At 42.0% G+C, this 144,179-nt stretch overlaps 1 protein-coding gene across 2 annotated transcripts; it reads left to right on the top strand.

Moving 5' to 3' along the window:
* Positions 1–5,996: 5,996 nt before the first annotated feature.
* On the top strand, positions 5,997–117,354 carry wipf1b (WAS/WASL interacting protein family, member 1b). Of its 2 annotated transcripts, none has more exons than XM_059647210.1 (8): positions 5,997–6,507; positions 93,188–93,282; positions 107,524–107,653; positions 108,250–108,405; positions 109,693–110,514; positions 111,425–111,634; positions 113,464–113,577; positions 114,379–117,354. In XM_059647210.1, exons 2-8 carry the CDS (start codon positions 93,229–93,231, stop codon positions 114,438–114,440), a joined length of 1,548 nt encoding a protein of 515 aa, XP_059503193.1. In that variant the 5' UTR covers positions 5,997–6,507; positions 93,188–93,228; the 3' UTR covers positions 114,441–117,354. The 2 variants fall into 2 exon arrangements, with proteins under 2 accessions (XP_059503193.1, XP_059503194.1); XM_059647211.1 differs by lacking the exon at positions 5,997–6,507 and adding an exon at positions 45,103–45,206.
* Positions 117,355–144,179: the final 26,825 nt, after the last annotated feature.

The following is a 144,179-nucleotide window of genomic DNA, read 5'->3' on the forward strand; positions in this document are numbered from 1 at the left end:
CACAAAAATATCTTCAGACGCAGAAAATATTGGTGCCAATGATGTCAAGGTAGCCATCTTTGATATAGTCAAAACATCATTGTTTCTATCCACCGATCCTTTGGAAATCCATCAGCCATCTTAGAAAAGGAATATCTTTATTCATCTCTATGAAGGTAACATATTCATAAAGGAAATAGTGTTTAACACAATAGAAAACTTTAGCAGCTTTTTGTTTTAGTACTACAATAACAATATTTACAAACCAAAAATTCAACAATTTTAAACAACTACGATTATGACAAGACAACAAATGTAGCACAGGGAGATCAAAATCCTAACAATATTTTTTTTCCTAATCAAGAATCAACCATTGCAACAAAATTCATCTATACCAATCTTGCCACTAGAAAAATTAACTTTCTGAATTCATTTACACGTTAGCAAATTTGCAGATGTGGAAAACGCAATTACTAGCTTCAGCATTGATTACCAAATCTAACACAGAAAATATTAGCACACTTTTCTATTTCATGGGAAGTACATCTGTTATATGGACAACATTTCAATGAGAAGCAAATTATGTTTGACAACTCCATAACAGCTTTTGATCAATATTTTACTTTGTTCTTACAGTACTTCACGCTTCAACAGCACTTTCCGGGAAAATCTGTAGATAGTACACACGGGTTAATGAATCTATCTGAACCATGCAAATATGGAAACTTACAACAAAAACTCATTGTTACAGAATTGTCATTGAACTTCTCCAGTTGAAAGAGGATCTAACTCTAGAATAAGCAGTCCAAATTGCAGTGGATATAGAATCTACAAACTGTTCTAGAAGCAATACACAACAGAAGTTCAAACAAATTTAGAACTTTCTCCAGAATGTGCTGACGACTGAAAGCACATTAAACTGTTTGACCAAAGCAGATAGACCTCTCTAACAATATGCCACATGCGATATCAGCATGAAATATTTAGCAATGTAATACTCCAGCATGTTGTCACAGATATGGTTCCAAAACCTGACATCAGTAAACAATAAAAACAGGTTAGCCTTCTGCCAACAATGTACTCACATTAGCGAAAGATGTCAATTCTCAAAACACATGCTACAGTCTGAAGAACATACAAGACACTAAATCAAAATCACTTTCAACCCAACACATACATTCATGCCTTAGAGTAGTTCCTTGAAGAACATACCTTCAGGAGTTCAAACATTCTGGGTAATTCCCACTGAAATCTGAGTGTTGCGATTTCTGTAGGCTTCCAACATGCAACTTGGGCATCTCCAATGACCGACAGATAGGAGGGGTCAATAATTTTCTGCAGGGCCACACTGACTGTAGCATGATCTCTAGGAATGGCTCAAAGAACCAGGGAGACTGCCATCCTTCATTGCAATGCCTCAATCCACTTGTCGTCAATCATTTGACAGTTGTAAACTCCTTCTATTCTGCATCCCTCCCCACCATCCCACCGCCATGGTCTCTTTAAATATTAAAACTTTTAGAATCAAATACAGGTTGTACTGCTTGCTCAGATTGGTTAAGAAACCCAAAAGCAAAACTCTTAAGATTCACGACAAGAGTGTCAGAAAACCTGCTGCATAAACCTTTGTGATCCAACCCGTTACTGGCCTTCCCTGCTGTGACTAAATCAAAAATAACAATTCAGCTTCTGGACTGTGACCTCCAATTGCCTGCAGAATGTTTAGGGTGACTACTGCATTCAGAGTGGTGTGTTACACCTGTAAGGAAAAATCAATCTTCCAAACAAATCCCGTGGAAAAAAGAGAGAGAAGTTCAAAGCCCTACCAATGAGAGCCATGACCTGAAGGTGATTGTTTTATTTTAGATTGATTATATCTACTTAGGCAACGTCTGGGGACAGAAGGGACATAAATTCACACCTCTAACTAATTCAGACTCTAACTAATGTGATTTCTGATGAGACTTCTCATGGTTATAACGGGTATATTTCCAACAGTGGACCAGGAGTTCCATCTGACATGACTTCTTAACATAGGAACGCTGGCAGAAGGAAAATGCTAGAATTGAACATCTGGGTAAAACCCAGACAAAGTTCGGTTCCACCCTGTTTTGCAGTATCTTGAACATTGATTCCTAACATTTGTAGTTTGATTTAAATTGTAACTTTGAGCACTTAGTCTATCTGAAGTCAACCAAAAAATAGATCTTCCTCGACGGAGAGGTGAAGCAACTCAGCTTTCTTTCTTCTTGTTCACCATTATTACTTTCATTGTCATTCCAAGTGTTTGACAAGGTATTTGCCAAAACATGTTTTCATGGCCATATCTCATTTCTCAGTAACTCCGTCTGAATCAGACACAGCCCCCAGGTGGATTCTAACTGAAGTTTAATTCTTTGTGCTTTGAATCCACCCAGGATCACAGACATCTCCATGATGTACACCACTCCTCCAATGACAATGTATCTTTCCTTACCTAAGGGCCCCAAACCTTTTTACAGTTTTCCAGCTCTGGTCTCAGTATTGCTTTGTATAGTTTTAGTAAGACCTCCCTACATTTACACAAAATTCCCTTTGAAATAAAGCACAACATTCCATTTGCCTTCCATACTACCAGCTGAACATATATGCTAATTTTGCGTGAATTTTGCACAAGGACTCCAAAATCCCTCTGTAGCTTTCCGCAGAAGTTATCAATTTAAAAACACTCATTTCTCCTGTTCTTCCTGCCAAAGTGCAAATCGTCATGTCTTCTCATATTATGTTCCATCAGTTAATTTTTTGCCTACTTGCTCAACTAGTTTGTATCCCTCTAGGGTGGGGGTGGAGGTCAGTTAGCTTAGTTGGTTGGATGGATAGCTGGTTTGTGATACAAAGCAGCACCAACAACATGGATTCAATTCCCACACCAGATGAGATTACCTTGAAGGAATCTCCTTCTCAATCTCTCCCCTCAACTGAGTGTGGTTTCCATCAGGCTAAGCCACTACCAGTTATGTCTCTCTCTCTCTCTGTAATGGCCAGCACTACAGTCTGAATTCATGATGCCTGATGAGCTTGATGACTTGAGTAAAGTGCAATCAGAGAGTGAGGCAAAATCATGGAATGGCCTGTATGTTTTTGCAAATCCAGGGATGTATCCAGTCTCAGGAGGCCCACTTCCACTGTGGAAAATAGTGCAGGGTGTCCTGCCAGGAGGCAGCAACTGAAGCAATAATTGGTGTTACACAGAACTCCCGGACATCTGACCGACCTAGATCCCAAAATAGGAAATTCACCATGAAGCCTGGATCCCTTGGAAGTTAGAAGTCAAAGAAAGTGTGAGAAGCTCTTTTTGAGCAAATGCTGGATATCACCCCAGCCCTTACATTTTGCCCAGATTAGTGATGTAAAAAAAGCTGCCACTGATGTGGACTTGGACATTCTAGCCATCATAGTACAATTGACCCTGCTAACTCAGACAACTGGTTAGCAAACAGTCACCGTGTGCTATGTGTATTTGTTGTGACGGTAACTATCAACAACAAAGTGTATCATAGGGCTTCCAGTAGGATGTGACAATGGTGAGGGAGACTGCTAGGCAAAGGAGCTCGAGCAGTTTTTTTAGATTAAATTAGATTCCCTAGAGTATGGGAACAGGCCCTTTGGCCCAACAAGTCCAAACCGCCACTTAACGCATCCCACCCCGACCCATCCCCCTATAACCCACACACCCCTGAACACTACGGGCAATTTAGCATGGCCAATCCATCTAGCCTGCACATCTTTGGACTGTGGGAGGAAACCAGAGCACCCGGAGGAAACCCACACAGGCATGGGGAGAATGTGCAAACTCCACACAGACAGTCGCCCGAGGCTGGAATTGAACCCGGGTCCTTGGCGCTGTGAGGCTGCAGTGCTAACCACTGAGCCACCATGCCTTAGAGTGTGAGGGTGTGGCACGAATATCATATTCCACTCCATGAATGAACAGTTGTGCTGGGAAATCCTGCAGCTGGAGGTAGTAGTGAGGGAGGGAAGCTAGGAGAATCGAATGCACTGTGGAAGGAGGAGACAAAGGATTTCTCAACCCAAGGCCTCAATTTAAGTACATTTCATGATTTTCTTGATTAACCTTAATTTTCCTTCATGTTTGTTATGATTTTATGTCAGTGCAATAAAGAATCCCTGCTTCAAGATCCTTGCATCTTCCATGTGCTCAAATCGCATGTTACATTTTGTTAGTCATTTCTAGAATCCAATATAATGAGTAGTTCCAGAGATAAGGTTTGCAATCAAATTTGAGCCTGGTAAAATTAGAATGTTGTCTTTTCAAGAAAGGTAAATTATCAGCTTCACGCAAGATAGTAACAAATTTCACCGCAACCAACTTGGCCTGTTTGATTAAGTCCAAATCAAACATTTCAACTGAGACCCATCAAAATTTCAAACTTTAAGACAAGCCAGCTTTCTTACAGCTGATTTTTAACTTCGGCAACATGTGCAAATACATTGGAGGCAGCGTGAGGGTGTGGCACGAATATCATATTCCACTCCACGAATGAACAGTTTACATATTATCTTAGAACACTAGAGGAATAATCTTTTCCTCCCTGTTGTGTGTGCAAGGGCAAGAAAGTTGGGAGAACACAGTAAGACTGAAAACAATCAGAATCTTGACACTGATAAAAAGATTTCCATTTTCCTCTAGAACTGTAAATGCTGATTTTTGAACATTGCATTTGAATTTCATTAATAGTCAAACTTGTCATATATCTGCACTACTTTTCCTCTCCCTCCCCAAGAGCCTGGAAACAAAAATTGCTGACATGCAAGTCAGAGTGGGTCTCTGGCAGCTGTAGTTCACTGATGCTTATCTAGGCCTTCATCCAACCATGTCTTCAGCACCATGTTCTTGCGAGCTCTACCTGCACCGTTTCCCTCAGCTATCCTAGTCTGTACACTCTAGTGTGTATGTATAACACTGACCTCCTTGGGAAGACCTCCATGCCACCCTTTATTTGGGCATGACATGAGGCTTCATTGTGAAAGCTCAAGCATTCCTTCAAAATGAAACTGTTTTATCTTTCTGGCAATCTTCACAGATTATCTGATGACAGATTTCACATACAGTTGCCACGTAGTTCTTGTGACCTCAGTTCATATGTGACATAGTAGAAGGAGATAGTAATTACATGTGTCACCAAGAATTCCTCCCTAATCGCATTGTGGGTCAGTTTTCAGCATGCGGACTGCAGCGGTTCAAGGCGGCAGCTCACCCCCATCTTCTGAAGGGCAACTACAGACAGGCAGTAAATGCTGGCCCTGGCAGCGATGCCCACACCCCACAGGTAAAGCAAATAAAAATGCGAGCGCCGCACAGCCTCCAGAGGCAGAAATGGGAAAGGCAGATTCACCAAGGAGGTGATGAAAATGATGGGACTTGTGCCGGCCTCATTGTCATTCTCCTCGAAATGTGGTTTGGTCCTTGTTTTAGTTGTCATCAGAAATTTCCGGATGCGCACTTTCGATGTAAACCTGTCACGCTGCAATGATACCCAGCCGGGCAGTAACAGCGCTGAATAGAGGGGTTCTGAGGAAGGGACGTTATCACTGGTTTCTCTGCACAGATGCTGCCAGACCGGCTGAGCTTTTCCAGCAACTTCTGTTTTTGTTTCTGATCCGCGGTTCTCTCGGGTTTTTATTTAGTTCTAATGGAAGCAGTGAGAGTACTATTAGGAGGGCGAGTTTTGGAAAGTTGTCACCACAATGCACGTGGGTGCTTAGGAATTTATGTTAGAAAACAACTTGCGGTGGGGTTGTGCATGCAAAAGACAAGCTTGCTCGCGTTCCGTCGATGTGCAGTAGCTCCTCAAGAGGGCAGCTGCCGGCGAAGGCGTCAGATAAGAAGGTGGTGCTCGGGAATCTCGAGTGTGGAAAGCTGCGGGCTGTATTGTTGCGAGTTTGTTTTTGTGCTTGGCGAGCCGGCTGCTGGGAGCAGACTTGTCCTCGTGGCCGGCATTCCTGTGGTGCAGGCACATTCGCGCCCCCACAGCACGGGCTGCCTCCCCCCCGCCCCGAGGCGGCAAGAAAGCAGCGCCCAGGAAAAGCTACCACACCCCTTAACCCTCCCCCCTCCGGGGTCGAACTCGGCTGCACTTCATGACTTCTCTTTTTGTTGTTGTTGCTGCCCAGTTTTGAAGCTAGTGTGCCCGAGCCAGCCAGCTGCAAACATTACATCACTGACAAGGGACCCGGATCCACTCCCAACTTTTGGGCAAGTGGCTCTGCTCGAGTTTTAGCCGGCAATGCCCGAGCCCCCCTCCCGCCGGCCGCAGACGACAAACGGCTGAGCCCAAGCTGACGGCGGGTCCCGGAGCGGCCCCCTGCTCGCTGACACTTCAGCTGGAAGCAGCCGCCAAGTTTCCGCCCCTTGTCAGATCCGCTCTAGGTGTGGCTTCTTACTGAGCGGCTGCGGAAGTCTCCCGTTACAGATGTCAGCGCGGCTTGCCGAACATCAACAGTTTATTTTCTCTCCAGTTGCGGGAGGTAGGAGGATTTTTTTTTGAGAACCTAGTTATATCGGGGGAGAAATACGCAATAGCTGTTTCCTGAGGCTTTAATTCTACATATACTGATTGCATCATTTAAAAGCAGGCGGTAGTTACACGCGATGCAGTTGTCAAATTCAACAAATGTCTATTAGCTCAATTGTTTCTGAAGGGGAAATGCTACTCATTTTAGACGTTTGTTACTTTTGTATGTTGCCCGTTCCTACGTTGGGGAGTAAACATTTATTTCAATTTGGATGTTCCCAAATTGTAATTTTTGACTTTCAAATGCAGGCGTGGGCGCTGGACTGCTGGAGAACTTTGATGCGCCTCAACCACTTCAGTGCGACGTTTGAGTACGTCCTCTCTTCCTTCATACACTACTCGCCCTTACCAGCAGTACCGCTATCTTTCAGATGTAGCCCAGATTTCCCCCACCCCCCCAATATAAACATTAAACAAATGTACGTTAAACCCGCTGTTTTTGCACTCAAGTTAGATGGTAATCTTTGCCAGGACACTACATATTCATTCTACAGAAGCACATTTCATTAAATGTATGTATGTGAACTGCGTAAAACTTTGCACAGAATGAAACAACAAACGATGGTCAACATTGGAAAGTTTCCTACAGTCTGTAGAACACAGCTTAAAAGGACAAGTTTACTGGGAAGGAATTCAATGTTTTGTTTCCTAAATGTATGATAGATTAACCTTAATACTCTCTAAATATATCCAGTAAATTTGTAGTTTTCCTTATCTTGTGGTTTTGAGGTGCTAACTTTAGAGTTTCAAGGTTAAATGAATGTCCTGACTACACCTATTTATTTGTAACAATAGACTTGCATGGCAAAAAATCTTCTGGATATAAAATTGGCTTGAATGTAGAAGACAAGGTTGTTTTTTGGACTGAAGGCCTGTGACCCAGTAGTGTGCTTCAAAAATCTGGGTCTACTGTTTTTCATCATCTATATAAATGATTTAGGTGTAAATATAGGAGATATGGTTAGTAAGTTCACAGATGACACCAAAATTAGTGGTGTAGCGGAGAGTGAAGAAAGTTTTCTTGGAGTCCAAAGGGACCTTGATCAGATGGACCAATGGGCTGAGGAGTGGCAGATGGAGTTCACTTTAGATCATGTGAGATGTCACATTTCAGTAAGGCAAACCAGGGCAAGATTTATACAGTTAATGGGAGAGATGTAGTGATGCAGGTGCATAAGTTCTTTGAAAGTGGAGTCACAAGTAGACAGGGTGGTAAAGAAGGCATTTGGCACACTTATCTTCATTGGTCAGAACACTGAACATAGCTGTTGGGATGTCATCTTGCAGCTGTACAGAACATTGGTGAGGCCACACTTAGAGTATTGCCTTCATTTCTGGTCTCCCAGCTATGAGAAAGATGTTGTTAAACTTGAGGGGTGTCAGAAAAGATTTACAAGGATGTTGCTGGGATTGGAGGCTTTGAGTGAGAAGCTGAATAGACTGGGGCATTTTCCCTGGAATGTTGGAGGCTGAGAGGTGACCTTAGGGTTTTAAAACCCTAAGGGCCATGGGATAGGTTCAATAGCCAAGGTCTTTTTCCCCAGTGTAAGGGAGTCCAATACTAGAGGACACAAGTTTTAAAATGAGGGCGATGAGTTAAAAGGGATTGGAAGGGCAACATTTTCATGCAGAGGGTGGTGCTTATCTTGAATGAATTGCCAAAGGAACTAGTGAAGGCTGGTGTAATTAGAACATTTAAAGGCATCTGAGTGTGTACATAAATAGAAAGGGTTTATAGGGATATGGGCCAAATACTGGTGAATGAGACCAGATCAGTTTAGGATATATGGTAGGTATGGATGAGTTGGATGGAAGGATCTGTTTCCATGCTTTATAACCCTGACTCTACAAGTAAAATATTTTGCTGTCTTTACGTAGAGTTCTCCCCTCCTTTTCCAGTGTCAAATCATTTTAGCTTTGATTTTTGCTTTATGTTGCTGTATTTGTTTTAAAGAGACTATACACAATGGTATCAGCTGGCTCTTGACTTTCACTGGGCCGAAACGTCAGCTTTCCTGCTCCTATGATGCTGCTTGGCCTGCTGTGTTCATCCAGCTCTACACCTTGTTATCTCAGCCTGTAACTGATTTCTGCTTTCCCAAATAAGCGTTGAAGAAACACTTTCGGTGGAATTTTATTTGCATTAGATGGTGCTTCATTGTTCATGGCACTACTTGTTTGTGTCCAGTCAAAGTAGTTTTTATTACGTCTGATTTAATACTCCCACTTGAGGTATGACAGCAGTTGGGTGCACAATATTTCTTTTTTGTTTTTCTGTTATGCAATAAGCTATTTTAGAGTGGTCTGTACTGTAACAGTATGAATTCAGTGTTTATAAATTAGTCATCTTTATTGACTTTGTCAGACTGGATTCTAAAACTGATTGATATGAGAGACAATTTTATGTACAGTCTGTACTACCATGGGATGGATTAATACGACACAAACTCAAGTTTTCTTAGGCATATGCTCTGCTGCATTGGAACCCAGATTTCAGGTCATTGAATCATATAGCATGGAAACAGACCCTTTGGTCTAACGCATCCATGCTGGCCACATTCCCAAACTAAACTAGTCGCATTTGCCTGCTTTTGGCCCATATTCCTCTAAACCTTTCCTATTAGTTTACATGTCCAAATATCTTTTAAATGGCGTAACTGTACCTGCATTTACCGCTTCCTCTGGCATAGTTTATTCCACTAATAACCCACCCTCTGTGTGGGGAAAAAGTAGAAGAGAAGCAAAGTTGCCCCTCAGGTTCCTTTTAAATATTTCTCCCCTCACCTTAAAAAAAAAAGTCTCCTAGTTTTAAATTCCCCCATCCTATGGAAAAGGCCTTTGCTACTCACCTTATCTATGCCCCTTTATAATTATATAAATATCTGTAAGGTCACAACAAAATTAATGATAGCACCACTAACTCCAATCCAGCTAAACCCAAACCCAACATCTGGCTGTGATACGTTATAGAGCAGGGGAATCAGGTGGCTGCATGGCTGGTTTATGCTGCAGAAATGCCACTAGTGTGGCTCCCTTTCATGTACCAGATGAGGTAACAATGAAGGACGCTCCTTCTCGACTTCTCCCCTCGCTGAGGTGTGGTGACCCTCAGGTTAAACCACCACCAGGCATCTCTCTAATAAGAAGAGAGCAGACCCATAGTCTGATAGGATCCTGGCAACTTTATCTTCTACTTACACTGCAGTGCTTCAAGGACACAGCTCATCACTTGTAAAGAGTAGTAAGGGATGGGCAACAAACGCTAGCCCAGCCAGCAACACCAACATTCTGTGAAAGAATTGTTTTAAAAAGTGCATAGGCCATTAGAGAAACTTTCTGTCCCTATAGAAGACCCCCTGTTAACTGTCTGATTTTTTTTTCAATTTCCTTGAATTCATTTTTTGAGATGCTATTATAACGCTCCCAGAAAACTGTATGAGATAATTAGATGCTTGGAAAAAAGCAAGTTTTGCCTAGTTTGCAAACAACACTCAATAATGAAAACTATATGGTTCATTTTCAAAACAAGTACTGATTGAAGTTGGTCTGTCTGTTTAAGAAGTTAACTATGGCTTACAGTTGAAATTCATGAGGGTAAATTGTGCGAAACATCATTTTCTGTCATGCTGTACTACCTGCTTATTGTTGACAATGCAACAATTCTAGCACCATTAAGTACTTTATTTAATAGTAGTAGAGAAAATACTGGAGTCCATTTTTATAAAAGTTTTAACAGCAGAGTGTTCGGAAAACAGCAAAAAGATTGGACAGAGACAGTGTGGATTCAGTGAGGGGAAATCATGCTTGACAGATCTACTGGAATTTTTCAAAGATTTAACTAGTGGAGTTGATAAGGGGAAGCATTTACTTGGACTTTCAGAAGGTTTTTGATATGATCTCACTTAAAAGATTAGCATGTAAAATTAAACTAAATGGGATTAGGGCTAGTGTACTGTCATGGATGGAGAACTGGCTTCAGACTGTAAACAAAATGGGAATAAATGTCATCTTCTGAATAGACCTTCTTTGCTATCAACTATACCTCCCTAATTTTGTATCATCCTCAAACTTGCTAATCATGCCTTGTACATTCTCATACTGATCATTTATGTAAATAACAAATAACAAAGAGAAAAGACAGTTTTCCTCAAAATTCACGGATAACACCTTTCTTTCAATTTCTCAACTGGTGTTTCAGAATCTCCCCATATGTTCACCATCTCTCAGGATCTTGGGATTATTACAAAGATGACAATCCAAAAGACAAAGCGACAGTACAGGATCCTCCTTCCTGTTTACTTACAAAAAACATAAGGTGATTGAAACAGGAAGTAATGAAATAAGGTCCTTTTTAATGCTGCCAGAGACACATACGCACTTTGAAACATTTTTATTTACTCTTTCAAGCGATGTGGGCATCAATGGCTGGGCTGTTATTTACCCACACTCCCACCATCCCCATCCCTGATTGCTCTTGAGAAAGTAGTAATTGCTGCAATTCACGCTCTGTATGTATTCACACCACTATTAGGATGGGAGCTCTGTAAAGGATTGGTAATGTAGTTCCAGTTCAGGATAGTGAGTGAACTTGGAGATGAACCTTCAAGTGATGGTGGTTCCATGCATTCTTACCCACTTGCGTTTCTGTAAATTTGAGTTGGTAATGTTGCAAGAAGAGAAACTGGGCTTCTGGAACCTGAATAAACAGGGCCACTAACAGGATATTTCCCTAAACAATCTAACTGAAGCATTGGGAAATACCTTATCCTTTAAAGGTGGTGCTGTTAGAAGGTTCAATTGAAGAAGTGTTGGTGAGTTGCTGCAAAGAGCTCCTAAATACCCCACAATGATGACTTTCACTGTGTTACTGATGGAGGGAGTGAATAAGGTGTCATCAAGCAGACTACTTTGTCCTGTAGGCAAGTTAAATATTTATAAATTTCTCTCCCATTTCTTTGAACCCACTCATGTTGAGTGTTTGGCCTGCACGTATCTCACTAAGTGGAAAGCATTGCATCACATTTCTGACTTGAGCTTTTGTAGATGGTGGACGGACCATAGGAAATTGAGAAGGATGTGCGAATGAGAGAATGAGTTTAATGTCTTGTAAGCTGCAAGAAGATAACCAAATATTTTTAATTGGATAAATTAGTGGAAATGAAGGATGTAAATACAATTATTTAACCAAGTTGGATCTCGGGACATTTTACTTTTCAAGGATCATGGAACATATTGAAATAACTTGGCTCATGGGATACATGCTGAAATACTGCAAATGATCAAAATGAAGTCAACATCTTCCTGAAGGAGACTGAAATTACTGGGTTATAAAAGGCAAGTCGGAAGTTAACATTAGGGCTTATGGTCATAATAATTTTAACTCAATTTTAATAACATTCAAGGATAAGAAGAATGTATTAAGACCATACAATCTTAGAGCACAGAGGAAAGCCATTCAGCTCATTATGCTTTTGTTGGCTGTTTTCAAACAGCTATCCAAATAGTCCGACACCTTTTTTTTTCTTGTATCCCTGAGCATGTTTCAGTTTCAAGCATTTACCCAGTCCCCTTGTGAAAATTACTTGTGAATCTGCTTCAGTCACCTTTTTGAGTGTGGTGTGTTCCAGCTCATAACAACATTTAACTGAGTAAAATTATGAAATATTCATTATGGCTGCTTTATCCATTGTTCTAAGTCTGTATTTTATACTCATTTACTGTATCAAAACTCTTCACAATATTGAACCCTTCCATTAAATTTCCCCTCAACCTTCTCTGGTCCTAGGAGAGCAGCCTCAACTTCCTTCATGTTTCCACATAATTGAAACCATTGCACCAGATACTGCTTTAGTAAACAATGTATATCTTTTCTTATCTCTGTCATTGCTGTCTTGATGTTATGTGGGGTCAAAAAGTTGACAATACACCGATTGATTTGTAAATGTTTGGCATAAGTTCCTTGCATTTATGTTCTCCATCTCCATTTTGAAAATCAAACATTTTTATGAAAAGTGGAACAGGTTTACAACTTGTCCATTCACCTTCATCGTATTTATGTATGTGAACATCATGGTCTTTGATTTTCTAGCATCCTTCCAAAATTCTTACAATTTGTTTTGCCTCAAGTTGCCCTAGTATTTTATTTTAAATCTGTTTTTGGTAGATCCAGGATATTACTTAGCTACCAACAGATCTAGAGAATTGAGAGTCACATTGCTTTATTTGCAGCATGACTGAATGAGTCAAGCTCATTAGATTTGCTGTTCTTTTTCTGATTTGTTATTAATGTGTGTTTGTGAGGTCATTTCAGATTAGTTCATTTTGCCAGTTCTGCCCCCAGTTTTGAAACAGTCACTTCTTTGTAAGACTTGCACATTTAATTTCACATAACCTTTAGTTAAAAATAGTTTTAATACTCTGCAACTTTCAACTATACTACACAAGTATGTCACCAAATGCATGGTTATTGTAGAATTATTTTATTTTAGGAGTATAGATATAATTATTGGGGAGAAGGAAGGCACGATTACCACAGTACATTTTTAAAGGCCAGCATTTACACTCATATACTGTCTTTGGTGATTTATCTTAATGTACAGCTTCTTTCGTATAGTGACACAACAGCAGTTCTCCTGATGCCACAAGTAGGCAAGTTTAAATATTTATAAATTTCTCTCCCATTTCTTTGAACCCATTCATGTTGACACCAATTTATTTTCACAAGCTTGTATAGTCTTGATCCCATCTCTATACATTATAATCAAATACTTAATATTCATGTTGACGCACATATGTAGTGAGGCGAGTGTGATTGGCTTTAACATCAAAGCGGCATTTGACCAAGCGTAGTGTCAAAGCTGCAGCAATACTGGAGTTAATGGGAATTGGGAGAATACTCTCCAGTCAAACACTTGGAGTTGTATGTGAACCAAAGGAAGAAGATTTTGCTTGTTGGAGGTCAATTATGTTTTCTAGAATGTCACTACGGAATTTGTTTGATTAGAAAATATCTACCCCAACCAGTAGAGGGATGTTATTACACATCTCTGTAGCAGGTACATCTTGAGCCTGGGTTTCCTGAGTCTCATGAGCCCTATTTCATCAAGGCAGTATCCTAGACCCAAACATCTTCAGCTGCTTCATCAATAACCTTCCCTCCATCATAATGTCAAATGTGGGATGTTCACCATTTGCCATTCCACGCATACTAATGTGGCCCATGTCTATATGCTGCAAGGCCAGGACAACATTCAGGCTTGGGCTGATAAGTGGCTAGCATCTCACAGATGCTAGACAATGACTATCTCCAACAAGGGGATTTAGGATCAGGAATAAATGCTGGCCATGCCAGCAATGCTCAAATCCCATGGAAGAATCTTTTTAAAAGAGTCTAACTATCTCTGCTTAACATTCGATAAGATTACTTTTGCAGAATCCCTGGCTATCTGTATCTTGGAGATTTACAGTTGACAATAAACTGAACTGAATCAGCCATATAAATACAATGGTTACAAGGACAGGTCAGGGTTTAGGAATTCTGTGGCAAGTAACTCACCTTTTGTCTCCCCAGAACCTCACCAAGACACAAGTCAGGAGTATGACCGAATGCTTTTACTTGCTGAGGTGGTCATAATCCCAACAGTTGGGAAATGTGGCACCATTCAGACTATGCAGTCTGCTGGATTGGCACCGTGTTCACCATCTTAAACATTCACTCCCTGCACTAGTGATGCAGTGGCACTTTGTGTACCATCTACAAGCTCACTGCAAAAACTCACCAAGGCTGCTTCAACTGTACCTTCCAAACCCATAATATCCACACCTTTAAGGACAAGGTTATTTCCCAGTACTTCAGTTAGGTTGCTTGAGGAAATAGCCTGTTAGTTGCCATGTTTACTGAGGTTCTAGAAGCCCTGTTACTCTTCTTGCAATTTTGTTGGCTCACATTAACAGCAACTTAAGTGGCTAAAGACCTTTTCAGCAGAAAGGTACAGGAGTAAATATGACTATATATACAGCAAAATCTGCCCTGCTATTTGACATTTTGCTGTGCTTGTAGTGAAAGGCTTGTACATTTTTAAAAATCAATTTTATTTAATATCAATAGGAAATTTTAAACAGAAAGTAAATAGTAGGTTTCTTAAAAATTGTTATGTAAACTGGACAACTTATTCAGCATAATGTGTATTTACCCCAATATCAGCATTGCAAGAAAAATGAGACAGTCGATAAAATGAATAGAATGCCAGGTGGAATGTGTCACATTTAAAGTTATTTATAATAGCAAAAAAGGCACAACATGCATAGCTGTATGAATGTTTTGTAACTGACCATAGCTGATGTTGAGAACACTAGCTGATATAACTGTCTGCACTTAACATTGTTCTGCATCAACTAAAAATGTTAATCAAAGCAAATTGAATGCTGAAACTAAATTAACAATGTAAAAACTGGAGAGTATAAAGTTGAAACTGGATAGTGCCGTATTCAGACTGCATCTGCTGCAGTATATCCAGTAAGTCACTCAAATACAAAACACAAAGTCAAATTCTCTATAGGGATGCAAGTAAATCAAATGCGACAGATCCTCTGTTTGAAAAGACTGTGAGCTTTTTGAGTCGAAACAAAGGGAGAAATTTTTCCCTTCCCACATGTGGTGAGAAAGAGAAATAATTTGAAGATTTGTTCCTGGCATACTCCCCCGTCACCTAAGCACTGTCAGATGGTCCATTGGGGACTTTTCACATCTTGCCAACAATTGAGGCTGTTATGTCAATTAATTAACCCACTTAAGGGCCTAAACACTCCACTTTGCAGTGTTGTGGGGTGTTTTAAACCAAAACTCAACACAGTCTTTTCATTCAAACATTAAGCATTCTTTATTTTGTGCTGTGGGAAGACAATCTCAACTGGCAACCGAGAAGACTTCTTCAACAACACAATTTCAAGTACTAAGTATACTATTCTGCAATTTTCAGTATTGCATACAACAGAACTGGCCTCATTAACAATGGACAATTCAAGACATTACAACAATGACACAGGATAAGCACCATCAGGTAATCTAATTGAGAAATAGAAGTCGTTGTCACATCAAAATAGCTCTGGACAATATCCACTCACCCCTGTCATAGATGGAGCTATAATCTTTTGTATAAAAGATCAGCTGGAGCCAGGCATATTGTTAATTGATGACATGTATTATTTCTAGTCGCAGAAGTAATGCCATTCTGAGAATCTGTCTAAAGCAGACAAAGCAATGATCCTTTAGGATATCATGTTGAGCAAAACGTTAGATCACAGCTGGAGTACTGCATGCAAATCTGATAATGGTATTTCAGGAAAGATGTGAACATTCTCGAGGAAAAAAAAGCGATTGACTTCATGTTGCTAGGATGGAAACGTTTAGTTGTTGGGAAAGATCAAACAAACAGGTGGTTTTCTTTGGAATAGAGGCAATTGAATAGAAGGGTAGATTTTTTTTACACTTGAGGTGAATTGAATAATGAGGGGTCTATAAGAAGGACCAACTTCCCTTAGAGAGAAGTCAATAACCGGTGTGAATATATTTAAAAATTAGTAGAACCTTTAAGTGGGAAATGAGGGAAAGATTATATCAGCTTTAGAGTAATATTCACTGTTTGAAAGAGTCATGGAGGAAGAAACCTTCATTGCATTTAGCAAATGTTTGTGGGTTACAGCAAGCCCGCATCCAAGACTACAGTTCAGCCCCTGGAAAATTACATTAGGTGGATAGCTCTTTCTCATCATGCACAGACACAATGAGCAGAATGGCTTCTCTTGTATAATATCCAATTCTGTTCATATAAGAGAAAAGTAGGTGCTGCACTAGGGCTAAAATTTCTTGCTTTGGATTGACTTGTACTTGTCTGATCTTTATTGCTTTGTTACTTTGATTTTCTGTGCTCATGATATTTTTCAAGTTAATCCCCTAGTCCAAGCTGGTCAAGAAAAATTCCAACGTTGCTGTTATATTGTGCACAAGAATTACAACGTAATGATTATTATTCTATCTTCACTTACAATCAGGAAATCCTCATATCAGAAAAATTTAAGATCAGCATCTGTTGGTCGGAAGTGATGTCATCAGTTTGACAAAATTGTTTTCACTCTGTTTTCTGATTTAGAAGATTATGGTCTTAGGTCCCAAGTGCACATACATTTCAATATCAGTGAGGTGCTAATAAGAATGAAGCATTTGTAAATTATGCTTGTTACAATTTTGACTTGCATATATTTCCTATTCTAGACACAAAAAGCCACTCAAATAAATAAACCCTGCTGTCTATGAATTTGTCCTTGCACACACAATATCTGATAAATTGGCATTGTACAAAACGCTTTTGTGACTGTGTATTTTCCGTACTAATCTTCAAATAATACAAAAATAAGTATTTACAAGCCATACAGTGAGAAATAATTTATGAATTATATTTTGTTAGTGATCAATTGCATTGTAGGTGGTTCAAATCCAGAATGAATTACATTTTACACTTCAGACTGATTCAATAAAATAACTTAAAGCAACATGGATACTGAGACAATTCTTCAGTCCCACTATTCCCAAAACGACTGAGGACACAAAAAGAAAAGGGGTTTCGTCTTGCTAAGTTGTGATTCTGAATTTGGATTTTGTAGTGTAACCATGTGCAACTATTGGCCAAGATACATCACTACCTGAACATCAGTTGTATCGGCATTTTTTTGGATTTCAATGATTTCTGTGCATATGGTTTTGACTAACAAGGACAAATTCCAGAATTTTGTTTTGGGGTAATGGTTTTATATTGAGTACTTTTCTTAAATATTGAATGTATGAGAGGAAACTGACATTGTTTACACAATTGTAACGATAGTCTAGGGTTCCATAAACTGAAGAAAACAGATTGAGCTGACAATGTGTTGACCCTGTGCTTCGCGGGAAGGCCTGTAATTTTCTTTTGGGGGAAAAAGTCCCTTTTAATTTGAACGTGAAATATTCTTAAAAAATGCAAGTGGATTACCCAGCAAGCATTGCATAACCCAAGAAATGCCCATGTGATCTGGGGTTGCTACAGGGATAAAAATTGAAAGGCAAAGGGTAAATAGAACGTTAATCGGCATTCAATTACAACAGGTCTGAAAATGAACCATTCTGAAGGGAGAAGACTTAGATAATGGAGCACAGACTGAGTATGTTTGCTTTGCTTTATTTATTGCCACATGTACTTAAGTTTTGCTTATGAGCAATACAGGCAGATCATAGCAAGTAAGAACATCATAGGGTGAAGAAAAACATTGACAGATGCATACAGCTTATGTTGTACAGGGCGTGCGCTAGTCAAGATCAATGTTAGCAAGATCAGCATTATTTGAAGTTAGAGAATCCATTCATCAGCATAATAATGGCAGGGATGATAATAAAGTGTGAAGCTGGATGAACACAGCAGGCCAAGCAGCATCTAAGGAGCAATGAACCTGTTCCTGAACATGCTCTGTATCTTCTGCCTGAGGGAAGAGGTTATAGGAGAGCATTACCAGGATCGGATGGATCTTTGTTGTTAGCCTTTCCATGGCAGTGAGCCATGTAAATGAAGTCCATGGATGGAAAGTTGGCTTTGATGGCCTGGGCTCTGCACACAACCTTCTGCAGTTTCTGGGCGGAGCAGTTGCCATGCCAGGATGTTATGTTTCCAGATAGAATGCTTTCAATAGTGAATCTGTAAAAGTTGGTGAGGGTCCTTTTATGGACATGCCAAATTTCCTGACCCACCTGAGGAATAAGAGGCATTGTTGTGCCGCCTTAACCATCAAGTCTGGGACAGGTTGTCAGCTATCGTCACACCTTGCAACTTGACGCTCTACATCCTCTCAACCTCAGCTCCATTGATGTAGGTTAAGGTGTGTTGTCTTCCTTTCTTTCTGAAGTTAATGATCAGTTCTTTAGTTTTGTCAATGTTGAGAGAAAGTTTGTTCTTATTGTACTACGTCACTGAGTCCTCTGTCTCCTTTCTGTATCTGACTTGCAGTTCGATATCTGCCCTAACATGATAATGTCATCAGCAAACTTGTAGATGGTGTTAGTTCAGAACTTGGTAACACAGTCGTGGATGAGCAGGGAGTACAGTCGGGGGCTGAGGGTGCATTCTTGGGGTCTCCAGTGTTTAAGGTTATTGTGGTGGAGGTACAGTTACCTATCCTCACTGGTTGTGGTCTGGGTCAGAAAGCTGAGGATCCAGTTGCAGATGGCGGAGCCAAGACCAAGGTCTAAGTTTTTGAGATCAGTCTGGAGGGGATAATGGTGTTGGAACTGTAGTCAACTTCAATGAGCAGGAGTCTGATGTAGGTGTCCTTGTTGTTCAGATGTTGCTGGGATGAGTGCAGGACTTGGGAAATGGCATCCTCTGTGAACTTGTTACGTCAGTAGACAGATTATAGGACATCGAGGCAGGCTGGAAGACTAGAGTTTATGTGGACTATGACCAGCCTCTCAAAGCACTTCATGATTATGAAGATCAGAGCCACTGGGCAGTAGTGATTAAGGCACATTGCATATACTTTCTTAGGTACAGAGATGGTGGTGGTCCTCGAAGTAGGTGGGGACTTGTGTTACAGTATATGTTGTTTAGTTGGAAATGACAAAAGTGTGAAAGACACAGAGCATGTGGCATGGACAGAATGTACTGCTGTTTCAGTTTTGTCAGAGCCAACCAGCCTATATAAGGGCAGCCAAAAAGATAGTCTCTGAAAACTCTGTGTGGTATCAACATTATTGAGAGCCTAGCTTTGGGATTCTCCAGGGGGTGTTTTTCCAAAAGTGACATATTCATTAAGTGGAAAGTGAGAATGCCTTAACTAGCAGTTAAGTTGGAAAGACTGAGGTTGCACATTTCTTTCAGTCATGATTCAGTGCATGTACCCACATGAGACAAATGTTTGCGTCCATTTATTTCAGATGTTACTTGTGAATTGAATTAGCTCTATTGTCACATGTACTTGAATGAGAGCAGTGAAAGTTTGCAATGGCACTGTCTTAGGTACAGGATTTTAGGTACAGATATGTAAGAATTTGTTATAGAATTGAAAGAATAATATACAAAAGTCCAGCATAAGGATTAAAAAGTCTCTTTTGCTTGAAGTGCCACTTGGCAAATAATGTTTCAGGTCTGTTGATTTGGCTTTATTGTTATAGTGAAGTTTAAAAAGAAAAATCGGTGATTTTTCTGTGATGCCATGGAGCTAACTTCTAAAAATTAAAACAAGCTGTTTCAGTTTAGGATCATATCAGAAAGAAAATGTCTTTCTTCATTTAATTTTTCAAAGTTGTACCTGTTGAGTTTTGACCTAACTACTTCATCTTTTATAAACGGAAATTTGTAAGATAGAAACATAGAAGACAGGAGCAGGAGAAGGCCATTCGGTCTTTTGAGCCTGCTCTGCCATTCTTCACGATCATGGCCGATAGTCCAACTCAGTAGCCTAATCTTGCTTTCTCCCTATAACCATTGATCCCATTCGCCCAAAGTGCTATATCAAGCTGCCTCTTGAATACATTCAATGTTTTGACATCAACTACTTCCTCTAGTAATGAATTCCACAGGCTTACCACTCTTTGGGTGAAGAAATGGCTCCTTATCTCGATACTAAATTGTCTACCTCAAATCGTCAGCCTGGGACCCCTGGTTCTGGACACACCCAGACACACCCACCATCGGAAACAACCTTCCTGCATCTACCCTGTCCAGTCCTGTTAGAATTTTATAAGTCTCTGAGATCCCCACTTATTCGTCTGAACTCTATAGAAAACAATCCCTCCTCATATGTCAGACCTGCCATTCCCCTAATCTGCCTAGTAAACCTTCACTGCACTCCTTTGAAACAAGAGCATCCTTCCTCCGAAAAGGAGACCAAAATTGCACAGTGTTCCAGGTGTGGTCTCACCAAGGCCCTGTATAACTGCAACAACACATGCCTGCTCCTGTACTCAAAACCCCTCTCAATAAAGGCCAACATAACATTTGCCTTCTTTTACTGCCTGCTGCACCTGCATGCTTACCTTCAGCAACTGGTGCACAAGGACACCCAGGCCCTACTGCACAATCCTCTCTCCCAATTTACAGCCACTTAGGTGGTAATCTGCCTTCTTGATTTTGTTTCCAAAGTGAATAACCTCATATTTATCCAAATTGTACTGCATCTGCCACTGACTTGCCTACTTAACCAATCTGTCGAGATCATACTGAAGGATCTCTGTATCTTTGTCACAGTTCACCCTCCCACCCAGCTTCATATCTGCGATCTTGGAGATGTTACATTTTGTTTCCTCATCCAAATCATTATATATAATTGTGACTATCTGGGATCCCAGCACCGATCCCAGTGGCACCCCACTAGTCACTGCCTGCCAATTTGAAAGGGACTCATTAATTCCTACTCTTTGTTTCCTCTCTGACAACCAGTTTCCTATCCATCTCAATACACCCCCCCCCCCCCCCCCAATCCCTTGTGCTTCAATCTTGCACATTAATCTCATGTGGGACTTCGTCAAATGCTTTCTGAAAGTCCAAATATTACATTGAGTGGCTCCCCCTTGTCAACTCTACTAGTTACGCCTTCATAGAATTCCAATAGATTTCTCAAGCATGATTTCCCCTTCATAAATCCATGCTGACTGTCAGATCCTGCCACTGCTTTCTAAATGCTCTGCTATAAAATCTTTGACAATGGATTCAAGAATTTTTCCCACTATTGATATTCGGCGTGTCTGTGTGTCGGATGATCCTCCGATCAGCAGGGACTGTTCCAGTGTCTATAGGATCCTGGAAGATGACCATCTTAAGTACTCTGGGACATAGATTATCAGGCCCTGTAGATTTCTTGGCCTTCAATTCCAACAATGTTCCCAGCACCATTTCTCTACTAATATTGAAATCTCTCTGTTCTTCCCTCTCTCTAAATCTTGCATCCTCCAACAATTCTGGTATCTGATTTCTGTCCTCTTTTGTGAAGACAGAACCAAAGTATGTATTCAATTCCTCAGCAATTTCTTTGTCTGCTATTATACATTTCCCTGTTTCTTTTTATTGGGGACCTACATTTGTCTCATCAGTATCTTTCTCTTCCGCGTACCTGTAGAAACTCTTAGCATCGTTCTTTATCTTCCTGCGAGATGGCCTGCTCTCTAGTTGCATACTCTGCATGTTGATCAAGAAAACCATCCCGTATACACTCGAAGAATTTTTCCTGTCCAGCATTGTGGCTAATTTGATTTGCCCAATTCATGTGCAAATTAAGATCACCCATGAACACAGAACAAAGAACCCTTGTCACATGCATCTCAAATTTCCTGTTTAATGCCATTCTCGACATCATTGCAGTTTGGGGATCTATATATGACACTTAGGAATGTTTTTTGCCCCTTAGTATTTCTCAAGTCAACCCATACAAACTGTGTGTTGTCAGAGCTAATAACCTTTCTTACTACTGTTATTTTCCTTTTAGCCAGCAAAGCTGCTCTACCACCTTTTTTCGTTTTTGCCTGTCCTTCCTTAATACTGAACACCCTAAGACGTTCAGTTCCTGTCCCTGGTCACCCTGCAGTCATGGCTCTGTATTCCTAATTATATCGTATCTGTCTGCACAACTAGTTCATCCACTTTATTGCAGATGCTCAGTGCATTATGGCTCAAAGCATTTAAGCTGGTCCTTTTAAGTGTTTGTCTCCTTTTTTTATTTCTCTCAATACCCTGTTTGAATCTTGTCCTTGGTTTCTGAGCCTATCACTTTTTTTATTTCCTTTTCTAGTTTTTGTTTTGTCCTGCTACCTTCTTCTCTGACTCCTTTTATATAGGTTCTTATCCCGCTGGCATGTTAGTTTAAACATTCCCCAACCACTGTAGCAAACACTACTCCTAGGGCACCAGTCCAAGTCTTGCCCAGGTGTAGCCCATCCAATTTTTACAAGGTCCCAACTGCTGGTCCCAATGTCCCAGGAATGTCAAAACCACCTTTGCAGCCACACATTCATCTGATCTGTCTTGCCACTTCTCCTCTGACTAGTATGTGGCACCTGTAGTCATACTGAGATCACTACCTTTTGAGGTCCGATTTCTAAACTTTCTTCCTAGGTCACGGTATTCTGCTATTAAGACCTCATCCTTTTTTTTTTGAAAGTATTCATATCATTTGTACTGATTTACCACGTTCACCCCACCCTTCAGAATTTCCTGTACCTGCTCCAAGACATTCTTAACCCTAGCACCAAGGACGCCACATGCCATCCTGGAGTCTTGTTTGTGGTGACAAAAACGCCTGTCTATTCCATTTACTGTTGGATCTGCTATGACTATTGCACTGGCACACTTTTTTAAAACCCACACCCCGCGCCGCCGCAGCAGAAACAACCTGCAGAACTAACAGCTGACACTGGCAGAAAATGGCATGGATTTTTATTTAAAAATCAAAAGAACTGTGGATGCTGTAAATCAGGAACAAAAACAAAGTTGCTGGAAAAGCTCAGCAGGTCTGGTAGCATCTGTGAAGGAGAAAGTAGTTAATGTTTCAGGTCCGGTGACCCTTCCTCTGAACTGATAGTGTTCTATCAGTTGGAGGCAGATACAGAAGTGATATGTCAGCAATTTTGCTTCACCAATCAAAATGCTAGTTTCCTAACTGCCATGATTTAATAGAGGCATGGTGTAGGGTCAGGACAACCTGCCAAATGTGGTGGGGCATTAATAGGTAGCTAAAGAGCAAATTGAGAGCTCCTTGGAGATTTTAGTGGTGAGACACAGCAAAAGCATCAGGTCAGCAAAACATTGAAAGACAAGAGATCGCTGCACACATGAGTTGCAACTCATTCCGCTTGGGAACCCGCAGCCCAGTGGTATCAATGTGGATTTCACCAGCTTCAAAATCTACCCCCAGCCCCCCCAACAATAGCATCCCAAAACCAGCCCAGCTTGTCCCAGCCTGCCTAACCTGTTCTTCCTCTCACCTATCCCCTTCTCCCACCTCAAGCTGCACCTCCATTTCCCACCTACTAACCTCATCCCGCCCCCTTGATCTGTCCGTCCTCGCCGGACTGACCTATCCCCTCCCTACCTCCCCACCCATACTCTCCTCTCCACCTATCTTCTCCTCTAACCATCTTCAGTCCGCCTCCCCCCCTCTCCCTATTTATTTCAGAATCCTCTCCCCATCCCCCTTTTCTGATGAAGGGCCTAGGCCCGAAACGTCAGGTTTTGCGCTCCTAAGGTGCTTGGCCTGCTGTATTCATCCAGCCCCACACTTTGTTATCTCGGATTCTCCAGCATCTGCAGTTCCCATTATCTATCTATCTATCTATCTATCTATCTCTCTCTCTCTCTCTCTCTCTCTCTCTCTCTCTCTCTCTCTCTCTCTCTCTCTCTCTCTCTCTCTCTCTCTCTCCAGTCAGAAGCAGGAGTTATTTCTCATGTTAGTCCATTGTGTTTCAGGCATTGGTGCCTTTGCAGTGTGGTATATCTGCAGGAATAAGTGAGGCTGAGCAGGGGAGCTCTTATTCGTGCAGCTAGTGGCAAGGGAGGCCATCTACAGACATCGGGCTCGCTACTTTTGACGTGGCAGTGCGGGTTATAACGACTAGGGACTGCAATGCTGCTGTTGTGACGAGGAATGCAGAAGTGATGACAGAGGGACAGGAGGGCACCACACTTGACAGTTTAGGCTGCACTGTCAAAGATTCTTGTTCCTGGACATTTTTGAGTAGTTCCATCAAACACAAGTGCTTATTAACATGTAAGCACTCAGTTTGTGCTGACGCGTGGTACAAATTATGGGCACTGTGATAACTTTTTGATGAAGTCATGGAAGGGTAATTAGCTGAATATTTGAAGCAGAATTGAATTATTTTGATTTTTGTTTTCTTAGAAGTTCAGAAATGTAGACTGAATCACTTCTAAGGTTAAATTCCAGGGAAACATTCCCATCAACCTCTGTGGTAAGGTACCAACAGTTTTATTTCTTTAACATTTTGATTTTTGTTTTCTTTAGACCCCTCTATTCTTATTTTTAGCCACCATAATAAATTTAAACATTTTACAAACAAGTTTAGAAACAATTTTTATAACAAGTAGTTTCTATAAGCTTCCAATCAGGTCAACATGGAGATACTGATCAATCTGTGCTAGTTTTCTCAACTGGCATGTGTATATGTATTTCCTCATGTATCTATGGTGTCAGGAAGGGGCAAACCATGCTGTTCATAGAAAGTTTCACAGCCAGTTCTTAGTAGCACTGGAGGAATGATTCTGGATTCTGTGATCTCTCTATAAAAGTGAATTTTAAGTTTTTAATAGAGCAGGACTTGGAGAAGTGGAACTCGCTCACTGGCCTGTGTCAACAGTAGAGGTGAATGTCTGATCACATTGTGAATTATATTAGCACCAGATTTGCAGGAAAAAATAAATCTTTTGAAACTAATACCTAGTCACTTGTTCAAACTTGTGGTGATTGTATCAGCTGGAGATGGTCTACTTACGAATGTTTGACAGAAATTCAAAGTGGATATTGAGCTCAGCACTGCAAGCAATCTTTGCCAAGTTTATGATAGAGTACTTTCTTTCAAGAGTTTATGAAATGCCTATTTGTTTATTTGCATTAGATTTAAACGTATAAAGTAATATGAAACATTTTGACACTTTATTTGAGTTTATAAGATGAGCTTTTTTTAATCAAGGGGACTTTCAAGCATGTTTGCTTATAATATCAGTTTTCAGAACACTTCAAACCCTTACTAAACTTGCCAACAAGTTGTTGGTCTCTGTATTTTGGATAGTGGAAAAGATGATGAAGGGGACATGATATAATGGAAGGAGAATGGAAGTGGAACAGGGGAGTGGATGGCCATGAGGGGTTGGGTGACTGGCATGAGGACCAAAGAGCTTAACTGTTATGACGACAACTGAACTGATGTCCCAGTAAACTGATGCAGGGCTACACAGTGGATAACAGTCAGACTAGATGAATGAATAGCTCAGTAAATGTCTCCAGCTCAGATCTAGCCTATGGGGGTTCCTGTTCAAGTTTTATCCTTTTTTTTTTTGAATCACCCAGGATCGTTGTTATCTCTGATGTTCAACATTCCACAGATAACTGTTCTCACCACGTCCTGACAGCCACACTCAGTGCCGGGTGTCGTTTTATGCAGTTGACCTCTCTCTCCAACAGCACTGTTTCACACAACCTCAGGACTGCACCACTCCCCAGTTCCACTTCATCCTCCAGCTTGTCCGATGTACTAACAAGAAATTTTCTTTCTTTTCAAGCATCAAGGAACACCAAAATGCAACAATTCGGAGATGCCACGACCTTCTGGGACCTTCCTTGCCTCCCCTTCTCTCTGACTCCATCCCCTCTCCCAACCACTACCTTTTTGTTGCATATTTACTATCCCTCCTGATGTTCCACACTCTGCTGAATGTTTTGCGCACAGCAAAGATCTGAGTTTTATCTCTGTGTCTATTCTGCAGGAGTGACATGACGATGAGCTCTTCTTCAGTTGTCTCTATGCTCATTTCTTTGGACAAGAGTCCTGTCCCTGTCCCACAGACCCCTTTAGCCATCTCCAACGTTCTCCCTCCACTGGACCCCTCCCTCAGGCCTTTTACCTGAACTTGATCTGTTCAACGAGAACTGACATTGGCCGCTGCAATTTCTCTGCTCACTTCACCCATTTCTACCTATTCTCCCTAGAATTGACTGTACTCCATGCTCTCTGATCCAACCCTGACTTTGTAATTAAGCCTGTTGACAAGAGTGGTGCTGTTGTTGTCTGGTGCACTGATTTCTACATTTCAGAGTCTAAGCACCAGCTCTCAGTTACCTCCTATCTCCCCCGGACCATGATTCACTATGGAATATCAGGCTATTGTGTCCACTACAGTTACTAACCTCCTCTCATTTGGTGATTTCCCCCCCCCCCCTTTATTGCCTCCTTGATCATAGTCTCCCAACCCTGCAGAGCTTGCTTCTACCTCCTTCCCAAAGTCCTCAAGCAGGACTGCCCAGCAAACCCATTGTTTCTGCCTGCTCCTGCCCCATAGAACTCATCTCTTCCTAGCTTGACTCCCATCTTCTTATTTCTTCCCCTATCCAGCCCCTTGCCACTTACTTTTGTGATTTCTCTGATTTAAAATTTCAAGTTTCTGGGCTCCAATCACCTCTTCTTTACCATGGATGTGCAATCTCTTTACACATCCATTCCTCAACCAGATAGTCTCAGGAAGTTCTGCTTCTTCCTGGGGGGGAAAAAGGCCTGAGCTGTCCCCATTCAACACTACCCTCCTCCGTTTTGCCGCACTCATCCTCACCCTGTACAACTTCTGTTAAAATGCTTCTCACTTTTTTCAGGTCAAAGGGATGGCATGGGGCCCCAGTCATGCCTGTGTCTTTGTGGGATACTTGGAACATTCCTTGTTCAAACCCCCACCCACAATTCTTTCTTTGGTATACTGAAGATATGATCGATGCTTCCCTCTCTCAGAATTGAAAAAATTTATCTATTTCATATCAAATTTCCACCCCACTCTCCCCTTCACCTGGACCATCTTTGACTCCTACCTCCCCTTCTTTGATATCTCTATTTCCATTTCTGGGGATAGGCTGGTCACCAATGTACACTATGAACCAACTGACTCCCACAGTTACTTGACTATATGTCCTCACACCCTGCGTCTTGTGAATACTCCATTCCACTCTCCCAGTTCCTCCGTTTCTGTTGCGTCTGTTCTCGTGAGGCCAACTTTGACAAGGGGTCTCTGAATTGTCCACCTTCTTTCTCAACCCAGGCACCATTGTTGACAGGGCCCTCAGCTGGGTCCGACTCATCTTCCACACTTGGCTTTCACTCTCTCTTCCCTCCCACAACAGTAATAGGGTCTGCCTTGTCCTTATCTACCATCCCACCAGCATTCAGATCTGGAGGATCATTAGCTGCCACTTCCATTACCTCCAGCAGGATGCCATCATCTCACACACATGCCCCATGCCTCACTTGTCAACCCTCTGCAGACTCCATTCCTTCCAGCCATACCTGGTCCACTCCCACATCACTCCCAACATCCACCCCCCCCCTCCCCAGCCCATCCCACACAAATCCTAATAGCACTTCGCCTGCAACAACAGAAGGTGTAACACCTGTCTGTTTACTTCCTACATCCTCAGTATCCAAGTGCCCAATCATGCCTTCAAGGTGAAGCAGTGCATTACCTGCACTTCACTCAATCTAGTCTACTGCATTTGCTGCTCACAATGTGGTCTCCTCTACATTGGGGAAGCAAATGGTAGATTGGGTGACCACTTTGCAGAACATCTACGTTCTGCCTGCAAAAATGACCATGAGCTTCCAATTGCCTCCCATTTTAACACAATACCCTACACCTTGGCCAACATCTCTGTCATGGCCTTACTGCAGAGTTCCCGCGAAGCTCAGCACAAGCTGGAAGAGCAGCATCTTATTTTCTGCTTGGGAACCGTGCAGCCCTCCAGACTCGATATCGATTTCAACAATTTTAGGGCCTGAACTCTCCAATGTCCCCACCCCACACACCAGGCCTTGTTTTCATACAGTTTTTGCCCTCCCCATCAGATCGTTATCCACTCCTTTTGTCTGTCCAACTGTTCTACTTTCTCTTTTGGGCTCTACCCCCACCTAGCGTTTACTCCTTACACCCTCCTCCCACCCTATTTTCTGCATGTAAACCGACATTTTCTTCGCTACCATCAGTTCTGAGGAAGGGTCACTGGACTTCAAACTTTAACGCTGATTTCTGTTTGCAGATGCTGCCAGACCTGTTGAACTTTTCCATTAACTCATGTCGTTTGTAATATGTTGTTTCAAAATAATGTTTCGATCTTTACTTACATTGAACAGTCATTTTGGTGCTGGAATTTTCCAGAAAATTCTGAACTGATAAGTTGCACAAATAAGCGGGTGACTTTACTTCTGTAAAAGTTAAGATAAAATTAGTAAGTCTTAGAAGCAGGCTTTATGTTTAAGGGGCTTGTGGTGCAGATCTGAACAATACAGCAAGAAGTGGGGCTGTGCTTTTTTTATTCTAAATCTGAGAAACTAATACTGTACCATGAATTAGATTTAAATTAGAATCATTATTTCTAAAGAATATATGTGTGAAGCTTTAATTAAATGTGCTAAAGTCTTGGTTGAGACTTGTTGTAATCACATGATAGACTGTTAAACAAACAGGGAACTACAGGCCGGTAAGTCAATCATCTGTGGTGGGGAAGCTTTGGAAAACGTCCTGAGGGACAGAATTAATCTCCAAGTGGACATGTGAGGATCAATCAAGGATAGTCAGCATGGCTTTGTGAGGGGGTGATCAGTTCTAACAAATTTGATTGAATTTTTGTGGAGTTGAATGTGCACTTTGATGAGGGTAGTGTATTTAATTGTGACTTCAGTAAGGCTTTTGACAAAGTCTCATGTGGCAAACTGGTCGAGAACCCACAAACCCGGGAATCCTGGACAAGTTGGATCCAGAACTGTCTTAGTGGCAGGAAGTAGAGTGTGATGGTTGAAGTGTGTTTTTGTGACTGGAAGCCCGTGTCCAGTGGCATACCACAGGATTTGGTGCTGGGGTATTTGCTGTTTGTTTGTTGTGTGCGTGAATAATCCAGATGAGTAGTTATGATTGGAGAATTTGCAGCTGACATAAAGTTGATGTTGTGTTAAATAATGAGGAGGAAAGCCTTAGACTACAGGATAGTAGAGCTTGGCTGTTCGGATGAGCTGAATAGTAGCAAATTAAATTTTAATCCTGAAATATGTGATGTGATGCATTTTGGGAGGACTAACCAGACAAGGCAGTATACGTTGAATGGTAAGGCCTTAGCAAGTACAGAGGATGTTAGGAACCTTGTTGTTCAAGTCTATCATTCCTTTAAAAGCAGCAGGATAGGTAGATAAGATGATTACCAAGTTGGGGGAGGGGGGTATTTGATTTTATTCAAGGTGCAGAATACAAGAGAAAGAAGCTTAATAAGGGAGCTGTATTATAACATTGAGGCCGTATCTTTATTCATTCATGGGATGAGGGCGTTGCTGGCCAGGCAGCACTTATTGCCCATCCCTAAAGGACATTAGTGAACCAGATGGGTTTTTCCGACAATTGACAATGGATTCACAGTCATCATTAGATTCTTAATTCCAGATATTTATTGAATTCAAATTCTACCATCTGCTGTGGTGGGATTTGAACCAGCGTCCCCAGAACATTGTCTGGGTCCCTGAATTAACAGTCCAGCGATCATACCACTAGGCCATTGCTTCACCTGGTGGAGTAATGTGTGTAGTTTAAGCCACTTCGCTGTAGGAAGGATGTGATTGCACTAGAGAGGCGGATGTTGCCTAGGTTGGAGCAGTTCAGCTGTCAAGACAGGCTAGAAAGGTCACAACTAAATTCCTTTTATAATAGAGAAGGCTGGAGGGGTTGGTCTGAGGTGTACGAAGCTCTGAAGGGTATGTACGGCGGAGATAGGGAGAAACATTTTCCCCCATTAAGTAACAGGAGGCACAGCTTAAAGATAAGGAACATAATGTTCAGAAAAAGTTTGAAGAAAAACATTTTCACACAGGTGTTTGTCACTCTTCTTGAAAGTATGGTAGAGGTGGGAATCCTCAAGATTTTTAAGGTCTAATTAGGCCAACACTTGAAAACACCATTGCATACAAGACTATCTGAGAAATGTTAGAAAATGGGATTAGCTTAGATGAATGCTTGACCAGCATGGATGCGAGGAGCCAAAGAACTACTTTCATACTATCTTTTTAAAAAAAACCCTCCGTGGTAGTATGACATAGTCAATAATCAATGTATGGAGGGACAGAAAGTCTAGTTAATACAAAGCAGAATCTTGATATTCCTTGTTAACTGTATGCCTAATGCACATTTGCAACATTTCTGAACATGTCTTTAGTCTTGTTGCAAACAGTAAGAGGGTGGGAACAGAGTAATTTCAGTTAGAGGAAGCATGAATATCTGAGCACTAACTGCTTTGCAAAGCAGTAATGCCACAAGATGGAAAAGTAAATACATGGAATCCTACATCTGGTATGTATATAACATTACTAACATGGTTCAGTCCATATTTTTGTCTCAGAAATCAGTAACACTTGCTGCAAAATAAATGGATGAATAAATATCAGGAATGCACGAGATCATGAATTTCTGAAGGACTGTTTAACGTAGGAAAAAAATCGTAATGTGTTTCACAGCAATCAAAATCAACACTGACCCAATAGAAAGATTAAGAGGAATACATAGAACATCGCACAGTACCTGCACTTCGGCCCACGATGTTGTGCCAAACTTTTACCCTAAACCTGAGATCTATCTAACCTCCACTCCTACCTTTATAATAGCATCCATATGCCTAACTAATAGCCACTTAAATGCCCCTGAGTCTGACTCCACTACCATCTCCGGCAATACATCACACGCCCCAACCACTCTCTGAGTAAAGAACCTACCTCTGATGTCTCCCCTATCTACCTCCACTCACTTTAAAACCTTGTAATAACTACCTCCTCCCTAGAAAAATGCCTCTGGCTGTCCACTCTATCTGCTTATTTAGAACTGGGTTATTATGTGTAGACAGAGAGAAATGGAGCAGTCTAAGTGAGGAATTCCTGACTTTAATGTCGGGAGAACCAGCAGTGCAGCTGCTAGTGGTGGAACAAATGCACTAGCGAAGGCCCAACAGCCCAAACTTGGACGAAGGCAGATCTGCTGGGCTACAGAAAGCTGTAAGAGTAGGAACTGCAATGACCGTAAAAAAAAATTTGCAAAAAAGAGTGAAAACTTGAAAGTTGAGCTAATGTAGGCTGACAAGTCTAGGTTGATGGATTAGTGGGATGTTGCGCAGGGTGGAATATAAACAGCAGAGCTTATGATGATCTCAATTTTGTAGTCTCCAATCCTTCGCCTTCTATTGGGGAATTAACTTGAATAATTCAGACTGGGGTTGATGAGGGTGAGTTGAGGATTCCAGCAGCAAATGTGCTTGAGGCAGAGGTGAAAAAGGAAGGCTCAACAAAAATGAGTGCAGTCTCATACAATATTCCCTTGTACACTTGTATGTAGTTCGGAGTTTACAATTGTAATGTTTGTCACAGCTTCAGTTTAGACATTTTCAGGTATTGAATTTAGATCTTTCTAATGTGCTATTAATGTGCTTGCATGGTTGTTCTACATTTGGACTGCTTTTTAATACTGAGGAAGATAATAACTCAATCCAAAAAGGATCAAAAATCAAATACATAAGCATTTTTATTTCCTTTTCTTGGCTCCTCCAGAGACAATATAGAGGTTAAACATTTGGGGGCAGTCTCAGGAAAAACCTACAGAGATTTTGAGGAGTCAAACCATCTTGGAGAACAACATGCTGTGATTATATTCTCAATGTGCTAGAAGTAGAATCACAGAATCCCTACAGTGTGGAAACAGGCCCTTCGGCCCCTCAAGTCGACACTGAATGTCAGAGCAGCCCACCCAGCTCCATCCCTTATAACCCACCTAATTTACACCTTCCTGAACACTGTGGGCAATTTAGCATGGCCAATCCACCTAACCTGCACATCTTTTGGACTGTGCGAGGAAACCGGAGCATCTGGAGAAATTCCATGCAGACACAGGGAGAGCGTGCAAGCTCCACACAGTCACTTGATGCTGGAATCGAACCCGGGTCCCTGGCGCTGTGAGGCAGCAGTGCTAACCACCGTGCCACCCCTAGAAATGCAAGTGATCAATTTTCCTAAGTGCCTCATGCTTAATAAACAATAGTTTCAGAAATGCATTGGAGTTTAGGAAGTGGAACTAAGATGATGATTGGAATTAAACCAAAGATCAGCAATTATTTTACTGAAAGACAAACACAGGAGAAGTTGGACTGACTGACTGATTCCCAAGACAGGGAAAGAGGATTAAAAGACATAAGAAAAGAAACTCATCAAGTCTACCCTGTAATTCATGAGATCTATGGCTGGTTTGATACCTGCCTTCTCTCCATAATCTTTTATTCCCTTAGTGATCAATCTATCTCAGTGCTGAATTTACATGACAACCAGGCTTGATGGCTCTCTGCAGTAAAGAATTCCACAAATTTGTTACTCTGAGTGGAAAAAATCCCTCCTCATCAGTCTTAAACAGGTGACCCACTACTCTGAGACCATGCCTTCTGGTCCTACACTTTCCCACAAAGGGAAACAAGCTTTGTGCATCTACCCTGTCAAGCCTCTTAAGGATTTTGACCATTTCGGTAAGATCTCTAATTCTTCTAAACTCTGTTGAGTACAAGCCCAACCTAATCAACCTTTCCTGTTAAGAAAATCCCTCCTTACCCTGGATGAACTAAGTGAAATTTCTGTGGACTGCCTCTAATGCCAGTATATCCTCCCTTATGAACAGTTTTCGTCCCCGTATCTAAGGGTCTAGGCCCGAAACATCAGCTTTTGTGCTCCTGAGATGCTGCTGGGCCTGCTGTGTTCATCTAGCCTCACATTTTTATTATCTCTGTTCTGACTAGCGCCTTGTATCGTCCTTAGTAAAACCTCCTTATTTTTATACTCTACTCCTTGAAATAAATACCAGCATTCAATATGCGTTCCTTATTATCTGATGAAATTGGATGCTAGTTTTTTTTGTGGTTCACCAGAACCTCTGACTCTTCATGCTGCAACTTTCTTCATTCTGCAACATTCCTCTTTTTCCTGCCAAGCTGCATAACCTCATAATATCCCACATTAAATTCCATCTGCCAAGTTTTTATCCACTCACTTAACCTGCCTATATCCGCTTTGTGTCATCCTCACTACATGCCTTTTCATTTTTTTTAAAGTCCTCCACAAACTTGGTGATATTGCATTCACTTCCCTCATCTTAATCATTGCTTGTAAATAATTGTAGCCTCAGCACTTTTTTGTGGCATTTGGCTTAGTTACAGGCTGCCAACCTGAAAATGCCCCCCTTATCCAAAATGCTAAACTCACCGTGAAATTTGCGAAAGCAACTCAGCTGAAAGCTCAGATAGTAAGAACTGACGATGCTGGAGTCTAGATAACAAGGTGTAGAGCTGGAGAAACACAGCGGGCCAGGCAGCAGCAGAGGAACAGGAAAGCTGATGTTTTGGGTCTGGACCCTTCAGAAACATCAGCTTTCCTGTTCTTTTGATGCTGCCTGGTCTGCTGTGTTCCTCCCAGCTCCACACCTCGTTATCTCAGCTGAAAGCTTCTTGAGAACTCTAGCAAACATTTAACCTACCATCAAGAAGTTGTATTTTTGCCTGCTGCCTAATGAAGATCCCACAGCCACCCTTCTAAAGCTGCAGGTGGACATTGAGAAGCTTTACTCATTAGGCCATTTTGTGGATTTCTTGCACTACTCTTGTTCACACAAACACTGTAGATCCAGGCATTAAGGTGGATAGTGGCAGCTGTCTACCCAACCACATGTTGGCAGTCCTTGGCATTGCTCATACAACAGCTATTGGTTACAATATAGTATCATTTATTTTGTCAGGCAGAATTTCTTCTCACTAAGATTAATTACTTCTAGTAATAGACTTGGAAGGAAGTTAATAGAAGAAAATTGTAGTAATTCAGGAGCAAGCCTATATGTTCAACACAAGGGTTGGGCAGAATTACAATTTTATTTTATGGACCAATGAACTAAGACAGGCAGAATTGTGTTCCTCATCAGTACTTGTGATCAAGATGATTATATGTCCATCACACACTCCTCTTCCTTTTTTGTATAAGCCTTCCACTTCCTAATGGTCACCACAAGAAACAGACTTTTATATTCCACAAACATACTAGTGGTAGATTGAGCTAAATTTCTATATTTGCTTGAATATGAGTGTCATATTGCTGAAAATCTGCTATCGCTTAAAGCTGCTTTGACTTTTCACTGAAATTTATTGAATGTACAGTTGTGAATCTGCAAAAAAGATATCCAAATATAAATATTACATGAAGATCAGCAAAATGTTTTGAATCAATATGAGATAGTCTCAATTCATCTGCATTTAACATATAGGGTGGCTCAGTGGTTAGCACTGCAGCCTCACAGCGCCAGGGACCCGGGTTCAATTCCAGCCTCGGGTAACTGTCTGTGCGGAATTTCCACATTCTCCCTGTGTCTGCGTGGGTTTCCTTCGGGTGCTCTGGTTTCCTCCCACAGTCCAAACATGTGCAGGCTAGGTGGATCGGCCCTGCTAAATTTGCCTGTAATGTTCAAGGGTATGTGGGTTACAGGGGCATGGGGATGGGTCTGGGTCTGGGTGAGATGCTCCAAGGGGCGGTGTGGACTTGTCTGGCCGAAGGGCCTGTTTCCACACTGTAGGGGATCTAATCTAATCATACTCCGCACATGGCCAAAGTTAATTGAATGATTCAATACGTCCTGCTGCTTGAGTGCAGAAATTTCACGTGTCCTATTTTTGGAGCTCCCTGCATTTCTGTCATGCTGTTTAGAACAGTTAGCTGCTATACAGTGCTACCACTCACCCTTGATGTCACAATTCTTTGACCTGCCCCTTTTGTCATTGTAAAGTATTTGTCGATGATCTCAATGCAATACATATCTTGATTGACGGGATAGATCTCAATTTTCCATTGCAGGTGTGCATCTTGATGTTGTTTTGACAATATTTAAAATTTTTTTGATTTGGTCTATAGCCCTATTTAAACTGAAGCTAATTTGAACAAACCAGTATTCAAATGTGCTGCTGTTATTGAATGAAGAAAAACTCAGCTCAAATTTAAAGTGAAGGCTTTGATATATATTTAATCTCGTAACTTATTTTAAATCTTGGAATCATAGTACAGTGCAGAAGGACGCCATTCAGCACAATGAATCCAAGATGGATGTTTCAAATTCCATTCCAGTTAGTCCCACCAAGCTGCCACTTCCCTATCTCCCTTCGAGCATTCTTCCAATTTTCCTTTGTAAGCAATAAATTTATTTCCACGACCTGATCAGACAATACCTTCCAAATTTGAAGCACTTATTCCATCAGAAGTGTTTTACCTCCATTTTGTTTTTAAATACTCATGGGACAAGCGTGGTGGTGGCAGGGCCACCGTTTGTTGTTCATCTCTAGTTGCCCCTGAGAAGACGATGTAAGTAAACATGGGCAAGGAAACCTCCTGCTGATTACCACGTACTGTCCTCCCTCAGCTGACAAATCTAACTCTTCCATGTTGAACAACACTTGGAGGAAGCATTGCAGATGGCAAAGGTATGAAATGTATTCTGGGTGGAGGATTTCAATGTTCACCGCCAGGAGTGGCTCAACAGCAGTACTACAGATTGAGCTTGTTGGCTCCTAAAGGACGCAGCTGCTAGGCTGGGTCTGCGGCAGGTGGTGAGGGAATGAACAAGAAGGAAAAACATACTTGACCTCATCCTTACCAATCTGCCAGCTGCAGCTGTGTCTGTCTATGATACTAGTGGTAAGAGTGACTGTCACACAGTCCTTGTGGAGACAAAGACCTGCCCTCACATTGAGAATAACTTCATGTTAAATAAATTTCATCATGTTGTGTGGCATTATCTCCGTGCTGAATGGACAGACTTCACACAAATCTAGCAACTCAAGGCTGGGCATCCATGTGGCATGTATCAACAGCAGCAGAATTATACTCCAACACAATCTGTAACCTCATGGCCTGGTATATCCCCCACTCAACTATTATCATCAAGCCAGGGGATCAATGCTGGTTCAAAGAAGGGTGCAAGGGGACATGCCAGAAGCAGCACCAGACATACCTGAAGATGAGGTATCATCCTGGTGAAGCCACCAAACAGGACTACTTTCGTGTCAAACAGTGAAAGCAGCAAGTGGTAGACAGACCTAAGTGATCCCACAACCAACAAATCAGATCCAAGCTCTGCAGTCCTGCCACATCCAGTCGTCAATGGTGGTGGACAATTAAACAACTCTCTGGAGGAGGAGGTTCCACAAATATCCCCATCCTCAATGATGGAAGAGCCCAGCACATTGGTGCAAAAGAGCTGGAGCATTCACAGCAATTTTCAGCCAGAAGTGCCGAGTGGATGATCCATCTTGGCCTCCTCTGATGGTCCCAGCATTCCCAGTCTTTGGCCAATTCGATTCACTCCACATGATATCAAGAAATGGTTGGAGACACAGGATACCGCAAAGACTACAGGCCATGACAACATTCCAACAATAGTACTGAAGACTTGTGCTCCATAGCTTGCCACTCCCGTAGCCAAGCTGTTCCAGTACAGTTACAACACAGGTATCTACTCTGCAATGTGGAAAGTTGCCCAAGTATGTTCTGTACACACAAAGCAGGACAAATGCAACCCAGCCAACTACTGCCCCATCAGCCTGCTCTCGATCATCAGTAAAGTGATGGAAGCTGTCATCAACAGTGCTATGAAGTGATAAGGAGAGCTAACCGAAGCTACAACCGACAAATCTGATTGAACCTGTAACATCCTCTCACAGCCAGTCATGAATAGTGGTGAGCAATTAAACAACTCACTGGTGGAAGTGATTACACAATTATCCCTAACCACACAGATGTGTGAGCCCAGCAGATCCGTGCAAAAGTTGAGGCTGGTGCATTTACATCTATCTTCAGCCAGAAGTGCCAAAAGAATGATTTCATCTCGGTCTCCTCCTGAGGGCACTGACATTTTAGTCCAATCGATTCACTCCTTGTCAAGGAACAGGTTGGAGGTGCTGGCTACTGTAAAGCCTTCAACCCTGGTGGCAATCTGGTGATCGTACTAGCGACTTGTACTCTAGAACTTGCACAAACCTAGACAGTACAGTTACAACAAAGGCGTTTACCTGACAATGTGGAAACTTACTCAAGTATGTCCTGTTCACAATGTAGGTGAATCCAACTTGGCTAATTGCTTTCCTTGACCATTGGGAAGGTAATTGAAGGAGTTATTAGTTGTATCAAGCTGTATTTACTCAATAACAACCAGATCACTGCTGCTCACTTTGTGCTCCACTCAGGCCACTGAGCTTCTGATCACATTACAATTATTTTCACACACAAGGCAGAAAGAGCTGAACTTGAAAGGTAGGGGAGAATGATCGCCCTTGTTGTCAAGGCAGCATTTGACCCATAGGACATCAAAATGTCCTTGTAAAATTAGAACTGCTTGAAACTCTCCACTGGTCGGACTCCTAACTAGCGCAAAGGAAGGCATTGTGATTGACCAACAACAATCACTTCAGTCCCAGATCACCCTACAGTAGTTCTTCAGACATAGGCCCAACCATCATCAATTGCTTCATCACAAGTTGGGATATTTGTGGATAATTAGCTGAACAAAATGTTCACCACATGCCATTCCTCACATGCTGAAGCTGCCCATGTCCATATGCAGCAAGACTTGGACAACATCGGGGCATGGGTTGCTAAGTGACAAGTAATATTCATGCTGCACAAGCACCAGCAATCCACTAAAAGTGATAATCTAACCTCTTACTCTTGATGTTCAACAGCATTGCAATTATTGAACGGCCTATTACCAACAATTTGAGGTTTACCATTTGACCTGAACCAAACCAGACTAGCTATATAAATATTGTGCATTTAAGATTAGATCAGAAGCTAGGATTATTATAGTGAGTAACTTGCTTGCTGTCTCCCCAAAGCCTATCCACCATCTACAAGATACAAGCCAGGACTGTAATTGAATAATTTCCACTTGCCTGGATATGAGCAGCTGTAGCAGCATTCTATCTGAATATTAACTAGAACCAAACAACGCACTGCTTTGGCACCCCATCTGTGATGTTCAACATTGTCCGTCTGGCAATGCACAGTGGCTGTTAAATGGACCATCTACAATATATACTACAGCAATTCACCAATAGTCTTTTACTGTATTTTCCGAAATTGCAAAATTTACCGTCTGGAAGAATTATTTCACAAAATGAATGGGAACACCATCGTCCAAGTTGTTCTTGAAGCCACCCACAATCCTGATTGGGAATTATATCTCCATTTGTTCACGGTGTCACTGAGTCAGAATCCTGGAATTTCTTTGTTTACAACTCTGTGGTTGTACCAAACCCAGACGGATAATGGTTCAAAAAGGCAACTTCTTGAGGGCTGTTAAAGATGGGAAATAAATGCTAGTCTACATCCATTTGTGCAAATAAGTTTTTAAAAACAAAAAAATGTTCAGTATTGGAGGAAGGACAATATGGCTAGACTTCCAGGAAGACAGCATGGTCACTAAATCTATGAGAGCAATTGTCACTCTAACTCTTCCTATCTTTACATATTTATACATAAAATCTGAAACTCTCAGACCTTTCAAATGTATGTTAGTCATGTGTGATCAAAGAGTTGAACAGTTAAAATTGAACTATTTTCAATTTGCACTTTTATATTTTGCGTTTCGTCTTGATTTTTATTTCATGTTTTGAGATTGAATGTTGCAGGATGCTACTGAAATCTATTCGGAAAGTATCTCTGGTTTTATCTTTTGCTTTGCATTGTGGTTGTGAACCATTTATTGAATTGAAATGAAATTACATTTGCTGCAATGTAATCTGTAGGTTTGCAGTGTTCCCACTGGTTGATTTGGATAGTAGGAATGATAATTCTTGACATGTTGCCTTCATTATAATTGTTATACAACTCAGTTCGTGAACACATCCAAAAATGCAGAAGGGAAATTAGATACATTAAAAATTCTGTAAACTTCCAGAAAACAGTTATACTTTGTAGAAGCCTTTTGAAACGTACCCTGGATTCGGAGACTTTTTGGTCATGATCAACAAGCTAACATCAGAATTTAATTTGTTTGAGTTTCACTGACTCTGATGCACCCAAGTACAGGTATTTTCTTCATATTGCTTTATACCGGTATTATTGTATTGCACCCATCATTATTTTCATCTTGACGTACGGAAAATCACAAATAATGTGGCTCTGAAGTTAGATGTACACGTGTTTTCAAATACTCTTTCATAACGAAGAAAATTTGACCAGTTTCTACATCATTCTATGCCAATTTCTTTCATTAGCTACAGGGTTAAATTTTACTTTCTTTAAGTGTGTTTTCCTTTTCTTCCTTTGATTTTTATTAGAGAAGTGTGAATGCTGGAAAAGCTCAGGCCTGGAAGCATCTGTCAGTTTTTCCAGCAAGCTCTGTTTTTGTTTCTCCTTTCTTCTCTCCTTGCTTCACCATAGCCCGTTGGCTTGTAGAATTTGGTAATATGGCAGAAGTTCACACTACCATTCTTTCCAGCAAGTTCAGGTATTTAATTGCATTTTATACTCTACATTTAGTTTTTTTCGTTGCCATGAGATGTACCAATTCTGCATGAGAATGTGTGTGTTTTATTTTTCACAACCTTCCTCCGAGAATTTGCTCTATTTTAACTTGGAATTGGGTAAAGTATTAATGCTGGGAATTTCTTCTGGCATTACCGACTGGAGCCCAAAATTTTAATAAAGAAATTGGATCTGAGGGGCACCAAATTTAGCGCACAGGCTGGATTTGAAATATTTGTTCATACTTTGGCAGCAGCCCAAGGCATTGATGCTGACAATTGCATGTGAGTATGTCAAGTATGTTTTAAAAAGGAGTTGAAAAATGTCAAGGGAATTTATAGGCTAATTTGCCAGTGATCGAAAAATAAATGCAATCTCTACTGAAAAAGTTAGAAAAAACATTTAGAAGCTGAAATGTAATAAAACTGACATGGATTTGCAACTAAGTTTTATGTTCGACCAATTTTAAAATATCTTTGAAGTAACAACAGATCATCAAGTCAACATGGTGTGGAACTGGATAAACACAGCGGCCCAAGCAGCAGCAGACGAGCAAAATCTCAGATTCTCCAGCATCTGCAGTTACTACTATCTCTGAGATAATCAAGTCATGTACTTCAATTTTTGGAAGGACTTTCAGCACCTATTTAGTCATCATAAACTTATGATTAAGGTTAGGACATGGAGTCAGGGGCCAAATAGCATTTTCCTGTAGCAGCCTAGCTATAAATGGAAATGGCAGAATAAGGACTGAAGATAGGTAGATATTTGGATTGAAATAGGATGGGAAGTTATGATCCACAGGAATGTTACTGTGACTATTGATGTTCATTATTTTCAAACAATTCAGACTCCGATAGGATCTTGCAGTTTTTAAGGTTGTATTTCCAAAATTTTGTTGGTAGTGGGCATAATTAATATAGCGAAGGACTGCAGAGAAATTCAGGAAGATGTTTAGACATGAATTATGCAAGTTTGTTATTGGCAAATGAACGGCAATCGACGTGGGCGGGGGTTCCATTTTGATAAGAAGAAGGGGTCTCCAGGTACTTTAGAACACGTGATTAAATGGAGTAGAAGGGTTTGGAATATGGATGCAGGTAGTTCTCCTATAAGGTGATAACTTCGTTTTCGTGCGACCTCGCGATATAGAAAATTGTGTTGTCGGGAAATTGCTGTACTTGTACAGCAGAAAATTCACGTTATCCAAACAGTATCCACTATTCATTAATTGTGTTGCAGCCAATTCGCATTAACAAAACATTTGTAGCAGAACTACCTGTACACAAATGACTGAAGTAATTATGTGGGAATAATAAGTCAAAACTACGAACAACACAGTGGGGTTCATTCTTAAATTTCATTCCGATTTGTAAGTTATGGAGACTGTTAAATAAAAGCGAAATAAAAACAAGTACTACAGTGACTCAGCAGATCTGCCAGCATCTGTGAAAAGAGAAATAGAATTGATGTTTCAAGTTCAAAGTTTCTTTTTCAGAAATCAATTTAATGCTTTAACTTGGGTTCCAGTAACAGAATCCATTCCCTACTGATTCTACATCCCTCTTTCGGGCAAATGTCTGAAGTAGAAACAGACTGTTCACAATTTCAATGTCATACTTGAAACTAAGGTGAACTTCCAATTATGTAACAATGCCTTAACTAAGACTGTCTATTTACGTTGGGCTTCAAACAAGTATTTTAGCCCGGGTGCTTGGTTAAAGGGGTAGCTTCTAAGGGAAAATTAAAAATTGGTGGGGTTAGAGGAGGAGGAGAGAGAGCGCGCGCGCGCAAGGCTTTGAAGGACAACGAACAGCACAGCTGAGGTGGCAAGATCCTTTTCACACAAGCTAATTAGGAGAGGTTCCTCCCGTCTAAATGCAGGCTAGCATCCTGTGATATATACGTTGGATTTAAAATCTAAAGATAATTGTACAAGACAGCTAGACTCCTCAGTTCGAATCTAACCATACCATTAAATTGAAGATTGCTAGCTTTGAAATGCTGTTGTACTTTCTGCATGGGAGTTGACAAGCAGGTTAAACAAATTATGTGTTCTACTCACTGGCAAATGATAATCCAGATTGGCATGTGGACAAAATGGTACATTTGAAATTTCTGATCAAGATGGAGTTTTAAATTTTATTTAGTTGTGACAATCCTTGTATGGTCCTTGCTGCAATAATGGATGTTACGGAGGGAGAAAAAAATACAATAGTTTTGGTCACTGAAAAGAATCTAGGTGCTTTTTAATGAATGAGAGAGATCTATCTGCCAATGACTCGGTTAAATAAACATTAAACACCCAAGAAAGCTGAAATATACAAGAGATTATTTCTCGAGAGTGTTAGAAATGTACTTATTAGCCAGCTTTTGGCAAGAAAAAGCTTATTTATTATTTCAGCTTGGGCAGTTCCCCAGAACCAAATTTCTGTTTTTAATCTGTTGTACTAAACAAATCAGGCAGGTCTTGTAGAGAAAAAGAAATCAGATAGCCAATGTATCAAGCCTAACAGTCCTCCTTTGGGACTGGAAAATATTCCAGAAGAAAATGAAAGGAGCAAATAAGGGACATTTGGAAAAAGACACTTGTGAAATGTTTGGGCGGAGAACAGGGGGTGCTTAATTACTTCAAGGAATATTTTGTGAAGACAAGAAGATACAGTAAGAGAAGTTAAAAATAAAAGGCTCAGTGGCCAGAATACATACTTAGAATGGGTAGAGTCAGGGTGTGTGTTATAAAATTGGATGCCATAGTGGTGGTACCACCATCATTTGCCCAATCCATGAGTATTTTATCCACACTAGGGGAGGCATTGGTAGCCTGCATACTTTTTTAATATGTCATATTAATGGCTGATTAGCAACTTGAAGGTCTCCACCTTCTACCAATTACTGTGATTTTCTTTCTGCGGGGGAAACTGGTGCAAAGTATCCAGATCACAGATGAAACCTGGTGGTATTGTGACTGTGCAAGGGAAAGTCCCCTCTGGCCATTTATGCACAATTGGAACTCCTCCCAAGGTATTCAACTCCACCAGCCACTTTATTGTTGTGTCCTGCAATCCTCGTAAGACCATAGACTTCACTGCTGTTGTGGGTTCCTTTGCTGCTCCTATTTGGGAACTGCCTACAGTCCCAGTAGTGGCCATCCTTCTGTTGATGCTGCTGGGACAAGAGTTACTAACCATTTGGTGATAGCAGTCAGTGCTTAGATTTCCTCCTTGATGGAAGCCAGAAGCCTGTCCTAAAATATTTATAAGTCCAAAAGCTGTGGGATGAGTTGGCAATATGGCAGTGGGCTTGTGTGTCATACAGTCTTCTATTGTAAAATTCAGCCTTAAGGATGTCAAGATATAAGGAATGATATGCCTCTGTCTGTCTCATTTTGCTATTTGCTGGTCAAAAAGAAGATTGTAAAATAAGGTGTGAGATGGAGAACCCTCAGTTTGTTTTAATTTTCTGATTGCATGGATTACTTTAAACACAGAATAAAGGCAATTACACCTGAATAGTTCTTGTTTAATTCTCTTGTATTCTTTCGTATTACAAATCTGGTTAGAATATTTTAAAGTGAAATAGTGTCATACAATTAAATGTCCTTTTTTTAAGGATATTCAGATCACAATACTGATTGTATTTATGATGACTTCGATACATACATAAAATGGAAATGGACAGGTTTCTGTGTTCCAGAAAAGTTATGACAATTGACAGCATGTGGATAATAGAGCTGAAGAGGAGGTGAAATAGGATGCACGTTCCTATTGGAATGAAAGGGACGTTTTATGAAAACAGGCTGAACGGGCTAAGTCTCTACCCATTAGAGTTTAGAACAGTGTGAGGTGATGTTATTGAAAAATCTTGAAGACTGGATAAGGTAGATACCAAAAGGATACTTGTATGTGAGACTAAAATTAAGGAACAGTGTTAAAAATAAGAGGTCTCTCTTTTAAGGTTAGTTGAAGATGAATTTTGTCTTGGAAGGTTGTTAATTGAGTGGAATTCTTTTCCCCAGAAGGTAGATGAAGCTTGGTCTTCAAATTTATTCTAGGCCTAGTTAGGTTTCTTTATAAACAGAAGTCAAAGGTTACAAGTTGCAGAGAGGAAGTGGAGATGAGATCATAACCTAATCAACCATGAACTTATTCATTGGAGAGTAGGTTGAAGGATCAAATGACCTGATCCTGCTTCTAAGCCCTTTGTTCTTGTGCGAGTCCACAACAAAGGAATCTATGTTTTGAAACCATCTCATGTCTACCCACAGAATAATTTTGACTTCCAGGTCCAAATGTTTGTAGTGGGAAGGTAATATGCCCAATTATTCATGTATTTATTAGAATGCACTTGTATATTTGAGTATTTGCCTGGACGTTTTCAGATACTCTTTTATATGAGTGATTGGAAATTTAAATACACTTTGCTTTGCTCAAATATGCGAACTTTGGAACTGTCAGAACCCCAGAAGAAAAAAATTTGAGAGGAAATTGAGAGCTTTCTGCTGTGTAGTAAGCTGTCAAAAGGATGTTGGCTGCTTCCTTTTGTGGATCAAGTAACTCAGCAAATGTAAGAATCTTGAACTTGGTGGGGGTGGGAAATTGCTTACAAAAATATAGGAAATATAATTTGGACCACACTCAGCAGAAAGCGTATGAGAAAAATGAAGGCTAAAACATAACACACATTTTCTGCTATTGTGGAATTAACAGTTTTGGCTCTGCTTCTGTGACGTACATTGCTGTTTCAACATATAACTTGCAGCTTTTGGATAGCCAATGAATCCGAACGTAGTTATTACTTTTTAAATCCAGTAATTTAGTGAAGATGTGAATTATTTTCAAAAATGCCAGACTCTCTTTAAATGGTCACATTTTTATGATGAAACTTACTTTGCATGTCAGTACATACTTACATTACAACGGTGGTTGCTCTTCAAATGTAACTCTTGGTTATGAAGTGCATTTAGGTTATCCTGAGGTGTTGAGAAAGGCACTACATAGATGCAAGTCTCTTTGTAAATGTGTACAGTATGTGACGAATTGTTAATATTTCAGGCAGAAGCATATAAAATGTGTTCTAAAGGCATTTATTTTTAGGTCACCATTACGCTTTTTCTATGCAATTTTGAAAGGTGGAAACAAGCCAATAGTTTTGTTGCTCTGAGTCTAACCGCTGTTGTTAAAGCACTGATCTCAAATGAGGTGCGGTGAGGAAGTCCTGACGTTCAACTTACAGCTAACAGGAAGCAAGCAGAAAGAAATTGAGAGAACTGTACAAATTTAACGCTTTGAAATAGGTTGAAAAATTTGAAGGTAAGCAAAATTAATTTGAACAGAACAGTGATAAATAGTTTTTTTGGCAGTTAAGTGATTTAATATTTCTGGCCAATCTACATTTTGTATAGTTGAGAGGTCTGCATCAGATAAGGCTTTAAAGTGCAGAGTACTCTAGTTAAAACCACAACAATTTAGAGGAACTGAAACATGAATGTAGCATTGAAGTTTGTAAAAATTTGCAACCCTGCTGAAAGAAATGGTTGAGCTACAGATGTTCTTCTGAAAGAAATTGCAAAACAAATATGGAGCAAATGCCATCATTGTTTGGAAGAATTTTATCACAAACGTTCTAAATAATAGCACAACTTATGTTAAATTTATCTGTTTTTACAGATTCTGAGTTACATTTGAGATGGTACATTATAGAAGTCATAAATCCTATGCTATGATTTGAATTTGCACAGGAACTCCTCGTAGAAGATACTTGAGTTTACAAAGCAAATGTGACAACCCAGAAAAATGCTAATCCTTCTTTTAACATGTTGATATGACAAATAAAATATCTCATTAGACAGTGCTCAGCACCACGGGAATACTGAATTGTTGGAGCAGAGATTCAATTCGGGATATATGACGTTCCATTTCACTAAACGGAATGCACAGGAAAATATACTTTTTTTTAATTTGGAAAGATTTCTACAGTCTTTAAATGTAGTACTTGTATTTAACTTCCAAATTGCTATTGAATATTTTAGACTAGAATCTCTTTCAGCAGTTAATACTTCCATAATATTGTTAAACTATTTTATTCACAGTTTGTTTTCTAGCAGGTTACAGGTTGAACAATTTATGCTTGCACAACATTAGTGGAACAACCCGTTGAAAACTGAAGAAATATAACTTGGAATAAATGTATAGATGTATGTTGAAAAATCTTAACTAAGTTGCTAATAAAATGGAGATATTTAACATATCGTAAATTCTTGTGAGCCACTGACTTCATGTTAAATTGAATTCATAAAGCAATGGCGTCTGAAGTTGGGACTATGGAAGTGCTTAATATAACTTTGTTAAAATAACTTTAATAAAGTTATGAACAGCGGATTGAGTAATTTTATTTGGTCTGTGAAGTTTCAGCATCAGATCGTTGAGATTGAAATATGTCCTTCAACAGTGTAATACAAAGGTAAATAATGTCAGACAGCAATATATAGGTTCAGTGTGCTCAGCTAACATTGAAAATACTGGTTTTAATGAAGTATGTAGTTACTTTCATTGCTGTTGCCGGGTGAGACAATACATTTTAATGGATTTCAATTTAGATTGAATTTTGAACACTGGTATAATCATGCTATCTACATCCGTGTTAATGTATCTTCAGCAAGTTGTGTATTTCTTTTCCCTAAATTTTTGAGTGAAGTGCTAACGTAAGCCTTAAATTTGGGGCTTTTCCCTAAATGCTAGCTAATTTGAAACTCTATTGAAAGACCCGTTTGTTAAATACTTGTATTAAACAGGAAATATGAAAAAGTGACTTTTGAAGCTAAAAGACTATAAATGTTAACCTTGGAGAGAAAATTGTGCTTCAAATTTACTTTTCTTAACAAAAAGAACATGATTGGCATTTGAATTTATGTAGTCATAATTTTCTCTCCGTGTCACCAAAGACAAAGACTTGTGGATTTACAGATTCAGACTATTTACTGGCTGTCCTGTGTGTCCTATTTGTCAAACAGGCCAAAGTGGCCTGGTTAAGAATTTGAGAGTATGATGGAAGTGCCTGAATGAAGTAGAATACTTCCATTTTGGTTTTTTGTAATTGCTGAGACAGAAAAAATGTTCATAACTGCATACAAATACATCTAAACAAGCTAAGTAATACTGTTTTGCAAAAGTACATTTAATTTTGTATTGTATTTAACTGAAAATATCTGCCATAATTTACTTAAGAATGGGGATTATAAAAGTCAATACAATAATAATGGCTTTCATCAGCCAGAGCATTATGTATTTATCATGGCCCTCTAAGACATTTAGATAACAATTTGACCGGTTCCTAAAATCAAAAATAACCCAAAGTGCCTCCAGCCTAAATGTCACAAACAAGATTTAACCATGAAAGTCTCCTTGGTCAGTGTCAAAATATTTCCAAGGGACAATTACAAATGGTAGATCTGAGTCTTTAATTTTGAAGATCATCTCTTCCACAAATACACTGAATGTGAAAATAGCATGTGAGTAGTTAAATCAGTTTTAATCAAAGACTTTTAGTACCTTGGACTATATTTGGATGTAAAATTCAATGTTGCAAGGAAATAATTCTGCTCATCAAATTCTACAGTGCTCCTAATTCTGGAAGAATGCTTCCCATAATACATTTTAAGCATTCTTTTAAGTGCTGTTGTTTTTAAAATAAGTACTTGTGACGTAGTTTCCTTGACTCACAAGAATTTAGTTCTTATGAGGAAAATAATTTAAAACATTCTCACTGGGTTTAATACTTTTACACTATTATGATGCTGATGTGCATGCAAAAATATACATTTCTCTCAACTTTCCAAAGGATTGAACTGTTTTGCCCCAGTTTTTCTTTTCCTTCCCTTTTTCTTCCTGTCAGCTGATGAAAGTTATTCTGTCTACATTATCATTTTTGTAATAAAAATACTGATATGATTCAGAGATTTTATTTTGCCTAAAAACAGCTTCAAGATTATTTAACTGTTTTTTGGAAAACTTAATCTAGGAAACGGCTCTTGCTGAAATATTCAGTTATTTCTTTGGAAGAAAATATTTAACTTAATACAATTAGTCTGTGGCCTATAAAGAAACATTACCTCATCTTGGCATTCAAGCTATAAATTGCACATTATATGATATAATGTTGCTGTCATCTAAAAGAGCAGGTCATCAGCTCTATTCTAGTTGTGACTAGTAAAGATAAAGTCATAAAGTTACAGCAGTGAGAGCAATTCAGCCCGTCATGTCTGTGTTGACTGGCCATCCATTCTCATTGCACTTGTCAGCACCTGGTCAATGCCTTGCAGGTTCCTTTTTCCATTCCAACCACCAAACCAGGCTAACCAATCCAAACTTCTGTCCTTCCTTCCGTCCGTCCGTCCTCTAAGTTGAAACATTTCCTCCTCATGACCCTCCAGTCTTCAGATCAATCATTGTGAATTTACCATCACAGGGTAATTGACCTCCAAGGGGGAAAAAAAACAGTCTTTCTTGTCTAAACACTTCATTATTCTGTTCACCTCAGTTTATCACTCCTTGGCCTTCGCTGTCCAAAGGAAAACAACTGTAGCCTATCAAAGTTTTCCTCCCCTGCAATTTTGAAGTCCTAGCAACACTTTTTTTTAAAAAAAAATTGAAAGAGTAGACTGGATGACTCAACAGTTTGACCAGAATTATTTCTTCATTCAACTTTTGTAATACTGATTTAGCACAATAAAGAGAGATCATTATCTCCACCTGTCAAGAGAATTGTCAGAGAAACTATGGAAATAAAACAAGAGACAGGCAAAGAATGTGGGAGACCAGCAAAAGAAATTAGAATTTTGAACGAATAACAGATAATTCAGTCTGCTAGAAACAATGATGAATGAAATTGAAACATGTACAAAGATGATTTAGGGAGTGGAAGCCAAACACAGGAGCAACAAGTTGAATTTGAGAGTGGTCAGTGAGTACAGTTAAGAGATCCATGTTGTTTTGGTCTGCGAACAGCACTGTGGAAAATGACCTGTATGTTTTTTTTTGAAATGGCCACTTTGGTCTGATTTAAATTTTTGTGGAACATTCTATGCTACTCTTAGACTTGCTTTCAGTTTAAAAGTGAAGATACGCAAATTGAGATTTTACAAGCTAAGGTTATATTCTCAAATTTAGCTTGAGAGATGATTTGTTTGATGTTTGGATATCAAAGGCATTAAATGGTAGAAACTCTTTTTGAATGATTATGAATTCCAAGGGCTGAATTTTTAATTCAAAAACAGTAATTCCTGATAAAGTTCAAGTCTGGTAGTATCTGTGAAGAAAAATCAAAAATATTTTGGATCTGGTGACTCTTCCTCAAGACTGAGTTTTTGTTACCCAATGGAAAAACGAGTTGGACTCTGAAATGCTGAATTTTTAATTCTGCGAATAAGGACCTATTTTCCTCTGCCTTCCCCATCCAACTTAATTTTTGTGTGTGATCTTTTAGCTGCGCTGGAAGGCCTTTTGGTGTAAGACACACAGACACTGTTCTGAAGTTGATGCCTGTCATGAGGGAAAAATTGAATTACTCCCACATACAAAAGCTGCATGGTGTTGTGGGTTTTGGAAGCCCTAAAGAACATGCTTCCATGGAGAATGTGACCAGTGTGGAAGCCTCCTGAAGATTCAGGAACATTCTAAGATGTGCATATAAACTGTTGTGACACCTTTAATCATTAGATACTGCATTGTTAAGAAGACATGTTCTTAATGCAGTGATTCATAATAGTCATTTGATTCTTTTATTGACCACAACTGTTTAACTGTTGTAAAAATGGAAAGCGCTGGAGAGACTCAGTAGATCCAGCACCAAGGACAGTAGAGAATGATCAAGAGGAAGGAATTAAAGTATGAAAGAAAGCTAGTTCTCTGAAGGGAATAGCGAGAGCTTCTGCTGATAGTTAAAGGAAAAGAATAAAGAAAATGAGTTTTGATTGTCCAGAGATTGAGAATGGGAGGTAATAATGGATAATAAGAGACTAGCAAATGAAATGAACAAATATTTTGCTTGTCATCACTGTAGAAGATATTAAAAAGTTGCAGTGACAGCTGTAAATTAGGACTTAAAAGGGAGAGAGGAACTTGGAAATTATAATCTTACGGGAAGTTGTACCTGAAAATCTTCAGGTGAACTTCAGACAGACTCATTCCTGGCTATAAAAAGAGATGGTTAATGGTGGTAGTAGATGCATAGTTGCTAATTTTTCCAAAATTTCTTAGACTCAGGACAGGTTCTACCAGGCTGGACAGTGTCAAATAAAACTCTATTCAAGAAAGTTAACTGGGAAGAGTCAGCATGGCTTTGTCAAAGGAAAATTGTGTTTAAATCACTTATTGGCATTCCTTGAGCGACTACAATACACTGTGAATAAAGGAAAGCCTGTAGATGTACTGGACTTGAGTTTCCAGAAGGTGTTTAATAAGCTGCTGCAGGAAAGGTTACTGGAGAAGCTAAAAGCTCTTGATGTAGGAATAACATAGCACAGATAGAAGATTGGCTGGCAAGTAAATGAATACTCATGCATTGGACAAGAACAATTGGCAAAATGTGTCAAGTAGAGTCCCACAGGGGCCTGTGTTGGAACCTCAACATTTTAAAATTTATGTCAATGACTCAGATGAGGTGAGGAAAGACATGGTAGTTAAATTTGCAGATTACACCAAGGTAGGTAGGAAAATATGTTGTGAAGAAGACTTAAGAATATTGTGAATGAATGTGGACAGGTCGTGTGTGGGGCCCAAAATCTGGCAAGTGGAGTGTAATGTCAGAAAATTTGAACGTTTTCATTTGACCAGGAGAATAAAAAGCAGAGTATTGTTATTTAAGTGGAGGACAAGTGCAGTGTTCTGAGGCTCAAAAGCATTTTAAGTGCACTGGTGCATGAGTCACAATAAATTAGTAAACTGTACAGCTTATAATCAAGAAGAGCAATGGGATGCTATCCTTTTATTATGAGGGGATTTGAACATAAAAAGAAGGATGTTCCACTTCAGCATTGATAAGATCACATCTAAAATACTGCATATGGTTTTTGCCCTTTCATCTTAAGGAAGGGTATAAATACTTTGGAAGTGTTACAGGGGATATTTACCAGTCTGATACTTGGAATGAGTGGGCTGTCTTATGTTGGAAGATTGGCCAGGCTGGGTTTGTTTCCACTAGAGTTTCGAAAAGTGAGGGATGATTTGACTGAAGTGTGCAAGATCCTGAATGTCCTGACAAGGTGGAATTAGCAAAAAGACTTCCTTTTCTGGATCAGCCCAGAACTAAGGGACACAGATTTAAAATTAGTGGCTGCCCTATCAGAACAGAGATGAGAGGAATTATTTTCCTGAGGGTCGTGCGATTTTTGGAACACTTCCACTCAGAACGTGTCTGAGGCAGAGCCATTGAATATTTTTAGGACATAAATGAATAGATTCTGTTCAGGCATTGAGATCGAGGATTATCAGAGGTAGAGAGGAATGTGAAATTGAAACCCAAACAGATCAGCCATGATATGTTTGAATGAAGGAGCAGGCTGAAGGGACTGGCTGGTTTAATTTTACTCCATAAGTGACATGAACTTGAATGGGTTCCTCTCAAAAAGGCCACCTTTTGTGGTTGTGATGTGGTCCTCGTGAGTTTTGGTGAAAACCTATCAGATCAAAACATTCTTCCAATTATGATGAAAGGTCAGTAAGCTGATGTGTGAGCTGCTGAGTGTTACAGCTCCTTTTTTATGTTTTAAGTATAAATCCTGACAGATGTTTGAGAGGTAGTACCACTGAGATGACAGTGATATGACTTTGGTAGTTACAACCAAGTGACGGACATTCATCACATGAGGCAAGTGATGGAACTCCCTGGCTCCCAACCTTCTGTGTGACAGTCCTTTTTAGGAGAAACCTTATTCTGCTAACTTGTACACCATAGGAACATTAAGCATTAAGTGGATGGTGGTATTTACTGTAGTACAGTCATTCATCCTACAGTGCTACTGGAGCAACATTCTCTTGAACTGTCCACAGGTACTGACCTCTGCAACCACCTCTGTGCATGTTGCCCTCACCAATATGACTGGCTTTTTGTTGCCATGCAAAGGGAGGAGAAAAGCTTCCCTTCTCTGCTGGAGAGCCTTTAGACAACCTCTAGAGAGGGATTGCTAACATGTTGTGCTGCCTCCTTACCTGGTTTCTGACCCCTCCAGAGGTGTGAGAGTGTGAGATGAACAGAGGTTGACTGACATTCCTGTGCTGCACAAAGTGAAGTGCTGTCCGATTACCTCTTAAATATGGCGTGAGGATATCGGAACCCAGAAGATCGTGGCAGGAGGCAGAAGTTTCTGCCTGCCAGCCAACCAATTAAATTAGGTGGTTTACCCAGGCATGAATACGTAATGAGCTCATAGGATCCTACTGTTATGGAGAAAACATGACTTGCTCCAAAGCTGACATCCTTCCCATGTTCACAACAGCCTTCTCAGAGAAAATTCCACTCGGTGTGTTTAAACTCAGAGTTCTATTAGACTGTTAAAGGTTTAATATTTTCCCAGATATTTATAATTAATTCAGCTGCTATTATGTAGCTTCTGAAGGCTGTACCTGATACAGACTGGATGATTAGCTGTAGAGGATACATAAGCATAGGTGATATGGAGTGTGTGAGAGTTCAAGAGGGTGTGGATGGCTAATCTGAAGGGAAAGGGTTTGGTGGGATGGTGAGGGAGATGCCGTTTAGGAGTACTGGGGGCTATGCGGTTGCATTAGAGAACTAAGGCAGGTTTCCAGTTGGCCCACCTCTATACCCTTAATCCTCACACAGTCCGTAGCAGTTTTAAAATGTGCTTAGCGGTTTATTTAAAAAAAACATTGAAGGCGTACTGCAATAGGCAGCTCACCACCACCAAAGGCAACTGGGGATGGACAATAAATGCTAACCAGCCAGTGATGCCCACATCCCACAAAATTAATCAATAAATAAAGGCTGTGCAGAGAATCCAACCCCTCTCTGAAATCCCAAACAAAGTCAGAGAAGGGTCAGGTGTGCAGATCAGAGCTGCAAAAGTGCACAGGTTATCTTTTCCTAAGCCTATAGGAAAATCCAGCCTTATGTCAATGGTACAAAGTTGAAAAATTACAGACTAAGGGCTGAAAATAGCCTAAGTGTCAATTTCAGGAAGCTTCATAGGGGGTTTCTTTCCTTGAGGTTCAGCAAGTTATCTCATGCAGTTCCCTACTAGTCATCATGACATATGCACCACATCTCTACATTTTGTGTTCCAGTGGAGGTATTTGGTGCTGCTGGAGCATTCTGGAGTGCCATTTTTAAATCCCAGCTGTGCACCAGGTCAAACGCCGCAAGCCAGAAAATGCTGTTGACAGTGTTGTTACACAATTTGAAGAGACATGGGTGAGAAAGAGGAGTTGGCACTTCTGTAACAGGGATCTGGAGGCCCTGGTGGACAATGTGGTGGAGAGGACCACCAGAGGATACCATGGCATAGTCTGGTCTGTGCAGTATTAGTAATCTGAAGGAACTCCCAGCAATGCAGGAAGAAGATTAATGGGTTTCTCTATTCTGCCAAGGTAAATGCCAGCATTTTTTTCTCTGCTCCCTCACACTCACTGTAACTCTGCTACCGTACCCATTTCCACCCAAGGTTCATGGTCTGCCAGCCTATTGCATGCAGCATCTTCTATAGTTCCCAGACTGTTAGCCTTGCAGGCCCTCTGTGCTTTCTAGTCTCACACGCAGGACAACTTCCCTGTACCTGTACCAGTATTAACAACTGTGCCTGCCACTTTCATCTCATTGCCTCCTTTTCTGTGATTCAAGAAGAAAACATGCATGATAGATCAGAGATAACCATGACAAGTGGTAGGGTGCTCAACATTTGCTTGCTCAACCTCCGTGAGAAGAGAATCTTTGCTTAACAGAAGTGGACTGTGACTGTTCGCATGGTGATACCAAGACCTCTAATTCATGGCAACCAAGTAACATTCATTGTCCACTTCTGCGCTGCTCTCCCAGTACTGCCAGTGTGAATCTACTGGTAATATGCCCAAAGTTCTACCCCCGTTTGGCAACTTAATCCCCCCTCAAATCTCATGTAGGCACCAGTGGCATCTGCTCAGTTTTTTTTCCACCCGGAGAAGCCCAACCCCCTCAGCACATCACCTTCTCTTCCATCTCTGAGAAAGAAAACACAGACCGCTTGGAGCATGCACCAGCAAAGCTTGCTCCTGCACCCTCCTCCAGCTCAGATACTGGCACCTCCAGTGGGTACATTTAGGCCAAAATCAGGGCCACATCATTGCTATGTCTCTGCTGCTGGCTGAAGAAGAAATGACACCAGTTGCTGACACTCTGCTTTGAAAGTAATGGTGAATTTTGGAATTAAAGTGAATCTTTACAGCTTGCCTAACGTTACTTGCACTTCACAGATGTAACTAGGATAATTTGTAATGTTGAATAGTTATTGTCAAGATTGCTTGTGGCCAGGATTTCTAGTTGAAATGGTTGGTTGACACATGAGGATCATAAACAGAGATGTGTGTTAACAACAGATGTCTTTAAAATGTACTGCGTGGGTGCCTGCTTAATTCTATTGTCTCTTCAATGGTCTCGTACTACACAAGTAGAACCCAGAGAAAAGAAACCCTTAACTCTACCCACTCCAGATGTGAGGGCAACTGTTATTAATCTTGATATGTGCACTTATGATTTGGATGAGGATAGAAGCAAATGCAGGTGGAACTTCACAGAATGAGTCACAGGCTCAGCCTGTCAATATAGCTGACAACCTCTAATGTTCATATTTCCGTCTTCCCTGCTATCCTTGTCAAACTCGTTGAAACCAGGGTGACTGTGTCATTGATCTTGGCTCACCCATAACTCTTGCTTTTTCCATTTTCTCCTACCCTTGTATGTCGATTTGCACCCCTCTTTCCCCTTATTGTCCCTTCTGCATCCTACATGCTGCCATCAATCCCCACAGTTGACTTCCCTGGACCCTATGAAAGCTTTGGTCCTGGTAACAGCACGCACACGTGCCCCCACCCCCGCCAACACACCCCACCTTGACTTGCAGCGAACAGACTACTTGGACCGACCATAACCCACATCTTGACCAAATGGGAAAGACAGCCCTGATTGATAAGTGGCCAGACCCCTGACTGAAGTCTGTATAAGCTCCCCAGACTGACTACACTGTTTACAAAATTTAAACAGTTTTGAACAAGGGTCACTGGACACAAAACATTAACTTTGATTTCTTTCCACAGATGCTGCCAACCTTCTGAGGCTTCTCTAGCAGTTTGTTTTTTGTTTGTGATTTGGAACATGTGTTTGTCATAAAAGCTACTGGCACATAGTGCAGGTGTGACTGATATAGCATGATATGTCAGCACTCTTCACTGATCGCTGCTGGCAAATGTATCTGTGCTAACAGACAAAGCAGAAGTATTGTGAGGCAGAAATGTGCCAAAAAGGTAAGGCAAAGCCTTGATCTGAGCATTCATGTTGGCACAAAGTGAGTGAGTGCTTAAAAAAAATGCAGGAAATCTTGAGAGGCTTCCTTGTCTGATGCATGAGCTGGGTGAGATCACCAAATGTTCCGCTGGTTTTTTTCTTAATGAAACAAAATAAATGTTATGGTGCAAGGTGTTGGTGCAGTCCAAAGAGTTATATTGAAGAGGTGAACTGTGCTATGAATTGAGTTGAGATGTGCCATTGATAGTGTGGTGAGGCTGCTGCATGTCCCATGTTGATGCTAATCTTCATGAACAAATAATGCAAATGGTCATTGCTCAGGGAGTGTGCCCTGAGATGCTGGGGACTGCTGACTAAGATGGAGGTCAGGTCAGCCAGCTTCATGCTGAAAGCACCGGTGCATGCACTGACTTCCATGTTGGGAATTGTCACTGTCTAATTTCTCTCTGCCTTGTGGGAAAATAGGAAATTGCATTCAAATATGGTGGGAGTTCGTTAATAATGAGATGTAAATACATGGAAATAGGCCTCTCACCATTCACTTGAGAGATTCTTGTCTTGTCATCAAAACCTTGGGTGTAAAATCAGATTTTTTTTTCTCTCTGAGCTCACCATATTATCCCAAAGTACAAGCCCACAGGTAGCATCTAACGTTTGGGATGAACACTTGTATATCTTGTTATTGCCAAACTGGTTGGTTGTAACCTTTTTTGCTCATTGTATTTTAACTTTCAAACTTAAATGATTTTTTAAATCTGTTTTATTTCCATTAATCTGTATGAATCAACCATTAACACTATAGTAAAGATGCCATAGCTCTAAAGGAATACAGGTCTGTGCTTTCATTAGAGAGTGATGGCCAGTGCTGATTTAACCTGAGAGTCACTCCCTCTCAGGTAATAGAGGATGAGAAGGAGGGTCATTCGCTGTAACTTCAAACAGTGTGGGAATGGTGACTCTGCATTGTAAACTGAGCTAACAGTTCTCCGCTACTACAATGTAATAGCCTACTTAACAGAAAAGGTCCATTCATTAGAGCTGGTATTGTAAGCCACATAACTATACGTAGTCTCTAATTTACAAAAGAGTCTCCAGTACTCTTCATAATTTTCAGAGTCTACTTTCGAGCATTAGATGAAAAAAAAAGTTGGCAAAACATTGTTTATCGATTTCAATAAATATTATTTCCTAACTGTTCGTGATATCTGAATAGAGAGTTTCAAGTTTGCAAGTGATTGGCATTTATTGCCTAAACTGGGCAATTTTGTCAGTTCTGCGCTCACAAAATGAATTGACTCATTACGTGATGTTCCATTTGATAATCTGACTGGTTGAGGGGAGATAAATGCTTGTTGATCACAAAATGCAGAAGATGAGCAAGTGTTAAGAATGTTGATTTTTTTTTTGTCAGTGGAAACAAGGAAGCTTTGAATCATTTCATGTCATTAATATTTTTACCTGGTTTTCAAACTTTCTCAAAAACACTGGTTTAGATATTGTACTTGAATCCAGAGCTGTGAAGCATGCTGAAGTTAGATTGTAATCAATCATGCTGCACCTGATTATCCAAAATGAAGTTGTATTCAGTCTGTTGAACAAAATATTCAATTAATAAATTTTCCAGAAGTATAAAGAAATTTGTTCTCAAAATTATGCCGGAAATAGTTGGAGACCAAATTGTAAAAGCACAATTCACTTTAAGGTTACATCAGGCAATTTTTTTAAAAAAAGGATGTGCCTGTGAGAAAAGAAGTATGATATGAATCAGTACTGATTCTGCAACTATAGATTTTTTGATATATTTGATAAAGTTAAAGTTTCGCTTAGTGGACTAAGACTAGAGACAGCAGAGTTTCTTTGTACTAATGTACTATATAGATTATTCACAAACAATTTTTAAGTAGCAAATTTTCTCCTGGGGTTTAAATAACTTTGACTCCTTAATCCTTCCATCGTTCAGATATTTTGTAGTAGCTCTCCTGCAACACAATTTTTGTTAACGTTGTTTTCAGATAAAATAAATCAGTGGAACATTTGGTGATCTCACTGCTGGGCATTAACCTCATTTTGATTTTAGGTAAATTTGGCATCATGGTGAGTGCAGTGGTACTCCCAATCTATAGGCCACAGAATAGTAGTTGCAGAGATAATGGGAACTGCAGATGCTGGAGATTCCAAGATAATAAAATGTGAGGCTGGATGAACACAGCAGGCCAAGCAGCATCTCAGGAGCACAAAAGCTGACGTTTCGGGCCTAGACCCTTCATCAGAGAGGGGGATGGGGGGAGGGAACTGGAATAAATAGGGAGAGAGGGGGAGGCGGACCGAAGATGGAGAGTAAAGAAGATAGGTGGAGAAGGTGTGGGTGGGGAGGTAGGGAGGGGATAGGTCAGTCCAGGGAAGACGGACAGGTCAAGGAGGTGGGATGAGGTTAGTAGGTGGCTGGGGGTGCGGCTTGGGGTGGGAGGAAGGGATGGGTGAGAGGAAGAACCGGTTAGGGAGGCAGAGACAGGTTGGACTGGTTTTGGGATGCAGTGGGTGGGGGGGAAGAGCTGGGCTGGTTGTGTGGTGCAGTGGGGGGAGGGGATGAACTGGGCTGGTTTAGGGATGCAGTGGGGGAGGGGGAGATTTTGAAACTGGTGAAGTCCACATTGATACCATATGGCTGCAGGGTTCCCAGGCGGAATATGAGTTGCTGTTCCTGCAACCTTCGGGTGGCATCATTGTGGCAGTGCAGGAGGCCCATGATGGACATGTCATCAAGAGAATGGGAGGGGGAGTGGAAATGGTTTGCGACTGGGAGGTGCAGTTGTTTGTTGCGAACTGAGCGGAGGTGTTCTGCAAAGCGCCCCAAGAGGATCCCCCTCGTTCTCACACACCACCCTACCAACCTCCGGATACAACGCATTATCCTCCGACACTTCCGCCATTTACAATCCGACCCCACCACCCAAGACATTTTTCCATCCCCACCCCTGTCTGCTTTCCGGAGAGACCACTCTCTCCGTGACTCCCTTGTTCGCTCCACACTGCCCTCCAACCCCACCACACCCGGCACCTTCCCCTGCAACCGCAGGAAATGCTACACTTGTCCCCACACCTCCTCCCTCACCCCCATCCCAGGCCCCAAGATGACATTCCACATTAAGCAGAGGTTCACCTGCACATCTGCCAATGTGGTATACTGCATCCACTGTACCCGGTGCGGCTTTCTCTACATTGGGGAAACCAAGCGGAGGCTTGGGGACCGCTTTGCAGAACACCTCCGCTCAGTTCGCAACAAACAACTGCACCTCCCAGTCGCAAACCATTTCCACTCCCCCTCCCATTCTCTTGATGACATGTCCATCATGGGCCTCCTGCACTGCCACAATGATGCCACCCGAAGGTTGCAGGAACAGCAACTCATATTCCGCCTGGGAACCCTGCAGCCATATGGTATCAATGTGGACTTCACCAGTTTCAAAATCTCCCCCTCCCCCACTGCATCCCTAAACCAGCCCAGTTCATCCCCTCCCCCCACTGCACCACACAACCAGCCCAGCTCTTCCCCCCCCACCCACTGCATCCCAAAACCAGTCCAACCTGTCTCTGCCTCCCTAACCGGTTCTTCCTCTCACCCATCCCTTCCTCCCACCCCAAGCCGCACCCCCAGCCACCTACTAACCTCATCCCACCTCCTTGACCTGTCCGTCTTCCCTGGACTGACCTATCCCCTCCCTACCTCCCCACCCACACCTTCTCCACCTATCTTCTTTACTCTCCATCTTCGGTCCGCCTCCCCCTCTCTCCCTATTTATTCCAGTTCCCTCCCCCCATCCCCCTCTCTGATGAATAGTAGTTGCAGTTTATTTTCTTTATTCCCCTCAAGATCCAGTTCCCTCAGCATATGTCAAACATCTGTGATACTGAGAATCGGCATTTTGTGCGTTTTGTCTATCAGTCTTGTAGAATCCTAAATTGTAGAATCACCCAATCTCTACTATGCGGAAGCAGGCCATTTGGCCCATTGTTTTCACACTGACCTCCAAACAGCATTGCCACCCAGGTTGACAGGGCTGTTAAGAAGGCATACAGTGTTTTGGCTTTTATTAATAGAGGGATCGAGTTCCGGAACCAAGAGGTTATAGTGAAGCTGTACAAAACTCTGGTGCGGCCGCACTTGGAGTATTGTGTACAGTTCTGATCACCGCATTATAAGAAGGATGTGGACGCTTTGGAAAGGGTGCAGAGGAGATTTACTAGGATGTTGCCTGGTATGGAGGGAAGGTCTTACGAGGAAAGGCTGAGGGACTTGAGGCTGTTTTCATTACAGAGAAGAAGGTTGAGAGGTGACTTAATTGAAACATATAAAATAATCAGAGGGTTAGATAGGGTGGATAGGGAGAGCCTTTTTCCTAGGATGGTGACAGCAAGCACGAGGGGGGAATAGCTTTAAATTGAGGGGTGAAAGATATAGGACAGATGTCAGAGGTAGTTTCTTTACTCGGAGAGTAGTAAGGGAATGGAACGCTTTGCCTGCAACGGTAGTAGATTTGCCAACTTTAGGTACATTTAACTCGTCATTGGACAAGCATATGGACGTACATGGAATAGTGTAGGTTAGATGGGCTTGAGATCTGTATGACAGGTCAGCACAACATTGAGTGCCGAAGGGCCTGTACTGTGCTGTAATGTTCTATCTATACCACCCAGGTCCACACTTCACTGTATCCCTGTAACCCGACGTTTCCCATGGCTAATCCATTTAGCCTGCACATCCCCAGATACTATGGGCAATTTAGCTTGGTAAATCCACTTAACTTGCACATCTTTGGACTGTAAGAAACAACTGGAGGACCTGGCAGAAACCCATGAAGATGTGGAGAGAACATGCAAACTCCACACAGACAGTGGCCCAAGAGTAGAATTGAACCAACGTTCCTAATGCTGTAAGGCAGCAGTGCTAACACTGAGCCAATGTACTGCCCTGAATTTTGGAAAAGCTAAATGGTAAGATTTATGTTAGAGTGACATAAAATGCTCACTCGGATGAGTTTTGATCACCTTATTCGAAGGATGTTCTGGTTGTGCAACAAAGGTTTATCGTCCTGAATCCTGGAATGGCAGGATTGTCATTTGAAGAGAGAGTGGATCAGTTAGGACTATGTTCACTGGAGTTTAGATTTCATTGAAACCTATGAAGTTCTCTCAGGACAAGAGAGTAAATTAGGAGAAGATATTCCCAATGATCAGGGAGTACAGAACTGGTGGTTTAAGGCTCCAGGTTAGGCCATTTTGACATTGATCTAGGACATATTTCTGAGATTGATGTCTTCTGTTAATTAAAGATTGAGAAGTGGAATTTATTTTAAGATGTATCGTTATGTCTTCTGTTGACAAGTGGAAATTGTAGTGAGCCCAAAAAAAAATCTAAGGAGTTTCTTATATATGGATTTCATTTAGAGTTTAATTGAATAAGCAACATGCTGCATTTCCAATTTGAGCAATATGCAGGACTTGGACATTATACAGATTGGTGTTTGTTCAAGGTTATGAGGTTTCTTAAAGTTTAGAAGATAACATGAATTATTTTGTAAGACCTTCAATCTTTGCTTCATGCAGAATTCATGAAGTGACTGGAAAAATGTAGAAGACATGACCAAGTATGGATATTACCCGGAATGTGTACTCTAGATCCAAGATCTATGTCAGGAAAGTGGCGGCTCACTGAAATTTAACTCTTTTTGAATCACCACCGCAAATCATTTGATTTCTGGATAGTATTATAAGGGATAGCTTGTCTGTCTATTCTGGATTATTCAGGGAAAAACAGTGCCCATGGTCACAAATTAGATTGCATTGTAGCAACATTTGCCCTGTAATTTAATGTGGTTCATTGTGGTAGATCCATTTGAACAATCAACAGAATATAGTGCTACTTCTCACTGTATTACTTTAGTATTGTTCTCTGTAGGCAGTTGTACCAGCACTAGCTCTGCAAGTAGTCCCCAGATTTTAAGCCCAGAGGCCAGGACCAGCCAACTCTAAGGTTCTATAGTAATGGAGAGTTGAGGCCCTGGGCAGTGGGATTCTCCGAGTGGGAAGACCCATAATAGGGAGCTAAACCAATGTAGAAAGGGGCTCCTCTCCGTTGCTGACTGAGACCAATTGTCGAACTGCCCCTGAACTCCTTCCATCAGCCTTAAGATTGAAGCTGGATGATCAGCATCCTTTTATTGGCCATTTAAGGGCCTTAATTGAGGTACGTGTGGGACATTCTAGGTGTCACTCACCTAACGTACAATTTAAGTTTTGGCCCAGGCACTCCCCAACTACATCCAGGACACAAACCACTCCCTCCACTTCTTTGGTAACTTGAAGTTACCAGGCTCTTCCCCCCCCCCCCCAAGTGCTTCATCTTTACTACGGATGTGCAATCCCTGTACATGTCCATACCCCACAAGGATGGCCCACAGGCCCTCAGTTTTTTCCTTCTCCAACAGACCCATCCAGTTCTCACCCCCCACAAATGCACTCTTCTGCCTCACCGAACTAGTCCTACCCCTTAACTTTTCCTTCAATGCTCCAAATCCAGAAGGTTGCCATGGGCACGCATATGGGCCCTGGCTACGACTGCCTGTTTGTCGGTTATATTGAACAGTCCCTCTTCGGTGTGCACACCGGTACTGATCCCCAACTTTTCCACCATAATATTGATGATTGACAACATCGGTGCTGCATCCTGCACCCAGGCTGAACTGGAGCAGTTCATTGACTTCACTAACAACTTCCAACCCACCCTTAAATTCACTTGGTCTATCTCAGACACCTCCCTCTTTTCTTGAGTTCTCTGTTTCCATTTCTGGCGACAGTTCACAGACCAACATTTACTATAAACCAACAGACTCCCATAGCTACCAGGACTGACACCTCCTCCCACCCTGTGTCCTGCAAAACATTCATCCCATTTTCCCAATTCCTCTGTCTCCACCCCACCTGCTCTGACGAGGAGACGTCCCACTCCCAATCATCCCGGATGTCCTGCCTGTTTCAAACCATGTATTTTCCCCCCTCTCATTCAGACAGCCCTCTACTGTGCCTCCTCCCTTCCCCGTTCCACAGCTCTTAACCACTATCCCCCTCCAAACATAATAAAGGTAGGGTCCCCATTGTCCTCACTTTCCAACCTATCATCCTCTGCATCCAACATATCCTCAAAGTCCAACTCCAACTTCCACTAACTCCAATTAGACCCCACCACTTGGAACATCTTCCTCTGTCCATCCCACTCTGCCTTATGCAAAGACCATTCCCTTCGCCACTCCTTAGTTCACACCACACTCCCTACCAACCTCTCCAACCCGCCCACTACTAACCCCTGTAACTATAAAAGATGCAACACCTGCCCAAACACCACCTCCCTCACGTCCATTCAAGGCTCTAAGCAGTCTTCTAAGTGAGACAAACTTCATCTGCATCTCCTCTGACCTAGTCTACTGCATCCCGTGCTCCCGATGTGAACTTCTCCACGTTGGTGAGACCAAATGTAGACTACATGACCGTTTCACCGTGCATCTCCCCTTGGCCTGTAACGACCAGCGTAACCTCCTAGTCACCGCCCATTTCAAATCCCTGTCCCAATCCCACTCCGATATGCCCATCCTTGGCCTCCTCAAGTGTTGCAGTGACTTGGCACACAAATTTGAGGAGTAACACCTTTTCTTCCACCTGAGCATCCTACATCCCAGAGGACTCAACATTGAGTTCTCTAATTTCAAATAACCTTCCCACCCATTCCCTAGCTCCCCTTCCAGTCCCACCACCTCCCTTCCATTCCATCTTCTGACTCTCCCTTCCAGCCACCAACCAAATCATACCTACCACCAGTGTCCTCCTACCACCACCGTTCCTCCTCAACCTCTTTTTCACCACTTCTCTCCCCCCCCCCGCCCAACTTTTATCTACAGCTCCCCCTGCCCCACATCCAGCCCTGAAGAAAGATAATACCTGGAATATTGACTGCTGCTTTATTCCAGATGCTGCCTGCCTGCTGTGTTCTTCCAGCCTCCTGTTTGTCTACCTTGGATTCCAACATCTGCAGGTTTCGTTTTGTCTCTAACTATGTTTTGAAACTGCGCCATGTGCAAAAAGTATCCAATCTGCGATCAGCCAGCCCTCCTAAGATTATACAGAATTGAGTGTGGTGAAACTATTGTGACCATTCTTCAACTAGAACCCCCAGTTCCCTGAGGGTGTGATCTTAGAATAAAGGGGCACCAATTTAAGCCTGAGATGAGGAATCTCTTCAGATAGTTGAGTCTTTGAAACTCCTAATCACTGAAAGCCTGGACACAGAGTCCTCCTGTATATTTAAGGTCGAAAAGGGAGAGTTCTTTATCAGTTGGGGAATTGAGTGTTTTGGGGAAAGGGTAGGAAAATGGACGTGAGGAGTGTCAGATTAGCCATGATCCTATTGAATGATGGAGCAGACTTGAGGGACTGAACTCTTGTTCGGATTCAAGATCTAGATACAACGCATCATCCTCCGACACTTCGGCCATCAACAATCTGACCCCACCACCCAAGACATTTTTTTCCATCCCCATCCTTGTATGCCTTCCGGAGAGACCACTCTATCCAGGAGTCCCTTGTCCACTCCACACTCCTCCCCTCCAACCCCACCATACCCAGCACCTTCCCCTGCAACCACAGGAAGTGCTGCACTTGCCCCCACACCTCCCTCACCCCCATCCCTGGCCCTAAGATGACTTTGCGTATCAAGCAGATGTTCACCTGCACATCTGCCAATGTGGTATAATGTATCCACTGTACCCGGTGTGGCTACCTCTACATTGGGGAAACCAAGCGGAGGTTTGGGGACCGCTTTGCAGAACACCTCTGCTCGGTTCGCAATAAACAACTGCACCTCCCGGTCACGAACCATTTCCACTCCCCCTCCCATTCTTTAGATGACATATCCATCATGGGCCTCCTGCAGTGCCACAATGATGCCACCCGAAGGTTGCAGGAACAGCAACTCATATTCCGCTTGGGAACCCTGCAGCCCAATGGTATCAATGTGGACTTCACAATCTTCAAAATCTCCCTTTTCCCCCACTGCATCCCAAAACCAGCTCAGCTCGTCCCCTCCCCCCACTGCATCACAAAACCAGCCCAGCCTCTCTCCGCCTCCCTAACCTGTTTTTCCTCTCACCCATCCCTTCCTCCCACCTCAAGCCGCACCTCCATTTCCTACCTACTAACCTCATCCCACCTCCTTGACCTGTCCGTCTTCCCTGGACTGACCTATCCCCTCCCTACCTCCCCACCTATACTCTCCTCTCCACCTATCATCTTTTCTCTCCATCTTCGGTCCACCTCCCCCTCTCTCCCTATTTATTCCAGTTTCCTCTCCCCATCCCCATCTCTGACGGTCTAGGCCTGAAACATCAGCTTTTGTGCTCCTGAGATGCTGCTTGGCCTGCTGTGTTCATCCAGCTTCACGCTTTGTTATCTTGGCTTCTCCAACATCTGCAGTTCCCATTATCAATGATATCAAACGCCGCCTTCACTTCCCTGTCTACCTGCGACTCCACTTTCAAGGAACAATGAACCTGCACTGCAAGGTCTCTTTTTGTTCAGCAACACTCCCCAGCACTTTACCATTAAGTGTATAAGTCCTGCCCTGAGTTGCCTTTCCAAAATGCAGCAGCTCACGTTTATTTAACTTAAACTCCGTCTGCCACCCTTCACTCCATTGGCCCATCTGATCAAGTCCCGTTGTACTCTGAAGTAACCCTCTTCACTGTCGACCACACCTCCAATTTTGGTGTTCTGTGCAAACCTACTAATAATATTTCCTATGTTCAATTCCAAATCATTTATGTAAATGATGAAAACTAGGCAAGTTACTTTGGGGTCTGTTACTAAAAGCCTGTGATCCATAACCAACTGTGTTAAGGTCAGTTATGCTAAAATCAACTTTTTACCATAAAGTTGTGATGCTATGTAAATTTTATGCTGTTCTTCTTGTTGGTTTGCAGATTGGGAAAGGTCTGTTTCAGCTTCTCTTCATCCATATTTAGGTGAATTATAGTAATAGGTTCAATGTAGTCTATAGGCCATAATTCAGTTTCCTATGCCTGTAGTTATGGAATGCAATTTAACACTAAATTAGACTTAGACTTTGATTTATTCTTTGTTTGTTTACCCGAAATTAGACAGAAGTTTTCCATACTTTTCCTCCGGAGCCAACTGAGAAGAGAGACTTTTTATCCTCTCAGTAGCTGAATTATAGAACCCTGCTTTCAGAGATGAAAGAATGGGAACTAATGCTTTGCACACTCGATTTCCCCAATTTGATGAGCGACACCTTAAAGTACAACATGCGATATGTTCGTGTTGATTTTAAACTCTTGAAACTTGTACAGATGGTTGCTTGATAATAATATGTATAGTGTACAGCATCCAACAGCCCAAGGGCCTGTATAAAGAGAGAAGATTCATTTCAGGCCTTCCTAAAATATTTCACAGCTAATAAAATAATTGTTTTGAAGTACAGTTAATGTACTTTTGCAGGAATATCTGGCAATCAGTTTGCCAAAATTTCACAAATAACAAGATTAACATATTTAGTGATGTTGAATAAGGAATAAATGAAGTTTAAACTTTTTTTAATCTCACTGACATCTGTGGTTTGTCATTAGATTCTTTAAACAAATTAAGTATAATATTGTCTTGTTTCCTTCGCAAATAAGTTTTTTTTTTGAGTTGTACTGAGGTGAGCAATCCTTTGAAATGTTTTGGTGGGAATTTATGATAGGATTCAAGTACAAGGTCATTTTCAATACAGTAGAATGTTAGACAAACTGATCTGAAGAATTATAGACATCCTTTACATCTGCAGAAGTAGATGGTAAAACTTGATTCAACCTGTGCAAAAAACAATTGCAGAGATGCTTCTTTTCTCTCTCAAAATACAAATCAAGCAAGGAACTGGTACCAGAAGTCCAGTAAAGGAATTAGTATCAAATGTGTGTATTATAATTTGTCCCTCAATTATGCTGAACTGATAAACCAGCAAATAAATATAGAATAGAAGGACATATAATTTTGTATTATATCTTTAGCAGGTTTTTGCAATGCATTCTGTTTTCATTACAAAAATGACAGATACATAGATATTTCATCAGTAAGAGAATCAAGCACTATGGGGAAAACACAGGAAAGCAGATATGAGGAATGTCGGATCGTCCATGATCCTACCAAATGATGGAGTAGGATCGAGGGCCAAATGGCCTATGCTTATTCATATCTCTATAGTCTTTATTAAAGTGTTTTTGTTACATTTTGAGAAACTTTTTTGGGCATACTGAGAGTAGGCAAAATAACACCAATGTCTATGCATGCTCTTACTTTTCGGGTAATATAAATTGATTACCTTTTGTAGGATTGCATCTTTGTAACACTACATTCTTACCTCACTTCTTGATTCAATTGATGGATCTTGATTTGTTTTTCTTTTCTCCTCCTCTATCTTGCATCCCACAGTCAGTAATGGAAAGAAAATCTGCTCTCTTTTGCATACATAGATGAGTAATGTTCCATCCTGAGAGCTTTAGCAAATTTATCAAATATCATCACCATACATTTCACTGAAAATTAGTTGGAATAATTGTCTTGAGTTTACAATGAAATGTTACCACCCTGACGAGAAATTTTCACACTCACATACAGATTTTAAAAAATCAAGTCTTTACGTTTGAGTGTAAAGTAATCCATTGCTTCTCCTGAGTCAGTTTCCATTTGTAACGGTCTATACAGTGAGGAATTTATGACCATCTTTCCTGGTTTTAGTTTTGACCTATTTATTGAAACAAAAAGAGCATTGAGGAAATGTAAATAATTACTTTTTGATACCTGGAAGCTCGAACTAAATATCGGGTTATTGAGAGAGAGCCTAGTTCTGGATAGGAACAAACTCAAACTTCTGATCTTGGAAACATTTGCTTCTGTGGCAAAGCTTAATGTACTGATTTCCAACAGGACTTGGGTTGTGTTATGCATGATAGGTAATTAGCTTGATAGCCTTTGAAAAATAATTAAGCATGTACATTGCTGGTGTGTGATAGCTTCTCTAATCTCTTAAAATCTATCTCTGGGTTGCAAATTTTGGAATATTTGATGATAACTCTATAATGTTTTGACTCAGAGGAAAAAAGAATACTGAACCTTTTGCTGTTCATTTGATTCCTTATTCTTGCCTTGCACAATGCTCTGTATTTCTCAAACAATTCCGTGTATCTAGAAAGTTGTAAAACATTCTAGAAATGGTAGTTAACTGGTTTCATGCCTTCTACAACGTTCTGCTTTTTGAGTTGAACACTTAAAATATCAATAAACTAGTTTTCAACAAAAAAGTTCAGAAGATAAGCAGACAATTCTGGCCTTACCCATTGTAGACATGAAAATGAAAAGAAAAAAATAACTGTGCTGAAAAGTTGGAATGTGTTTTGTGCCTGTTCCTCACATAATGTGACTTTGACTAATAGAATTTCTTTTTGAAGCAGCATTTACATTTGAATTAGAAACTGATTTTATTATTACTACAAATATAACTTCTTTTCAATTTATAGCATTTTTTTGTTCAATTTGCTTTAAATTAAAACAGTAAACAGAATAAAATGATTGGTGTGGAGTGCAGAAGGAGTTAACAACATCTATGGCTATTTTATATAAGCAACTGTATCTAATACTGAAATGGGGACCTCAGTTTGTGAATCATTGGATTTTGACATGAGCATTTAACAGGTTCTCTGTTTCCGTTATAAATGCTGTTAAACCATTTGCAGTAGCTGAATTAATAACTATGCTATTTTGGCATATTGTGTGATTCTATGACTCATTGTGGAGTGATCTGAATTGCTGCAAGCAATGCAAAATTATTTTTTAAAAAATTCATTATTCAAGATTGTGGCATAGCTACACTTTTAAACTCAATAACAGATTGGCCTTTTCAAACATTTTTCAATTGAAATTTTATTGTAAGCTTTGAAATCAGTCCTTTTTCTCAGTGAAATTTAAGCAATTAGCAATAGGAAAGCTGTATCAGAGATCATGGGAACTGCAGATGCTGGAGAATCCAAGATGATAAAGTGTGAAGCTGGATGAACACAGCAGGCCAAGCAGCATGTCAGGTGCACCTGAGATGCTGCTTGGCCTGCTGTGTTCATCCAGCTTCACACTTTATTATCTAGCAATAGGAAAGCTGATTTTTTTTTTTCAGTGTATCATATGATTATGTGGCTAATGTGCTTTTCTTTCTTTAAATATAAATGTTAAAATTACTTTAACCTATTTTTCTGTCTTGTTTCAATGTTAGCATTGAGTCATACAACATGGAAACAGGCCGTTTGATCCAACCATAATCCCAGCTAAACTAGTCCCACCTGCCTGTGTTTGGCCCATATCCCTCCAAACATTTCTTGTGCATGCACTTTTCCAAATATCATTTAAATGTTTTAACTGTACCCACATCCACCACTTCCTCTGGAACTAAAATCCAGCAATTATATAAAGTGTTTAAAAAATGGATGTTTTTAAGTAATTGTGTACATTGAGTCGTTGTTGCATGTGCTGATATTATCTTAATAGTTAACATCAAAGGCATAAATTGCCTGATATAATTATCCTTCGAGACATTGTCTCAAGATTCTTCACGCTGAAGTAATTCCAATAATAGCAAAGATAAACAGTTGTTGATCACTCCCACAGATAAACATCGGCGATGTGCATCAGCCCAAAGATAGGCAAAGGTGTAGAAAGCATTAGACTTCTAAGGGCTAATATCTGGAGCTATGTGAATAACCTACGTCATTATGGGAGGTGTTAACTTATGACTGAGAAACTTTGAGGTTCAATCATGACCTCGGACAAGTTAGATCTATTTGCATAGAGCACAACATAATTCCTTGACGTACAATGAATAAGTTATTGCTTGTACCTACCAGTGGTTAAGCAATCTCTACCAAAAGTAGACCAACCAATGCAACATGATGGAGCTGTGAGGGATCCCAAAAAACTTTTAAAAACTCACCTTTTAAAGAAAATTGAAAATCCAACTTGGAAAAAGTTGGACCAAAACTACAGATCTCTGGAATGGGCAGTTGAAGAATTCCAAAACTCTTTCATCGAGTGGAAACAGCAAGTCAGAAAATGAACTTATAAAGTGCTGCATCACTAAGCAATGGAGGCCTGTGAAGAAACTCCCAATCTAGTGATTGCCAGCCTTGAGTCACAAAACCAAACAAAGGTCATGTATAAGATGAAAGAGGTAAAAGACCAATTCAATTGTACACAAGGTACACAGTACTGGGAAACTCAATTCCATACTAAGGGCAGCATAATGTTAAAAAAAAACCTGCCATTTATGGGGAGGTCATGGTTTAATGGTATTATTGCTGGACTGTTAATCCAGAGACCCAGATAACAACATTCTGGGGATCTGGGTTCGATTTCCTCCAGGACAGATGATGGAATCTGAATCCAATTAAATATTTGGAATTAAGAGTCTAATGATGACCATGAACCTCTTGTCAATTGCCAGAAAAACCCATCTGGTTCACTAATGTCCCTTAGCGAAGGAAACTGCCATCTTTACCTGGTCTGGCCTACATATGACTGCAGACCCACAGCAATGTGGTTGACTCTGAACTGCCCTCTGGACAATTAAGAATGGGCAATAAATGCTGCCTGGTCAGCAACACCCTCATCGTGTGAATAAATTCAAAACAGATTCTGGTCTGGGAGTAATGCCATTACATGAGATGACAATGAAGTGGCATAGAAAAACAAAACTGATAACTGGCAGCAAATACTCAATGCGCCAGGGTAAGGGGGAGGAAAGAGATTATTGAAATGAATTAAAACAAGACTGTTTTTAACAGTTTTATGCTACTCATAGAAGAAATACCTAGTCTGGTGGGGAGTATCTCTGGGAAAAGATAGCGACTGCAGCGACAGTCAGTGCAAGACTTAAGAGCACAGGGAAGCTTCCAATACTGGAAAGAAAATTCTTAAAGCTTCAACTAAACCATTTAAAAAGCTCACAAAAGCCATGGATCTCGAATTTATGCTACTTGAGAGGTTTGGTCACCAGGAAGGACCAATTTGAACTCAAAGCTGGACATCTGGAAAAATTTGTTTGGTACCGAACAGCTCCAGGATTGGACTACACATCTAAAGGTGAATGAGACAGTGTGCAGTGTACCTATGGATTAAAGTAACAGATAATGTCATTGCAAGTCAGGACATTAATAAGACCCCAAATAAGTCAGAAGAAGACTTGAAAGTTTTCAACTATTCCAAACTGAGGGGCATTGGAATTCACAAAAAGGACAAGTTCAACAATAGGATTCAGAAACCAGATATTATTACATGCATTTAGTAATGACCTTTTTAACAGATTCATTTAAAGGATGCGAGTATGGAGACCTGAGACAGCTGGTGACAGGTAAGACTATAAGTGATCATTATAGTCAGTATTGCAGACTGATCTTAGGAAGACCTTCCCTTTTAGAAAACATCAATACAACTGATGAGACAAACCAAGTTCCATAAACAGATCAGAGCCATATTGAAAGCTTCGGTTCAGGAAACCTCCAGTAATCATTCTTTAAACACAATGTGAAAGAAATATCAGAAGAAGTAACATTTGTGATGACTAAATACTGGATTGTAATGGTTTGTTGAGACAATGAAACATTCAACGTATTGTCTGAAGCCAACAGAAGCCTGGATACACCCTCCAAATCCTCAACTATTACTGTTCAGAAGGACAGAGGCAACAGATACACAATCACTCCATGTAAAAGAAACACATCATTGAGAAGTTAAAAGCTCAAAAATAGTAACATAGACAATCTGGTCCAGAGACTGTTTAGGAGGGAAATGTCTGGAGCACTAGTTAAAATTATGAAATAATGGAGAGATTCTACGGAATTAGCAGCCAGAAAATGTTGTATCTCCGTTTTTAGAAAGTAAGGCAAAATTGACCTAATCTATCAGGGTTCCTGTGTGTAACCATTTTGTTTGACTGTAACAATGGAACAATTGGAAATTGAAGACTGGAGGTGGAAAGACCAGCGTGAGTTGAGAAGGAGTAGGTACTAACATAAAGTTCCTTACCTTCTTTAAACATACGTGAAATAATATAACATCAGAATTTTCTGAGGCAGTTTTATTGGAGTTAGAAAAAGTCTTTGAAAAGTTTTCTGTAAAGAAATGTTTAACTACTTCAAAAGTAATATGGATCATTTTTTGCAAAAGGGGATCTGGAAAACTAACAAGAAAAATAGATTGGACTGGACTGGGTAGCGTGAAGACAAAATGCTATTTAGGTTAGTTGAAGATATAACCTGATTCTGTGGTATTCTGTGTGTAGCTGGATGAACACAGCAGGCTAAGCAGCATCTCAGGACACCAAAAGCTAACATTTCGGGCCTGGACCCTTCATCAGACCCTTCTCTCTGACCAAGGGTCTAGGCCCGAAACGTCAGCTTTTGTGCTCCTGAGATGCTGCTTGGCCTGCTGTGTTCATTCAGCTCCACACTTTGTTATCCAACACTGGCCTCCCATTTTTCGAGTTCTTCTGAAACTTTACCAGTATTCTAATAGGTACTAAGCCCAGTTCAGCCACCTGGTTTACATTGGCTCTTACTCTGTACCTTGCCTTAATGACGCGCACCCCCCCCCCCCCCCACGACCCTGCCAGTCTTCCAGGTTTTCTGTATTCTCCTCCAGCGATATAGCACTTCAAAAACTATGCATTCTGCCATTTCTGCAGTCCAACTTATTTGTTACACCATCATTAGAGACTGCAGAGGCCCATTAACTCAGTTGACTGGACAGTTAATTTGCGATGCAGACTGACACCAGCAGTACAAGTTCAGCTCCCATACCAGATGAGGCTACCTTGTAAGTCTCTCTCAATCTCTTTTCCTCACCTGAGGTATGGTAACCCTTGGGTTAAACCATTTCTTTCTCATGAGAAAGCAGCCCTTTGGATGTATAGCAACTTCACCTTTTTATACTAGAGACCAAGATACCTCAGCCCGAATCTCTGGAATTACCTCCCTTATCCTCAGCTACTATATTGCTCCCTGTCTTCCATTTAAGATGCTACTTGAATTGATGTCTTTGACCAAAATTTGATGACCTGTCTTAGTATTTTCCTGTCAAGACCAAAAGGATTGTAGTCAATGGGAGGTTAAAAAGGAATTTAATAGTGATAGGAGACAGTGAAATAGGCGAGAGGTGCTGCTCTGTGTTGCTGAGAGAGAATACCAAAAGCTGTACTGCCTGCTTTGTGCAGGGTTAGGATATGTCGGGGCTGGAGAAGAGTAAGGAGAGATGGTGCTGCACTTGAGTACTGGTGACAGGTAAGACTATAAGTGATCATGGTGAAAGAGCAGGAGCAACAGTGGCTCAGTTTAAAAGTCTACCCACAAAATTAATCATTGGATAAGCAAATTGGCATAGGGTTAGTAGCATCATGAGTTGATTTGTGTATGGCTTAAAGTCTTGTGTGGAGGAGGTGTGTTTCAATTCTTTGGGCATTGGCACTAGTACTGGGGGGGAAAGCGGAGTTATGCTATAGAGACAGGCATCACTTGAACCATTCTGGAACTAATGTCCTGACAATTTCAATAACTAACTAGTTGTAGTTGGTTTTTAAACTAAATCGTTTTGAGAGTGGAGACAGTTCAAGTTCATGTAAATATAGACATTTAAAGAGGAAAGGCTAGAAAATGGTGCAAAGTAGCAAAATGGATGATGATAGCCAGACTGTTTGCTCCACCCTCTCTATAATCAAAGAGCAAAAGCAAATAGGTTTAGAATAGGGAAAAACAGTAAAAAGGCAAAACTAAAGCCTCGTTTTGAAAGAGAATTCATAACCAGAATCCCTACAGTGTGGAAAAAGGCCCTTTGGCCCAACAAGCCCACACCAGCCCTCCGAGCATCGCACCCAGACCCATCCCCCTATAACCCCTCTAATCTACACATCCCTGAACACTATGGGCAGTTTAGCATGGCCAATCCATCTAGCCTGCACATCTTTGGACTGTGGGAGGAAACCGGAGCACCCGGAGGAAATCCACGCAGACACAGGGAGACCGTACAAACTCCACACAGACAGTCCCTCGAGGGTGGAATTGAACCTGGGTCCCTGGCACTGTAAGGCAGCAGTGCTAACCACTGACCGTCTACATCCAAATAGAGATGGGTAAATTTGTGGCATAAATAGAAACAAACAGAAAGCTATTACAGCAATGTAGTTGCAAGGTAGCCAAAATTAGAAACTGAGTAAGCAATAGGAGCAAAATGCAGCTCATCTAGGTTCCTCCACTGTTCAAAAGAAACATAGCTGATCTCCAGAGATAACAAGGTGTAGAGCTGGATGAACACAGCAGGCCAAGCAGCATCATAAGAGCTGGAAAGCTTTCCTATTCCTATGATGCTGCTTGGCTTGCTGTGTTCATCCAGCTCTACACCTTGTTTCAGATTCTCCAGCATCTGCAGTTCCTACTATCTCTATAGCTGATCTCCAGCTTTAATTCCATATTCCTACCTGCTCTGTATGCCCTTGACTCTCCTGAGAGATTGAAAGTCTTTCTGTGTCTGCTCATAATCTATTAAGTCCTAAGTAATTGTCCCTTAGATGTGCCCCTGCATTTTAAATTTCCAGCCAGGGGAAGAAAATTTGAGTCTGCTCTTTAGAATCTTGTATTTTTCAATGCCATCATACATAATCTTATAGACCTCTCATTCTTCTAAACTTGCCAAGCAAACTGGATTCATATTCTCTCATCTCCTTGTAGGATAACCCTCTAAGGACCAATCTAACGAATCCTTGCAGTACCCCAAACGTTCAGAGGTACTTTAAAGAAATGAAGGAAATGTGTGGACGGTTACTCTGTTTATAAAGGATTAGATCGGCGGAATTGTGAGAAATTCTGGTTAGCAAGGCTAAACTATAGAATGAGGTTAGGCTGAGGCGAGTGCCATAAGCTATCAGTGGAAGTAGTCTGTGGGAATGTTATCCATTGTGCTCACTCAGGGCCACATGCTGAGCTGGGCTCAAGACATGGCAAATTCACACTGATTTGAAGGCCACATAACTCAGAATTATGTTTAAAGTTGAAGTAATGGGTGTGAGTGGATATGCCATTAGCTAGACTACTGTTTGTCTATTTCTAATTGAGCAAGGAAGATTCAACCCTGTTGCTGTTAGATAGGAGTCATAATTGGCCAAACTGTGACTAGAAACATAACTTTATGATAAATATAGTAACTTGGAAGTTGAAAGGTCACTCATTCAGTGAAACGAGAGACATATCCATGGTACTTCAGTTAGCTGACTGACAACACTCTCTTTTTGAAAATTATATGCTTCGGTTTAATTTGTGGACCAAGAGAGTTCAGAGAAGATTCACTTGGCTTGATTAGTGGGATAAAGGGGCTCCTCTTTATAAGAAAGGGCAAATCAATCCTGTACACAATGGACTTTGAAGAATGAGAGATGTTATTGAAACTCAGAAGATTGATGGGGCTTGACTGGTTAGCGGCTGAGAGGCTACTTTCCCTCTTGGAGAAACCTAGAACCAGGTATGTAAATTCATAATAAGAGGTCACTCATTTAATAGTGAGCTGATGTGGATTTTCTTCTCTGCTAGTTGTGAATCTTTTGGAGTCCTATATTTTATAGGACAGTAGAGGCAGAATCACTAAATATAGTCAAACCTGAAAGACGTACAATCTCGAACTACTGAAGAGTTGAGGACGATGAAGAACAGGCAGGAAAATAGAGTTGAGGTCACAGTCAGATCAGATATAATGTTGAATGGCAGTGCAATCTTGAGGGATCATATGGCTACATCTACTTTAATTTGTTATTGTGCTGCAGAGCATTAAGTTGTTTGTGTTGATACTCCTCAATAAACACCATATAAATGCAGACTACTGTTGAAATGACGTGACCCTCATCACTGAAAGTTTTAAAAAATACAATCTATGGGCATATAGGCAGACAATGGGTTTAAATTTTTGTTGTTTTGTACTTTCTCAACATTACTTCCACATCTTCTTTGCTTCATGACTCCATTTGTAGTTCCCTATTTTTCATTCGTGTTAAAGCCTGTTTATTCTTATATGCAATGAGAATTTTACTGGCAAGTTCAGCATTTTATTTCCATTCCTAATTGCCCTTGTGAAGGTGTTATTAAGCAATCTACTTGAACTATAGCAGGCCATTTTGTGCAGTGTTACAAGTGCTGCCTGGAAGAAAGTTCCAGGATTTTGACTCCACCACAATGAAAGAACAATGAGAGTTCTGTGGAAAGGTGTGTGGTTTGGAGGGAATCTGGAAATAGTGGTGTTCCCAAACATTTGTTGTCCTTGTCCTTCAGGTGGCAGAGGTCTTAGCTTTGGAAGGTGCTTTTTGAAGGAGTCTTAGGGAGCTGCTGCAGTTCCTTTTGCAGATGGTACATGGTCACACAGTGGGTATACTTTTGCTGGTGTCCACTTCAAGTGAGCGTGGACGATAGTCAATGTTTTTTGTACAATGTGCTGTCAATTCAAAAAAGGCTTGCTGTAACTTGTAGTGTAAGTTGTAGAACATTTGACTGCCATTTTACTCATCTTCCATCATTGAGGTGGATTGTCAGTGTCAGTAGCTTGGGGCACATTGTGTGGTGTACGCACATCCACATGTATTGTCCCCCTCAAATAGTTTTACTAAGTTCTCCTGGAGATGATTTCAGTTGCTGTGAGCTAGAATTTTCAGAACAAAAATAATTTCCATCCACAGCATGAAGTTGCCGAGTTAATTAAGTAACAAAACTTGTGTGGAAGTGGCCTAAGGAATGGGAAAAGTAGAGCAAAAAGAAAGACCATAGAAGCTTAGAATGTTACTTTGATGATCGGGAAAGATGATAGAAGCTGGTAATAGTACTTTTGGTAAATTGGACTGAGAAAATTTACTTGAGGTATGAGAAAATGGCAGTTGGATAAAGAGAGAACCACCTTGGCTCAAGGAGTGGCAGAGAGCACAAAAACAGTTTAAATGTGCATGTAATGAGAGGAGAGATACTTAGGAATAATGTGACAATAGGGGCATGTATGATTGCATCCCAATCAATTGGGCAATGATATGTACATGTTACCCTGAGTAAACTTCCCAAGACTTGAGGGGAGTGGACGATGGCTAGAAAGCTGGGGAAAATAAAACCGAATTAAGTAAGGCTTCATCGACTAGCTCATAAATTTGCAAAGTTTCTTTATAAATACATTCATGGAATGTAGTCCATTGTTTATCGCCCATTCCTAATTGGCCAAAGTTAATCACATGTCAGCCAGACCAGGAATGAATGGCAGTTACCTTCCCTAAAGGATATTAGTGAACCAGCTGCATTATTTTTCCTGACAATGGTAACCATTAGACTCTTAATTCCATATTTTTTTTAATATTGAATTCAAATCCCACCATTTGCCATTTTTGGAATTTGAACCTGGGCACTCTGAACATTACCTGTATCTGTGAATTAGTCATGTGATAGTATCACTAGGCCATAACGCCCATCGAATTTGCTTCATCATTTGATCACAGTTGGTATGTTTCTCAACTCCATTCTCCTGCTTTCTCCCTGTAGTCCTTGAACCCCTTACCAATCAAGAACTGTCTTAAGTACACTCAATGACTTGGCCTCCACAATCTCCTGTGCCAATGGGTTTCACAGATCGAAAGGATCATCTCTTCACTCTGAGGTTGTGCCCGTGGGCCCTAGTCACTCTTACTAGTGGAATAATTTTCTCCACATCTACTCTATCCAGGCCTCTCCAGTAATCTGTAAGATTTTTTTTATTGGATCACCCCACATCCTTCTAAATTCCATCGAGTATAGATCCAGAGTCCTCAATTGCACCTCATATGATAAGCCCCTCATTCCTGGGATCCTTCCTTTTGAACCCCCTCTGGAACACCCTCCAATGCTAGACTGTCGTTAAGTACAGGGTTCAAAATGTTCTAAATGCAGTCTGACCAGTGTCTTGTACAGCCTTAGCAGTACATCTCAGCTGTTGAATTCCATCTGTCCTTAAATGAATGCTCACATTATACTTGCTAACTGCCAACTGAAGCTGCATATTCACCTGAAGAGAATCCTAAACTCGGACTTCCAAGTCCCTTTGTGCTTCAGATTTCCGTAGCCTTTCTCAGTTTTGAAAATTGTCTATGCCTCTGTTCTTTCTACCAAAGTGCATAACCTCACATTTTCCCACATTTATATTCCATCTGCCATTTCTTTGCCCACTCGTCCGGTCTGTCCGAGTCCTTTTTGCGGTCTCCCCATCTCCTGAACACTACCTGTCCCTCCACCTATGTTTGTGTCATACGTTTAGTATTGAGTGGCAGCTACTATATTTCTATGATTTGCATCTCTGCAATAATCCAGCTTGCCTCATTTCACAGTTTCCCGTCTACTGTCTTCCCCAGGACACAAATGGCGCCAATTCCCAACATTGAAATTGGACCAGTTACCTGACAGCAGAAGTTCATTTTTGTCCAGGCCTTCATCCAGGTCTCTTGTCACTAAATTCTATCTTCACAACATTCCTGCATGTTCTGTGGATGCTGTTCCGCATGTCTAATCCATGCGAGGTGTCAACATCAAACCAGCATCCTGACCACATTATCAGGCCTGCTGTAGATTTCAGAGACACGTATAACTTGCATGCTTCTGCCAGATCACTGCACACACGCATCTCTTGCATCAAAATGAATGCAACTCTTAGTTCATTTCTTAGGACTCACTCACACATCGTTTATTTGGAGACTGTCAGGTTCTTTAGTGTTATGGACCCGAACAGACTCTCTCAGAATACTTTTAGAAAGTAGCCTAGACCCTAACTTTTTGCTTATTTTGAATGGAAATGTAAAGTGGTGTGTTCCAAATGCAATTTGACTGGTTAAACTAGTTGACATTAAGCAAAACCACACAATTTATTCAAACATTATAGTTAAAGTGCAAGAGAAAGCAGAACTTAGAATAATAACTCTATTAGAAAACTTAACAAAAAAATAGACATATTAACTGTTGCTTACTAACTGTTCCAATATAGTAACACCCAATAAACACACCCCTTGGACAAAGGCAAATTCAGAAATTTAGATTTTCTCACATGCAGTGCCTGTAATAGGAATAGAAACCCAGCATCTAGCTGTAGCCAAAAGAAGGGAAAACATAGCTTCTGCTGAGCGTAAAAGTGAAAATGAAATGCTAGAAATCCTGGTATGAGAGAGTTGGCTACACCATCCAGATTGCTTCTTTTGTTCCAACTGTTTTTTAAAAGAAAACCCCAAGGCCTCATAAGCTGTTTACATTACCACAGGCACCTCATCACTTATCATTCAGTTTCTCTCCTAAAAATAACCAGAACAAAAACACCTCTTAAAGCCACAAAATCATCACAATAGCTTGCATTGATTTTCACTGCATAAGCTGTTCAGTGCTAATTTACTGGCTGTTGGCCTCCAAGTCTTGTATTATCCCTTAACATGGAGGGAGAGGTAGGCACAATGCAGCCTGCTAAACTGTAAAGGGGGTAGACATATCACTGTATAGCACCAAGCCATGTCAATACCATACCTAAAGCATATGCCATCAGCTTATGCAGCAAATATGCCGCACGTACTCCCACCAAAATGGTCAAGTCTGAAAGTTGAAGGGACCCATCATTAGTGGGGTGATGGGGACTGCACGCAGTCAGTGGAAAATGCCATACTCGGTCAAGGTACTCATCAAACTACAGTCCGGGATTGAACAAAGCCTACCAACCTCTTGGCTGTACCAGAGCCTGTGGATTTGTGTCCTTGCCAACAAAGGCATGGCAATTCGCAAAGTGATGGATTTGGATAAATTGGAGACATTTCTGTTCAAACCCTTAATACAACCATTAACGGGGGGGGGGCTTATCAATACCTTTATAAAATACATGTTAGTTAGCCATCAAATGCATTACCCTCATCAACACTCCTAGTTAACTCAATCCTTGCCCCCCTTTTGTGCTCTTGTTACTTTCTCTCCCTCCTCTGTGTCTCTTTCTTTTTCATACACTGTCTTAATTTTCTAATTTCCTCTTTAAGATTCCTCCTGCACATTTTTATATTTCTCTAAGGACTTTGTCATGTTAAACGTTCAATATCTAACGTCAAAGTCCCTCTTTTTCCTCTTAATCCTAGCCTTTACATTCCATGACACCAGGGCTTCTCAGGTCTTGGGGCCACCCTTTGTATTCATAGGAACGTATTTGCGCTGTACTCTCTCAATTTTCTCTTTGAATGCTTGTCAGTGCTTTAATACTGTTGTATCTGAAAGTAGCTGCTTGTAGTCCACATGTGCCAAATCATATTTTACTTAGTCAGATTAGCCTAACTCCAGTTTAGAACTTTAATTCCTAGCCAATCCTTATCCTTTCCCATAACTATCCTAAGTCTAATTGAGTTTTAGTCACTATCTTCAAAATGCAGCCCCTACTGATAACCTTCCATCTGCCTGGACTCACTTCTGAATATTTGGCCCAGGAACTGCCCTCTTGTTGAATTCTTGATGTACTGACTTTAAAAAAGCTCTCGTACCACAACTGGCATCGTAATGTCTCCTATAATATGCTCGCTCCACACACGTTTGGTGACAAAAGTAGAGCTAGTAAATGAAATAGGTTATAAAAACAAGTTAAAATATTTTAAATGCTGACAAAACACAAGCCTTGTTTTTTGTGTTTATAAGTGAATCCAATGACAGAAGCGTGGTACGTTTGACAGCTTCTTTCGTGCAGTTAATGCACATTTTATAGAATTCTGAATACAGGACCTCTTCAATTTATAACTTGCCTAATTCTTTTGGACTACTAAATGATTATCGTTAAATCCACTAAATTTAGTATATATGTTAATACTGTCATGTAAAGTTTGCTGTCATACCCTGCTTCATGTTTATGTTGAGACTTGTTATCTTTAAATACACTAATACCTGTACTACTTCCTCACAGTTCTATGGTCCTTTTTACTTCTGAAATATTCGTCTTTTTCATGCCATTACGTGCACTGGGATATTTTAATCCAGTTAAAAGGCTATATTTGAGCTTTGCAATTTTTTTTTAAAGTATGTATTGTGTTGATTGCTTATGATACAATCACAGTTTTGTGGTGCAGAAAGAGGCCATTTGGCCCATCATATCTGTAAAGGTTCTTCCATCAGACGTCATTATCTAGTTCTACTGCTTCCCCCCCCCCCCCCACCAACCCATAGCATTGCACACTTTTTTCTATCCAAATAATCATCCAATGTCCTCTGAAATCATGTTGAAAGTAACAAGTGATCTATACTTAAGCTAAGTTAATTGTATTCCATAGAATCCGTAGAATCCCTGCACTGTGGAAATGGGCCTTTTTGGCCCAACAAGCACACACCAACCCTCGAAGAGTATCCCACCCAGATTCATTTCCCCCACCCCCACCCATCTAAAACTATCCCTGCAACCCTGCACCTCCCATGGCTAATGCACCTAACTTGCACATCCCTGGACACTATGGGCAAATTTAGTGTGGCCAATCCATCTAACCTGCATACCTTACAGGAGTAAATTGGAGCACCCAGAGACAGCCCATGCAGACACTGGGAGAATGTGCAAACTCCAAGCAGACAATTGCCCAAGGCTGGAATTGAACCCAGGTCCCTGGTGCTCATGGCAGCAATGCTAAACACTGAGCCACCGTGCAGTTCCATAATTCATATTCACCCATAAGAAAAAATGAGTTGGATAGACTTCCTACAGTGCAGAAGCAGGCCATTTCATCCAAGAAGTCACACTAAGCTTCTGAAGACCATCCCACTCGGGTCCACTCCCTGTAATCCTGCATTTTCCGTGGTAATCCACTTAACCTACAAATCCCACTATGGACAATTTAGAATGGCCAAACCACCTAATCTGCACATCTTTGGACTGAGGGAGAAAATTGGAGCTCCTGTAGGAAATCCCCACAGACATGGGAAGAATGGGTGATGGACTGTGTGGAGTTTGCACAAAGGTGGAATCGAACCTGGGTTCCTGGTGCTGTGAAGTAACAGTGCTATCCACCTGAACCACCATGCTGTGCAATACCACAGCACCTGTTTAGTAATTAGCTTTCTTTTGCTTTTATTTAAAAATTTTGTAATACACCAATGTATGTCTCCAATTTTTAGACCAACTTCTAGAAAGATCACTGTACAGAAGTCCTTTTGATCATATTTTGATTTGTTTTTATTTTCTGCCAAATTTTTAGTACATTTAAGTAAGGCATAGAATACAGCAAGGAACTACATGTAAGTGCTGATACCCCACAAATGGCCAGGCAGTTGTGGTAATTCAGAAGCATTGTTCTTCCTGTTGACCACTTTTAACTGGCAAGCAGAGGTCTTCAAAAGAACACCATCCTTCAGTCATTTTCCATGATAAAATTAATTGAAAACAAAGATTGAGATTTATTCTCAAAAATAAATCAAAATTTTACATTATAATTTTGTGTGCATAATGAACTTTTATTTTGAATCGTGTTCATCCATGCAACTTGTCAATAAGAGCTGATACACAGTCTATATAGATAACATCTTTACATTTGGAGATTTGAGTACACAACTGCCTTTTGTGTGCAAACCACAGCATAAACCATTAGCAATTGGAAGGTGGTGTTAATTTTTATTGTAAAGTATTGAATGGTACATGTTTATATCAAAAACTGGAGTTAAAAATTCACAATTTGAGAACTCAAACTATTTCTGTGAATCCCAAAGTTTAGGACTTTAGAGTAATTGATAGTGTTGCCACTCTTTAGTCAAATATGACCCCCCCCACCTCCGGTACCTTACTTTGATGCAAATGTAAAAGTGGAAGAACAGTTAATGTTCGTTTGTTTCTGGCACTGCATTTCAATTTATGTAGTTTTAATTCAGCTGCAACAACCAAACTAATTCAGATTAGTTTAAATTCAGTTAGCAGCACTTAATGATTGTGCACTACCAAAATGGAGCCAGTTGACCTTTGTTATTTTTGTAAGCAGAGATAAACATTCTGAAATAACTAATAAACTAAAGACAAAAATTACTTTCTCTTTGTAAATACCTATCGAAAATTAGTGTTAAAGAAAGAGATTTGCACTTGTGCTCACACCACATTTTTTTTCATTCAAAGGGTATGGGTCTTGTTGATTATTGCTCATCAGTAATTGCTCTGGAGAGAGAGGGGGGAATGAGAAGATGACAGGCAGATAGTGGCACGTAAAGGAGAAAATAAAATGGCATCACTGAGAAGAGCAGGTGAGGTGAGGACCTCAAGACAGGCAGTCAGAAAAAGAAGTAGATTCATTGGAGCTGATTGGAATTGATTTCGGATCTATCACAGAAACAGGCTAGATGTGTGTGAAGTCTGTGGGATTTTCTTCCATGATATTGCAGTGAACATGCCCCATGTAGTTGCAATAATGTTATAAATGAATTTTACAGTAAGTTTGAGGATGACAGGACTGGATCAGAGAATATATTGCTTTAAAATCTAAACAAGTGAGGGACCAAAAGCAGAGCTGCTAAAGTGAATTGGCAGATGAAGTTGAAGGATAGCTCAGTAGAGTTACAATGGCAGACATTTAAGGGAATATTTCAGAATTCACTGAATGGATACATTGTAATAAATAAGAAAAATCCTCAGGGATGGACCCACCATCTGTGGCTAAGTGTAGAGCAGAAGGTTAGAGATTAGTGTTTGACTAAAAGAGAAGGCACGTAAGAGTGCAAAGACAGGGCTGGGTCAGAATATTCGACTGATCATAAACTCCTGAGAAGAATCACAAAGAAAGTAATAAAGGAAAAGTTTAAAGTACAAGAAAAACTAGCTAGAAATATCGAAATAGATAGTAAGATATTACGGAAGGATTTGGAGAAGAAACGTATTAACAAAGTGAGTGTTAATCCAATAGAATGTAAGACTGGAAATTTTACAGTGGAAAATGTGGAAATGGCGAATGAATTGAACAGATATTTTGCTTCAGACTTCACTGTAGAGGATAGAAGCAATGTTTTGGAGGCAGTGACAAATCAGGAAGGAAGGGGGAGATCTCGGGGAAAATTACAATCGGCAGAGAAGTGGTATTGAGTAAATTGGAGCAGTGGACTGACAATTGGAGGCCCTGATGGATTTCACCTTGGGGTCTTAAAAGAGTTGGCTGTTGAGATAGTTGATGCATAGGTTTTAAACTTCCAAAACTCCCTTGGCTTGGGCTAGGTCCCACTAGATTGGAAGATTGCAATGTAACTCCTTTATTCAAAAAAGGAGGCAAACCAAATGCAGGAAACCAGAGGCCTGTTGGCTAAGCATTTGTCACAGATAGTATGTTATAAGCTTAGTAAAAGAAATGGCAGCAAAGACATTTGAAAAGTTCAAGGTCATCTAGCAGAGCCAATTTGGTTTTGAGAAAGGGAAATTATGTTTCCAATCCTCTGGAGCTCTTTGAGGAAGTAACATGTGATTTGGTTAAAGAAGAGCTAGTCAGCATACTGTAGATACATAGATTTTAAGAAGGTTTTTGATAAAGTGCCACAACGAAGATTGCTGTGTAAAATGAAAGCTCATGGTGTGGGGGTAGCATTGGCATGGATAGAAGATTGGCTGACCAACAAAGAGTAGGAATAAATGAATCTTTTTCAGAGCATCAAGATATAAAGGGTGGTATACCAGAGGAATGTGCCTGGACCTCCACTGCTAAACATTTGTATACAAATGACTTGGACGAAAGGCATGGTTACCAAATTTTCTAATGACAAAACGCTATGTAGGGAAGTGAGCTGTGAAGACGGCACAAGGAGCATGCAAAGTGATACAGATAGTTTAAGTGAGTGAGCGAAGATCTGGCAAGTGGGGTATTGTGGGAAAAGTAAAATTTTTGTGATTTGACAGGAAGATAAAAGAGCAGGTTATCTCTGGTGGGGAAATTGTAGAACTCTAAGATGCAGAGAAATCCAGGTTTCCACCTGCAAAATCACAAAAAATACTATAATCATAGAGTCAGAATCCTACAGCACAGGGACAGGCCCTTCGGCCCAAACTGGCCCATGTCAACCAAAAAGTCCAGCCACGCTAACCCCATTTCCCTGCACTTTTCCCATGGGAAAGCTAACAAAGTATTATACATTTTGGAGGGAACGTTAATGTAAAATTTAGAGAAATTATGTTTCAGGTATGCATGACACGGATGAGAATTCATCTTTTATACTGTGTACAATATTTACCACCTCAGAAAATGAAGAAGGTAAAGGGATTTGATGCCTTTCAGAAAAGAATTACTGAACTAATATCTGGAATGGGTGGGCTGTCTTATGAGGAAAAGCTGAAAAATGCTAGAGCTCAGCAAAATAAGAGGTGATTATTTAAACTTGTAAATCCCTGAGGATTCTTGACTAGTTAAATGTGAAGGAGAAGTTTCCTGTTACGGGAAGACTAGAACTATGCTGACTGTATAAAGATTAGGAGTTGTCCACTTAAAGTATAAATTAAGTGAAATCTTTCTTTAGATGTTCATGAGTCTTTGGAACCCTGTTTTACCCTGTTTTTGTAACACTGATGGAAGCGGAGGTGGATAGATTTTTAGTAAGCAAATGGGTAAAAGATTATCAAGGTATATGTGAATGTGGATTTGAAGTTGTAGTTCACTTGGCTGTGATTTTATTGAATGGTAGTGCATGTTTGAGGGGACGAATGTCATGTTATTCCTAGTTTGTATGCCCCGTTAATTTTTTGTTAAACACTAACTTTTAGTTTTGGTAATCCTTCCTATAGTTCTTTTTTTTGTATCTCTCTATTGCATTGTAACCCCCAGTCTTTTTCTCATTGCAGTTGTGTAAACCTTTTTCTTTACTTAAATACTGCCTTTTTATTGACTTTGGTTGCCTAACTTGCAAGTTGAGCATTTCCTCTTAGGGGTGTTTAATCATCATCTTTTCCCCAAAATATCTGTTTGGGTGCTTCCCATGGTTCATCTATGGATTAATGGTTCAGCATTGTTTAATTATACAGCACAGAAATAGACTCTTTTGGTCCAACTATTCCCTGCCAACCAGCCATCCCAATCTGACTTAGCCCCATTTGGTCCATATCCCTTTAGACCCTCCGTATTCATATACACATCTAGATGCCTTTTAAACATCATAATTGCACCTGACTCCTCCATTTTATCTGGCAGCTCGTTCCATACACACACCACCCTCTGCTTGAAAATGTTTCCCCTCTCACTTTAAACCTACGTCCTCTAGTTTTGGATTGCCCCTGCCCTGGGAGTAAGATCTTGCCTAATCACCCTATCCGTGCCCCTCCTAATTTTATAAACCTCTGTAACATCAAACCTCAGCCTCTGTCACTCCAGAGCAAAAGCCACAGCCTATTCAAACTCTCGCTATTAGCTCAAACCTTCCAGTCCAGGCAACATCCTTGTAAATCTTTTCTGCACCATCTCAAGTTTAATAACATCCTTCCTACAGAAGAACGACCAGAATTGTATGGAGTATTCCAAAAGTAGCCTCACTAATATACAATGACAAGATGATATCCCAGCTGCTATGATCAATGAAAACAAGCATGCTGAATGCTGCCTTTACCGTCCTGTCTACCAATGACTCCACTTTCAAGGAACTATACACCTGCAGTCCTAGGTCTCTTTGTTCAGCAACAGGACCCAGGACCTTACCATTAACTGTATGAGTCCTGCCCTGGTTAGCTTTACCAAAATACAAAACCTTACATTTATCAAAATTAAACTCCTATCTGCTACTCCTCGCCCCGTTGTACTCTGAGTTGACCTTCACTGTGCGCAACACCACCTATTTTGGTGTCATCTGCAAACTCACTAACCATTCCTGCTGTATTGACATCCAAATCATTTATGTAAATGGTGAAAACCGCTGGACCCAGTGCTGATCCTTGTGGCACCCCGCTGGTCACCGGTCTCCAGTCTGAGGGGGGGATAAAACCCTCCACCACCATCCTGTCTTCTGCCGTAAAGCTAATTTTGTATCCAGTCAGCTAGGTCTCCCTGGATCCCATGTGATCTAATCTTACTGACCCGTCTGCCATGTAGAACTTTGTGGAATGCTTTGCTGAAGTCCATATAGCTCACATACCTCCCACTTCTTCAAAGTTTCCCTGGTTTATGACTTTTCTTTCTCTTCCAGAAAGCTTTGATCACCATTATTTTCTAGATGTGCCCAATTGTTGTTTGTTACTCATTATTAAAGCTACAGTTTCTTCTGTAACATATTGTTCTTAGGAAGCTGTCAAAATCATTTCTGAAATTTGTCGTCTTTACTTCATGAGCCACTTTGCTTTCCAGTTCTGTGAAATCTCTCAGAACAAGCACATTCTTTCTGATATATGTTGCCTTGCTGTCCGTGTTTATCCTTCCTCCCCACTCACTGTTGTTCCAACAGAGTCTTACTGTTGGTAAAGCAGTATCCGTATTTGTTTGCTGCCTGATTAACCTGTCTGAAACTCTTTTGCTTTGAAACAGACTGATAATTCTTGTTTACACCTTTTCTCTTTGTAAATCAGTCTTAAGTACAGGTAATATGCTACATTATTTACTTATAATTCTCATGTTAAAATGTAATGGCAACTCAAAACAAAAGGAAAACTGAAAATGAATATGCTGCATTTGATGGTAGAGCAAAGTAATATATTCAAATAATATGAATTATTTTAGAACATGTTAAAAAAAATTATTATAGAAGATTTCAGACATACATCTGACTACCTCCTGGGCTAATGCATTAAAACACGAAAGAGTACTCTTAAATTGTTTACAACATTGTCAATATGCATGTGGTTTTATCACAACACTATCACCTGCAAATCTCATCTATCTACTGAATTCAGACATACCATCCTTGTGAGTAGACAGAATATTAACTTTCATATTTATAATGTTATGTAGTGTAATTATGAAGTTCTTGTGCAAACTTGGAGGCAGTCATGATTTAATAATGGGAATGTCATTGGACCAGTAACCCGTATTCCCAGACTAATGCTCCTTTGGTAATCTTTGACAACTTCATTTTCAACAATGCTGGCTTTAAACTCTGGAATTCCTTCCCTAAAGCGCTCTGCTTTAATTTCCTTCTAGAATATGCTCTATAGAACCCACCACTTTGTCTAAGCGCTTGGACAAGCTAGTTCATGCAGTTCTTTTTATAGCTGCAATACATTTCAAACTTATCACTAATGGCTATTCACAATTATCATGGCATATAGCAAGCAGTAGACCTCTGAGAGATTGTGGGTGAAATAGATGATGCATTTAGCCTCTAAAGCATTTGGTCTTGTCAACTTTACCCCGGTGAATAATTACAGTTCAGATTTTCTGATTAACTTGTTGTGTTTCTGTCCATGTACTTTCTCGAAACAATTTTTTTCAAATTAATTATCTAAAAGTTTACAGTTTTATATTAATCATATAGTTAAACAAAAAGGAATATCTGAATGTGTGTTTCTGGATAAGCAGAGAAGAGTTCTATGCCATCTTTATTTTCAAAAACTGTAGTACAATTGTGGGAGAGTGATTTATTTTGCTACTATATTGACAATATATGACTTGGCTGCCTTTAGAAACAGCACCCAGAAGAATTCCAGAAGTATGCAAAAAGAGATAAATTAATCTGCCTCCATTTGTATTTCCTGATTTTTTTTCTCTAGTCTGTGTCATTCTGTGCCAGTTACGTGAGTATGGTAACTAGCTAGAGATGATGATGGGAGCTGCAGATGCTGGAGAATCCAAGATAACAAAGTGTGGAGCTGGATGAACACAGCAGACCAAGCAGCATCTCAGCACAAAAGCTGATGTTTTGGGCCTAGACCTTTCATCAGAGAGGGGGATGTGGAGAGGGAACTGGAATAAATAGGGAGAGAGGGAGAGGCGGACCGAAGATGGAGAGAAAAGAAGATAGGTGGAGAGGAGAGTATAGGTAGGGAGGGGATGGGTCAGTCCAGGGAAGATGGACAGGTCGAGGAGGCGGGATGAGGTGGTAGGTTGGAAATGGAGGTGCGGCTTGAGGTGGGAGGAAGGGATGGGTGAGAGGAAGAACAGGTTAGGGAAGCAGAGACAGACTGGGCTGGTTTTGTGATGCAGTGGGGGGAGGGGACAAGCTGGGCTGGTTTTGGGATGCAGTAGGGGAAGGGGAGATTTTGAAGCTTGTGAAGTCCACATTGATACCATTGGGCTGCAGGGTTCCCAAGCAGAATATGAGTTGCTGTTCCTGCAACCTTCGGTTGGCATTATTGTGGCACTGCAGGAGGCCCATGATGGACATGTCTTCTGAGGATTGGGAGTGGGAGTTGAAATGGTTCACGACTGGGAGGTGCAGTTGTTTGTTGCGAACCGAGTGGAGGTGTTCCGCAAAGCGAACCCGAAGCCTCCGCTTGGTTTCCCCAGTGTAGAGGAAGCCACACGGGGTGCAATGGATACAATATACCACATACAAACAGAGATAATGGGAACTGCAGATGCTGGAGATTCCAAGATAATAAAATGTGAGGCTGGATGAACACAGCAGGCCAAGCAGCATCTCAGGAGCACAAAAGCTGACGTTTCGGGCCTAGACCCTTCATCAGAGAGGGGGATGGGGGGAGGGAACTGGAATAAATAGGGAGAGAGGGGGAGGCGGACCGAAGATGGAGAGCAAAGAAGATAGGTGGAGAGGGTGTAGGTGGGGAGGTAGGGAGGGGATAGGTCAGTCCAGGGAAGACGGACAGGTCAAGGAGGTGGGATGAGGTTAGTAGGTAGCTGGGGGTGCGGCTGGGGGTGGGAGGAAGGGATGGGTGAGAGGAAGAACCGGTTAGGGAGGCAGAGACAGGTTGGACTGGTTTTGGGATGCAGTGGGTGGGGGGGAAGAGCTGGGCTGGTTGTGTGGTGCAGTGGGGGGAGGGGATGAACTGGGCTGGTTTAGGGATGCAGTGGGGGAAGGGGAGATTTTGAAACTGGTGAAGTCCACATTGATACCATATGGCTGCAGGGTTCCCAGGCGGAATATGAGTTGCTGTTCCTGCAACCTTCGGGTGGCATCATTGTGGCAGTGCAGGAGGCCCATGATGGACATGTCATCAAGAGAATGGGAGGGGGAGTGGAAATGGTTTGCGACTGGGAGGTGCAGTTGTTTGTTGCGAAGGGAGGAGGTGTGGGGACAAGTGTAGCATTTCCTGCGGTTGCAGGGGAAGGTGCCGGGTGTGGTGGGGTTGGAGGGCAGTGTGGAGCGAACAAGGGAGTCACGGAGAGAGTGGTCTCTCCGGAAAGCAGACAGGGGTGGGGATGGAAAAATGTCTTGGGTGGTGGGGTCGGATTGTAAATGGCGGAAGTGTCGGAGGATAATGCGTTGTATCCGGAGGTTGGTAGGGTGGTGTGTGAGAACGAGGGGGATCCTCTTGGGGCGGTTGTGGCGGGGGCGGGGTGTGAGGGATGTGTCGCGGGAAATGCGGGAGACGCGGTCAAGGGTGTTCTTGACCACTGTGGGGGAAGTTGCGGTCCTTAAAGAACTTGGACATCTGGGATGTGCGGGAGTGGAATGCCTCATCCTGGGAGCAGATGCAGTGGAGGCGGAGGAATTGGGAATAGAGGATGGAATTTTTGCAGGAGGATGGGTGGGAGGAGGTGTATTCTAGGTAGCTGTGGGAGTCAGTGGGCTTGAAATGGACATCAGTTCATAGCTAGTTACCTGAGATGGAGACTGAGAGGTCCAGGAAGGTGAGGGATGTGTTGGAGATGGCCCAGGTGAACTTGAGGTTGGGGTGGAAGGTGTTGGTCAAGTGGATGAACTGTTCCAGCTCTTCTGGGGAGCAAGAGGCGACGCCAATAGTCATCAATGTAATGGAGGAAGAGGTGGGGTTTGGGGTCTGTGTAGGTGCAGAAGAGGGACTGTTCCACGTAACCTACAAAGAGGCGAGCATAGCTTGGGCCCATGCCGGTACCCATGGCCACCCCTTTTGTCTGAAGGAAGTGGGAGGAATCGAAAGAAGTTGTTGGGGGTGAGGACGAGTTTGGCTAGGCGGTTGAGGGTGTCGGTGGAGGGGGATTGGTCGGGCCTGTGGGACAGGAAGAAGCGGAGGGCCTTGAGGCCATCTGCATGAGGAATACAGGTATAAAGGGACTGGACGTCCATGGTGAAAATGAGGTGTTGGGGGCCGGGGAATTGGAAGTCCTGGAGGAGGTGGAGGGCGTGGGTGGTGTCATGGTCGTAGGTGGGGAGTTCCTGGACTAAAGGGGAGAAAATGGAGTCCAGATAGGTGGAGATGAGTTCGGTGGGGCAGGAACAGGCTGAGACAATGGGTTGACCAGGGCAGGCAGGTTTGTGGATTTTGGGAAGGAGATAGAAACGGGCCGTGTGGGGTTGGGGAATAATGAGGTTGGAGGCTGTGGGTGGGAGGTCTCCTGAGGTGATGAGGTCATGGATGGTGTTGGAGATGATGGTTTGGTGCTGGGGGGTGGGGTCATGATCAAGGGGGCGGGAGGAGGAGGTGTCGGAGAGTTGGCGTTTGGCCTCAGCGATGTAGAAGTCGGTGCACCATATTACCACTGCGCCAACCTTGTCTGCAGGTTTGATGGTGAGGTTGGGGTTGGAACAGAGGGCTGCCTGTTCTGCAGGGCAGAGGTTGGAGTGGGTGAGAGGGGTGGAGAGGCTGAGGCAGTTGATATCTCGACGGCAGTTGGAGATGAAGAGGTCGAGGGAGGGTAGGAGGCCTGGGGGTGGTGTCCAGGAGAATAACTTATGTTGGAGGAGGGTGAAGGGGTCAGTAGATGGAGGGTTAGAAACTGATGTCCATTTCAAGCCCACGGACTCCCACAGCTACCTAGAATACGCCACCTCCCACCCACCCTCCTGCAAAAATTCCATCCCCTATTCCCAATTCCTCCGCCTCTGCCGCATCTGCTCCCAGGATGAGGCATTCCACTTCCGCTCATCCCAGATGTCCAAGTTCTTCAAGAACCACAACTTTTCCCCCACAGTGGTCGAGAATGCCCTTGACCGCATCTCCCGCGTTTTCCACAACACATCCCTCACACCCTGCCCTTGCCACAACCGCCCCAGAGGATCCCCCTTGTCCTCACATACATTGTATCCGGAGGTTGATGGGGTGGTATCATCCTCCGACACTTCCGCCATCTACAATCCGACCCTACCACCCAAGCCATTTTTCCATCCCCACCCTTGTCTGCCTTCGGAGAGACCACTCTCTCCGCGACTCCCTTGTCCGCTCCACACTCACCTCTAACCCCACCACACCCGGCACCTTCCCCTGCAAACGCAGGAAGTGCGACACTTGCCCCCACACCACCTCCGTCACCCCCATCCCAGGCCCCAGGATGACCTTCCATATCAAACAGATGTTCACCTGCACATCTGTTTGAATGCGGTATATTGTATCCATTGCACCCGGTGTGGCTTCCTCCACATTGGAGAAACCAAGCGGAGGCTTGGGGACCGCTTTGCAGAACCCCTCCACTCGGTTCGCAACAAACAACTGCACCTCCCAGTCGCGAACCATTTCAACTCCCCCTCCCATTCCTCAGACGACACGTCCATCATGGGCCTCCTGCAGTGCTACAATTATGCCACCCGAAGGTTGCAGGAACAGCAACTCATATTCTGCTTGGGAACCCTGCAGCCTAATGGTATCAATGTGGACTTCACAAGCTTCAAAATCTCCCCTTCCCCTACTGCATCCCAAAACCTGTCCAGTTCTTCCCCTCTCCCCACTGCATCACAAAACCAGCCCAGCTCGTCCCCTCCCCACACTGCATCCCAAAACCAGCCCAGCCTGTCTCTGCTTCCCTAACCTGTTCTTCCTCTCACCCATTCGTTCCTCCCACCTCAAGCCACACCTCCATTTCCTACCTACCACCTCATCCCGCCTCCCTGGCCTGTCCATCTTCCCTGGACTGACCTATCCCCTCCCTACCTCCCCACTTATACTCTACCCTCCACCTGTCTTCTTTTCTCTCCATCTTCGGTCCGCCTCCCCCTCTCTCCCCATTTATTCCAGTTTCCTCTCCCCATCCCCCTCTCTGATGAAGGGTCTAGGCCCAAAACGTCAGCTTTTGTGCTCCTGAGATGCTGCTTGGCATGCTGTGTTCATCCAGCCTCACACTTTTTATTATCATGGTAACTAGCTAGGTTTTTTATGGGTGCAAACACCGAAAACAGGTCCAAATTGAAATAACAATTGATGAGCACTGATCTAATGAAAGAAGCTCAATATTTTTTAAAAAATACCTCCCTTGTGATTTCCTTTCACTTCATGTTAAATCAGCATAACCTTTTTAAACATAGTAGCAGTCAGAATGTATTACATTTATCGACAGTATAGAAACAGTTGGGCAGGTTTCCAACTTTGCACCAACTACTGGTGTTGCAGATGGGGCAACATATAGAAAACACTCAATTTCTGAAAAGGAAATAAAAATTGAGGTGTTTGTTTCTGTGATGTACATTCAACTTGCAATGCCAGTTGTATATCTGGGTAGCAAATGGAGAAATGTATCTGTAGATGAAACTGTCTAGTGATTATATGAGAGCTCCACTTATTTATTAATGTGCATGTTTGTACATATACTTAGATTGCCTGTTTTGAAGCTTATTGAAGTAGACCTCTGGAATATAACATTTCTTCTGTCTTTTAGGTTTTTGAAAGGTTATCCAGTACACATATTGAATCCAGGAGATGCCTCCGCCTCCTCCCCCACCTGGTCCTCCTCCTCCTCCAACATATTCACAGGTGAGGATGTCTGAATGCTGTTTGGTATTTTTAACGATGTAAAGCTCTTATGCAAGTAATGGAAACAAAATGTCACTTTCTTAAAGATGCTGCTGTAATGTAGTGTTACGGTTGGTTCTGCTATAATGCAATAGTTGTGTTCCTGCACGACATGACATTATAGAAAATTGCTCTGTAGAAGTAACGGGGCCTACAAGAAAAGCAGGGTTAGGCGCAGACCACCAATAAAAAAAAGGCAAAATCGCTCAAAAGCCTAACACAAAAGTCAGCACAGTTTGAATAAATGATGAATTTATATCTAATAATGAAATAAATGTAAATCTACCACCTTACCTTGGGGGGAAAAAAAATCAAGAAGATTTGATGGGGGAGCAGGTTTTGAGGTTGCTGTGTTGCAAATGCAGGGGTAGATGGTCCCTGGACATGTTCTGGACAAAGCCTGCAAAACAATCATGCGATGTGGACATGTAGCCCTCCGTGCACCAATAGAGTTACGTTATAGCCAACACGAGTTCACATTTAAGAAATATTGCTCTCTTATTTGCCAGTCTCGTTATATCCAATTTGCGTCGCTGGAACACGCATTGACGCAGAACCCTCTATATGTATCAGAGATAATGGGAACTGCAGATGCTGGAGAATCCAAGATAACAAAGTGTGGAGCTGAATGAACACAGCAGGCCAAGCAGCATCTCAGGAGCACAAAAGCTGACGTTTCGGGTCTAGACCCTTCATCAGAGAGGGGGATGGGGAGAGGGAACTGGAATAAATAGGGAGAGAGGGGGAGGCAGACCGAAGATGGAGAGAAAAGAAGATAGATGGAGAGGAGAGTAGAGGTGGGGAGGTAGGGAGGTGATAGTTCAGTCCAGGGAAGACGGACAGGTCAAGGAGGTGGGATGAGGTTAGTAGGTAGGAAATGGAGGTATGGCTTGGGGTGGGAGGAAGGGATGGGTGAGAGGAAGAACAGGTTAGGGAGGCAGAGACCGGCTGGGCTGGTTTTGGGATGGAGTGGGGGGTGGGGATGAGCTGAGCTGGTTGTGTGATGCACTGGGGGGGAGGGGACGACCTGGGCTGGTTATGGGATGCAGTGGGGCAAGGGGAGATTTTGAAGCTGGTGAAGTCCACATTGATACCATTGGGCTGCAGGGTTCCCAAGCGGAATATGAGTTGCTGTTCCTGCAACCTTCGGGTGGCATCATCGTGGCACTGCAGGAGGCCCATGATGGACAAGTCATCTAAAAAATGGGAGTGGGAGTTGAAATGGTTCGTGACGAGGAGGCGCAGTTGTTTATTACGAACCGAGCGGAGGTGTTCTGCAAAGCGGTCCCCAAGCCTCCGCTTGGTTTCCCCAATGTAGAGGAAGCCACACCGGGTCCAATGGATACAGTATACCACATTGGCAGATGTGCACGTGAACCACTGCTTAATATGGAAGGTCACCTTGGGGCCTGGGACAGTCCCTCTTCCGCACCTACACAGGCCCCAAACCCCACCTCTTCCTCCGTTACATTGACTGTATCGGCGTCACCTCTTGCTCCCCAGAGGAGCTCGAACAGTTCATCCACTTTACCAACACCTTCCACCCCAACCTCAAGTTCACCTGGGCCATCTCCAACACATCCCTCACCTTCCTGGACCCCTCAGTCTCCATCTCAGGTAACCAGCTAGAAACTGATATCCATTTCAAGCCCCTGACTCCCACAGCTACCTAGAATACACCTCCTCCCACCCACCCTCCTGCAAAAATTCCATCCCCTATTCCCAATTCCTCCGCCTCCGCCGCATCTGCTCCCAGGATGAGGCATTCCACTCTCTCTCACATACCACCCCACCAACCTCCGGATACAACGCATCATCCTCCCACACTTCCGCCATCTACAATCCGACCCCACCACCCCAGATATTTTTCCATCCCCACCCTTGTCTGCCTTCCAGAGAGACCAGTCTCTCCGCGACTCCCTTGTTCGCTCCACACTGCCCTCCAACTCCACCACACCCGGCACCTTCCCCTGCAACCGCAGGAAGTGCTACACTTGCCCCCACACCACCTCCCTCACCCCCATCGCTGGCCCCATTATGACTTTCCATATTAAGCAGAGGTTCACCTGCACATCCACCAATGTGGTATACTGTATCCATTATACCCGGTGTGGCTCCCTCTACATTGGGGAAACCAAGCAGAGGCTTGGGGACCGCTTTGCAGAACACCTCCGCTCGGTTCGCAATAAACAACTGACCTCCCAGTCGCGAACCATTTTAACTCCCCCTCCCATTCTTCAGATGACATGTCCATCATGGGCCTCCTGCAGTGCCACAATGATGCCACCCAAAGGTTGCAGGAACAGCAACTCATATTCCGCTTGGGAACCCTGCAGCCCAATGGTATCAATGTGGATTTCACCAGCTTCAAAATCTCCCCTCCCCCCACTGCATCTCACAACCACCCCAGCTCATCCCCCCCCCCCCCCCCCACTGCACCCCAAAACCAGCCCAGCCTGTCTCTGCCTCGCTAACCTGTTCTTTCTCTCACCCATCCCTTCCTCCCACCCCAAGCTGCACATCCATTTCCTACCTACTAACCTCATCCCGCCTCCTTGACCTGTCCGTCTTCCCTGGACTGACCTATCCCCTCCCTACCTTCCCACCTATACTCTCCCCTCCACCTATCTTCTTTTCTCTCCATCTTCGATCCGCCTCCCCCTCTCTCCCTATTTATTCCAGAACCCTCAGCTCATCCCCCTCTCTGATGAAGGGTCTAGGCCCGAAACGTCAGCTTTTGTGCTCCTGAGATGCTGCTTGGCCTGCTGTGTTCATCCAGCCTCACGCTTTATTATCTTGGAATTCTCCAGCATCTGCAGTTCCCATTATCTCTGATACAGTTTTTAACCTGTCTGCTCTGTCCAGTCCCCTCATGATTTCGAAACCATCAGTCAGGTTTCCTCTTATCCTTCTCTTCAAAGGAAACAGTAACAGTGTCTCCGATTTATCTTCATGACTGAGGATTTTTTTTCATCCTTGGATCTAGTATCATAAGCTGCTTCTTCATTCTATCCATTGTATTCATATTCTTCCTAAAGTGTGGTGCACGGAACTGTACAGTGTTCCAGCTGAGATCTTGATTGTGCCTTACACAAATTAAGGATAACTTCCCTGCTCTCATACTCTAGGCACTATTACTGAAGCACAGGATATTGAATATTTTATTGACAATGCTTTGCATCACCTCTCCTTTATCTTGAATGAATTATGCAAACATACATTCAGGTCTCTCTCCTCCTACTCACACCTTTTGCAGGATTAGTCTTTACTTTGTATGTCACCTCACACTTATCCACATTGAAATTCATCTGCTACCTATCCGCCCACTCATCCAATGTTTTTCTTAAAAGTTCTTTTAAATTTCTACACTGCCCTCCTCATAGTTTACGATTCTCCAAAGTTTTCTGTCATCTGCAAAGTTTGAAATTGTCCCCTCTCCATCAAGTAGAAGATCATTAATATGATCTAAATCAGGAAAAACAAGGATACAAGTACCAATTCCTATGGGAACTCTGTACATATCTTCCTCTAGCCTGAAATATATCTATTAACCCCATTACTTCTGTTCCCTGACTCTGTCAATTTTGTATCCATGTTGCTTGTCATTATGTCATTCCAACTGTTTGCCAACCAGAAGTGTACACCAAGGTTCCTGTGATCCTCTACTTGCTGCAATCCTCACCACTCAATGTGTACTCTCTTGTCTTGTTAACCCTCCCAAAATGCATCACCTCTTACTTTTTACGATTGAATTTCTTTTGCCACTGTCTGCTGAATATCCTTCCCAAGTTCATTATTTGATTCCCTCACCATGTTTAACCTGCACAACACAATGAAGATGTGTCCTCAGTGTGAAGATAAAATTTTATCACATCAAATGAAGATCATTCCTGTCAATATTGTCATGAACAGATGCCTCAACGACAGTTGGTTTGGTGAGGGAAAAGTCAAGAAGGTCTTTCTGTCTTGTTGGTTTCCTTCTGCATGCTGCAGTCTCTTGTGTCACGATTATCTCTTACTGTCCTGAAGATGTTAACTTATTTTACAGTGAAGTTTTAACAGATGCAATTCATCTTCTACTACTGCACCCATCTGTCCCTACATATGTATAAGGTGTTGCTACGTTGGCCAATTCTGGAAGCATTATCCATTTTTTTCCAAGTCCAACATTTCACTGAAGCCTGCTGAGACCATTCCACGTTTATATGACACTCCACCTGCAACTGGCACAGTTATCAACCATCCTAGACTTTACATTGGATCAACTCCCTCAGATACAAGAAGAACCTGCATTGAAGTCCTGTTTTTTGGAGAAAGCCTGTTCTGTTTTGTTTACCTTTTTTCTTTGTTCCATGTCTGCACTTGATGTTGATAGTAGCATGGACACCTTTTTATGATGTGACAGAGTCCTGGTAGTCTCTCTTGCATATCAAAGAAGTCTGCAAGTTATTTGTAGCTGTGTCATCTTGCTGCAAACTAACAGTACTGATAGAAACTCAAGTAGACCTGAACGTGAGTTCATCCAGCTTCACACTTTGTTATCCCAGGCCTGTATTCTATTTGATTAATAGATCTATTGAATTTATTGAGCAGAAATGTTAAGGAACCGGTCGGTCAATTTGGAGATCATCACTAACAATAGCAGGAAGCTGTAAAGGTAGAAATGTTACTTTGAGCAGCCAGTATCTTCAAGAGACACGAGAGAGGGCAGAAATTGGTTGGGTTGATTTGCCCTTTTTATTTGAAAGGATAATTTTTATTAACTAATCTTCCCCCATTCCCTCTGCCGAATGCATTGCTACCTGCCAGGTGACCATTTTGCATACTTTCCTGTAGATGATACAAGATCAAACAAATTTGATTTTCCTCATGTGCACACTAATGTTATTTTCTGGGTACTAGAGGATACAGTTCACAAACTCTGGCTGATTTTTTTTTCAAAATTCTCAACTTAGATGCACTTCTCAGTTGGGGAGCTACAAATGTTGTGAACTGAACCTTTTCAAACTGGGCCACCTTAATTAGAACGTTTTGGTGTGTATTGCTCAGCTTCATGTTTTTAACAACCAAGCCATTGTGGGTCTTGTGTTTTACACTTTAGCAAGTGCACCTATGAGCAAGCACTGACCATCCTGGCATAGAGTCATACAGCATGGAAACAGACTCTTCAGTCCAATTATCTACACCAACCGTGTTCCCAAACTAAACTGGTCCCACCTGTCTGCCCCAGGCCCATATCCCTCTAAACCTTTTCTATTCATGAACTTATCCAAATGTCTTTTAAATGTTCTAACTGTACCCACATCCACCACTTCATCTGGCAGTTCATTTCACATAATAATCACACTCTGTTTCAAAATAAAGTTGTCCCTTATGTCCTTTTTGAATGTTTCTCCTCTCATCCTAAAAATATACCCAATAGATACCCCCACTTTGGCAAATAAACCTTTGTTATTCACCTTATCTATGTCCCTCATTATTTTGTAAACCTCTTAGATCACCCCTCAACCTCCTACAATCCAGTGGAAAAAGTCACCGTCTACCCAGTTATTTTTATAACTCATACCCTCCATTCCCGTAACATCCTGGTAAATCTCTTCCAAACCGTCTCCAATTTAATAATATCCTTCCTGTAACAGGGTGACCAGAACTGAACACAGTACTCCAGAAGAGGCCTCACCGGTGTTCTATACAACCTCAACATGACATCCCAACGCCTCTTAAACGCCCTGCCTGCCTGTGACACAAATTTCAAAGAATTGCATATCTGAAAACCCCTAGGTCTGCCTGTTCTGCAACACAACTCGGGCCCTGCCATTAATTGTATAAGTCCTGCCCTTGTTTGTTTTACCAAAATGCAATACCTCGCATTTATCCAAGGTAAACTCCAACTGCCATTCTTCAGCTCATTGGCCCAATTGAGCAAATTCTCTTTGTAATCTGAGGAAACCTTTTTCACTGTTCACCATAGCACCAATTTTGGTGTCATGCACAACACAATACTGACCGTGCCTCCTGTATTCTCATCCAAATCAATTATATAGATGACAAACAGGATTGGATCCAGTAATGATCCCTGCGGAACACTGCTGATCACAGGCCTCCAGTCTGAAAAACAACCCTCTGCTACCACCCTCTATCTCTTGCTGTAAAGCCAATTTTTGTATCCAATTGGCAAGCTCACTCTTGAATCCCATGTGACCTAACTTTACTAATTAGTCTATAATGTGGAACTTTATCAGAAGATTTACTGAAGTCCAAGTAAACAACATTACCACTCTACCCTCATCAATCTTTTGAATTACACCTTCAGAAAACTCAATCAAGTAACCATAGAATGTATGTTAGTCCAGTTCTGTTTCTAGTCAATGGTAACTCTCAAGACATTGATCATGGGGTATTCAGTAATGGTAGTGATATTCAGAGTCAAGGGGTGCGGGCTTGATTCTGTCTTGTTGGACGTGATGATTGTATGACGTTGTTTGGCACAAACAATACCAGCTAGTTCAATACTAAATAGAAACCAAAAGAACTGTGGATACTGTAAATCAAGAACAAAAACCAAGTTGCTGGAAAAGCTCAGCTGGTCTGGTAGCATCTGTGAAGGAAAAAGTTAACATTTCGGGTCCAGTGACCCTTCCTCAGAACAGATGGTGACTGGGAAAACGTCAGTTTATATGTAGAAAAAAGGGGAGGGGGATAGGGTAGGGAGTAAGCAATAGGATAGAGCCTAAAGAGAGAAAAGAGCAGTTGGACAGACAGAGTTGATAACGATCAGGCTGCGAGGGTGAATAGTTGTTGATGGAGACTATAAGTAACTAATAACAGGTAGTATGTAATGGCTGGCTATGTGGTAACAAGGCCTGGTGTGTGGGTGGAATCTGGGACATGGGACAGTTTAGGCCCTAAAATTGTTGAACTTGATATTGAGCCCGGAGGGCTGCAGGGTCCCCAGGCAGAAAATGAGTTGTTCCTCCAGCTCGCACTGAACTTCACTAGAACACTGCAGCAAGCCAGAGACACAGATGTTGGCCAATGAGCAGGGTGCTGCATTGAAGTGGTGGGCAACAGGTAGTTCATGGTCTTTTTTGTGAGCAGAATGTCGATGCTCTGCGAAACAGTCACCCAGTCTATGCTTTGTTCCCCAATGTAGAGGAGACCACGTTGTGAGCAGCAAATGCAGTAGACTAGATTGTATGAAGTGTTGCTTTACCTGGAAGGTATGTTTGGGCCCTTGAATACTGGGGAGGGAGGAGGTAAATATGCAGGTGTTACACCTTCGGTTACAGGGGAAAGTGCTGTAGGGCTGTGGGGGCGCGGGGATGTTGAGGGTGAAGGATGTGTGGGCCAGGTGTCCCAGAGGGAATGGTGCTTGTGGAAGACGGACAAGGGAGGGGAGGGGAAATGTGTCTGGTGGTGGCATTTTGCTGGAGGTGGCAGAACAGGCGCCTGATGATCTTCTGGGTGTGGAACCTGTTGGGGTGGTAGGTAAAGATAAGGGGAACCCTATCGGTGTTGTGTGAGGGAAGGGAACTGGTGAGGGCAGAAGTGTGAGACATGGGTCGGACTTGGTTGAGGGCCCTGTCGACAATGGAGCTAAGGAATCCTTGGTTGAGGAATAAGGTGGACATTTTGGAGGCTCCCTTGTCAAAGTTGGCCTTACCTGAACATATACGATGGAGACGGAGGAACTGAGAGAATGGGATGGAGTCTTTACAGGAGGTGGGGTGTGAGGATGTATGTCCAGGTAGCTGTGGGAGTAAGTAGGTTTGTAATGGATATTAGTGGCCAGTCTATTCCCAGAAATGAAAGCCGAAATGTCGAGTAAGGGAAGGGAGGAGTCATAAATAGACCAGATGAAAGTGAGGACAGGGAGGAAATTCGAGGCAGAATTGCTGTAGTTTTCCAATTCTAGATGAGAGAGGGAAGCAGCACTGATATCTTCGATGTAGTGGAGAAAGAGTTGTGGGTTGGGGCCGGAATAGGACTGGAACAAGGAATGCTTTGTCAGTTCAAGCCCGGCTATTTTTCAGGTGTTGCTGCATTTAGACAAGGACTATTTCAGTATATGTGAAGTTACAAATGATGCTGAACATTGTGCAGTCATTAATGAACGTTCCCACTTCTGATCTTATGATGGAGGTCAGGTCACTTGATAAAGCAGTTGAAGGTAGTTGGGCCAAGGACATACAAACATATAAGTAGTTGATGTAAAATTCATATCAACAGTAAATTTGATCTGTGATGTGAATATTCCAGATGAATGGCAACTAGGTGAAGGAGGAGAAATAAGCAGTCACTTTGGAACCATAGTCAACTTTAATTAATTGTAGATTTCTTCCAATGCAAATTGTTTTAGCAAATTACTTACCTCAAAAGCAGCAACCTAACTGAATTTATTCTTTTTGTAACAATAAACAGCGAATTGTGCTGTCGTTTTGTTCCTGTTTTTACCACTTCCTGTACCAGAACCATAGCACAAATGCTTAATGGTGTTTGTTCCTTATGCAGAATAATTGAACAATTACAAGTGTATATTGTGCTAATTTCTTCGTGTGGTATTGAACTTGTATTTTATAGATCTAACCAATTACTGAGCTGCAAGTTCTCTTGGTGCGACGGCTTACAATTCAATAGTTTTAAATATCTTTCACTCTCCAAGCAGAAGCAACAGCAGCTTATGACGGGGACCTTGTTTGTTCATCGGCAGTGACACACTACCATTGAATTGACGTTTGTTCACTTGTGATAATGTCTGTGCTTTATCACTCTTCTCCTTTCCATTCTTTTCACTTTCCATTCCCAATAAATTTTATTTGTTAAAATTTATAGATTTAATGTTTAGTGCATTGTTACGGAGACTTTTTCACAACTCACTCTTCTATCATGTAAAATTTTGTGTGAATATCAAATGTGGTTAACGGGGTATGGGTAAGGTTGTATTATATTGATTTAACCAGAGGCTATGTCATAAGGCAGGAAGTTGGTGGAGGGGTTGATGTGCTTGATTTTGTTTCAGATGGATGTGGGTCATATTATGCAGGCTTGATTGGTTGAATGCCTCTGTGCTGTACTATTCCGTGGTATTGGAGTTTCCAGTATGAAATTGGATCTAGTAATTTTTAATCAATTGTTTGGCATATTCTGATATATGTGTGGATGGCACTTAAACCCCTATCTTCTGACACTGGCAGTTAGACTACCAGTGTGCCACAATAGTCCCTTCTGACGTTGGATATAACTATCTCTGAACAGGTTGACTAAAAATGTCAATACCTTTGGGACAAGTCGGACTTGACCCTGGGTCTTCAGGTTCAAAGGGAGAGACAATACCACTGCACCTGAAGAGCCCTTCTTGTTCATGTAGATATTTTCTAATTAACTTGAAATACTGAGAATCAGCTACTTGATGTTAGGTATATGATGAGTGAAAGGGCATGTTAATTATGTTTAATGATAAAAATATAGTGGCGTTAACTGCTGCCTCACTCGAATTCCCACTAGAAAATGTGTGAAGGCCAAAGAGGATAGAAAAGCATAACGTCCCACCACTTGCCCCACACTCTCTTGCTACTTCCTTTACATCCTTTACATCCTCTCCACACTTTTCTGCTGCTCCTTTGATTACCTTTTCTGTTCTGCCACTCCTTTCACTGCTTCCCTGATCCCTTCTGCCACTCCTTTAATGTCACCCCGCCCCTTGTCACTGTCCGTACTGTCTGCCTCTGTTCTATTTGCGGATTCTCACTGCCCCCCTCCCTTTGCTTCTTCTCCATACTCTTTCCTTCCACTCCTTTGTTACTTCCTCTATGCTGTTGCTGCTTCCCCCCCCCCCATTCTCATTGCCACCATTCTTCCTCCCCAACATAACAAATGTTGCTTGCCCCACTCCATTTGCTGCTACTACCTCCTCCTACCCCAATCCTATTTTGCTCCCTCTGCTGCTCCCCTTCCAGTTTGTCGAACACATGCACTAAATGGATATTAGCAAACAAGGGTGTGGGCTCCCTTTTCCTGACCTGTGCTGATGTGTGGATGTGGAAGTTTGACTGCAGTGAGGTGGGCTCAATGAGAAGCAAAGTTTGGTGCGGAAATGAGAGGCAATAGAGTGAAGTAGAAGTGTTGGGAATGAAGATCAGGCCAAAGAATATTGTGGGTTTTGAATCTGTCTCATTTAATCGATTTCTGCCTTTTCTCTTTTTCTCGCTATTTCTCATTTTTTCCCTTTCAGATGATGCCAGCACATTGCAACATGTGATGAGAAGGATGCTATCAATAACTAATTGGATGCCACATTTTCTGAATGTGAATGTGTGGGAAAAGTTAAACTGCAAAGCCTTGGTCTCCCCCTCAAAGACAATGAATCAGTGTGCACCTAGTTTTTCTTCCTTTTTTTTCCCCCTTTCCAAGGCTTCAACAGTAGGATTTACAGGAAGTATATCAAAAACATATCTTCCACCTCCAGTGCAAACATTTTCCTTCAAATCAAATTCTAAATTACCCACACTTGCATTTTGCTTGTAATATATGTTTTTCTTCCTATTACCATCAGGTCTAATTTGTAGAAGAAATGAGACTGATTAAAAATGCACAATATTCTTTGGCCTGATCTTCTAATTGACATTGGAGTAGGAACTTGATGATGTGCATCACCAGGTGGTGCTGATAGTTTGTTTCCTGTGGTACAGTTTTCTGTCAATGCTGAAGTCTTAATGTTTTTCTGGGAGACCTCCTGTGGCACATTGTTAGAGTCCCTACCCCTGTACCTTGAGGCCTGGGTTTAGGTCCCACTGGCTGCAGAAATAATGGGAACTGCAGATGCTGGAGATTCCGAGATAACAAAGTGTGGAGCTGGATGAACACAGCAGGCCAAGCAGCATCTTAGCACAAAAGCTGACGTTTCAGGCCTAGACCCTCTAGTTGAGGCCCGAAACATCAGCTTTTGTGTTCCTAAGGTGTTGCTTGGCCTGCTGTGTTCATCCAGCTCCACACTTTGTTACTACTGGCTCCAGAGTTGTGTAATAACATCTTGGATAGTTGTTTAGAAAAATTAAATTAATGTTCCTTTTTCTAAGGTGCTTCTTTGTCTATTTGGGTTCCTTTGCCCATCCACTTTCATCGGGCCATGCCTGGCCCAACCAATTTTGTTTTTATCTTCCCAGGGAGAGGGGCAAAAATCAGTAACACTGTACTGATAAGCCTAACATCTAGTGTTGGAAAAGTTTTAGAATTGCTTATTAAAGAAGAACGTATGGAATATCAAAATCTAATTGGGTCAGCATGGCTTCGTGAAAGGGAAATTGCGTCTGACTAATTTATTAGAATTTTCAACTAGAGTGGATAAAAAGGAGCCAATAAGTGTGTTGTAGTTGAATTTCCAAAAGGGGTTTGACAGGGTACCTCATAAGATAAGTTACAAAATAAGACCCCACAGTATTGTAGGTAGTATATTAGCATGGATAGACAATTAGCTAATGGGAAAGAAACAGTGAGTAGGGGTTAAGGGGCTCTTTCAGGTTGGCAACCCATAATCGGTGGTGATCCACAGGGATCAGTGCTATGTTAATAACTTGAAGGGAGGAAGTGAACGTACTGTAGCCAAATCTGCAGACAACTCAAAAATAGGTGGAAAGCCGGGTTGCAAGATAGATACGGTTCATACAGAGATATTGATAGGTAAATACATGGCAAAAAGTTGGCAAATGGAGTACAATATGGGAAAGTGTGAAGCTGTTCATTTTGAAGGGAGAACAAAAGAATAAGGTGTCACTTCATTAGGGAAAAATTGCAGAAAGCAAGGGGTCGAGATGGTATTTGTGTCTGAAACAAAGCTAGCATGCAAGTGCAGCAGGTAATTGGGAAGGCTAATGGAATGTTAGCACTCTTATTTTAAAGAGGTAGGAGTATACTAGTAGGGAAGTCTAATTGAAACTATACAAATTGTTGATGAGACCACTTCTGGAGTACGGTGAGCAGTTTTGGCCCCCTTATTTAAGAAAATATATTATTTCATTGGAGGCGGTTCAGAGAAACTTCACCAGGATGATTCTTGGAATCAGGGGACTATCTTGTGAGCAAAGGCTAAACAACCATTCATTGGAATGTACTCAAAGGAATTTAGAAGAATGAGAGGTCATCTTACTGAAACCAATAGGATTCTTAAGGGAGTTGACAGGGTAAATGCTGAGGATGGATTTCCCCTCATGGGACAATTTTTGACTAAATGGCATAGTCTCAGAATTAAGGACACCAATTTAAACTAAAATGAGTAATTTCTTCTTGGAGACTTGGGTGTTTTTGGAACTCCTTGCCATAGTGAGCTATGGGGCAGAGTCCTCATGTATATTTAAGACTAAGGTAGAGAGATAAATAGTTGATCAGTAGGCAAATCAAGGGTTCTGGGGAAAGGGAGGAAAATGGATGTGAAAAATATTGAATCAGTCATGATCCTCTCTGCCTCCCAAATTTGATGAATAGTCAATTCTTTCAATTCCTTTATATTCAGTCCTTGTTCTAAGTTTATAAGTTTAGACCTATACTCATACCTCCACAAAAGACTCAATTATCCCACACACGTCCACTGTTATCTCAAGCCCATGTTCTGATCGTTACCTACCTTTTGAACAATTTACTTCCTCCTGCCCATTGACACAAAGAAATCTAGTGCCACCTACCAATCAAATTTCACGCCTTAATTTACACTCTGCTGACTATTCATCCCCAACACTCCAAAGGACCTTTTTACTCAAACATTCTCCAATATGCTAACTTTTCCCACTGCACTTACTCTTTTTCTTTCTTCTTAATTTTGATCGTCTTAATGTTAGGTTTTTGAAAATGTTTCAAACATCTATCCAGTAAGGGGAAAAATATTTCATTAAATTTTGAATCTTAAAGCGTGTATTCAAGCAAACTGTTTTAAAACCATGTGGCAATAGAACAATAAAGTAATAATGAGCTAGCTTTGGTTCCATGTGATCAACTTCTCAAAAACATCTTAGCAATTCCCATGGAAGTACTGAAGTATGTTGTATATGCGAAAGAACCAGGCTAGTTACAAGTATTCTTCCACAGATCCATGAGGACATGCGAGTCAACTCCTGTATAAGTAATTCACTTCTCTTAATTTAGAAGCCACTTAACTTAAAAAGATATCTATGGTTGCCTTCTTGAGCAGTACTCATAAAAGATGACTTGCTCCTGATCCAGTTTGATGGATTCCCTCTAAGCAGTGCCACCTTGTGGCTGTGCAGCTGCTGGCAGGCCCTGTGGATGTCAGTTGACATACTGCTGCATGACTTCTGCTTTCAGAATTAGGGGGTACATTGGTTGTGAGGAGACCAGCAAGTCCACTACACAATGAACTGACTCTGCACGTATAGGGTAGATGGTGATGAAAGGATCAAGCAATTGAGATTTGTAGAGGCTCTTCAACTCCTCAATTTTGCATCTGAGTATTTTCAACAAAGTTTTTTGATGCTAAATACCTTTCTGAATTGAGTCGTCTTCATTCTGCACAGTCACAAACTAGCAACTCCTATGAGTCAGTGGGGATGTTTGATCTCTTCAGGATGCTTTGAGGACATCCCTAAAACGATTCCACTGTCGTCCTGGGAGTGTTCTAAATTGAGTTCCATGTAGGATGGTTGCTTCAGCTAGTCTTATGTCAGGTATGCAAATGACGTCCCACCCAACAATTCTGGTTGAGCGTGTTTTGCATCTTACTACCAGGCACATTGGCTTAGAAATGGATGCTGCTGGTGGCCACCCTACTTGCCACTATATACAGTGAACATGACTTAATAAAAATTATTTTCTAACCTCCCAGTCTTGCCCTACTCAATCAAAAACTTTTCATTGCTACTTGATACACTTAATACCATGCCCTTTGTCCAATCCCACCATTTAAATCATCCTGGCAACAAAAGCAGATTCTGAAATAAAAGTAGGCAGTGCTGGACTGAGCAATTTAAAAATAATGGAACTGTTTGAAGTTCACATTTAACTGTGAAAACTGTTACTCAAATGGTTTGCTACAAAGTAAAATATTCATTTTGAGCGATCACTACTCTAATTGATATGTAGTTCAAGTTGGCTACTGAACCATGAAATGATTTCTGGTAACACTCACATTCTTTGATAAGATTTTCATCAAGTGAATAATTAACTGTTCTTTTTCTTCCCTTATCTTGCAAACATTAGGCAAATACAGAGAAACCTTCACTAAGCAAAGCTGAGCAGTCTGACAGAAGTGCTCTTCTGTCAGATATATGCAAGCCCAAAAAGTTGAAGAAGGCTGTTACCAATGATAGGAGTGCACCACTTGTTAACGGTAAATTTAAAGAATTAGTCAAGTAAGCTTTTATTAATTTGACTGAATAAAATTAAAGGCCCTGATGCTTTGCTGCATTAAAGAATATCACATTGCTCCATTGGCTATATCATTCAAGGTCATATTAATTTACCTGCAATATTCAATCCGTATGCACTTTGTTAAAATGTTTTCCCCTTTACAGTTTTCTCTGAGCTATTTAAAACTCTAGAATTTTGTTTTTTGCAATTTTTAACCCAGCCATGAAGGTACAGAAAAGCATATTTGTTGTTCAATGAACAAAATTACTTACTGCCAGGATTGCTTTGAGGAAAGGAAACTTGCACAAAGTTTTGTATTTTCCTCAGGAACAGGAATGGAATTCTGGTACTTTGGCATGAGAAATTTATTTAAGAATAAATTTTACAACTTTAGTGTTAAGACATTCAAAAATCTCTCAAACCCCGACACTTCTGTAGCAAATTCTTCTGTCAGCAATCTTGGTGAACGAGACTCCGTGCTAGAAACTACACCTTCTATAATATACAAATTACTATTTTATTGGAATACTTATCAGTCCTCTGCAAATAATATCGATTGTATTTCTCTCTAAACAGCTCCTAAAGGTCCTGGAGGAGGATGTGGTGGCGGTGGGAGTAGTGGCGGTGGCGGTGGTGGCGGTGGCGGTGTGGGTGCTGGCCCTGCAGGCTTAGGTGGATTATTTGCAGGTGGAATGCCAAAGCTGAGATCTGCAGGAAGCCGAGAGAGTTCTGGTAAATAAGTTAATTATTGTATACTCGTAATTTTCCATCTTTTAAAAAAACATCATTTGTTTATTAGTTTCCTAAATGGAAATGCTCATCTACTTACGTTAACTGATGCAGTTGAAAATCACTATATATTTGTACTTGTTTCTTTGTGTTTGTTGCATTGTGGCATTTGCAAGAATTTATAGATATCTGGCTTATAAATTTTTTAGTTCGCAAGGAAATATGGATGTGTTGTAAAGTCAGTTATTTCAAAGGAGAGTTTGTATTAAAATGTTTTGTATTGATTTCTGAGGTGGAAAAAACAGGAGGTCACAGGTCCCGAGCAGTGACTCCTCCTAAGGTTCCATGCTCTTCAGAATGAACCAATAGAATGATAATGTGGACATACCTTTTTTAAACTTCAAAGATATGTTTTATTCATGAAAAAACTTTACAAACATGCATACTTGATCACTAGAGTGGTTCAGTTCTGTACAGTATTTGCTTATGGAGCTCAATCACATACCACTGCAACCTTCTCCAGACTTCCTTTGCAAAGGCACATTCGAGAAGGACTTGTGTTATGGTCTATACCCCTCTGAAGCTGTTTCGAAGGCAGCGTGTGGTGCCACAGACTGTCTGAGCGTACATGAAGGATCTTGCAGGCAGTGCCCTTCACACGACCAGCTAAGTGACATCTTGGTACTTGTTGGAAAGTTCTGGTGAAGAGGCATTTTGCCAAATGACTTTGACAGTCTGCTCCGGGAACAGCCTGACAGCATCCACATCTCCTTTCCCACAGGGTCTTGATGACACCACATGCTCATCACGTACTGGCGGACTTGTGATCAAAGGTGCTTTTCTTTGCAATTTTCTCCATGAAGGTCAGGTGATATGAAATAGTTCAACTGCTTGGAGCGTTCCACAGTGCCGAAGACAGTCCCATCCTTTGTAACACCAGTATGTCTTCAGTATGGAGTGACACTTGGTATTTTAGTACTGAAGATCTACACACAGCTCGATATCGCTGCACACAAAGGAGGCCCTCAGGATGAGGGCAGCGTTGGGTGTGATCTTCTGTAACTCCAAAAATTGCCAAAAGACAATGGATGAGTCAGATGGGTCTGAGTATACCAGAGGAAGTGCTTTATTTAACAGTCTGCAGTTCTGACTAATGAATTTCTGCAGGTCAAAACTATTTTTAAACAAAACTAAAGTTGCTGTTCCACAGTGTGTACTTGTTTACAAATAACAGTAAAAACAAAGTTTTTTTTTGTTTAACTACGTATTTACTACCATTTCCATTCACAGATTCTGGTGGAAGTCGACCACCAATTATGCCTCCAGGTGAAAGATCATCTGGTCCCAGACCATTTGCACCAAGCAACAATCCTCCACGGATACCTGGGTCATCTCCTTTTCCAAAGAGTAATAACCCTGAGCTAGCAAGAAATAAATTTCCGCCGCCAAATCAACCAAAATTTTCAAGGCCAGAAATAAGTTCAAAACCTGATGCAGTTCCGCCACCTTTACCAAATGCACCAAGACCATCACCGATGCAAAACAGGGGTCCTCCACCTGCATTAGAAAATCGACCACCCATCAGGGGACCTTCTCTACCAAATCGCAATCAAATGTCTTCTCGTCCGTTCTCTCCAGCTGTTCCACAGAGCAGTGCAAATCGATCTTTTCCACCTCCCACACCTAACAGGGCTGTTGAGGACAAACCTTCACCACCAACACCTCCAATTCCCAGTACTAACAGACCTCCGCTGCCTCCTACACCAGTTAGGATGACAGATGATAGGCCGCCACCGCCACCTATGACAAATAGGCCCTCAATTAATAGGGAGGGCCCACCACTCCCACCACCACAACATCAGAAACCACCTGTCCCTCAAACGCCCAGGCCAACTCCCTCTTTCCAAGCTCCCCCACCACCACCACCTAATCGACCAGGACCACCTTCCAATCATCCGAGCTCCGCTACGGATGTTGAATTTCCAAAGCTCCCTCAACGAAATCTCTCTCTCCATGGCACTCCATCAACATCACCAGGACCAATTCGCAGTGGTCCTCTTCCTCCCAGTGAAAGACCTCCACCTCCTGTGAGGGATCCACCAAGCAGATCAGGTGAGTTAAAAGGAAAGTAATGAAATGAGGATTGAGTGAAGGAGGGATATGGAGGAATGAGGAATAGAATGCACAGAACATTACAACAGTGGAAACAATGTAAAGGAGAGGAGAGACAAAAGAAAGTTAACTGCTGTTTCTCTTTTTTAAATCACATAAAATGATTGAAATTTGTTGGAAATTCATATCCTTAGTTTGGGCCTTTCTTCCTTTAATTTGTAAGGCAAAGAAATGCCTTGGCTTAATCAGAAATTGCTGCCCACTTTTGAAGTGACAGGAATAAGTCAATCTTATGTAATATAGTAAATCCCAAATTACAACAGTTGGGAAATATGAATTGACAAAGGAACTTGATTACAGAAATAATCTCTTCCTTATGGCTGAGAAGTCAATACCTTGGCACTAAGCTTCCTGTGTTGTCTAGAAATCAGAAATATGTAGGTACACACCCTACTCCAATAATAATTATTTATTTCAATTTAAGCTGGGGATTTATTGCATGCATGAGTGTATTTTGTTTTATAAAGCAACAGTAGAGCCTAAGCCGTATGGTGTAATGCAGACTACATTGTGAATTGAGCTAAGGACACTATAAGTTAGAAAACTGTTTAAAACAAAATTGGGACAGTGAAGCAAAGTTTTAGGACCTCTCCAATGTGACATGCTTCTAATCGAATGAAACCTCAAATGATTTGCCCTAGATTTTGTTTAAATGACCAAAACTAGGAAGAAGGAGACTAACAATTTTATTTTATAGATTTCTGGCAACAAAGCAATAAACCACAATTTAAAATGCAGATTTGGATTTCGTTACTAACGTTGAACAGCTCTCATGTTGCATTCATTTTGACCTCTTGAAAATCACATTATAGGACTGTACATTAATTACTTTCTGATCTTCTTAAAACAGGACCTCTTCCTCCACCACCTCCGGTTGGTAGAAATGGTGGTAGCCAGAAAGCACCACCTGTCCCACAGCCTCCAAGCAGAATGGGTTCAGACACAAGGAGTGGCTTCAGACCCCCCCTTCCTCCTGACCGAGGAAGCCCTGTTCCCCCACCTCCCCCACCAACGTCAATGAGGAATGGCTTCCAGGAGTCCTCGCAGTCAATGTGTGATGGTAAATATTACACCAATTATAATCCAGACAGTACCCCGCCCCACCCCCCCCACAACACTCCAGCCTCAGGATGTTTTCAGAATGCGTACACAAAAATGTTGAGAAATAACACTTTGATTGAAGTGTAAAGTTTACAATGGTTAATTAGTGACAATATTCAAACAGCTGTGTTTGAGGAAAATTCAATTGATTTAATTTTGTCTCTCTTTTTTTAATGTTCCAACCTTTTTTTCATATGAATCATTTTCCCTGATGGCAACTAGGTATAAAGAACTTGTTGTACAGAATATTGTAGCCAAAGCCCAGACCTTACCGCTCCGAAGCAATAGCTCCATACAGCTGAGCTGGAAATGTTTCATTGAGTGCAGCATCAGTTAATGGATGCAATCTGAATCGGGTTTGTGCAGGGCTTTGTACTAGACTAGGAGAGGCTGAGGTAGGGTTCTGTACCGGATTGGTGACAGGTACGGGAGCCTGAACCAAGCTAGGATGAGGGTGGGGACCTATTCTGGGTTAGCGAATTTTCTGAATGGGAACCCAACCAGGAATTGTTATGGGAACAACAAGCGGTCCTTCTCTTGTCTTTGGGTAATTGGCTACCTCATTTCGCGCAGTTTTGCATGAAACACCTGGAACATGTTGATTCCTGGCTGCAGCATTGTTCCACTGAATCGCTCAAGTTCATTCAGTTCTAAAGCACCAAAAAAAACTTCCTGAGTTGAGACTCGTGGATAAGTTGCTACCCTTGTGGTATGGATGGATGGTAAGACAACATTAAATGAGAAATGGTGTAGTCGACTTGCAGAAAACTAATTTCCAAAATGCTAATTTACGTAAGAGCTTTTTATGCCTAACTAATTTCTGTATTATTGTATCAAATTACTGGAATATGAAAGGAATCTGATCTGAATTAATTATTGTAAATTTGGGATTGTATTTGGAATCCAAATTGAAGAAAAATTGTCAAGGAATTAAGGAAGAGCACAACGGTTAGCACGACTGCCTCACGGTGCCAGGGGACCTTGGTAGAATTCCAGCCTCGGGCAACTGTCTGCGTTTAAGGTTGCACATGCTCCCTGTGTCTGCGTGGGCTTCCCACAGTCCAAAAATGTGCAGATTAGGTGGATTAGTCATGGGAAATGTTGACTTACAAGGATAGGATGTGGGGGGAGTGGTTCTGGGTGGGGATGTTCTTCAGAGGGTTGGTGTAGACTCAGGGAGCTGGATGGCCTGCTTCCACACTGTACGGATTCTATGATTCTAAGAAAATAATATTCTAAACTCCTAACGCTAACTTTTTGAATGACCATCATCTTGTCTTCAATGATGCTCAGAAACTTTTCAAATAGAACCTTAGCTGATGATGATGGCACCTTGGTCCCTGTTGAAGCTTCTCCCCCTCTGATAATTTGACAAAATTCTGTCCTGTTATTGATAGGGTCATTGGCCTGGATTGCATTTGCTAACTGTATGAAAAGCTGAAATGCTGAGTTCACTTGCATTTGTATAAAATGCACAAGCCACATCCTGATGGTAATAGAATGCAAATCAATGAAAAATTAATGTATTTACTCATTTGAGTGAAAGTAGAATTCCAATGAAGCAGCCAGGAAGTATTTGAACATCATTACAGATCTTAAAATGTGCTGTAAGTTTCTGGTTTATCTCACTGCCATTTTTGTATGTGGTTCATTGTCACAAAAAAAATTAGCATATTTTGTCTTCAGCCACAGTCATATCTGAAGATGTTTTGAAATGCTGCCTTGCAAATGTAGCTATACTGATATCCATGCATTGTAAGATTTTGTAATTATTTTCTTTGACTACAGATGAGTGGGAAGGCCGATTTTCTTTCCATTCCATCTCTGATTTTCCACCACCAGAACCGTATGTAAACTTCCCAAAAACTTATCCTAGTAAACAGAACAAGGCAGAGAGCAGAGGTGAGTAGAAGTGCAATTTGTCAAACCTCCATTATGAAGTTTGAAACATGAAGAGCTGAAAACTTTCCTTCCTTCATTTTAAAAACAGTTCTTTGATGTCATTGCTATTAGCCAAGAATAGCACAGTAAAGTTGCACTTCAGTTGTCGGGATTTGTAGAACAATTCAAAAGATACCCAATCATTTGAAATTATGTTTATCCAATTAATAGCTGAGCCTTACTTGCTGGCTCAATTTTCTGAAGACACAATAGACCCGCTTGTGACTGCTATCAGGGAAAAGTAACATGCAGACATTCAGTCATACATATTTTAATGCCATGTGAGTGACATACTAGAGAATAAGTTGCGTTTCTGAAACCAGAACCCATTTTCAGAAAAAGCGGAGAGAACGTTGGTGAAAGTAAAAGAGAGTAGTGCAAAAACATTCAATGTGAAAGTAGCTACGAATTTAAATGTTGCTTCAGTTACAGCAAAACGTGCTTTTCAAAAAAAGGTGTGTAATTCATTGAAGGAGAAAAATAGTATAAGGGGAATGCTCTTAAAAGGAATTCAAGGTTACAATATTCATGCTTTCATTCCTTGAGATGGGAAGAAGGACTTTTTTGTTAGTTATAGAAAACATTTCTATCTAAATCCGTAATGACAATCATCTTTCTGGAATTTTGCAACAATTAATGTTATAATTGTTCTTGGCATCAAAATTATTTTCTAAACAAATTATAAAATGCTATTTAACTAGAAAAGTTACACTCTATAAATTCTTGAGATGGTGCATTAATTATAATCTTTTTCCTATACAGATTCAGGTCGGAGAGAGCGAGGTGCTCCACCCCTTCCACCAATCCCACCTATACCGAGGTGAAAACAGATCTGGGCATTGAAAACTCACGAAGTCATTCTACTCTTAGACCATCTTGCATGCTTTAACTGCAGACTTGCTACAGGGATGTTGAATTTGCCTCTCAGATCCAGTCATTTTCAGCTGTAGGAATGCTGGCTGTCTGGCATTTGTTTATCTGATGCTTACAGCATCTAGAAATTAAAAAGAAAAAAATTCTCCTTTGCATCTTTTGACTGCTTCAATGTAATACATGCTAACTTGTTTACAATATTATGGACCTGAAAAAAAATGTATTTTTCAAGAATATTTCTTTAATCTATTTTATACGGACGCAATATCATTTGGGTGCTCCATTGGGACGAATTTGAATAAAAATAGGCACTTTGGCTTTAATTAAATATTCTTAGTCATGTTGTTAAATTGAGTTGAATAAAGAGCAGATTTGCATTTTCCAATCTGCCTGTTATAAATTGTAAACCAAAAAGTTTTGAAAAGAAGAAAGAAGCTGCTAATGTACTGTTGCTTGTTGAATTCATTAACTTTAGTAGTTTCTGTTTACATAATGTACATGCTCAACAATGACAGATAACAGATCACAAGTAGTTATGTGAAGTTACACTTATGGTTTGATTTGAGGTTATCATTTAAGAAAATTCAGTTAATAAAACTTACAATCCCATTTTTAAAAATTTGCTATAGTTTAAATTGTTTAAAAAGTGCTGTATTTACTTTATAAATCATTACTTATCAATATATTTTATATTACTGTTTAACTCTAAGTAGTTTGAGAAGATACATAAGCATTACAACAATGGAAATAACAAAATACTTTGGAAAAGAAAATTGGATTGTGCATAGCTCTGGCTGTCCCTTCACAATTGCCATCTTCAATCACTGCTTTCAACCAAATCAGTTTCCGTAATATTTATCGTAAGTTTCTGAGGACCTTTGGTGGTGTAGTTTCCCCGTCCTTAACTCTGAGCCAGGTGGCCTGGGTTCAAGTCCTACCTTCTCCAGAGGTGTTTAATAACATACTTCCACAAGTTGTTTAGAAAATATTAGATGGGTAACAATTATGCAAATGATTTGTCTACTGTTTGATGCTGTCAGAAACAGGCATCTTCAATATCATAAAACTACATAGAATATGCAGCACAAAAATAGACCATAAACTTTGTTAGTAATCATACTCTATATAGACCATCTCCAATTATAGCTGACACAGCATTTTTTCTTTCCTTCTTTTCCTCTCTCAAAACTTGTCAAGTTTTCCTTTGGAAGCATCTATTTGTCTCAGTCGCTTCTTTGATAGCCAGATCTATATTTTAACCTAATGTTTCCCAAAGTTTTTCCATATGAGCTTATTTTAATGCCTTGGACTTTGTATTATGTTAGAGTGAACATTTGGGAGGTGCAAGCGATGGTGAACAGGAGAATAGAGGGTGGGGGTGGAGGCTGCAACACGAGTGATAGACTTCAGCTGCTATGTAGGGTTTATCTGCTAGAAAGTATTGAAATGGTAGCGTTCTTAAAAAATCTACCTTCACAAGTTTTCCTTTTGGAAGCAGATATCGGGCCGTTGTGATCTGTTTATTATTCCTTGGCCATTATTACAAAGGAAATGCAAGGATTTAAAGGGGCCTCGCAGTCATTAGAGCTTCATTCAAGCTTCAATGGCACCTGCACATTTTTTTTCCAAACAAAAAAAAATTTATGAATAAAGCATTAATATGTTACATGAAAGTATGACATTTCTCAGGTAAGCATGTTATACTCTTAGCTGCCCCAATCCAAATGCAAACTTGGAACATTTAGTAAATATGACAAAAAGCTATTTACATTCCATTCCAATCCAAGCTACAAGGTCTTCTAAATTAACCAGCTGTCTGTACACCGTGGCAGAAACATGTTAGAACGATAGTCATTCCCTACTGCCTGGTGGCTGCTGCCCTAAGCTCTTTAGTGTGTCTGTCAACATGTTGTCCTGGACCTTAGAATGTGTTCATGTGCAACATTCTGTCAACATCATCTCTTTGCACTGCAAGCCCATCAAATTTAAGCATGATCAAAGCGCATCTTTCACTGAGTTGTTGGTCTTCTGTGTGTAACTGTTGTTTGTCTCTACATGCATCTGAGGAAACAGTCCATAGAACACAGAGTGCTGCATCTCTAAGCTGCATGGGGAAACCTCAACAAAAAAACACTGCATCTCTGTCCAGACCTTCCATGTCAGCCATTGCTCCCCTACAGAGCTCATGATTAAAACGAATTATCTACAGTTTGACTAAATCAGAGTTACCCAATCTGAGTAAAAACAAGTCTCCTTATTTGTATTTATTAGTAATAACCCTTCATTTATGGCCCCTTGTTTTGGAATCTCCCACAAGTGGAAACATTCTCGCTGCATCTACTGTATCCCAACTCATTTGGAATTTTACAGACCTGTCTTAGCTTATCATGAAGAACACTTGAAGCAGTAGGGAGATTTTTAAACTAATTCTATTGAATAATTATTGCCAGAATGAGAAGCAGGAAGTTTTTTAATTGTAGAAATTACATTTAAATCATTGTGTGGGAATTGAAGTAGAAGATTAGATCATACAGACAGAATTAAGAAAAAGTTTCAGCTCTTCAGATGGCTATTTAACTCACCATTGTGATATTTGAATGAAACATCACTGTTTACAGGTCTGGCAAATGTTTGACTGGAAAGGTTTAATGTGGATACAATATATTCCAACCTGGAGAATTTCAAAATGGCAAAATCAGGATGAAAGATGTTTCGGATGTTTTTGGTAGGACATCAGAAGAGAGCGAGTCACCGATCCCAGCAGTAATGTGATGCTGCGTTGGGATCAGAACTTGCACAGAAGGGAGATAATGGGAACTGCAGATGCTGGAGAATCCAAGAATACAAAGTGTGTAGCTGGATGAACACAGCAGGCCAAGCAGCATCTCAGGAGCACAAACGCTCTCTGATGAAGGGTCTAGGCCCGAAACTGTCAGCTTTTGTGCTCCTGAGATGCTGCTTGGCCTGCTGTGTTCATCCAGCTCCACACTTTGTTATCTTGCACAGAAGGGAGTTGTCTACTCACTGTTGGACCAGGTAGTCATGCCTAACTAGTGACTGAAGGTTATCATCGACCCAAGTGCGAGAGAAGATATATCCAGATTTCGCCATCAACTGCACGTGAATGCAAATGGTCATTGAATTATTTTTGAATTGTATTCCAAGACTGACCAGATTCTTTTTGATAATAGTAACAGGAATAAGTGTGTGCATGAATTCACAACTTAGGGTAGATGAACTCTATGCATGTGGCAATCTTAAGATTTCAGTAAGCAGGTGATTTAATAAGCTAAAAGTCCATCAGTGTGTAGATTTTATGCAACCGCAAGAAAAGGTTTCACAGGTGTGTGCAACTGATTCCATGAGAGCTGTGTTCTTGCTTTCATACTATCATGGTTCACCAGAGATCATTTTGCTCCAGGAAGCAGTTTTGAGCTCTGGCTTGTAAGTACTTGATACAAACTTGATTCATGACACCTCTGAAGAACTCAATCGGTAAAATTCAGAAGCATGACACTGAGAGTCCCAAATGGTGAGGTATGCTTATTAAGAAAGCAATTGGAGCATTGAAGGTATTCTCCAGGCACTTCAGTTCTCACTGGTGAAGAATTCTATACAGCTTCTGTTGGTCTATGGGTAGGAGAGACCACACAGGAGGTTGAAGATGGATCTGCAGCAGTTGTATCCAGGGCCTCCTTCTATGTGCCCATGAGGGGTACTACTTGTGGCAGACTACTTCCATTCCAATCCTTTTCTTTTGCATTTTATGCTGTCTTCCACAAAGAAGTAGAAATGTAGAAAAACATGGCTCAATTATATAAGGATTGCGGTGAGTGTCAACATTCTTGGACAAATGAAAGTGATTAAATTCAATGAAAGTGAAAGTTGGGGTCTGCTGAAAGTCAAGTGGCTATGGAATGCACTCAATAAGAGAGTGAAATAGGGACGGAGACTATTTGACATGCAAACTGTATGTTTCCCAAAATGGCAACATTGTTAAACCATTTGTTACATTGCATCCACAGTCTGTATAAAATGATGCTGTTCCGTCTCAGCTATCGCCAAAAAAACCCCAATGTTTCTGCCTTGGTGAAAATAACACATTTCTCCCTCCTGCTTCCTGGGGAAAAGTACGACCAGCATCCAGCAGGAATTCCAGTGAAGCATGATTAAATTTGGTTCAATTCTTGCTCTACATCCATTATCTATCCTGACCACCTCCAATTTCTCTTTAAATACAGCTGAAATTCTTTCATGTATATTAGGTTCACTGTGCACTTAACAGCTACAAAACCCAGAAGTCAAAATTTATCTGTGCATATCTGTTACAATGACAAATTCCAACCTATGCAGTTAACATTTGGGTTTTCCCTAAGCAATTTCAGTGTTAAAATTCCCACGTCAGTTTGGAGGCCACTTTAATAATGGAGGCTGTAACAACATTAATAAATCTGTATCTGAATAAATGAAGAGACTTGATTTTTATGACCATATTCTATATTCCACTGCATGGATAGACCTACAGCATCTTTTACTCTCAAAATATGTGGACTGTAGTCAGTAATTTTTTTTTGTGCTCCATAAATGCTTTGATCTTGATGCTTTTATACCAAAACAGCTGCAACCTTCATGTGTTGAAGATGAATGGAGATGAACTCCCAACTCATATGTACTGTACGATCAAGGTTACCTGCTTCCATTTTCCTGCCTCCATAAATGCCTCAGCTAATAAATCAAAACCTTCCAACATTATAAGGACCTTTATTAAGTCGTGAGGAAAAATGCAAATGCTTGAGAAAGCCTTTCTAAACCCTTCCTAAAGTTTTTGCATCTTTTGTAAGGCTCAGTGCCCAAAATTGACCAAACCACACTTGCTGAGGCCCAACCAGTTTTTGTAAAGTTTGAGCATGGTCTCCCTGTTTTAATTTTCTTTTTAACCTAATAGCTTGTATCCTTTTTTGCCTCTAACATTTTAACAACTTGTCTATCCACCATTAAACATTAGCCATAGCTATTTATAATATGACCATAAGATGTAAGAACAGAATTAGTCTGCTCCACCATTCAATCATGGCTGATATGATCAGAGATAATGGGAACTGCAGATGCTGGAGAATTCCAAGATAATAAAATGTGAGGCTGGATGAACACAGCAGGCCAAGCAGCATCTCAGGAGCACAAAAGCTGACGTTTCGGGCCTAGACCCTTCATCAGAGAGGGGGATGGGGAGAGGGAACTGGAATAAATAGGGAGAGAGGGGGAGGCAGACCGAAGATGGAGAGTAAAGAAGATAGGTGGAGAGAGTATAGGTGGGGAGGTAGGGAGGGGATAGGTCAGTCCAGGGAAGACGGACAAGTCAAGGAGGTGGGATGAGGTTAGTAGGTAGATGGGGGTGCGGCTTGGGGTGGGAGGAAGGGATGGGTGAAAGGAAGAACCGGTTAGGGAGGCAGAGACAGGTTGGACTGGTTTTGGGATGCAGTGGGTGGAGGGGAAGAGCTGGGCTGGTTGTGTGGTGCAGTGGGGGTAGGGGACGAACAGGGCTGGTTTAGGGATGCAGTAGGGGAAGGGGAGATTTTGAAACTGGTGAAGTCCACATTGATACCATATGGCTGCAGGGTTCCCAGGCGGAATATGAGTTGCTGTTCCTGCAACCTTCGGGTGGCATCATTGTGGCAGTGCAGGAGGCCCATGATGGACATGTCATCTAGAGAATGGGAGGGGGAGTGTAAATGGTTTGCGACTGGGAGGTGCAGTTGTTTGTTGCGAACTGAGCGGAGGTGTTCTGCAAAGCGGTCCCCAAGCCTCCGCTTGGTTTCCCCAAAGTAGAGGAAGCCGCACCGGGTACAGTGGATGCAGTATACCACATTGGCAGATGTGCAGGTGAACCTCTGCTTAATGTGGAATGTCATCTTGGGGCCTGGGATAGGGGTGAGGGAGGAGGTGTGGGGTCAAGTGTAGCATTTCCTGCGGTTGCAGGGGAAGGTGCCGGGTGTGGTGGGGTTGGAGGGCAGTGTGGAGCGAACAAGGGAGTCACGGAGAGAGTGGTCTCTCCGGAAAGCAGACAGGGGTGGGGATGGAAAAATGTCTTGGGTGGTGGGGTCGGATTGTAAATGGCGGAAGTGTCGGAGGATGATGCGTTGTATCCGGAGGTTGGTAGGGTGGTGTGTGAGAACGAGGGGGATCCTCTTAGGGCGGTTGTGGCAGGGGCGGGGTGTGAGGGATGTGTTGCGGGAAATACGGGAGACGCGGTCAAGGGCGTTCTCGATCACTGTGGGGGAAAGTTGCGGTCCTTAAAGAACTTGGACATCTGGGATGTGCGGGAGTGGAATGTCTTATCGTTGGAGCAGGTGCGGCGGAGGCGGAGGAATTGGGAATAGGGGATGGAATTTTTACAGGAGGGTGGGTGGGAGGAGGTGTATTCTAGGTAGCTGTGGGAGTCGGTGGGCTTGAAATGGACATCAGTTACAAGCTGGTTGCCTGAGATGGAGACTGAGAGGTCCAGGAAGGTGAGGGATGTGCTGGAGATGGCCCAGGTGAACTGAAGGTTGGGGTGGAAGGTGTTGGTGAAGTGGATGAACTGTTCGAGCTCCTCTGGGGAGCAAGAGGCGGCGCCGATACAGTCATCAATGTACCGGAGGAAGAGGTGGGGTTTGGGGCCTGTGTAGGTGCGGAAGAGGGACTGTTCCACGTAACCTACAAAGAGGCAGTCATAGCTGGGGCCCATGCGGGTGCCCATGGCCACCCCCTTAGTCTGTAGGAAGTGGGAGGAGTCAAAAGAGAAGTTGTTGAGTGTGAGGACGAGTTCAGCTAGGCGGATGAGAGTGTCGGTGGAGGGGGACTGGTCAGGCCTGCGGGATAGGCAGAAGCGGAGGGCCTTGAGGCCATCTCCATGCGGAATGCAGGTGTACAGGGACTGGACGTCCATGGTGAATATGAGGTGTTGGGGGCCAGGGAATTGGAAGTCCTGGAGGAGGTGGAGGGCGTGGGTGGTGTCACGGACGTAGGTGGGGAGTTCCTGGACCAAAGGGGAGAAAATGGAGTCCAGATAGGTGGAGCTGAGTTCGGTGGGGCAGGAGCAGGCTGAGACGATGGGTCGACCAGGGCAGGCAGGTTTGTGGATTTTGGGAAGGAGATAGAAACGGGCCGTGCGGGGTTGGGGAACAATGAGGTTGGAGGCTGTGGGTGGGAGGTCCCCTGAGGTGATGAGGTCGTGAATGGTGTTGGAGATGATGGTTTGGTGCTCGGGTGTGGGGTCATGATCGAGGAGGCGGTAGGAGGTGGTGTTGGAGAGTTGGCGTCTGGCCTCGGCGATGTAGAGGTCAGTGCGCCATACTACCACTGCGCCACCCTTGTCTGCGGGTTTGATGGTGAGGTTGGGGTTGGAGCGGAGGGAGCGGAGGGCTGCCCGTTCTGCAGGGGAGAGGTTGGAGTGGGTGAGAGGGGTGGAGAGGTTGAGGCGGTTAATGTCTCGACGGCAGTTGGCGATGAAGAGGTCGAGGGAGGGTAGGAGGCCTGGGGGTGGTGTCCAGGAGGAGGACTTGTGTTGGAAGCGGGTGAAGGGGTCAGTGGAAGGAGGGTTAGGTTCCCGGTTGAAGAAGTAGGCATGGAGGCGAAGACGGCGGAAAAACTGCTCTATATCCAACCGTGACTGGTATTCGTTGATGTGTGGTTGTAGGGGGACAAAGGTGAGCCCCTTGCTAAGGACTGACCGTTCGTCCTCAGTCAGTGGGAGGTCTGGGGGGGATGGTGAAGATGCGGCAGGGCTCAGTGTGGCTGTATGACTCTCAGTCCCATTCTCCTACCTTCCCATAAAAGTTAACTTACTAATCCCTTACTAATCAAATAATATATAAATGACCTTGATAAGGAAATTGAATGTACCTCTCACCAAGTTTACATGTGATACAAAGATACATGAGAGGGCAAGCAGTGAGGATGAGACAGTTTAAGTAAGTGGGCAACATTTTGGCAGATGCAATAATAATATGGGAAAATGTGAAGTTATGCGTTTTCGTAAGAAGACTAGAAGAGCCCAATATTATTTAAATGAACAAAGACTGCAGAAAGCTACAACGTAGGGGGATTTTGGAGTTCAAATTGCCCAGGAAGAACTTAATTCCTAGTTCTATCCATTTTATTGGTTCATTAACCACATCCGAGTATTCTCCCTTTTCTCCAAGTTCTTCTCCAGTCAAGCTAAGCCTTCAATCGTTCATTTGATAAAAGTAACACAATGTGCTGACGTGGGTCAAAAGGATTTCTTGCGAGCTCATCTAACCATTGCAACAGAATCAGCAGATTGTTAAATGGACTGAGAATATAATCTGACTAGTTTTTGTTTTCTTTTATGAAGCTTCCACTGCTTTTGAATCCAGAGCAGGTAGTAAGAGATGGGGTGGGGCAAGCTGGGGACAATTCAGGTGATATTTGCTTCAAAGTGGAGGACACAGTTGAATATTTAATGGGTACTTTGGACAAAGTTTAATAAGGAAAATTGAAACAAAGGAGATTGAGGGGAGATCTCACTGAAGTTTACAAAGTTATGATAGGTTCATACAAGGTGGAAAAAGAAAATATTTCTATTTGTTGTTAGTACAGGACTACAAGACAGAGATTTAAGATTTTGGACAGAGGTTATGGGGAGATATGAGGAAATGTCCCAAAACATTACCTCTGATTTTTTTCTTCACAGATGCTGCCAGACCTGCTGAGCTTTTCCAGCAACTTCTGTTTCTGTTTCTGATTTACAGCACGTACAGTTCTTTCGGTTTTTAGTGAATAATAGATTCCAGACATCAAATTTGTAGCTTAAACAAGACTTACCAATTTATGAACAATGCAGTAACTTCAGCAATGCAAATTAAACAGCAAAATAAGCTCATTAATATCTATGATTTAAACGCAGTCACCCTTGTTTTCAGCCCTATTCACACAACAGACAGACAAACACCACAAATAAGGGATAAATTTTAAAAAATAATAAAACAGGACAAATTGTTTAAGTTGTTTTCACAATGTGTTGTTCCACAGGCATATATGATTGTTTCTTGGCTGATTTTCTGAAGACTTTAATTAGGGCCACCTTTTCCGTTCACTCTGAGGAAGTTAGTGATACATAAAACTTAGTTTCTATTGGCTGAATTTCCAATGACTGATAATGTGAGATTAGGCAGGAGCTTTCACATCTTCATGCTGTAGCATCAACTGTCAAATTCCTCTCAGAAACCGCCAGTTCAAAACATTTTGAAAACTCTGGGCCCTCTCTCTATTTGACCATAATATTTCCTTGCAGACTTTTTGGCACCAGCTCCCAGATACTGACTGCATTAATGGCCAAACATAAGCCATCTGGTTAAACATACTCCATTCCATTGGAGTCGAAGAGTCTATGGAGGGCTTTGATCATTTGAGTGAATTGAATGATTTATTGTCACTTGCGTTTTACAGTGAATAACACAGTAAAAATACAGTGAAAAGCTTCAACTGTCGCCATGATCCAGTGCCAATTTGAAGAGTTTAAGAATAAAAAGCGCATAAAGACATAACTGAAGGACAGACTATCTCTGCTCCTTTGCCTCCACCTCCTGTGTCCTGAGCCAGCTTACCCAGCAACACCTGTGCTGCCACCCCCTCCTCCAACCCTTTATGCCCGACCCCACCAACGTCAAAGTTGCCACTCGTTAGGTGCCATCTCTCCCCTCTTGGGCCCACCTTGCTGATGCTGCCAAGTCCCAAGCTGAACCAAGTCTTGCCCCACAACCAGGCAGACTAAGCTACTGCTGCCTTGCCAATGTGAGGAGCCCTCACTCTGGGCTTACTGCAACCAGAAGACCCTGGTGAAAGTCAAGAACAATCCTGTAATTAACTTCCAGGCCTGACCTCACAAATAAACTACAGTAAGGATGTTGTGAAACTTGAAAGGCTTCAGAAAACAAACAGATTGTTTGTTCCTCTTTTTTAAAGTATAAGGTACTGTCCACAGTCTAAAGGTCATCATCAGCTCATACTCCACAGCTCTGAGCCAAAAATTCCAAAAATATAAAAACAAAATATTTTTAAAAATCAGTGAGGAGTTTAATAGGAGTAATACATTAACATGATTATATGACTGGTTAATATAAAACAGAGATTAGGATTAATAAAGTCTTTTCAGATGGCAGATTGTAACAAATTAAATGAGTCACAGAGATGTACAACACAGAAACAGACCTTTCAGTCCAACTCATCCCTGCTGTCTACATTAATTAATTTAGTCCTATTTGCCAGCATTTGGTCCATACTCCTCGAAACCCTTTCTATTCACGTACCCATCCAGATGCCTTCTAAATGTTGTAATTATACCAGCCTCCACCACCTTCTCTGGCAACTCATTCCATACACACACCACCCTCTGCATGAAAAAGTTGTCCCTTACGTCCATTTTAAATCTTTACCTTCTCAGCTTATACTATGCCCTCTCCGACCCTTGGGAAAAGGCCTTGGCTATTCAACCTATCAATGCCCCTCATGATTTTATAACATCTATCAGGCCACTCCTCATCTTCTGATGATCCAAAAAAAAAATGGCCCCAGCATATTCAGCCTACCTACCTACCTCCCCACCTACACTCACCTCCACAGGCTCCATTCCTGCCCCTTTAACTTGTCTGTCTCCTCTCCACCTATCTTCTCTATCCATCTTCAATCCGCCTGCCCTCTCTCTGTATTTATTTCAGAACCTTCTGCCCCTCCCCCTTTTCTGATGAAGGGTCTAGGCCTGAAACGTCAGCTTTTGTGCTCCTAAGATGCTGCTTGGCCTGCTGTGTTCATCCAGCTCCACACTTTGTTCCCTAAGAAAGGAGACATATGGTTATGTTAATCATCTGTTTTACTTAAACTGCTCATCTCTATAAATCTACAACAGTATCACACAGAGAACATTCAGGGCATTTTACTGTCAGGGTAAATGTGCAGGAACAGTCCTTGTTTTTCTGCAGTGGACCATGTTGACATATTATAGTGAGTCCCTTGTTAGCCATTAAGTGGGTCAACTGACAAGCAATAGCTTATTATAGGAGCACAAGATTCCCTACACCAGTACATCAAAAGCTTTCCATAGGATATACATTTTCTTGGAAATATATTTGTATTTAATCTAACAATTCACATTATTTCTCCTGTCCCTACCCCTGATGAGAAAACTGCACCTGATAGAGAATACACCCAAAGGAAGGTTCTTTCCAGTGTTGTCAACTGTGACCGTGACGAAAGAGCCATTGAGATTCTGAAAACAGAGTCAGTGAAGTGGTGGGCAGAGATTAAAAATTCAGAAGCCACCAGTCAAGTTAGGCTAGCATCACCTTACGTTATATTCCATGGCTTCTTAAATGCTTGATAATTGATTTTATCATACACAGAATAACATTGTTGCATTTCACGTTAGTGTAATCTCTTGCAATCTCTTGCTATTTGTATCTTTGTTTCTAGTGGTAATCTACGGTAACCATTGTAAAGTATAATATTCTTTTGCAGAAATCAGAGTGGAGGTAAGCACAGCCACGGAGGCAGAATGAACCCAGCATCGCCCACTCAGATAGCAAGCACCAACTCAAACTGTGAAGTGTTGGATTTGTTGCAAATTGGAAAACCTGGTGATGTTCATGGAATTATCAAAGGACAAACTTATTCTCAGTGATTTTGATCTCACAAGGCCTGCCTACAAACGTTCTTATAGCTGAACATCAAATGTTAGGAATTAGTACAGATTTACGCGGATTATGCTTGGGCTGGAAGGTTTGATCTATAGGGAGAGACTGAATAGGCTGGGGTTATTTTCCCTGGAGTGTTGGAGGCTGAGGGATGACTTTATAGATGCTTATAAAATCATGAGCGGCATGGATAGGGTAAATGGGCAAGGTCTTTTTTCCCAGAGTGGGGGAGTTCAAAGCTAGAGGGCACAGGTTTAAGGTGAGAGGGGAGAGATATAAAAGGTACCTAAGGGGAAACTTTTTCATGCAGAGGGTGGTACGTGTATGGAATAAGCCAGCAGAGGAAATGGTGGAGGTTGGTATGATTACAACATTGAAAAGGCACCTGGATGGGTACATAAAAAGGAAGGGTTTAGAGGGACAGGGGCCAAATGCTGACAAATGGGACTGGATTAATTTAGGATCTCTGTTCAGCATGGATGAGTTGGACCGAAAGGTCTGTTTCTGCGCTATGTACACACCTTGTCCAATTTCCATGTACAAAACCAAGAAAAAAAAGCACATTAATATATCAGGATTGGTTCCACTTTTAAATTTGCAGATGCAATGTTTTGAGCATCCCAGGCAGGCATACAAAATAGAAGTCTCTCAATTTGTAAATTCAGGTTTTTGAGAGGCCTGTGAAAGGATTACTTTTAGAAACGATGACAGTGATAGACCAACACCTGCCCTGCTTAGGGTGTGTCAATAGCTACAAAGAACCAAATATAGGACAACATGAACCTTAAGATATCTGACTCCAAAGTAGGATCATTGCTCCTGCTTTATTCCTTACGAATCACTTTCCCTCTATTCCCACCACCGCCTCATTCGCTCCATTGCACCTGACCACTTCTTTTCTTTGTACATTTAGGGAATGTGGTTTCACTGCCATCATTTGTTGCCAGTTTTAATTGATTTTGCAACGGAACTTGCTAGGTCATTTCGGAGGATAGTTCTACCACATCCGGTAGCTTTCCCTGCAACTGCAGGGAGTGCTACACCTGTCCCTATATCTCCCTTCTTACCTCCATCCAAGGCCCCAAACAATACCACCAAATCCAGCAGAGAGTCACCTGCATTTCATCTAACCTGTTCTACTCTAACCAGAAGGACCAAACACAGACTCGGAACCAGTCTGCATGCATCGACCAACCCAATCTTCCAGTTGCCATCCACTTTAACTCCCAATCCCACTCCACTGGTGACCCGGTCCATCCTTGACCTCCTCCATTGTCAGAGTGAGGCCAAACATAAACTGGAGGAAAAACACCTGACATTTTGCCTTGAGAGCTTACAGCTCAATGGCTTGAATATTGACTTGACCAGTTCCAAAATCTCTCCACCCTCAGTCAGTCTGTCTTCTGACTCACCTATCTGCTCTACCCTTTCCACTGACTAACCACAATAGCCCCCTATTTGCATCCACCTATCTCCATCACCACTACCCTCCCCTCAGGTCAGCCCCCCATTTATTTTTGGGCTTTCCTTCCCATCCCCAGTCCTGACAAAGAGTTTTGACCTGAAACATTGACTTTCCTCCTCCTCGGATGCTGTTTGACCCGCTGTGCTTTTCTAGCTCCACATTTACTGAGTCGAGCTTCCATAGTCCTTACTGTCTCCACATTGCTGTGTATTTGGAGTCATATGTAGGCTAGGCTAGGTAAGGTGGAAAATTTTTACCCCCTGAAGCATTTTAGAATCAGGTGGGTTCGCAAAGCAATTGATGATGGTTGTCATTGTCACCATTACAGATACCAGATTAATATTCCAGCAATGAATTTAAATTGCATCAACTGCCATGTTGAGATTGAATCCACATACCCAGAGTATTAGTCTGGGCCTTGGGAATGCTAATCCAGCAACATTATCCATGAAGCTACCATTTCCATGTTCTTACAATATATCCAAGGGCTATTGTGGTCAAAATAGCACAGTATAAAGTTCAACAGAGTACCATGCTGACGGAGTTCTTATTTGACTCAGGAATTTGGTGAGTGATGGATTTCATTCCAATAAGAAAAGAGGTGCTGTTGTGGTCTTTTATGAAACAAGGAGTGGTCCAACAGAGTGAGTGCTAGAGAGATTTGAATGCTGAAGCCAGAGTTGCACCATAAGTTAGAAAGGCCATATAAAAATCACTTTATTTTTAGAGTTTATTTGTAGAATGATGGCATTGAAAAGTTTGCAAGTTATGCTTAAACTAGACCAAAATATGATTGAACAATTCCTTGAGTGCTGTGTGCAATTCTTGCCACCAGATTAAAAAGGGGATGTAGAGGCATTTTAGAGTATGTGAGAAAAGCGAGTTTTGAGAAGATTTGTAGCTCAGGTTGATGTTCTGGATGTGAGTTTGCGCGCGGAGCTGGAAGGTTCGTTTTCAGATGTTTTGTCACCATTCTTTATTTTATTTGAGAAAATATACTTTATTCATAGAATGTACAAAAAATAAAACATTTATACACCTACCCAGTCATGCAAGCTGCTCCAGGTTACCCAGGGGGTACGTACGCCAACCAAAGGAAAAAATCAAAACAAAGAAAGAAAAAACAAAGCAAAGAAAATACCCCGGCAGTCGTCTCCCCGCACAGTCTCCGTTGGCCCCATGACTGGCTGGGGAAGGCGCCAGCTGGGCCCAGTTACCAGATAGGGCCCTTTTTTCTATTCTGGATGAGGGGTTTCATATGGTGGTCTTTCCCCACTGCGCCTTGGCGGCGGCTGCCCCAAGCTTTAGCGCATCCCTCAGCACGTAGTCCTGGACCTTGGAGTGCGCCAGTCTGCAACACTCGGTCGGGGTCAGTTCTTTCAGCTGACAGACCAGCAAGTTGCGGGCAGACCAAACAGCATCTTTCACCGCATTGATGGTCCTCCAGGCGCAGTTGATGTTGGTCTCTGGTGTGCGTCCCGGGAAACAACCCGTAGAGCACGGAGTCCCGCGTCACGGAGCTGCTCGGGACGAACCTCGACAAATACCACTGCATCCCCCTCCAGACCTCCTGCGCATAGGCACACTCCAGAAGGAGGTGATTGACAGTCTCATCCCCCCCGCAGCCGCTTCAAGGGCAGCGTGTGGTGGCTCAGAGATTCCGGGCATGCATAAAGGATCTCACTGGCAGAGCCCCTCTCACCGCCAGCCAAGCAACGTCCTTGTGCTTGTTTGAAAGTTCTGGCGATGAGGCATTCTGCCAAACGACTTTGGCAGTCTGTGTGGGGAACCACATGAGGGGATCCACCATCTCATTTTCCCGAAGGGTCTCGAGAATATTACGTGCTGACCACTGCCTGACGGCCTTGTGGTCAAAGGTGTTTCCTTTCAAAAATTTCTCCACGAAGGACAGGTGGTACGGGACGGTCCAACTACTCGGAGCATTCGCGGCAACGAGGCCAGGCCCATACTTCGCAACACGGGGGACAGGTAGAACCTCAGTAAGTAGTGACACTTGGTGACTTGGTGTTTGCGTACTGAGGTTCTACGCACAGCTTGATGCAGCCGCACTCAAAGGTAGCCATCAGGGCGAGGGTGGCGTTCGGTACGCCCTTTCCCCCATTTTCCAGGTCTTTGTATATGGTGTCCCTGCGGACCTGGTCCATCCTCGAACCCCAAATGAAGTGGGAGATGGCTCGGGTGACTGCAGCAGCACAGGTCCAGGGAAAAGGCCAGGTCTGCGCCCCATACAACAGTACCGAAAGCCCCTCGCACCTGACAACCAGGTTCTTACCCGCAATGGAGAGGGGCCGGAGCATCCACCTGCCCAGCTTCTGCTTCAGTTTGGTGATACGCTCCTCCCAAGTCTTGGTGAACGCCCCAGCTCCACCGAACCAAACACCCAGCACCTTCAGGTAGTCTGTCCTGACGGTGAAGGGGATGAAGGAGCGGTTGTCCCAGTTCCCGAAGAACATGGCCTCGCTCTTACCCCTATTGACTTTGGCACCTGAGGCCAGTTCAAACTGGCCGCAGATGTCCAACAGCCTACTCACCGACTGACGATCGATGCAGAAGACGGCGACATTGTCCGTGTACAGGGAGGTCTTGACCTGAAAGCCTCAGCTGCCTGGGATAGTCACGCCCTTCAGGCTCACGTCCTTCCTGATAGATGAGGTGAAGGGCTCCACACAGCACACGAACAAGGCAGGAGAGAGCGGGCAGCCCTGCCTGACTCCGGATCTGATGCGAAGACTGTCTAATTCCCACCCGTTGATGGAGACTGCGCTAACCATTTTGGTGTAGAGCAGCCGGATCCAATTGCGGAAGCCCTCCCCGAACCCCAATTTGGAGAGGACGTCCCTCATGTAAGCATGAGAGACCCTGTCGAAGGCCTTCTCCTGGTCCAGGCTGATGAGGCAGGTGCCCACCCGCCTGTCCTGCACGTAGGCGATCGTATCCCTGATGAGCGCGAGGCTGTCAGCGATCTTCCTGCCCAGCACAGCACAGGTTTGGTCAGGTTGAATCACTGACTCCAGGACAGACCTGATCCGGTTGGCTATGACCTTGGCCAGGATTTTGTAGTCCACGTTCAATAGTGAAATGAGACGCCAATTCTTAATTTCTTCCCTCTCCCCCCTCCTCTTGTAAATGAGGGTGATGATGCCCTTCCTCATGGACTTGCACATTTCCCCTGCCTGAAGCGCACTATCGTACACCTCCAGCAGGGCCTGGCCGACCAGTTCCCACAGAGCGGAATACAGCTCGCCCGGTAAGCCGTCTCTCCCGGGAGTCTTATTCCTCTCCAAGGACTTGAGGGCTCTGGTCAGCTCGTCCAGGGATATCGGCCGGTCCAGCCACTCCCTCGTGCCATCGTCTAAGACCTCCGTGATAGATGACAGGAACGACTCTGAGGCCGTGCTGTCTGTGGGCTTCGTGTCGTACAGTCTGGCATAGAAGGATCTGCTGATCCTTAAAATGTCGGGCCGAGACGACGTCACCGAGCCGTCATCCTCCTTCAGCCGGCTAAGCACAGAGCTCTCTTTGTGCACCTTCTGAAAGAAGAAACGCGAGCACGTCTCATCCTGCTCCACGGAGCGGACTCTGGACCGGAAGATTATCCTGGAGGCCTCCACGGCGAAGAGCGAGGCTCGCTGGCCCCTCACCTCGTAGAGGTCCTCCGTGAAATCGACCCCCATCAACTGCAGAAGGAGCAGGTTCTGCACCCTTTTCTGGAGCCGCGACAGCTTTCCCCGCCCCTCTCTCGCCTTCCGAACACACTTGAGGACAAAGAACCTCTTGATGTTCTCCTTCACTGTCTCCCACCATTCGCCCAGAGACTCAAAGAGGGGTTTCACGGTTCTCCAACCGGCGTACTCCCTCTTAAGCTCCTCGACGTTCTCTGGGGTCAACAGAGTCGTGTTGAGCTTCCACGTCCCCTTGCCGGCCGGCTGGTCATCCTGTTAGTGACAGTCAGCCAGCAGGAGGCAGTGGTCAGAGAAGAACACCACCTTGACGCCGGTGGACCTGACTGAGAATGCCCGTGACACAAACAGGAAGTCTATCCTTGAGCGAATAGACCTGTCTGGCCGTGACCAGGTGTACCTCCGCTGCGCTCCGTCTGCAGGGGTGCTGAAGACGTCAAGCAGCTTGGCGTCCTTCACCGTGCCCATCAGGAATCTGGACATGGCGCCCAGTTGACTCCCCCCACCTGCTGTCCCCACGCCGGATCTTCCATCTGCATCAATGATGCAGTTGAAGTCTCCGCCTAGGATGACCGGCCTGGATGTAGCCAGCAGGGGTGGAAGCCGCTGCAGGACGGCCAACCGCTCACTCCGTACCGCTGGGGCGTACACGTTGATTCTCAGGGGAGCGCTCCTGTAGGTGACATCAGCCACCAGGAGGTGCGCCCCCCCCCCCCCCCCCCCACCACCTCCTGAACTTGAGAGATGGTGAAGTTGCGCTCCCGCAACAGAATAGCCAGGCCCGAGGAGCGACAGTCGTTACCCCCCCGACCAGATCGAAGGCCCACAGGTCCAGGTGCCTGACCATTTTCCATACCTGCTAAGGTGCGGTATCCCGCACTCCTGCAGAAACAGGAGGTCCGCCTTGACGGCGGTCAGGTAGGCCAATGTGGACACACATCTTGCGGCGGACTTGATGCTGCGCACATTAATGCTCACAATTCGTACCCCCATTGTGGGCAGTGACCGCAGTACCCTCCCCAAGTCCAAGGTCCAGCTCCTTCATCTGTCCCTTCATGCCCATTGCCCAGGCTAACTGCTGGACGCTCTCCGGGCTCAGGAAATCGTCCGTGCTGCCTTCCAGGTGGCATCCGCCTGTCGGGGGTACGGAGGCAGGAGAGTCCGGCTCTGGGTCAGGCTGGGGACGTGCTGTTTCCTCCTTCCTGCCTGGAAGTTCCAGGGGGCCCCTCCAGGGCCCCCTTAGGCAAGTGATTGGGTGTCGGAGGGAGCCTCAGGACGCCTCTCATCACCTGGAAGTGGGGTGCTGCTTTCCTTCTCCCTTGAGATCTTTAGCTTCTGCTTTGGGCGGGCCCTCTCCGAATCTCCCTCGTCAGAGGAGCTCTTATAGCCCCCCTGTAGCTGCCTCTTCCCGCCTGATGGTTGCGGTTCCTGGGCCCGCTGACGCGCCTTCCTCCTCGCTTTCCGGGCCGTCATCCACTCCCCTGGGTCGCCTGTCGCCGCCTCCATCGACTCCGGGTTGTCAGGGGGGAAGCAGAGCCTGGAGGGGCGCTTTGCTGGCCTCGGGCCCATCCTGCGGGGCTGGGACCTGCTGCACGACCTGGCCCTCCTGCACATTAGTGGGGTCCTTGCAGGGCCCTGGTGCCTTCCTCTCCTCCAGGGGGGCTTGCCCCACATTGCCCCTGCCAGCGACCTGGGCGTAGGTGGTCCCCCACCGCGGGCATGCCCTATAGAGGTGGCCCGCTTACCCGCAAAGGTTGCAGCTTTTCTCTTGTGGGCAATCCTTTGCAAGGTGTCCCTCCTCCCTGCAGTTCCTGCAGATGGTGGCTTTGCAGTCGGCCGCCATGTGACCTGACCTACCACAGACATGGCAGACTTTAGGTTGCCCTGCATAGGTCAGGTAGCCCTTGCTCCCGCCGATCGCGAAGCTGGACGGTGGGTGTACGATGTGACCATCCACGCCCATCCTCAGTGTCACCTTGACCTGCCTCTTACTGATCCAGATGCCAAAGGGGTCTATGATGTCCGTTAGGTCCCCTTCCACCTTCACATACCTTCCAAGGAAGGACAGGACATCAACTGCTGGCACATGCGGGTTGTACATGTGTACAGTCACCATACGGCTCCTCTACGCTGGCATCACGAACAGTGGGACAGCGGTCAATACAGAGAGGGGGCCCTCACCTCCTTTCTCCTTGAAAACCTCCAGGAAGCGCTCGCAAAGCTTGGCACTCCTGAAGGTTATATCGTAAAAACCTCCTCCGGGGAAATCCTGCAGGCAGTAAATGTCCGCAGCAGCGAGCCGACAACAGTCCAACAGGACCCTCTTCACAAAGAAGGTGCGGTCCACAGGTGCACCTTCATCCACCTTCTTCACGGAAACACGGATGATGTTCCGGACCCCCTGACCTGGGGCACGAGCACTTGCCGCAGCCATCGTTGCAGGTTGGCTGCTCCCCTAAACCAGCGTTAGGCCAAAGCCAGCATTAAGATCCACCGGTTGCAAGGGTGCACAGCCAACCCGACGTCTTCCTACCACCTCCAACACAGCACTTTCCTCCTCTCAGTCCACAGAAGAGTGGGTCTTTATTTTGTTCCAGATGTAAGCTGGCTCACTGAGCTGGAAGGTTCGTTCCCAGACAATCCATCACCATTCTAGGTAACATCAACAGTGAGCCTCTGATGAAGGACTGGTGTTATGTCCCGCTTTATATTTATCTGTTTAGGTTTCCTTGGGTTGGTGATGTCATTTCCTGTGTTGGTGATGTCATTTCCTGTTCTTTTTCTCAGAGGATGGTAGATAGGCTCCAAATCAATGTGTTTGTTGATGGAGTTCTGGTTGGAATGCCATGCTTCTAGAAATTTTCGTGTGTGTCTCTGTTTGGCTTGTGAGAAAAAATTCCAAGCATGAGACAAGAAACCCATGGATGTGCATATCAGGAAAAGACTGGCAGGTTGAGTTTCTTTTCTCTAAAAATGGCGTGGAGTGACCTATTTGAGGTCTTTAAAAGATTATGAAAGGTTTTGATAGATTGGGGACAGAGAGAATATTTTCTTCTGTGTGGAACAGCACACCTAAAGACAAGCAATGTAATATAGTCAACAAAAAAATCCAAGAGGAAATTCAGAATCACAGAATAAGAAACATCTTTATTCAAAGAATAGTAAGAATGTGGAACGCTGAAACACAGGAAATGTTTCAAGTGGTGGAGAAATTTCTTCATCTAAAAAGTGGTGAGCCTGTGAAATTCCCTTGCACAGAAAGTGGTTGAGGTCAGAACATTGAATGCTTTCAAGAAGGAACTGGATCGAGATCTTAGGGCTAAAAGGATCAAAGGGTCCAACTGTATGGGGAGAAAAGCAGGAATAGGCTACTGAGTTAGATGATCAGCAATGATCATATTATCCAGAAGCAGGCTTGAAGGGCTGAATGGACTACTCCTGCTCCTGTTTTCTCTATTTCATATTTCTAAGTGAATAGCATAGATACATTTAAGCAAAAGCTGGCTGAGCATATGAGGGCGATAGGAAAATAACATTACAATATTAGACTTGGATGTCAGGCAAGCTTCTGCAGCCCTAAATAAAGTAAGGCCTAAGTTCATCTACTGGAAGTTTTGAAATTCAATTCAACAGAACCAAATTTGTTGACTTAAAATCTTACCTGCAAGTCATGTCAATATTTTCAAGATTACAGGAATTGTAAGCCTTCTATCCTTAAAGAAAAACACATACCTACATTCTAATTAACTTTGTACAGGGATTGCCTTCTAACAAAGAAATGTGATCTCTTCCATAAGTAGCATCATATAAAATTTACCAACGTGTTTTGTGTGTCCATCTTGCTGAATCAATGTTTTCCATTATAAATCCCAAAGTTCACACTTATATTGAAAATTGTTAATATAAACCTATATTAATTATACTGAATGGTGCCTATGTCTTAATTTGGTTATGTGTCTCCCATCTCTTTAATCTTGAACTGCATATTTTGTAATAACTTGTATATGTCTGCTTCAAAAAATGACAAATATAAAAACATAATTTGCAGAGTTTGCATTATATCTCCTTAGACTAGTTCAATTATTTCCCACTCATAACCCCCTTCAGCTTTTACCTGAAGATTTCACACCGTGTGCAAGTCATAGGAGATCAACTAATGAAGTTAAAATGTGGCTATGTGGTGCATTCTTTCTTCAGACTCATATTTAAACATTTCACAGAATCACAGAATTGTTACGGCACAGGTTTAGGCCATTCAGGCCATCACATCTGCAATCTCGCTGAGCATTTTAATTTAGTGCCAGTATCCTGACTTTTCCCATGCGTTGTCTTGATTGAAGTCATAATCCTCTTGAATACATCAATGGAACCTGCATCGATATATTTCAGACAATGGATTCCAGAATATAATAACTTGCTGTGTGAAGAAGTCATTTTACTTCACTTCACTTTTGCTTTTTTTGCAAAATACTGAATCTAGCGCTCTCTCATTCTTATGAGTAGGAAAAGCTTTTCTCTTATCTATTTCATCCAGATCCCTCAAGATTTTCAAATCTCTTCTTAGCTTCTCCCCTCCACTAAACTATGCATTCTGGAGCTATTAACACCAGCTTCTCCACACACACACACACACCACATTGTCTCGCCATGAAGGAAAAGAAAGTATAGAAAGAAGGATAAAGGTTTAGGGATAACTGATAAAGAGAGAAGGCAGAAATGCTTGTCCTTCTTGCTTTTCATATATGCAGTGTGATCTTATTGAAATCCCATTTACAAGTTGGCTGAATTTGTTCTATATTTTAGTTAAATGTCATTTTCAGAAAGTTTCGTGGAAAGATTCTCTCTCTGAGTCCTGATGACTGACAGCAATCAATGGCATAGTCAGATCTGCTTGCCACTACGATTTTTAGAAATGTTGGTCAAATGCATGAGCTGCACATACCAGTAATTGTGGTGGAAGTTGTGTTTAATCTTGAATGTATGAGTACCTGAGTTAATGCATTTGCTCCTTGCGGGGTCTAACATCACCCCTGCAGAAAAATAAAACAAATTTACACTGTCTACTGTTGGTGTTGGCAGCCATTTCTCATGTTCATTTTGCAGTTGAGAGTCTGGTTGAAGACATAAAGCTTTCCAGATAATGCTGGAAAGAGAGAGTTGCAGGCCCAGATTGTTAGTATAGGTTAATTCCCTAACCTTTCTGGTCCATTCTCTCAGTGCTTGATAAACACATCAGCTTTATGATTCCATGTGCTCCCAGTCAACCCTTTTATTTATTTATTCATATCCCCAATATTCCTCCTTAGCCCTTGGCCTACTGCATATCCGTGTCCAACACTGTTATCTACTGTCCCTCTAGTGAAGCCAGGATGATGGTATCCAAGCTTGAAGCCTCCTGTACTGCAGCATCCTCAGCCCTCCAATATTGGCTCCTACCCTTTATTTGGAGTTGACTTCTTTCATTGATTGTGCTTCTGCATCACAGTGTACTGTCTCCAAACATCAAACTTGAGTTGCCCCACTGCATAATCCCCAGGACTGACGATGTCCCACTTTCCAAACAACTTGGGAAGATATCTCCAAATGAGGACAGCCCATCCCCTGAATTGATTTACGTGCAGTTCCCCAAATAATTCAAAGGTAATCTCAGACTGATCGGACTGCAGGGCAAATTGTGGCCCATTCCACCGAATAGAAAAACAGATTCCCAGATCTTGATTGCAACAAATGGGCAATTGTGGTCAACCCCTAGACTGAGATTAGTTGATGCACTTGACTGACTGTGATGACATCTCCTGGCTGACTCTAGTCCCCCTCAACTACTTCCCTTAGACTTTTAGAAGTGGCCATTTGATTGAAGCACATGCAGTGTGTTGCCAGGTAAGCTGCTTACATACACGGTATAGGAATTGATGTACCGCGATGCTACAGAACAATAGCCCCACTCCTTTGACTGTTCAGTCCTGGTGAGGATGACAAGCTGCCTGGCTTTCTGTCTGCCCTAAAAGGCAAGGAAAAACAAAACTTCGGTCAGAGTGTGCTTTTTGAAAAAAGTGGCTATACGCAGAAAGCCAACGTTTAGCAGAGATGGTATGAACATTCAAGTAAGCACAAAGCAAGTGAGCACTAAACAAGAAAGTTAAGAGCCTGGGGGGTGCACTCTGTTCCAGTGCACAATGTGGTTTCTGTTTGTGCATGCAAAGCAGCATTGTAATGTCAGAGATAATGGGAACTGCAGATGCTGGAGAATTCCAAGATAATAAAATGTGAGGCTGGATGAACACAGCAGGCCAAGCAGCATCTCAGGAGCACAAAAGCTGACGTTTCAGGCCTAGACCCTTCATCAGAGAGGATGAAGGGTCTAGGCCCGAAACGTCAGCTTTTGTGCTCCTGAGATGCTGCTTGGCCTGCTGTGTTCATCCAGCCTCACATTTTATTATCTTGTAATGTCAGATATCAGTTAGATCCAAGGCACAGTAATGGAGTTTCGAACATAATTATGTTTGTCTAAAATGTGTTGTGATGACCTACCGAAGTTGATGCTTTGCCCAATGCCAATACTAATGTCTGCAGGAGGGTGCTGGTATTCACTGCTCATAGAGATATTGGGAAATGCTGGCCAACTTGAATGCTCGGAGAAGATGCCACTGACTCTGACCTTGATTTGAGGAATTAGTGCATCAGTTTCTCACAAGTACCTGGAATCATAGCAACCTTCATATACATACGGTGAGATTACCGAATAATGAGATGTTAATTCATGCAACCACAACCTTCTCTGCTCATTAGTGAGACTCTTATGTAGCCATTGAAACATTAAGGTAAAAATCAGACAATGTTTCTTCATGTCGATAGTCACATTTTAAAACATATTCTTGCGATACTTTCCTACTTCCTTATTGTTAGCCAAATCTTTCAGACCCTGTCATTTCTCATGCAGAACACTGTAGTGCAAATTATACGTGACCTTACTTAGAGATTCCCACTGATAAACCGGAAAACAAGTCCCAAAATAGTTACTCTAATTTTCTAGTCTATTATTTTCATTCTCAGGCTCTTTCCTTCCTTTTTTCAACTTAACTCTCAGTTCTCCATTTCTACTACGTTCTTACTTGATCTTGGTGGAGACCTTTGGATCATTTCACTTGCAGCAGAATTTTCATTTAATCTTTCTGACTACTTTGATTCTTTTATTGCAGCCACCTGCTCGATCACTTTCTATTATAATCAGGCTCATGTTCAGTGAACTCGGTTGTGCAGATATTGAGTTTGTAAAGAAACCTGACTCACAAATATCTACTGGATCTGCATGGTCTTCCAAATTCATGTGATATATCAAATAACTATCAAAAACTCTACCCCCTACCGTTTTATGGTTCCAACAACACTAGCAGAACTCCCAGTACTACTATTTCATTTTGTAGTTTAGTTTTCAGTATTAACATCTGAAAACCTCCTTTCGATACCTTTTCCTGCATTGGGTACCTTCATGTAATACATACATCTTTCCTACATCTCCTATATTTGTCTTTCACTTTCAAAATTAGCATAATAATTGTACATTCTTAGCATTTTAAAATGTTGCATACATACTATTTTGTACAAGTATTATAACCCCTTCCACTTGAAACTGGCACATTGGCCTTAACACAAATTGCCTGCTACAGGGTTTCAAAGTGTACCATTTAAACTCCTTTAATCTTCCCTGCTACTGACTATAACTGAGCAATGCTGTCAAATAAGATACAGGGGAGTTGTTGCTGGAACTCTGTGTTCTATAATTACCATTTGGTCATAACCTTCTCTGGTGGTATGTGCAACAAATAATTACTGTAAAATGTTTTGCATGATTTTAACACTTCAGAATGTGGCAAAAAGCTGTGAACATCTCAATGGCACTGTTAGAATGATGCTTATGGCCAAGATTACTTAACATTTACTCACTTTGACTGAATCCCCCGTATGTCCTCATGAATAAGGAGCATAGTGGATAAATGCACCTTAACAAGGTATAAATCATACACAAGACTTATTTCCATCCCAAAAATATTGTTGACAGTCATACTTTATGTGCCACACAATAGGCTTGTGAGGAAAGGTATGTTATGATATAAAAGGGAAAGTAGAAAGATGGATACAGAATTATGTGGCAGATGAAGTTCAATGAAAAAAAGAAATGTGAGGTGATGTACATTAATGTAATTGTGAGTTGGCTGACAAAGTTGGTGGTGAATGTAATTCTTGGCACACTCAATTGTTCAGCAAATGTTGTCCAATTGCAGGATGATATTTAACATTTAACATTGAGGTCTGAATGTTTTGAATTAGACAAAAGTATTAGGGACAATAGTTCACTGGTGCATTCTACTCACCAATGTCTTGACCAATCAGAGTCAATTTCCCAAACAATCAGCATGTTTTCATGCAGCATATATTATTGCACCCTTTGAAAGCTGGCATTATTGTATCTGTTCAGATAAGTGCAACATGAAAAGCTTCAACAGCATTTCACTTTTTTCAGAAATACTTCTTGCTATTTTAATAAAGGTAAAATGTTGACATCCTTGCTTCAAAATTATATTCAATTTATAACTCCAGAAATACTAATTTCGAGACATTTTTATAGCCAAAGCAAGCTCAGCTGAAACTGCTATATACTGTCAACTTGACATTGGGACATTATTTCCTGTTACAATATTAAAGTTTCAGTAAGGGATTGTTGCCAGGGACAAATGATGCAGTAAGGCTGTCAAACTGGCAGGTTAGCCCAACTGACTACAGCAAACAGGTTGGCAATTTTGATCATGGGTGTTCACTTCCTCAATAGCTTTGGGCCTGGCTCTTTTATTTTCCCCATTATCATATAGTAGTGTAAAAATCCATGATTAGCTATATAGCATTCTTCAGTCACTGGCATGCTACATAAAGAGACTAAGAATGTTTTCAGTCACACTGCTGAATGACAGCGAGTAGGACATATCAGAGACATAAGTACAGCCTTACCAAGAGTCATTAATACTGCAGACACTGGAAACCTGAAATATAAATCCTAGAAATACTTCGCATATTTAAATCAGGTAGCATCTGACCTAACCTGAAACTATTTTCATTATTATTTCTCTCCCCATAAATGCTACCTGGCCCCAAGTGCTGCCAGCAATTTCTGTTTCTGTACCAAAGACGCGTTATTCTATAAACTGAGACTGACAGAATACCCGCCCAGGAGTTTCTTTCTAACCATTGGTACAGAGCCCTTTCAGTTAAACGTTATTTCATCCAATCAACTAAGTGCTTAACAGCAGCAATAAAGCGGTTGAAAAGTGAAACAAACAAAACAGTCTTGTGGTTACCATTGATACAAGAAATTGTTTCAAGAACTTCACTAGTTTGAAACATTAAAGATTAAATTCGAGCAACATCAACTTTGGAAAAACTATGTAACCTTTGTAACTCTAATTTTAACTAATGGTAGGAATTGGGAGAGTAGAAGTGGGAATAGCAGCATAATTTCCTAACATTAGGAGATTGAGGCCTAGGGCAATTTTAATATTCAATGGCTCTCCGCCTATTCAGATTGTGAGACAAGCAACAGAACATTCTCTCCATACATTTTCCACTAGCCATCCAATACCCATTTGAAGCAGGCACACACTTCTTAAATTGAGGTTGCATTGCCTGTTTTCAAAGGTTTTTGTCATAATACCATGAGGAATGGATTTTCAGAAACAGATCACAGGACTGCCTCAGATTTTTATATGCCTCTCCCTTGAGATCCTGTCTAAGGAGGTCAGGGCAAGAAATAAAGTACTGTTTTCAATCACCTGCAGCAGCATACCAAAGACGACTGCATTACAGTCTGTACACAGGGGATTCAGATGGTCAGTGCAATCCCACTTTGCTATGGACCTGGGTTTAATTTGGGAAGAGACTCAACAACCTAACAAGAACAAGAGTAAATGCAACTCCCTATTTCTCAACAAAACCAGCCAGCATTCCTTTTCTGAGATAATGGGAACTGCAGATGCTGGAGAATTCCAAGATAATAAAATGTGAGGCTGGATGAACACAGCAGGCCAAACAGCATCTCAGGAGCACAAAAGCTGACGTTTCGGGCCTAGACCCTTCATCAGAGAGGGATGAAGGGTCTGATGAAGGGTCTAGGCCCGAAACGTCAGCTTTTGTGCTCCTGAGATGCTGCTTGGCCTGCTGTGTTCATCCAGCCTCACATTTTATTATCTTAGCATTCTTCTTCTACCTCCTCTCGCACTCTCAACTATTATTTCTGCTCCATCACATTCTTCAGCATAGAAATATAAGAACAGGGTGTTTTGTATCTCTGAGCCAGAAGATTCCGGTTCAAGTCCCACATGTCCCATATTCATGTGTGTTATAAAAAATGCAAATCAGGTTGATTAAAATAACTACAAAATACAAGAGCATACTGCAACATCTCGTTCTTATTCCGAACTCACGCTCCTCTTTCTTTGCTGTCTTCATGCCTGACACAGTGTCATTTTCTCTCAGACGCTAACATTTGCAGAATAAGAAATGTTTCTATGAATCTTCCTTCATTACTCATCTTGCCATTTATTATCTTCTCATCCAGATGGCATCTTGTTTCATTTCCAGTTATCGGGCATATGTTACATGAACAAGTTCTACAAATCTCCGTTTTCCTTTTCTAAAGCTATATCTTCATTACAGCCATCTCTTTTTGCAGGACAAAGTAAAATGTAATGACAGTGACAGGAAGCTTGGGTGGAGTACTGACATCATCACTGTCAACCTAACAGAGCACAAAATCCTGAAGATTAGTAACACTGACAAAATGATTACCCTCAACGGAAGAAAGGCTGGAGGTTTATCCGAGCAGGGTGTCTGTAATCCTTCAATTGCCTCATGAAATATCAGAAGGTAGGGCAGCATCAGGTTGCATTTTGAGGGGGTATTGCGGTGCAGTAGTAGTCTGCTAATTTTGAGTAGAACGTCTACATTTAAGTCTGACCTGCCGCAGAGGTGTGTCATAACATGTCCAAATGGGAAGACATTTAAGCTGCGCTCTGCTGTAATTGCTTATAAATACCCAGTCTCAGTGGCACCATAGTTTGTATATTTTATAATTCCTGCTAGTGCTTTTCAGAATCTGACACCAAACAAGATAACAACTCAAAGAAGGACAAACGTCCAGAGGATGGACCATCATTTGCTCTATCCTTTCCAATCATCAGTGGACACATAAGAATGCATCTTGAGATGAACAATGTGCTAAAAGGGTCAGTGGCTTTAAAACATGCAGGATGTGTGAGTAATGGTTACTGATGGCAATGACAGCCCAGAAAACGGCAGAGGCCAAAGTTCTCTCAGTTCTAATGATAAGGAAAAAGATAACTTACACTATCTGATTTTCTTTTCCATTCCCGTCAATGAAGAAAAGAGTTGACTGCAGTTTAAAATGGGCTGCCAAGTTACTGTCAGCTACTTTATGCTTCTGGCATATCTAATCTCACATCATAACGTGATAAATGGACAAAAAATGAGTTCAAGTTAACTATTATTTGTTATGGAATAAATTAATCACATTTGTTGCTCTGATCTACTGTTTGACTGTACAGCAGTTTCTGAATCTGCATTGTTAATGTGACATTGAAGTCATTTAGCCAACTTTTATACCAATAGTCTTAATGTTGGATGAAGGGGATAGTTATGGATGCAAAAAGGACTGTAAATGCAGGCGGATTTTTGTAACTTTTCTGGTCAGGAAATGAACTGGTCACTAAAAACTTTCTGCTATTAACTTGTCCATCACATCACGTTCCACACAGTTTTGAGATGGTTTTCCTTCTTTTGCTGCTTTATGTGGTCTTCCTTGTCTGGTAAGGACTGTCACTGCATCCATTAAATGTATAAAAAGGCTGTATAGGATGTAACATGCAACTATGATGTAGAAGATTCTTTGTGGGACATATTGCAGGGATCACCCTGAAAGGATAAGGAACTCGAGCCGATATTTTCTGTGTTTTATGATGTTATCAGTTACAATCCTGATAATCAGTTATCCAATTTGAACCATTTGAAACTTAGAAATGAGACTGTTCTTAACTCCCACTCCTTTCATTTTTTGGTAAGTAAGAACATATAGCCTCTCAATTTCTGATTGCTAATCAAAATGTGAATAAAGACGTAAAGCTTTATTTCATACCTCTTGTTAAATACCTTTTAATACATTTCAAATCAGGTTATATCCATTAGCATATTGTCACATTTAATTAATTTTCATTAGAAAACCCTTGGAAAAAGAGTTCAGTCTAACTGTTGTACTTTACAGAATGTTGTATTCACTATATCTATTGTGAATTCACATCAACATCAACCTACCAGTTGCAGATATATTCTAATCATACTGTTAAGATTGATTGTCACATAGTCCTGTGGAGCAAAGGTCCAATATTCATTCTGAGGACACCAGTGAAATTTTGTGGCACTGCAGTTTCAAATGGGATGAATTTGGAATAGATCCAACAGCTCAAAACTGGTCACCCATGTGACCATTGTGGCTCATCGGCAACAGCAGAATTGTATTTCAACCTAAACTGCAACTAACACATCCTTGATTCTATTATTACCATCAAGTCAGGGAATCAATCCTGGTTCAAACAGGAATAAAAGAGAGCATGCAAGAAGTAGGTGAAACAAATCACAGATCATAGATATACTTACACCTGAAGAAACATTTACTGGCCAGGGATAAACAGACCAATAGATCAGATCAAAGCCCTGCAATTCTGTCACATCCGAACATGAATGGAGGTGGACTATCAAGCAATTAACCATGATGAG

This window comes from Stegostoma tigrinum, chromosome 7 (genome assembly GCF_030684315.1).
Source record: "Stegostoma tigrinum isolate sSteTig4 chromosome 7, sSteTig4.hap1, whole genome shotgun sequence".
In the NCBI taxonomy this organism is placed as follows: Eukaryota; Metazoa; Chordata; class Chondrichthyes; order Orectolobiformes; family Stegostomatidae; genus Stegostoma; species Stegostoma tigrinum.

Excerpts from the sequence above, each read along its gene's own strand:
- wipf1b (XM_059647210.1), top strand. The coding sequence starts at position 93,229 with ATGCCTCCGCCTCCTCCCCCACCTGGTCCTCCTCCTCCTCCAACATAT. Across the intron at positions 107,654-108,249 it reads GAGTGCACCACTTGTTAACG|CTCCTAAAGGTCCTGGAGGA; the intron begins GTAAATTTAAAG and ends CTCTCTAAACAG. Across the intron at positions 110,515-111,424 it reads GGATCCACCAAGCAGATCAG|GACCTCTTCCTCCACCACCT; the intron begins GTGAGTTAAAAG and ends TTCTTAAAACAG.